Genomic DNA, 144179 nt, shown 5'->3' with positions numbered 1-144179 from the left:
AATTATTAGAACAGCAGTAAAGGCTGCACTTACTCTTCATTTCAATTTCTCGACATTCCTACCAAATTTCTGGTCAATTGCATCAATTGTACTAGAGGAGTTCGAAATATTTTTTCTCAGGATAGCGGTCTTGTTGAACATCAGACCGACTTGAACAAATTTAAAGTTGGAAGAAGTTTACAATTTTAGTAGATAACGGAATCTATGATTACCCAATCATATTAAAAAATTTGTCGCCATGGATGCCATATTGAATTTTTGACGAGACCCAAAATAACTTTGTCGGCTTTCCTTCCCAATCATTCCTAACAATTTCCAGCTTAATGGCACCAATTAAACTTAAGAATAAGTTGAAAATGTGCTTTTGAACATGGCGGCCATATTAGATTGCATAACGATCCGAAAAATATTTGGTCAGGTCTATATTATTTCAGACAAGTTTTAACTCCATAAAACTGTGAAACTTGAAAAGTTTATAATGTAAAAAGAAAAAACACACAGCGGACGACGCAGAATGATTGACCTTTTGGACAGATGACCCAAACATCGATGAAGTATGAGTGCAATTCGTTCAGAGATGGTTGAAATGCCTTTTTAAATCCACCCCATACAGGCTGAGGTGGATGGAGGTCAAGGTCACGCGCAAGTCGGTGAAAACAACGCTCTGCTATTTTGTCAGTTTTCGGGCATTTCTAGATAGCCTATCTTTACAAATGTTGCCATGGATTTGTGAAAGGGCTGTGATTGCCATCTTTTTGACGTGTAGTTTTATACGGAAAATGTTGTTTTTGCATCATATTTCATTCACAATGGATAATTTTATCACCAGAGAATACATGGACAGCATTGTAACAAAGCTAAAGAAGGAGCTCCAGTCTGAGACACACCGGGAAAATGAATAGTTTGTAAATTCACTTAAATGGAGAAATAGCTCATTGGAGACAGCGAATGAGACTATAAGGAAACACTGGGAGTCCTGGAACAGCGGCTATCTGATTCCGAGTTACTCATTGAAGAAATGCAGATTCGTTATAATGATAGAGAGCAGCGAGAACGTAAGAACTCCATACGCATTCACAGACTGTCTGAAAGTTGTAGACTCTTCCAATAACCGTCACAAAGTGCAACTAACAGGAGAGGATATTGACATAACCCGTAGACCAGGGAAGTTTGACAACATCAGGAAAAGAAGCGTGAAATACACACATCGCTTTAAAAAGCAGGAGGTAATCAAGGCAAGACGGAATCTCAAGAACTCAGGATTTACTGTGTCTGAAGACCTCACAAGAGACTGAAGGAAGTTTTTCTGTAGTGCTGTGTTCAAAACTCCTACAGTATGGACTGTAAACATTTTGTTATATTGAATGACGGAAAAGAGAGAAGGTCATTATTCCACGACACAAAACTTACAATGCAATACTTAGAAAACGACTCAAAGTTATTGGAGGAATTGATTTTTTCTAGTACATTGTACATGTGTTTGTTATTATTGCCGGTTCCGAAATTGAGATGAATACCCATCTTACTCACTTGAACGCTTTTTATTCTTCAAATTTGTTTTAGAGGTTGTTTGACGTAGAATTTACCAGTAATATTACTATTGTAACTTCCAGTCAGAAAGGTAGGATTAGCCTGAAATGTTATTATTTTTTGGTGAGTGGTGTTCGTTTGTGTTTGACCTTTTGGATAAGCTTTTATACCTAAACTATTTTTCTTTTCGATCTTTCTGCGCTCTAACTGGTGAATTCAGATTGTAAATTTTGTTTTTCTATCGATGATTTAACATAAGAAGCATAACGATATATTCAGCAAACTGTCAGGTTCCCGGGGATAGAATCAAAAGGAAATATGTTTTCTGTTATATACCAGATAAAGGCTATTATGTAATATTGTTCACATGATACCTACTTAACACCACAATAGGAAAACGTTATTAGAAATCAATGGAGTTTTCAAAATACTTTACCGAAACCTTCAGGGGGATATATTAGTAAATAAAATTTTCGTATTTTTTTTATTTTCTTCGGAATGAAGGACTACATAAAATAAAAAGGGGTGTTGTTATTCAACACTATTTGGGTGTTTAAAAAATGATTTATGTTCAAGCTTTCATGAATCTCTTAAGTTTGGAAGGGTCAGCAAGGTTATATAAGTCAGACGGAAAATGGACTGTGCTCCTAAACACTATGATAGACAACATCACGTTGCAATCCTGTGGTAATGTTTTATTCATTTATGTGACTCAAATTGTTCAAATAGATTATGAGATACAAGCTGATAATAAATTCATTTTACCAACATATTTACACTGAATGACTGGGTTAAAGATTCTGTAAATCTTACTTTTTACACACTTACAAGGATTTCTTGATCTTTACAGAGTGAACATAAACTTTCTTCAATATTATGGCTTAGTATCGGCAGTCAGAACGTTATGGAGAAATGTGAATTATTGATGGTGAAACCATCCCAATCTTTTGTACCGCTACGTTTGGAAATATTTCCTAGAAATGAAAATAGTGCATGTGTATGTGTGAAAGCCTATGAGGCGTGTATATGTAAATGATTGTGATGGATGATGATGATGATGATGATGATGATGATGATGATGATGATGATGATGATGGTGATTCGTCATGTGTGAGTGTGAATTTTATGTATAATGCAAACTGTTAAAAAATACAAAAAAAATAAATACAAAAGACAGACTTGATGTTATGGCATGAGTGAAATACGGCAAGTATTCAATCATATTTCGCATCGTCAATCATGTTTGTCGTTGTACTTTATACCATATAATTCCACCATAATGAGCACCCTTCCGTCAACAACTCATCATTACGACACATTAGCGCAGAGAATTGCTCCACTCATCATTAACACTTATTTCAAAAATGTAAAACAGTGACTGTTAAATGTGACTCGGGGGATCTTGGTGAAAATGGGCATTTCCGTTGATGTCATCTGTTTTAAACAAAGATCGCCTTCAGCTATTGCAATACTGCAGATTCCTTCTTTCGATTTTCTTTCTTGGTACATTTTAATGTCTCTCCTGACACATAGTCGACACGAAGTCGATATTTATATTGAACTATTCCGGTTCATCGTTGCAAAATCAGCAGTTAATTGATATACATTTTCCAATCTAACTTATGTCTAAGATATAACATAAACATGACTCGCTATCTATGTGGTGGCGTCAGAGCGGCTGGAGTTACTGACATGTAAAATTCAACGGGGCGAATAATGATTTCTCACTAAATGTCACGATATTTTATTTTAGTCTAGATATATTTAAGTTTTTCCTGAATGGATGAAACGGGCTATTGTTTGTATTTAAACTACACAAACCTTTGCCTTCGGTACGTTGTGTCTCCTCTGACTTCAAGTAGATCTGGTTTATAATTAGGGTAATTGTTAAGTAATCAGAAAGTGGTGATTTGATGTTTCAAAGAGTTGCATTGTAATCATAAAAATGCATATCATAGATGATAGTATAAATGACATAATACCAAATGCTTCGTACGAGAATTATCATTGTGAAGTTTGGACAGTCATAAATAATATAGGCCCCTTTGAATCAAAATTTTTGAAAACCATAAAAATAGGCTTCTCTACGTTTTTCGACACTTTTAAGCAATTAAAGTTAGATAGAAACAGGCCACTTTTATTTAAACGCGAAATGATTAGGTACTACACATATAACAATTTTTATCCATATATGTGATTCAATTAGCAAGTCATGATAGAATCGTGACAAAAAGAACAAAATATCTAAGCCAGCCACTTCACTGAATGGATTGAGTTGTAAAGTCCTAAATCTCTGTCATATATTGCTTACAATAACAGCTATTTCTCTAACGCTTAACAAATGTCCACCATGATCTACTGTTGTCTAGAACGAATCGAGCACGAACATGGAAATGCTACCTAAATAATATTGATTTGATTATACAGTAACTGTTTTGATGTAAATGCTTGTAGAGGGTTCGACCGAATCTTTATCTGTAATTACTGAAGTATTAAAAGCCAAATACACTGTCTTGTCCTGATGTGTGTTCTGATTCTATTCTGATCGATGGAAAGTGTATAATTGGCTTGCCATACCCTAAAAGAGCAATAATCAGTTAATGTTCACTCCATTGGCTTCTTTTAGAATGTTAGTAAACAATATAAAGTTAGAAATTAAATCTTAAACCATTGAAACAAATCCAAAAGCAGATGATCTGTTGTGTTTTTAACGTGAGGCATTTACAGAAAAGAAGATTGTAGGATAGGCGCCATAGAGAATGATTGGACAGGCCATTATGCGGTATCGTTCCAGTGGATTAATATCGCTATATAAGGACTGACCTCATGGTGGACTGACCTCGCGGTAAAAGCACGCATTTATGTCTCCCGGAATTAATATCGTGTCGATTTCCTCGTATTAAATGATTCTAAGGCAATGGCTTTCCAAAGGTTAACAGATTGACTTTGTCAGTGCTAATGTGCTTTCCAAAAGAGGAAATTGTCACGAATACTAGAAAAAGAGCAGGCGAATCATTGTTATTTTTATTTTTAGTTTCCCTTTTATCGAATTACAGCACTGCGCCATGTGAAGCATTACCATAGTAATTTTTACTCTATTTTAATTTTGAAGCTTGAGTCATCCGAATATTTCGGCATAAGCCTGTTTCATACTAATCTAACCTCACAAAAATTATACGTTTTTAAGTTTTTCACCTGGAAATTGCTCAAATCTCTTTAGGATAATATTTATTTGTTATCGTAAACAGCGATTGAAAGTTATGCAGTTTTCCATCGCTTTTTGTACTACAGATAAACATCTTAGATATTTCTATACCTACATTGTGAACCTCATTTCGAGCAGTAGTGCAAATGTCGTTTATATCACAAAGCAGTTTTTGAAACAACATAGCCAAACAAAATGGCTACAAAATACTCTAACTCAACCAGACAGAGTTGGAAGAACAATGTGTTTGTAAACAAAACAGATCGGACAGGACTAGTTTCATCTACCACTATGCCAAAGTGTAATTACAGACAGACATTGTCTATGCAGCCTAGTGATCGAATAACTTGAAATCACACAGTAGTTTACTTTCATAGACTGTCATCTTTGAGATATATTTTGAGTCATTTACATTCCAATTAGGAAAAACAAATAGCTAGACTCCAGATGCTATTTTTGCTGTCAGCTAAAGAAGTGGTTTTAAAAGTCATAGCGACATTATCAACGTTGCAATCATCAATGTACATTAGGCCAAACATGCTGACTCTTTTCATGTAAGACAAACATCTATAGGTTTATGTTGCAAAAATTTTATTTGTAATTTGTCTGATATATCTAGTGTTATTGAAGTTGATTAGAAAGACTTGTACTATAGAGTCTAATGGCGTCAGAGTTTCAGTGATTTACTGGCCGTGAAACCAACCATACAAGTGTTTATATCACTGATCGACGATGTTTTTCAAGGTGTCCGTAAATATTGATTTTGTATTCTATGACGAATGGAGCGTCGAGGTACCCAACGCTCAAGCTGTTGTTGCCCGAGTCCAAAATAGTACATACGAAACACAAATAATAAAACAGCTTTCAATACAATAATTAGAGACAGTAAAGTCAAATAAGAAATTATACTGCGTCATACGTTGATGAATAACACCTTTTAATACAAAGGGGAGGAGATGCTAGTCTAATGATTCAATACACTTTGTGATTCATATATATATATATGATAATTTTAAAACCAAGTCAAAAACATATGTTCTGAACGGTGCCACTATTTCAATGATAAATTTCTTTATGTCATACAGCTGAACCATCACTCAGCTTATATTCATCATAAGCTATTTCTACGTAACCATTAAAAGCTTTAGATAATATAAAACTGTTTGATCACGTCGCACTTTCGCAAACCTCAAAGAAGGGAGAGTTGAAGATAAGTATTTGAAATTGGAACAGAAGTAGACAATTCACTGACTTTTATCTTGTCAAACCAGCAGTTATACAAAAAACATAATAAGTATACCTTTCACAAGTTTTATCTCTTGGATTTTAGGTGAACACACGAATGACTGACATGATTGGTATGATCATTATAACTCAGCAAAGCATGCTAATATTTTACTGACGAGAGTGAAATGGATAGCCAACGTAGGCAAGACCTAGGGAAGGGAAATGACATAGGAAAAATAAACGTATGACATGGAAACGGTAGCCCCTTCTTCCTGCAAACAATTGGTTCCAACTCACCATATACATCCTTCATGAATATAGGAATGCTGTATTGCAGTTCAAAAGCTTATCTTTGTCAGGAACATTTCTCATGAAGTCTTTAATGTTGCACACGAAAGAAAAATCTTTGAATAAAGGAACGGTCATTAAACTAAGGTCAGATATATTAAAAAAACCACTGTTTGGACATTTCACTTATTATCAATTCGGTATACGTCTGTTTTACGATTTTGATGTTTATTTACGTATAATGTTTTACAAAGTTTTTTAAGGTAGATTTTTATGTTTAACGATGTTTTATTCATATTTGTATTTCCAGTGTGTATGATGTACATGTTTATATGTATTAAAATGTTTACTCCTGTCAACTGTTGCTCTCTACCTGACACCAATCTTTTTATCAAATGGCACTGTTTATATAAACCAATTTTATCTTTTATGTTTTTGTACGATTGTTTCTTCTCAACATTTTTGTTATTCATTTGTAATATCAAAGAATTACAAAGTCAAACAAGTGAGTAGCACTTTTTGGCACAAAGTGACCATTAGGTACAGTATAGTCTAAAAATAGTAATCACGTGATACGAACGCTTCATTTATCGCTGACTTTCTTCCCAACGGTCACGGAACTTGCTTATCATCAACTGGTATCATGAAATGGCTTTGACGTCCTCAGACTTGAAGTGAAAGGGAGACAGGAAGATGATATCCTTTTAAATTGATATATAACTTCTTTGACTAACAGCGGAATATTTAACATTCAAACATCAATCAGTTATATGAATATTATTGAATAATATCATAAAACCATTGCTCTCCCGAAACGTCATCGTTTAATGTACCACTTGTGAAACTAGTTATAACTAGGCTTAGTGGTTAACGTTATCGATTCCCTGATTGGTCATAGAAATATATGGGGCCAATTGCCTCCGCAAAAGGGTTTTCCCTTATTTACTCCTGGAGTAACACCCTCACGCGCTTGATTAATAGATGCCTACATCATCGGGGGGTTTGGTCCTCGACGTAACCATATTCATATGAAGAATATTGTTTGGGAGAGCACTAAAATAAGGAAAAGACACAGGAAGATAGAATACGTGTGACGGAAAGGAAAAGATCAGATCACGTGTTGCAATGGTGATGGTATATCATTTTGGTCCCATACAATATTCAGATATAATAGGTACTGTTTCTTAATTCTTTTCGGGTAGTAAACGAATATAACCGGAGGCTTATCATACATCTCGGCCAAAACGTTTTTGAAAAATAATTTTCCATAGTATGGAATATTAAATATGTAATATATAGATAGACAGACTTGATATTACCACAGTTGAGAAACACGTTTTAATCTCTTTATTAAATGAGGGGTCCTACTGTTGAAGGAGACCGGTGTGGCAAATACCCAATAAATATATGGTTTAGTTTTATCAAAATATCTAAACGCGGATATATTTCCACGCAACAATGGTATTCATAAGAGAATTAGACGTAAATAAACACTTTTCTACTTATTTATATGTCAAATAAACATGGCATCCAAATTACAAAACGCCGTATACTTTAAGCAGGTCTAAGATTCAATTTAGTTGTCAAATAATAACAGAATTATTCTATTCCAAAGAGAAACGACATATTGTTTTTATCGTGATAGCACAATCACATAGAGTATAATAGCTCGTCTGAACAAACCAATCACAATCTGGAATTTGATCGACAGATTTTGATAAGATTTTGGTTGGAGAACGAATGTACATTCTCTAGAGACAAACTTTATATAGAGTCGTGCTTTCTCATACAAATTGATGATTGACGTTTCAAGCGTCTCTGGCATCGAGATGAACACAAGCGTGTCAACGAATTAATCACGGAGAGTGCGATTTTGACAGTTCTCAAAACCCTGCATAATTGAGGGGGTCGGAAGTTTAACCATTCGAATATAACTCGATAAACCAGAATTTGAAAAGTTTTGGAAGGATTTTCTCTTTAAGTAAGTTCGGCATAAAGGAAGTCGATATAATGCGTCATACATTTTTTTTTGTCACGAAAGCAAATTTAACACTTGCTTAACAGGAGTTTGTATAGGCATCATTTAAAAATTTAACATAATTGTTATTAGAGATATTTCATTTTACTGATTTTTAAATGTACATGATAAATAGACTTAGTTTTTTTGGGTTTTTTTTTGTCAAATTTTAAGTGAAGGACAGTACTAAAATTTTTCATAATGTTTTGCTATGGTCATATTTAAGTTTACGGATGTTCATTGCAATATTACTTTATTGGTTATACATACTCACAGAAAAAAGTTTTCATTTTTTAATATTTTCGCTGTGTATTTTATAATCGATCTGGGACGTTCCGATCCAACATCGAAATCAATGTCGCGTCATGCAAACACGTATTACTGATTTCATAAGATATTTAAATTTCTGTTGTACCAAATACTTACTCGCTCCTGTGTCAAATTTAATTAAATTTTAGTCATTGCTTCAAGTTGTTCACAGACTTCTTTTATCACAAGTCTCCTGCGTCAAGGTATCATTTTGTTAACACACGTGATCAAGCAGAACCATGAAGAGTTATTTGATTTGAAAATGAAAACGTATTAAAAAGGATTTTGTAAGTATTCCAAATGTTCCGCCATCATACGTGATTTAACTTCCATCACGCCAATGTTTATTGACTTCCACTTTCTCCGTGTATATTCATATATTCAGATGTTATCAATTTAGAAGTCTCTAATATGTTTCTCTGAAGTCACGCGAATTTAGGACAGCAAGTGTGTTTCTGTGATGTACGGAACAGGGCAGAGGTCCCCAACTTGATATCATGCTATCCAGAAACTGCAGTTCATCGTTTGATGAATTGGACTAATATATATTCTAATGAGGCAGGTCTGGACAGATAAGAAATTACAATCTGATCCAGAAGAGGTACAAGGCGTCAGAATATGCTCTGTAGGAGATTATGGCGGGAGATGGTTTTGTCATGGACCAGTCAAATGTCCTTAATTTCATTTCATTTTTACTATATACAAATTACCAGTCGAAGCGTACTCTTTTTGCGATTTTGTCATAATCCAAATTCTTTTGGTTTCGTGAGACGACATACGAATCTCATCAAGATTAATATATACAAACTGTTCGCATTCAAGTTTATGACTATTCTACAATACCTGCATGATAATTATATTACAAACTACTTCTTATTATTTGTTTATATTTCCATGCGTTTACAATAGCCAGCCTGAAAGACACAGCGTCCACGTGTCATTTTAAAGTGTCATCGTGTAATGTATACATATTTTAGCTTAGCGCTACCCGTCGTTATCTGTCTGTCTCGGACGGTGTTTAGTGTTATTTAGTTTAATATTTGAAAGAAAATAAACGGCCAGATTCAATTCAAGCTAAAGTGTTGAGTCTTTACTTAAGTCTTACGAGCTTGCCATGATGGATGCCCTGTATATATATATCCTATATATATCATATGTTACACTTATAGGTAGTGTTTTCTTTGTTCCTATATTTCTAAGTCCGTTACGGTCTGCTGAATTTCGATACACTCTTGAGGTTTTTGTGTAGTTTGTAAAGCTTTGTTTTAGTCTGTGGTATTTATCAATTTATTTTGGTTCTTTTCTGTGAATGATGTTTATCTATATGCATTGTTCCAACAGGCTTTTTTAATCCGTTTATTGAATTTTTAATTAGTTAAATGGTTTAGGAATTAGCAATTTACGAAACATTTTGGCAATTAGAAACGTGTCCGCTAGATGCTTTTCAGTGGAAAAGACAACCAGTTGGTGGCAGATTTATCAGTGATGAGAATCAACTCCAGATGCATTAGTCTGGACGATATGAGCAAGGAGACCTTCTTGTTTATATAAACGACCATTGATGCTTAGGGATTACCATGACTGAATCTCTCAATCAACTGAGATGTTTACCACTAGCCCCTGATCTGGCTCAAACAAAATAATGTTTGGAGTATTTACATATGGTGATAATTTAATCTAAAAGTACGGATAAGGGGAACGAAAGGAAACACCAAATAAAAATGAATTATTATGCAGTTCTGATGATCTATACTTTTTGGTAAATCGTGAATCGACAAATATCAGAGAAGGTGTGATAACCAATTATTGTTTCATTTCATTATTGAATATGGAAATTGGTTCCTGAACAATGATTTAAGAATTTAACGCAAACTTAAAAACTGCTAGACGAGAGCAGTACAGTGATAAACCCACTCGCTATTTATCAGCTTAGTTTGAAATTTTGGTATTTATTTTCACTTTTGGAAACCAATTTCGTTTCATTCTGTTTTGTTTCGATTAATAAAAATATCATTATATATATTCGTCAAATCATTTGTACAGTCAATACTGATATGAGTTTATTATTGTTTAATTGTTTACTGATCTTACGTCATATTGACGTTTGACTGACATTAATGATAAATAGCATGGGAAAAGCGTAGCCTTACACAAACCATTATTGTCAAATCCATTTACACGGTTGTTTAACTTTATTGTTGAAACATACAATAAACAGGGTTGCCAATGGTTTCCCGCCAAATAACATCCTACACAATTGCTATTGTTGATGTTCGCTTCCTTAAGATTAATTACAAAATATAAAAGAAAATAATCACAAACAGTTTCGACTGCGCATTAAGTTTAGGCACTTGTACTTTTTGGTCTTCCCTGAGATGACAAAACTACGTACAGTATATATATGTTTGTTTGACTGATTTAAGTAAGTTGATCATATGCTTCAGTGAGCTTAACATCATCTCTGGCAATCCGTTCGGTACTAAGGTGCTGAGGTAGACTTGTAATGGAATCGATAGAAATCAGTCGTGGTAATGTCAATAGACTATTTTGTGTGGTTGGAAATATTTCCTATTCACATAACGTCGTGCGTCAGATGAATTAACGACACCTACGTCTGTGTGAGCCAATTTGCGACAACAACCCAATTTGTTACCACTATTTTTGGAACTAAGTTTGACGTTTTCGACAGTATATTACATATCAATTTCGTACACATATTTTTTTTAGAAAGTGGGAAGTATTTGACGGGATATAGCGTGCCCATTGGTAACAACAACCCAATTTGTTACAAAATATTTGACCGTTTATTGTGTTTTTTGTTTTATGACTTCCGTCTTACGTCAGTCTCATTCGTTTCCGCATAAACGTACACTTTCCAATATATGATCAGAACACAATAAAATTAACTTAACTAGTTAACATTATGGAGAGGAATACTAAATCGATGCTGCAGAAGATTGGTCCATATCATTTTAATGTACCGTTTCTGATTGTCCGATACCTGTTTTACTATGAACACTGCACCAATTTAATCCAACTTTATAGGCGTATCTATCCGCCCACTTGCTACATATCTATGTTTTGTTTTTGTTTTTCTCTCGTTCGTGCTGTTCAGTCGGTTCAAATAATTGAGGAAATGGAAGAAATGGTGGGTGTCGTCGATGAAGCAGGAGACACTTACTCTCTGGATTACATGGTCTGATTCTCGTACTTTTTCAGAAGTCTCCGTTCAAAGGTTTCTTATGTTCATGTTTTGCCTAAGCTTTATTTGATTCGAATGAGGATAATGATTATGTTTACTTGTATCTTCTTCTTGTTTTTTGAGAGAGCTATGTCACGAATTCATTGAGCGTTACAACAATCTTCACGGAAGTAGGTTTAACGAGATGTGTTTATATACATGTCCAATCATTCTAAAAAGGCAATTTACGACTATACACTACACAGAAAGAAAAGTATTTAACCCGTAAATTCTTTTCACCAAACACAAGTTTGTCCGTGTGAGGTGAAATGGCACGCCATTTACTTCTAGACTCAATTCATTTGACATTGTTGGGTGAATTACATCCGATAATATGGAAGGATATTCAACAACCAACCATTAGCTTTGCATCCGTCGATGTTTGGCATACATTCATGGCAATGGTTGACATACATAATATTGAATTTGTGAAATCAAAATCTAATAATTCCCTGCATCTGTTCTACAACATAATTTAGTGAACGATTTTCTTTATAATTTGTTGTTTTTAAGCATATGACATATCCAACTCCACTTTCTGTGGTTTGTTTTCAATAAAACCAAGCAACGTCGGCTTTCTTTCTGCACATTCGATTTGAAAGAAAACAGAGGTCGTGAGCATTTTGTGTCCTTAGTATCAGTGTCAAACCCAATGAAGTGATCAAATGTATTTCAGTACTTTGATGCGATTGTGGTTTGCTAATAGCTTGACGAGTTCTGCTGAAATGACACATTTTGCTTAGATGTCATATGTCCTGTCATTGTTGGCGTTTACTATTTCTGTAATAAAAACTGACCTCATTTTGATTGGTGTTTGAATAACGAAAGCATCGTGTTCATACCTTGTGTGTCTGTTTCGCGTTCTTACTTTCATCAAACAAAACAATTTTCCTTCAGTTTGCGAAAATCAATGTACGCCATTTCCACATTAATTGCAATGTTATTGTACTATTTAAATGTTTGATCTACTTCCGGTAAAAAATCACACTTTGTTATAACATCACACAATTCTGTGTCGTTTAGTATCGTTCAAAAGCCTTAAAAACTTAAATGTTCACCAAGTTTTCGAAGGTTTGCTGTAATTCAACTCACAATTTCTCCCTCCTAATGTTTCCGCGGACGAAATTTGAATCGTTCTACAATAAACAAGCGGTAAGGTTTCAGGTGATAGCGTGTAGCATTTTTAGGTCATCGTATATTTGATTTTTTCATCGTAGTTTGAATGTTCTGAATGAGTTCATCTATCTTCCTGCCACATACCATCGGAAATATGGAATTTTTTATCTAAATTGTCCACGCTGTTAGCCACAAAATATTCAATGTACTCATCCCAATTTTGACAGTATATGAACATTCTTCGAAATTCCTGCGTTGGTTTCGTGTGAAGTTCTGAGAGAAGGTTATGTCGATCTCCGTCACTCCCGCTGTATTTATAGGGATTCTCGGCAATAATCTGTAGCAGAACAACACACCATTGTAATGGCGGGTTCATATTTAGATACAGTATGCACTTTCTAGAGGTGTGGTAGATGTCTTCGCTTTGATTCTCACCTTACTTTGAAGTTATAAACTGACATAGTATGAATTGTCTAGTCCAACTCATTTAACTCTATATACATAGTGCAATAAAGTTGATTACCTGAATCGATGCTCTGTATATTGAACATACATAAATGTCTTCTTAAATGTTGATTGTTACCGTATAAAATGATATATAAATAAGTATATTGTGTGTATTGCACGGCATGAGCGTAATATGAATCCATCCAAAATAAGGCCACAAGTGACATTCTAAAACAAGCGCCATGACAATAACTTCGTTTAACCTTCGTCTACATCAATCGGAACGCCTCGGGTGTGACGAATATGCTGGGAATTCAAACGTCTTATCCGACGGAAAACCAAGTATCTCCAAATCGGCAAAGAGGGGAAAGCTCAGTTTTCATAGTTTAAGAAACGTATTTCTTTTTTTAGATATTACATATGGCGAACACGATATCTCGTCATTATTACCATCGGCTATTGAAAATGTGACCAGTTGAAAAATTGGAAACATTTTCAAATGAACCTGCTATAACGTGTAACCAAAGTTAAATGTGATAATGGGTTACTTGTTAATGACGGAAGGAACATCCACCCAGATGTATTAGAATCGTGATCAGTAATTTATATAAGCATGGAATAATATATACAGTATTAAGATTTCTGTGTTGTCACTGGAGAAAACAAGCTAACAAAAGTGCATATGATAACTCTGTAGGAATTTAATTACTCCGAAATATTACTGACACAGGGTCCTATATAGGTTTAGCGCGCTTGTTCCTAACAACATTCTGCAAAACTACTGCAAACACGGTTTCCACATTTTTTACAGAGTTAAGGGCCTTTGAAATATTTCGTATTGATAATTTTTACGGGGTTAAGTTCCTTTGAAATATTTCATATCTTTCTCCTTTTTAATCAAGAAGTTTAATGGAAATATTTGTTTTTCTTTCTTAAAAAGTGTTAAAAACGAATTCAAGTCCCTTCCCAACATTCTCATCTATGGAGGAGTTAAAGAATTCCAGATTTTATACGCTCACCATCAAGATATTTGCCTGCAAGCCACATCAGGTGAGTATATTGATAATAAGCTAAACTTTTTGTATACTGTAATACATGTACAAATCGAGTTTGAGATCTGGCCCCTTATTCCTTCTTTTGACAAATAACAGATCATTTGAAGTTAAATTAATTAGTTTTGTCATATACCAAAACTTGTTCACTATCGATGTTCTTTTCATCGTAGACTGAACACTAAATGAATGCTTTCCGCGGGCTACGTCCTCCTGGATAATCAACACTACTACAAGTGAACATCTAGCTTAAATATTTAATCTTTTATTTAGAATTGTCAGAAACCAGTTTGGGGATAAGTGACTGTATTGTGTACAAGCAACTTGATTTGGAGCATCTTGAAAATGAAAATGTAGGTATAAAAGGAAAATCTTTCCACAGACATTTCACTGCTCTCCAATGATAATGATACCGCTATGTTCACAAAGATTATAGAAAATCAGACTTGCTAAACAGATATTGTGTTCTATTTATCTATTTATTTATTTATTTATTTATTTATTTATTTATTCATTTATTCATTTATTTATTTATTTATTCATTCATTCATTCATTCATTCATTCATTCATTCATTCATTCATTCATTATTCATTCATTCATTTATTCATTCATTCATTCATTCATTCATTTATTTATTCATTCATTCATTTATTTATTCAGTCATTCATTCATTCATTCATTCATTCATTCATTTATTTATTCATTCATTCATTTATTTATTTATTCATTCATTCATTTATTTATTCATTCATTCATTCATTCATTCATTTATTTATTTATTCATTCATTCATTTATTCATTCATTCATTCATTCATTCATTTATTCATTTATATATTTATTTACTCAGTATATGATAACAACAAAAACAGTTGTAAGAACGCAATATTCCATCAAGTACATTTAAGATTAATATTGATGTACAATAAATGTACTTGTGAAAACACCTTGATTTGTTTAAAAACAAACATGTGTAACAAACTGGGTTGTTGGAACAAATTTTCACGCTATATCCTTTCAATTTGTAATAAATGTTATTGTGAAAAAACCTGACACATGAGATTCCGTCAAGCACACCAAAATTTGTTAAAAAAAATAATTGTTACAATCTGACACGCAAAATACCGTCAAATACGTTCAGATTTGTTACGAAAATAGCTGTTACAAATTTCGTTGTTGTAACAAATTAGCACGCCTACAAACGTCTCGTTTTATTTTCAAACATTATTTGTTAAACACGTGGCCTTAGATTTTAAAAAAGGCATGAAAACAAAGGTAATGTATTGTGACATGCGAGATGTAATTGACTGGTCGCATCCGTCACTTTGGCTAAGAGTTATGAAAATAATTATTTTTCATTTCTAACAAACCTAGAATGTTTGAAAGAAATCAGTAGGTTGTATCACCATAGATAAATTAACATGACAACAATGATTTTATAATGTAAGTGAGCGTTTAGCGTCAGTCTGAATTGTTTCTTTTATGCCGCATCTTGTACGATATTTTTCACCATTAGTTCTCCCTCATGATCGTTTACGTTTCTGAATATCATTAAAAGGCATCAGGGAGTTTGAAGATAGTCTTGTTGACACACCAGTTGGTTTTTTAATCTTACCATAAGATGGTAGACTATGTGACTGAACAAGTATATCTCGTATGAGTTAGGAGCTGCCTTCAGTGCAAGGTCGGTAGAGATGTCTGTATACAATTGTATACCGACCGTTTCCTATTGATCCAGGAAAGACGTGATAATTTGTAGAGCTGCGTGGGATCTGAAATTGGTGATGTTAATTACCATGTAGGTTAATGTCATAGCTGGCTAAATTACTGAAATTTTAGACAACCGCATGCAAGACAAAGGTTACTTTCTATCTGTAATCATGAGAGATCCAAATCTGGGATTCAATCATTTGTTAAATGGCTGGTAAAACTATAAGGACGAAGTTAAAATCTGTCGGCCATTTTATGGGTGAAGTGACTCGGATATCTAATGGAGCTGCAATATTCTAAGTAATGGCGAACCTATGTTTTTACAAGATCTTTTTTTTAAGTGGATGATTTTGTGTTTCCCATCGTTAACACGATATGTATCATTTAAAAATACAACACCTATTGATTAAATTATTCTGATATGAATGAAACTCAAATAATGTTAAACGAAATAAAATATAAAGTATTCTGAGGGATCAGCATTCAGACAAGGACAGAAGAAAACCAAGTATTCCGGAACGACTGTTCAAATGACAGAAAATGCTCTGAAGATTACTGATCGAAGACAGCGAAGTCTACGGTAGAAAGACACGACACTGTCGTTTATAGCGCATTACTTAAAGCCCAGATGGAAAAAAGATTTTATAAAGACAAATGGTCGGACACTCGTATAACCCGCTACTTTGCTGAAAATGACTGTTCTAGAGGGCGATTGAATCCATACTTAAGCCCTATTTAGATATATGTGTGCACCGAACCGTGTTATTACTGGCTAACATCGGAAATAGAAACATCAGGATACTAGTTTGTAACATCATAATCTCGGGCCCCAACTCGGTTGAGATGTTGTTAAACATTGTTAGCTCTTCGTCAGATATAACCAAGCCCTACAGTTATAAATGATACAGTATCAATTTTTCATTTTGCTTCAATTTAAAATTGCTCTGTCCGATCCTCATATCAATAAAACGTGTATTTCGATGACCTAGGGTTAACAGTATTGTATGCTCTCACTTAATATGTGTATGTCATTGAAATAACGTTAAAATCACACGATCAAATAGAATATTCTGATGCAGGTTGGCAACCTTTCATCACCATTAAGTCTTGTATAAGACACAGAATTCATATAGTCAATCCTTTTGCTTTCATTGATTCTTGGATCTTTGGTAAACATAAAAAATACACATATGAACAATATCTCCCAATTCAAATCTAGAATTAGATACGGTATAATCAAAGATTAAAAAAATAAGCTGCTTCTTACAGCTGAGACAAATGCATAAACATACAACCACAAATCGTGTTAATTTAACAGACCAGTATTGGGGTTACACAACATTAATATCCCGCTTAGTGGACTGCATGAACCATCTTCAATCCATTAAAACACTCAACATGGACAATTTATCGTCCTGATCACCGCGGCAAACGTCTTCAATCTCCACAGTCAACAAGCGCGGTATAATGTTGTTTACCAAAGCATACCGGTAATTATTGTTCTCCATATGTCAAACAACTTGATTATTATCAAGAAGTAAGGAAGGAGAATAATAATTGACGTATTTGTAAGATCGCGGAAGGGTGAAATAGATTTCCTTGTTAATTTCCCGTCCCATATTGTTATGTGTGTTATTGATTTTTCCAACTCATTATGACCACAGTTAAGGGTAATAGGACAAGGGCAACCAAAAACGAAAACACCTACATGTCAACATCACTTTAAATCAAAGTAAAATTGGATGAAACTAAAGCAAGTGAGATATAATGGAATTAATTTAACAGTATAGGAGAGGATAGAGCTCCTCTGCATTGGACTAAAAACGAAACAATTGTATATAATTATATTAAATTTCGTTGTTGCTTAAATTTGCTCTATAATAACAATACAGATCTTCATTTTGTCAAATTTTATCTATATCGGTCCTAAAGATATCTATATTTGTAGAGGATACAACGTCTTTCAAAACGTTGTCCAATGAAAGGAAAAATAGTCTCTCCTCAAGAGTGTTGATGACGGATATCGATTTTTTTTGTTGGGGTGGGGATAGGGGTAGTTGGGGCCCCATTGGATTGTTTCTCAGATACAATCTCCTATGTGTGAATGTGTTTATATGTTACATTTCTTCAAATTATCGATATTTTCTAGGTCCTTCACCCTTTTATTAAAACGGCGTTATGCACATTCCAGTTTGTCCACATTTTTTAGTTTAAACGTGATCCACATCGTTCCCGAGTATTCTACTTGTGTTCTAACAAGGCATTTGAAGAGTGGTACGAATGTTGCGGTATCTAAAAACTACATCCTAACTAGAAACAAAGAGGAACCATGCCATGTGTTACTGACAGGTAACCGTCTGATGCCTTATCGAAGACAAATGTAAAAAGTCAATACAAGTAATATCATGTTATCCAACATCGAACACTTTCAATCAAACAAATTAAAAAAAAAAATAATAATGTACTGGTGTTCTGGCCGGGTAGTTCAGATTGTATTTGCGTTCATTTTGGTGTCCAAGAAAGGGTTTCTTTTCCATCGAACCAGTTATGTTTACCAATGTCGAGTATTAAACCAAGGAGCCTTGTAAAATAATCTACAAAATACTGAATTCCTGTGATGGAAAAAAGAAATTAAGAAATGGAGATTTTTATCTTGGATGGAAAACCTTCGTGTACTGTTAAGAATTGGGTTTTATTAGTGTTCCATCGGAGGTTAGTTAAACATGGAAAAATTCCTACAGAAAATATTCATGTAGGTTTAAACAAGAGAATACACCACGTACCATAGAGAAATAATCAATATGTGCCTTATTTGAACCAAACCTTGTGTTAACTTTTGATATACAAAATTTCTCTCGGGAGAAATGTATGATTAATTTTCAATTGTGACATTGGAATTAATGATATTTAAGATGCTGACGAAGATTTAAACTTCGGCGTTAACGAGAAAAATACACAGTACCGAACAACCTTAGGAATGTCACAGAAAGTAAGATAACAATGTGCATTAAAATACCTATTACTAAAGTACTTTTAAAGTTCCGTTACTGGTTCATCTATCACGCATTTATGAGCTTAAAGGCATTACAGACATTAATATAAATTTCGCTTCTTACAGGCGTGAAAATGGTAACGGATCAAGTAAATTGTGGTTGGCTGAAAGGTACGTCCCAGATAAGTACGAAAAGAAATTTTTCTTGGTCGTTCTGATTCTCCGAATTATCAATTATGTGTAGTTATTTGATGGGTCCTCATAAATCTAGAAACAGCATCCATTAACTGGACAGCTCTATATTAAGTACACTTGGTCTAATTTCCTATTTCCATTTCAGAGAAAATGGAGGTGCTTCGACGTTGGAGAGTTCCAATGTATCAACAAGACATCGAGTTAACCACCCATTAATTCTGACTACGGAAATTAATTTCTAGACTTGCGCACAGCATAAGTCGTTTTATCCAGTGAACTGTCACCTTATCTCGCGCACACTTATTGACAGCAATTCATGGACATACGTGGCGTTTGAAGTTCTGTTTTACCCAAAAACATGTCCATGATAATGAGACGTTTTGGGAATATAAGGATGTATTAAATATTGCTTGATTCATACACAGATCAATTTTTAGCCGTAGTCATACAGCAGGAAAATGGAAAATACATCTGCTCAAGGGTTGCTTGGCAATGGGAGTCTTCATATCAACGAAAGAAACGAACAGTTAGCTCAAGCAGAAATAGGAGTGTCTTCAGCAATTTTCATTTTGGCGGTTTTTGGGAATTCCACTGTTTTCGTTGTATTTCTTCTGCGTGGCCGGAGACTTACACGTATGCATCTGTTAATGCTACATTTAAGTGCCGCAGACCTCTCTGTGGCGTTCTTTAATGTGTTACCGCAGCTCATCTGGGATGTGACGTATGTTTTCTATGGAAATGACGTCATATGTCGCTTTGTGAAATACTTCCAGCTCGTCGTTGTGTATGCCTCTGCGTATGTGCTTGTGATGACCGCCATTGACCGGTACTTCGCCATATGTCGTCCTCTGGTTAGTCACCAATGGTCGTCACGGACTGTCCACTATATGGTTGCTGTAGCCTGGATGATATCATTCATTCTTAGTCTTCCACAAATTTACATATTTTCTTATATGGAACGACAACCGAATGTGTTCGACTGTTGGGCTACATTTAACCCATCTTGGACTTTGGAACTTTATATAACGTTTAATTCAGTGACTGTATATATCATTCCGACTATGATTTTGACCTTTTGTTACGGACGAATGTGCTACTCTGTCTGGAAACGAGGCAGGGTTGGAGAACAAGTGGTTTCCTCAACAAAAGTTCAATGGAATCAATCGAATATGTCGGAGAGAGATGTTTCTAATAACAGCCATTATCAAGCCGGGAAGGCAGACAAACATCAGGGAAATTTTCAATTCGGAAATAGTGGTACATCCGACATCCGAAGTCGCCATGGGCAGCACAGAGGGGCCATACCACGTGCAAAGGTGCGCACGGTCCAACTTACACTCACAGTGGTGTTTTGTTTCTTTGTGTGTAGTTCTCCGTTTCACTTCGCTCAGCTGTGGGCAGCGTTTGACCCGAACGCACCTTTCACTAGTAAGTACAAAACACCGAATATTTCTTCCGAAGGTTTTGAGTGGTCTAGACGAGGACCTGTATTAGTTGTTTTTTTTTCACTTTAATCGCTTGTCAACTTCTCGACTCGACATTCGATTTACTAACACTACATGTTGAAAAAAGGTAATCAATCAGTCCCATATGTACCGTAACACAGTATTATTAAGTTCATTTTCGTATAAATACAGCCTTGACCTACTCTCAAGACAAGTGTTGTTACAAAATGCGTTTGAAAACACGCAAACGATCATATAAATTAATCATATTGAGGTCAAACGTCACCTGAGTTTGCTGGTTGCACTCTGAACATTTGATACTAGAAAGTCGACATTACATATACATTGTATACTTTCATAAGCTATATATTCTAATTGTTTTCGAATTCCTTGGAATCTATCAATTACAAGCATTTCCATAGATATAAGTCTAGTAAAACCCATCGTTCACCTGGTCTGAATGACCTTATTGATGTTATGACACATAGTTTATAGGCTGTTTTTTTAACGAAACAGTGGTGTTAAATACGTCTTATCCCAGCATCTAAGATCCTTTGCATTTTTCAAAAATATTTCGTTTGTTATCCATCAAAGTGATACAAATAAAACACGGTTAGATTTGATTTGGTTTGTAGGCATAACTTGCGATTAAAGTCCTTTGGTTTAAAACTTTGAAACCTAAGAAAATGTATTAATATCATTGTGAATAAAATACTTTGAAGTGGAAGCTGGGATCTCCAGATGAATGATACAGGTCCCATGGGCCTCTTGGACACTACAAACGGTGGAATGTTAATTGTGTACTTTTTTTGTCACAGGTTCCGCCTATACCATTATCCTGCTACTGTACAGTCTCAACAGTTGTACGAACCCTTGGATCTACCTCATTTTCAGTTCCCGGATGTGGGAATCTGTCAAGTCGTGCTCAAGACTGAACATGCGGAAACGCAAACAAAAAAGCATTCCGTCATGGCCAACAGATTCCACGCTGTCTTAATCCATTAACCTGTACAAATCATTCGCAGAAGTACCACATGACATTAAGGGTGTACAAATATGATGTTCAGGTAAAATTGTATAATAAGAAAATGGTATTTCTAGATCAAAGGATATTTCAGGCACAAATCTTACCGACAAAGAAGATATATGTTGGGAGAGCTATAGACCTTCAGAACCTCTATATCTATACGGTCACATCTCGTTTGTATCTCTCCAAAATCTACTAAACATAATTGTTAAAGAAATACCGACACATTCAATGTCTAGCTTAATTTTGATAATGTTGTAAATTCAACATTTCAATAAATTTTGAAGGATATGTCAATGTTTATGGTGTATTTAACTTACAGTGTCTAATGTGGTCTGCCACACGGAACAATTCCCATCTATGCTTTAAAGTGTTCAAATATACTAATGAAAAACAAACACATTGTGAAAGTTACCAAACGAAAGGAATCACCGCCATTTCAAGTGACACCAATTGAATAGTTCATAATAAAATAATTTTGATAAAAGTTGTTCTATCTTATTGGTAAAGTAAACTCGACGTCTATAGATATACTTAATAAAAAATAAAGTGTAATCCTACTGAATGGCACAATTGATAGATTATTCCCTTTAAAAATCTGATCAATCACGTAGGACCTAAGTGATTTATCAATTTGGATTTAAAACGCGGGCATGGGTAATTTCGGGACAGTGAATGATTCGAGGAGAGTTGTTTCTCTCACCGTTTGTGAGGCTTGGGTCAGCTCCTGCAAACATGAAGGCTGGCTTTGGCATCCTTTCACGTGTTGCCAAAAAACATCCTAAACATGTTCAACTGGGGACAAATCATGGCGTCTTTACGATTAGCTTATTATTTCGTCTCGATATCGAATATCGGCTAACTTGTCGATCACAACAAGTCTGGTACAATTCCCTTCACAAACACCATCCAAAAACATTATATTTTTATAGGCGATAGCGGACTGTTTTGGCAAACACATGCCACTCAAACAATGCACAGGTCGTTTCTATTGCGGTTACGAATCGATTTCACAACTGTCATCCCTTGTGGTCATCTTGTGGAATCAGTCGCTACTGGGACGATATTTTTATTTAGATAATTAAACAATTGGTATCTTCTCAACATTGAAGCCAAAATGCTGATCCGTTCGACGCCAAGACTCTCCAGTTTTGATCATGCTTACACAACATGTTTCCTTTGTAGTTGTTACAGGGCAAAATGTCCAAGTTGATCAATAGCATGATTTGGTGAATGTCCAGCCAGTGTGTAAGGAGCAAGTATCAGTTTTATTTGTTTTCTGAAATTCAAGCGAAGATGCAAGCGAGTCACACATAAACCTCGTTGAGCTCTTCCATTAATACAGACTTTCAAACTTGAATTAATCGCCCTCTTTGGATTTTGTGGTGAAAACTACTGCCATTTGTAAAAATATCCTTTTGTGTTCACCCATGTACGGGTATTCGCCAAGGAGGCCTGCAGCATATCCGTTTTATTGAGTATAAATGTATGACGTTATGATCATCTAAAATGAACATTTATATTTATTGTTGTCATCCACTTATTGGAACAGGCACAAGTGGAACGTTTCGCTGCACGAAAGAAGGCTTATTCAACTTGGAATTATTATTTACTATTGTGGAGACACAAGAACTCGCAAATTCGCAAGGAAATGGTTTATACAATTATGGACAATAGTGCTCGACTGTTTGTTAGAGTTAAGGAATGCAAATTTTGAATGCCGATTGGTTAGAATAGATTATTATAGAAAGGATATGACTAATTCGAAACATCTACAATGAGCTTGTAAACTTTCTTTTAGCAATAGTATTAATTTTACCCGGTATATTTTCAATAGCCGGTGTGACAGGGTATATGTGTACCGTCTGTCCTCAGTCCGTCGTATCATTTGACTTGTTCTCACAGGTTTTTGATTTGGTGGACTTTATGACAAGGAAAACGTGGGGTTTATTTCTTGAAGGATATTTTTCGACTGCGCTCAGAAGGATTATAACTCAACATTTTTCAATAATCTTGAATATCACAAGATCTAAATTCTTCCATAATTTTTTAATTTGTCCCGAGATCTAAGTTCTCCAATTAATCAATATTGAAATCCTTTATGACTATATCATTGAATAGCGTTTTCCTGGAAAAACCGTCTTTATAACAGCTTTTAAAATTGTTATTACCCTTTGTTTTTGTTTTCCTTTTCAACACTGACTTTTTTTTTTTTTTTTTTTAGTTTAAACATATTTCATCGTCGTAGAACTGACACGGAGATCAGGCACAAATAATTGCAACATCTAAAACGCCTACTCGTTAAAATTGCTTTCCATGTATTGGTTTTGTTTCATTCCAAGATCAGTATACATTTCAATACACTTATGTATACCTCTTTGGTATGGGTCTAGTGTATATTGTTCCGCTCCGTGGCACATTTTCCACTGTTGTTATTCCTAAATACTGTTATAGACAGTAATATAATGTAAATAGAAACAGTTTTTTTAAAAAGAAATTTGTTTTATTAACTCGTTTTCCAAACATTTTTTTTTCTTAGAACATTGATCACTGACAGTATGTGCGATCAAATACCTTCTGGCGTTTACTTGCAAGTGCATAGCTTTTTTGAGAAATCCTGATGTGGGTGGATAACAGATACACATAAGTATTGTTGACCATTATAAGGTACTATGTAATTATTATAGGTGACTTTGTAATTATTATAGATGACTATGTAATTATTATAGGTGACTATGTAATTATTATAGGTACTATGTAATTATCATAGGTACTATGTAATTATCATAGATGACTATGTAATTATTATAGGTGACTATGTAATTATTATAGGTACTATGTTATTATTATAGGTGCTATGTAATTATTATAGGTGACTATGTAATTATTTTGGGTACTATGTAATTATTATGGGTACAATGTATTATATTATATTTACTATGTAATTATTATAGGTGACTATGTAATTATTATAGGTACTATGTAATTATTATGGGTGCTATGTAATTATTATAGGTACTATGTAATTATTATAGGTACTATGTAATTATTATATTATTATATTTACTATGTAATTATTATAGGTGACTATGTAATTATTTTGGGTACTATGTAATTACTATAGGTGACTATGTAATTATTTTGGGTACTATGTAATTATTATGGGTACTATGTAATTATTATAGGTGACTATGTAATTATTATAGGTGACTATGTAATTATCATAGGTGACTATGTAATTATTATAGGTGACTATGTAATTATTATAGGTGACTATGTAATTATTATGGGTACTATGTAATTATTTTGGGTACTATGTAATTATTATGGGTACAATGTAATTATTATATTTACTATGTAATTATTATAGGTGACTATGTAATTATTTTGGGTACTATGTAATTATTATAGGTACTATGTAATTATCATAGGTGACTATGTAATTACTACTATGTAATTATTATAGGTGACTATGGAATTATTATATTTACTATGTAATTACTATAGGTGACTATGTAATTATTATAGCTGATTATGTAATTACTATAGCTGATTATGTAATTACTATAGGTGACTATGGAATTATTATAGGTGAATATGGAATTATAATAAACTTTATACGATGATTTTAAAGTCTAAATCACAGCGTTCTAAAGTTATGATGTTTGATGTTCGTACAATTGAAAACTAGAGATGATTTCATGTTTATTCCATTGTCTTCTCTCTGTTTTATAGCAATTTTGAAGTTTTGAAGTTAGTTAATAAATGTTATATATGCGCTTATCTTTTATTTGTTTTTAATCTACTCCACAATACGGGTTGTAATTGTCGTTTTTATTACATGATGTTGCGGAGTCTACCATTTATACTTAACATCGATTGTCAAAAACTATCAGACCTTGTTACAAAACATGCTATGGAAATGGTGCTCCCTACATCTCAAATTATGAGTTTTCATACGCCTGACAAATATTTTGACGTGTTGTTGGATGTTAATGTACGTTCATCATGTTCAAGGTTTAATTTGACTTGTCCAAAGATGTCTCACAGTTTGCTTCTTCAAATATGCCAAGGCTACATATACCATTATGTGGTTTTATGCTTACAGGCATAACGTGGTGGTATCAGGAAATTAATTTTAGAGTTGTCGCAGATGACTGACAGGTAATGACTGAGTCAATTGAAGCACGCGACCTCGAGGTAGGTTCGATAGCAAAGCTTAACAAAATGAAATTGGTTCAATATGCAGATAAAAAGTAAATTCCAAGGTTATTCATTTCAGTTCAACTAACAGACGTTTAAACGCGAATCAATCATGAAAGGAACTGTTGCAGCTGAACAGGGATTTTGTCCCTCAGAGGGTAATCATAAAATATGAATGATTTGTCAAAATGATTAATTTCTCATAACTGAACACCATCTTAAATAGTTTTTGCATTAGGCCTACGGGTGTCGCCTCAATCAATAGCGTATTCCAAATGTTAGACTGACCCATAAATATCCGCAAATAACTTCAACGAGAATGTTGACAATTTTAACACTTCTTAGAGTTTTTTTTCATTTAAAAAAATAAAGAATCTATATAAAATATAAACATGTGTACCATTTCAATGTAAAAAAAATTGAGAACAATTCAGAATAGAAAGACTACTCCATCTGCTAATTTGTTCTATGCCTTAAAAAACATCTTTACTAAGATTACAAACAAATGCTCCAAAATTTTGCCTAGCTAACTCCGTGAGCGAATTTTCAATGGAAACATACATTTATCCCCGTTTTTTGTTTTGAATATCAAAGTACTGAAAAATGTTTACAGGATTTAACTCACACTAGATTTTTTTTAAATGTCTATTATGTTTTCTTAAGAACATCTTTGTTAATGTTTTCGCGAATTATGAAATATTTTTTCCAGGCATTATTAAAATAAGATATTATGTGTATACATATCCCCTTAACGTTAAAACCTGCATATTGTAAACCTCGCTTATCTTTATTAACACCACTAACAACATACCAATCATTAAGGCCTATGATAAACGTCATTGTGTCAGAAGTTTGATTTTTTAATATATCATTCAGGTGGAAACACTTTCCTAATCAACAGAATTGCTTTTCTTAGACTCATGTGCATTTGTGTAAGAGATTATCGTGTACTCATGCGGGAACATGGCACTTCTTACTGGATTCACCAAGGCCAAATTGTCTTTGTTATTCCAGTTTTAGTCAATGTTACGTTACATTATTTAAAGTCTTGTTTCTAAGATATGGAAATATTTAGATATTTCGTCGGTGTATTGACTATAAAGTACATAAACAGACAGAGAGGCAGATTTGAAATAACAGCTCTTAAGAACAGAAAAGATGCAGAAGTTCATCACAACGCATTTTATGATCTTCAGTGTAAGAGGAGAGAAAGTATATATTGTGGTAAATATGTGTTTAACAAACTCATCAAAATTTGGAATCTTATTAGTAGACCATTGAAAATGAATGAAATTATTACAAATGTTTTATAGTTTATGTTGTCTAAAGTACAATAAAAGATTTTCCGTAACAGGAGTACAGGAGTTGGTACATAGAACATTTCAGATTGATTCCTGACACTGGTTCTGTAGTACATATTTAAATTATTAACCACTTGTGTAATAGGAATATTCTTCATATAAGAGGAATGGTGGATTGTGTGCTATTTGCTATTTATCATTGTCTTTGATTACTATGTTTAGTTTTGTGTTTCACCCTCGCAACAGCCAAAGTCTTCTAACGAATGCGTCCATGGGTAGTTTTGTCACTCAATAACGTTTTATAGTGCCACCACACTGAAATTACCTGGACTCAGGAAGTATATTTTCCTGTATTCTTTTATCGTAAAAGATCTTCATATAGGCATCAATTGTGACAGTCGAGATGTGTCCATGACATTGTTTTCTCTTAAGTTCCTATTGTAGGATCCGTCTGAAGGGAAGACACAAACTGTCACACAACGTTACCGAAGCACCAGACATATACTGAAGTCGCCAGTGTGGTCTGAGAAGAAACCTACAACGACAGGAAAAAACCGGTTTACAAACCTCACATACACTTATATATTGCTGTATTTGAGTATTTCACATGATAAGCAGTCAATGTGTACTTAAAACGAATATCTTCTTCAGGGTTCACTGACCTGTCCTGACTTCGAAATTCGAAAAAAAAAAGAGAAAACGTTATCGTTTATTAACTTTACCTGCTATAAGGGATCTGATGATAACAGCTACTCCCGTAAAAAACTCAGTTAGTCGAACCCTGTTGTCAATATCGAGATTGCTATAAGCTCTATCAGAACGATCAACTGTAATGGAATGAAAATTCTTGCCAAAAAAAAAAAGTTATCATGTAAAATGTATGTGTATTTCAAACATTAAACAAATAAATTTTGAAACTTTGTTAAAATATAATTACATTATTCATAAATGAGCAATATGAAATAAAAGCAAACGAAGAGGTCGAACAAACGTATTGAAAAGAATCAACGAAAAACTCTGGACAATTGTTGTAAAATAAATAATGTTTATATTTTAATGTGAAATAACTGGTGCAATGGACAAACCTCTTTGGTTCATGTCCCTTTCACTTTTGCCTGAGCTTTAGTATGTAAACATTTTTAAACGTCTTGACTTGCGGTTAAAATTCCTTTTTCGATTACATGTTTTCTTTTTAAATATTTTTTCAAAAAGATTTTACCTTTACAGCTATACAGCTACATCAGTTCATAGAGAATACATACAGTTATAAATCCTGTCTTGCTTGATATTTGTTGACTTCCCTCATTAGTCAAAGTAAAGTGACACTTTTAACATTGGATCAATATCCATTTTACAGTCATAACAGAAGATATATCAATTAGTACTTACGTTATTGGCTTTGTCATAGAGTTCCTCGTCCTGTATCCAGTTGTGATTTTGTATATCACATGTGTTTTAAGGTAATATACACCCGGTAAGAAAATGGGATACAACGAAGTTCAGGTTCAAACAGTGAGGAGAAACTTCAAACACCTAAAGCATTACGGAGCACATGTCCCCGTTGCTTTTATGTTTATTTAAATGCCAATTAAGGTAATTAGGAAATTCTGGTCTGGGCTACGTTTTAGTCGCTTAAAGATTATATAACATCAGGGCATCCTTTTTTTGGGCTTCACAAAGCAGTGTTACAAAAAAAATGACTGTATCCCCTTTGTTAAAATGTGTAACAGGTATTTTAAAACTAATTTGAAAACAAAAAATATTTCAATTTTTCGGATGGCTTCCCGACCTTTCATCATGTTAAAATACCAATTATTTACAACGCAATTGAATTTGTGTCGATTTGTGTTGTGAACATCGTGTATGCCTTATTAGAATCGGGCAATATAAACACGTTTATGAAATTTTAGATCTAAAACACGTATTATCATATAACAGTATTTACAACTCAACCGGCACATAAACTTGTTTTACTGAGTTTCTTAAAACTCTTTTTTTATTTATTAATATTTACTAAGTTTTACCTTCAAGACAGTGCAAATTCTGTATTTCTGTTTTTGCAATTAGCTTTCTGTAACTCTGTCTTTGCTATCACTCTCTGTACTAACGTTCTCAATAGAACCGACTGCGTCACCACTTTCTGTAACTCGGTCTTTGCTATCACTCTCTGTACTAACGCTCTCAATAGAACCGAATACGTCACCACTTTCTGTAACTCCGCCTTTGCTATCACTCTCTGTGCTAACGCCCCTCGTCGACATCGACTGCATCACCACTTTCTATGACTCTCTCTTTGCTATCACTCTCTGTACCAACGCTCTCAATAGAACCGACTGCATCACCACTCTCTGTAACTCGGTCTTTGCTATCACTCTCTATTCTAACGCTCTCAACAGAACCGACTGCATCACCACTTTCTGTAACTCGGTCTTTGCTATCACTCTCTATTCTAACGCTCTCAACAGAACCGACTGCATCACCACTTTCTGTATCTCCGTCTTTGCTATCACTCTCTGTTCTAACGCTCTCAACAGAACCGACTGCATCACCACTTTCTGTAACTCGGTCTTTGCTATCACTCTCTGTGCTAACGCTCGCAAGAGAACCGACTGCATCACCACTTTCTGTAACTCGGTCTTTGCTATCACTCTCTGTACTAACGCTCTCAATAGAACCGAATACGTCACCACTTTCTGTAACTCCGCTTTGCTATCACTCTCTGTGCTATCGCTATCACTCTCTGTGCTATCACCTTCTGTGCTAACGCCCCTCGTCGACATCGACTGCATCACCATTTCTATGACTCTCTCTTTGCTATCACTCTCTGTACTAACTCTCTCAAAAGAACCGACTGCATCACCACTTTCTGTAACTCGGTCTTTGCTATCACTCTCTGTACTAACGCTCTCAATAGAACCTCTCAACACTTTCTGTAACTCCGCCTGCTATCACTCTCTGTGCTACTTTCTGCATCACCACTTTCTGTAACTCGGTCTTTGCTATCACTCTCTATTCTAACGCTCTCAACAGAACCGACTGCATCACCACTTTCTGTATCTCCGTCTTTGCTATCACTCTCTGAGCTAACGCTCTCAATAGGACCGACTGCATCACCACTTTCTGTATCTCCGTTTTGCTATCACTCTCTGAGCTAACGCTCTCAACAGAACCGACTGCATCACCACTTTCTGTGACTCGGTCTTTGCTATCACTCTCTGTGCTAACGCTCTCAATAGGACCGACTGCATCACCACTTACTGTAACTCCGTCTTTGCTATCACTCCCTGTGCTAACGCTCTCATTGGCACCGACTGCTTCAACCAACCCTTTTACTTAATGGCAATAAAATATGTTCAAACACAATCATTTTGTCATCATATCACATGCCATTGACATAAAAAGAACAGTTCTAATGCAAGCTTACACTGGAATTAATATCCTGTTGCAATCAATTATGATAAAATAAAGTAAAAGTTCTTTTTGTCTGCTTCTAAATATAGTTTTGCTCTTATGACATAGTCGTCCTTCTGTTATGTGCTTACAGAAAATAAGTACATAAGTCGTCTACAGATCGCCAGTCTCCACTGTCGCCGTCTGGTGGATTGGGTCCTGCTTCCTTCATTGGGGGCGTGGTCGTTCACTTCTGTGAAAGAACACAAAATCAGTAACTTTTGTACAAACTGTCAAAGGAAATGTAAGTACAATACCGTTTTGGTCTTGTTAGGATTTGCTCTTGTCCCTCTGAAATATATAATAAATTGAATTCAGAAAAAATGAGAAACATTTTTACTGATACTTGAAGTTGTCTATATGTTTTCATCACGCCCAAATCATGGACACATGTATACTTTGTATGCTGACGAACGTAAACTTCAAAAAAAGTTAAGAATCCTGTCCATATAACGTTCAAAAACATATTTGCGTTACTTCCCTTGCAACTTTCAACTGAAGTTCAGCCATAATTGCCGGACCTCATGATCTTTACGAACAAGAAAATGGTTCAAGATATCATTTCTTGCTCAACATATCAAATACGTAACATATCCAGTCATAAAAATATATTTTAAACGTAATGTAGTCCGAGAGGGAAAAGAAACGCAATTAGGAACTTCTAGGTCAACTACGGGAAATAGAAAAGGGTTTTAGAACGTAATTATGGTGTAACTGGAAGATAGTTGACCACTCTGTCATCTACGAGAATTTCGTTCGTGTACGTTAAGTAAACCTTTCAAATTTGACGTTGATTCAAGAGTACCTCACTCAAAATGAAGTGCGTTCTGGACCCATCAATATCGTGTATGCCCCCCAACGACCTGCAGTAATTGCACGAACTCTTTTGTGCATTGAATTGATCGGGGTATTAACCCTCCTCATTGGTATACGATTCCATTCCTCATCCACCGCCAACGCCAACTGAGCGACGTTAATTGGAGGATTCGGCCTACGTCTTATCCTTCTGTCCAACTCGTCCCATAAATGTTCTATTGTGGAGGGGTCAGGGCTTTATCAGGGCCAGTCTAGGGTGGGGACATTGTTTGCTGCGAGATAACCACGGCAAACCCTCGCTACATGCGGTCGGGTGTTGTACTGCTGAAACGTCAGTTGACGCTGCTGTAATAGAGGAACAACATGCGGCTCTAGGACTTTATCTCTGTAGCAGACGGCCGTGAGATTTCCCTGAATAACGACCAGAGGAGTCTTGATACCATGCGCAATCCCTCCCCATGACCGATCCTCCTCCAAAGCGGTCATTCTCTATCACGCAAGCATCTGCATAGCGCTCGTGGGTATGTCTATAGACACGACGTCGGCGGTCTGTCCGGTAAAGCGAAAACCTGAACTCATCTGAGAACAGGACCCTTCTCCAACGTTGCATTGGGAAGCGTCTTACGGAATGTGCGTTCAGCCATTGCATTCGTCTGGCACGTCGCCGCGCATTAGGCTGCGGTCTTAGACCGAAGGCACGCAGTCGAGTACGCACTGTCTTTGGATCAATTGGAACATGATGATGCCCAATTGTGTTCCTTGCTGTTTCCTTGGCCGTCAGAAAGCGATTGAGTAGGTGCGAAAGTCGCATTGTCCTATCCTGCCGACGCGTCGTCACACGAGGGCGACTGCTTCGGGGACGGTCTGCAACCCTTCCGGTGGCATGTAGCCTTTAGATGAGACGGCAAATGTTCGATGGATGGACTCCAAGTTGATTAACGACCTGATTTTGCGGGATACCTTGTAGAAGAAGTGCAATGGCACGACCCCTGTCAACTTCGGACAGTCGTGGCATTTTTTTACGGATATTTCTGAAGATTCGCACACACAGATTTTGAACCAATCCTTTATACTAGGTTCGAGATATCGTGCTTTTGTCTCTTATTCTTTTGTACAAGCGGCGTGCGCAGTTTAGTTATGCATCAGTGATTTTAATACGGTACCATAGGGACCTAACTCAAATGCACACATTTTTCAAGTTTCAATTGTGTACGTCAAAGATTTAATTTACAATATTAACATTCTGCTAATTGCTTTTCTTTTTCCTCTCAGTGTATTTGGTCCAAACTACACATGATACAGACGAAAAAAGTAGGATATAGTTTATTTTACGTTTCATCATTACATAATCAATCTAAATAACAACTGCAGTAATATGGCAGCCGTTCACATCTTCTCACTGTGACCACGGGTGATAAATTTTCATTAGATTATCCCATTCTAAAGGTTTTAATTATTTTTTATTAAATTAATCAATTCTTGCATAAATTGGTCTTGTCATGTAAATGGACAATGTTGGGTTTCCTATTTTTCAAAATATTAGTTTTGCATTGTGTTGGGAATTACTATTTGGGCAATTTCAAAACTGTGTTTACACGCCAAAAACTAGCTTTACAAGAAGCGAAATGTCCTAAGTGTTTACACGTGGTCTTGTTGTAAAGGCGCTCCGAGTTGGAATTCACAGAAATGTAAAAAAAAAATGTTACCATGACAATATTATTTATTTTAAAACAGGTGTTCAGAAATGAATTCCTTCTATAAAGTTGACGTTTTGGTTGGAAGTAATAGTAGTTTTACATTTTCAGCATTATTTTAATTCGTAACAATGGCAATTCCATGCAAGAAATCAGGGGAAATGTTTTATTTACACAATTTTCATTTCTCTACTATTAATGTAATTATTATGTACAGGGTTTGGTATTATGGAAATATTCGATTTTTTCCGATGAACACAAATACAAAACCAGAATGTTCTCAGTATTAGGAGAACACATACTGTCGAAATTCAATAAACGGATTAAAAAAGCCTGTTGGAACCACGCATATAGATTAACATCATGCACAGAAAAGAACGGAAATAAATTGATAAATACCACAGACTACAGACAAGCTTTACAAGCCTACACAAAAACCTCAAGAGTGTATCGAAATACAGCAGACCGTAACGGACTTACCACGTTCGACTTTTTAACGGCGATTAGGAATATAGGGACAAAGAGAACACTACCTTTGGGAGCTTTGTTCATGTGACAACCCAGGCTTTTTTTTGTTTCATAAAATTTTATTCAGTATTTACTGGTAAAAACGTCATAGGACAGGCCCTAATGACGCCAGCAACGGATGGGCAACCGGTAGCCCCGGTAAGGTGCTATTATCCCTGACAACTACGATGGACAATATTTGTACAGATTTAATCAATCTTAACTAATACACGATTATAAACCAGCAACAATAGACACAAAATAGAAAGGAATACGATAATCATACAATTTAAACCTGGTATCGGTGATCAGTTATTAAAGGGATAGATTAATACAAAGAATGAGGTAAAGCATTAAAGTTACCACTTTCGACTTTTTAACGGCGATTAGGAATATAGTGACAATGAGAACACTACCTTTGGGAGCCTTGTTCATGTGACAACCTAGGCTTGCCAGGAAAATCACACTTGGCTTCGTTTTCAAGACGTGTTGAAATTTTGATTTTGTATTCTATATATACAACAGGAAAAAAATTTAGACGCGGTGTTTTTAAACCATTCATTTCAAAATACGCCACTTTAAGAATACTAACGGAACCAGACAGCAAAGTAATGTCGGATATTACATTTTGTAAATTGTGACAATCAAATTCGGTTTCCACACTCGTTCAACTAATTGTTTTTAACTATGTTTAGATGATATCACTGTGTATCATGAGAAAGGTAACGTATATTGAACGTATGTAAAACAGATTTACTACACCAGAACCCATTAGCTTCAAAATCTCCCCATATCACAGCTTTATTTTTCCATTATTTTTTTCCGAAAATATTGCTTCGTGGCTGGTTATTTTAAATGTGAATACCTTTCGATAGGCTGCTTTTATAGGTTGCATTGAATTTTAAGTGAATCAGCACCGTGTATGCTAATGACGCTACACCCACATAGACGATTTCATGAGACCAATATGAGAAAAATACCTAAGGTAGGACGGTGGGCGAGAGTCTGTCACAAAAGAGGACATTTAAAACGTCACTATGTCCAAATTGTACAATACATTTAAATGAATTATTTGAATATGCAAATTAGATTTTACTCTTTATTTCCGGTCTTCGCTTGATCAAAGACCACATATTATAAAAAAAGTAATACACAGGGACTAGAAAGGTTATTTTTTAATCTGCGAGTGAAAAGAACAGTAGATGTATGTATTACCTTTTCTTTTTCTATTAACTTTTTTTAAAAATTATTATTGAATCGAAGTAAAATGTTAAAAAGAACTTTTTTATATTTTATTTAATTACACGAGACCTGCTACTAACGGATAATTAAATCCAGGATGAGCTTTTGTGGTGGTGGTAGTGTGTTTGGGGGTACGGGGTTGGGTGGTGGTGGTAGTGTATGTAGGGGAGTATGGGGGTGGGGTGGTGGTGGTGTGTTAGGGGTGTATGGGATGGTGTGGTGGTGATGGTGGTGGTGGTGGTGTTGGTGGGTGATGGTGGTGGTGGTATGTTGGGGTGGTATGGAGGTGGGGTGGTGGTGGTAGTGGTGTTGGTGTTGGTGTTGGTGGTGGTGATGGTGTGTTGGGGGTATTGGGTGTGGTGGTGGTGGTGGTGGTGGTGGTAGCGTGTGTGTCGTGGTGGTGTGTTGGGGAGTATGGGGGTGTGTGGTAGTGGTGGTGGTAGTGTGTTGGGGGTATGGGGTGGTGGTGGTGTGTGTGTGGTGGAAGGGGTGTTCGTGTTCGTATGTGTGTGTGTAGGGTGTATGGGAGTGGGGTGGTGGTGGTTGTGTGTTGGGGGTATTAGGGTGGGGGGTGGTGGTGATGTAGGTGTGTGTGTGGTGGAGGGGTGTCCGTGTGCGTGGGGTTGTGTGTGTGTGGGGGGGGGAGGGGTATGGGTGGTGGTGGTGGTGGTGGTGGTGGTGGTGGTGGTGTGTGTGTGTGTGTGTGTGTGTGTGTGTGTGTGTGTGTGTGTGTGTGTGTGTGTGTGTGTGTGCGTGTGTGTGTGTGTGTACGTGTGTGTATGTGTGTGTGCGTGTGTGTGTGTGTGTGTGTGTGTGTGTGCGTGCGTGCGTGCGTGCGTGTTAGACAACATGTTTGGCCAATTTACATATGCTAATTGTGTTCAGTGACGTCATATACTGACCTGCAGTAATATATTTGGTGATAAAGAAAACTCCACTAAACTCAACTAGAGTTTGGTGGAGACTTTAATTCCATCACGAAAGGCTTGTCATCAAATCGTTTAATTGAATTACAAACTGGACGATACGCTGCCCCATTACCTCAGCACCAAGAGAGACGGACTACAGGCATTTCGTAACAATTACAGACTTCGAATGACAGATGTCGAAGGCACGTACTACACTACGCCCACCAAAGTACTGATGACGTCGTCGAACTCAGAAAGGATCTGTACGGTGACTTCGGGATCAGAGACGAAAATGAAGAGTGATGATGACAGCCTTAAACCCTAACAACGGCTCTTTTTAGAGTCAAACACTTTGTTAAAACAAAGGGCTTGTAATCAAAGTGTCCATTTTACTCGAATATAAGCAAAAAATGTGTTTTGTTGCTTTTTAAATAAATATGCACTGTTATACATTATGTACATGTATACCTTATATAGCAGAAACTAATAAAATCTACTGTACATGTTTATATGAATTTTAATTGATTCCGTTCTACTCTTAAATTTACGTATTCTTGAGCGTGCGAGAGTGCACAATCTTCACACGGGCCACCGTTTAAAGTCCCATCTGTCGTACTATAGTTAGTTTTTAGTGATTAAGTCGGTGATGTTGAAATTATAATTAACTCTTGTTTTTTCTTGTTCCGCCTTTAGAACGTTTCCTGTCATACTGATTAAGCTATGTGATCGCTTTACAAATGTCTGATGCTTTTCAGTGTGATTCTGCTCCATTCCCTCTGCATACATCTGTTCACTATACCGACTTTTTATAATTACTGTGTAATGTGTGCGAATTTGCTGATTTAGAAGGGTTATGAAAGGTTTAGGCATGATAAGTTACGTTGAATTCGAAAGTGGCATGATTGGCAGAGATTATTTAAGATAGATTTAAGGTTTTGGAAACAGAGAGATTCTTTATGCATGCATTAATAAAACGGTTGAATTATGTTTTAGGGTATACGTTTAATACGACTGATTTGTTAATTCTGTCTAGTTACATTTGAGTATAGATAGAGAGGAATTAAGTTGTCTGATTTAAACTATATACCATTATATACAACCAGCGGTTTGTGTAGAAGTACTATTTATATAGGGTGTGAGATGGGATGGGGGTACGGTGGAATAGGGGTATTGTATAGTGTTTAATTGGTTTGTATGTTTGTGCGTTGTGTTGTATTGTATGTATGCTTGTGCGTTGAGTTTAATTGTGTGAGATTTTAGATTCCTAGTTATGTATAATGATAATCGAGAACTGTTTATCCCCATTGCCCTCTCTAACAGGATTCCATATGCTACAAGCTTGGGTACAAGACCCGAATCTGACTGCAAACCAGTCCATGACCGTTGTACCCGAAAGTTCCTTTATGTTTAATCTATACTGGGCGTAGGGTCTTAAACGTGAAGTTTGTTTGTGCGTTTTTCTTCCTTTTCAGTCATAGTTTTAATAAATACTTGTAGGGGCGTGTTTACTTGTGTGTGTTGTTTTATTTAAGTGTAAAAGTATTAATTTCGTCACAGTAAACAGGTACTTCTGACAGAGTGATCGTATAGTGGAATAATTTCTAGTTCGTCTTCTCTGTGGTTCTGTCTTATTATTCCTTGGCTACAGACCAATAACTCAAGACAGGAATAAAAGTTAACGAGTTTATTAGTTACAACAGACAAATAAACATGGAGATATTTACAATGATGAACAAGATACACCGGCTCCGACGACGGCTATGACTTGGTTACGCTACCAGTAAATTCTTACTATCATAAAACAACTGCCACCCAGTTGCCCAACCCTGGGATATGTAACACTACCGTAAACCCTAACAGAACATAATAATAACTTTAAGCAACTGCCTGCTAAGGGAAAATACCATCCAACCCGAGGTATAAAATACTGTCATAAATCCTACATAGTGTTATAAACCACTAAAAACTGCCTGCTAGGGGAAAATACCACCCAACCCAGAGTAATTTAGAGGTCTAAGGCCGAAAGAGTCCTACATACCTTTCTAGGGAGAAAGAGAGCTGACCAGCTACATGAAAGCTACTGCCAGACTGACTAATACCACCCGAACACTCTGCTATATAGCTAAATTTAATAATATGCCACGAATTACACGTGAGACCTGTCACCTGAGTAGGTGAATGTGAATGCTTGGGAGTGGGGCCAGATGAGGACACCACATACCTCATGGGGTGTAAATATGCACAATGGATGAGAGGGGCCGTAGTAATCTTCTCTAGTACGGTCTCCCTGGGTAATGGTGATCATACATGTCGTGTTTAGTGGTGTGTTTAGGGTTTCTGATGTTTGGGAGTTGTCTCCCTTCGACCTTTCTGTTTACCGTTTATATTTTGTAGTACATTTTTCTTAGCAATTCAACGAGGAGTCAATGCACTAGTCTTTCATTTAAATATGGCATTAAAACCTGGTTGATGGATGTTTATTGGATTTTTAATTCTTTTGAATTCGGCAATGAGATCTGTTCTTTCCTGATCGAATAAATTGCAATACAGAAAAAAATGTGATATATTGTCTCTTCTGTTTTGCAATGCGTACAGTCTGGTGCGGTATTTTAACCATTATACTGATGGTACTCTTTTAATTTCGTGGTTCCTAATCTTGGTCTTGTGGTGATAATATCTACTAACTTATTTCGTCCTAAATCTATTGATTTAGCATTAGGTTTATCTATAATTTGCCTTGGGTTAATTTTTTTTATCTTTCCATTTTTTCCATGTTTCTGACCATTTATTATTGAGAATTAAAAATTCATAAATCGCCAGAGGCTTGCCACTTTTTTTTTCTTCACCCTCGCCAAAATACAGCTTACATTTTATACTGACAGAAATTCTCTGGTATCATACATTGAGTATGTATCTTAGTCACTATAATACATACACTTGGACCGGGGGTCGGGAATTCGTGCCAAATGATCTGTGGTCCAAAGTATTTTCAGCCCAAGAATTAGATATCATGTGTGTTTTAGAACTAATTCAACTGACACGTCATATTTGGTGTATCAACAATTCACACGTGGCATTCTATTTATAGACATTGCATTATTCTGGTTGTTACAATTTTTCAACGAAGATCTGGCGAGTTTCATATTTGCCACAAGACGAGGAACGCATCTACTGAGTTTACTGCTATTTCAGATCAAAGCAAAAAAGAGTTATATGGGACGTGTGATTGACTTCCATTGTGAAATTTACCATATTCTTTTGAGCCCTTTCCGCATCTTTCCTCAGTTGGCAACATATATTAGCTGAAAACCAAGATGGCGAAGGTAGGTGGTTTTTATCGTCTGATACATTAGAGATTTACGTTGATAATCAACATCTAAATCTTTTGGTGATGCTTTTGACACATGTTGTCCTCGGTAAAGAGATCTGATGTCAGGTATATACATACTTTAGACAAAAGCTGTGGAACGACTGTGACATTGCGCTGTCAATAGTTGTGTCGCTTGCGCTTCGTTCAGAAAACGATTTTCGCAGTTTGCATCTACATAAAACGAAATAAATTATACTACAGTAAATACGAAGATCGTAGCTAAATTGCACGATGAATTCAAATATTCTGTTATCTTATTCACCGAATATTTTTCATGTTTCCACGAGTCTTTCTTACATGAGAAATCCTTTTTGGAATCGACCGGTATAGGTTTTGGATAGTTTTAACCTCAAATCTTGTCCAAACGGAAACTAGGATAGTTTTTGATATAAAGTTGCCCGGTTGAATCTATTCTGTCAACTGAATGTTTAATTGCCCTTTTAATTAACAACCTCAAGTTTTCTATGATGCTTAAGTCGGAACTCTGTGTGCCAGCTCATTGTGTTTATTTTGGTTTGTTTCCATAAATACCTTCCTGAAACAAGTGAACAGGAGCATTATTGTCCTGAAACACTAAATTATAATACGGAAAATGTCTAGCAATCACCGGCCACAAGTATTGGTCTATAATTTCAACACGTTTTTTCCTAATTGATGTGACCATTGACACGCATGAGTTTCCCAACACATTGTGTGGATCGCTGTGTGTTTTAGCGGTTGATGGTTCTAATGACCTTTTATGTGTTGATAGGCAGTTAAGATTGTAATGGGGAATGAGGACCTTGATTTGTGATGCATCCCATAAGGCATAGATTTTTGTCTGCAACTCTTTGAGAAATACTCTTCGGATGACATGCATGGTCAGATTTCCTCCAAATACATACTCTATTTTCTATTCCAATCACAATCTGACTTTTATCTGAAAATGTCACTTTTCTCCAGTCCGCCGTGTAGAACCGTTTTTCATTGCACCAGGTCACCCATTTTGCTCTGTTGACACGAGAAATTCTAATTCGTTTCTTACAAACATATCTGCTGTATCCATTTGATTTTAATAAACCTTTCCATAGTTTTATATGAAATATATCTTTTTCATAAGTTTTGAAATTATTACAAATGTTAGCCAATGGCATCTGTCAAGTCAGCTTTTTTATTTCTCTCAAAATTTTCCGTCTTTTGCATGCAGTTAAATTTTTGGGTTGGCCCAGTTTTCCACCATTTCCATGCTCCCACATTCACAGAAATTCCTGTAAATTCTATGTACAGCAGTGAGGCATATTCGGTAAATCATTTTGGAAGAATAAGCCTTTCTGAACCATACAGTTACACTTTGTCTCTGGCCCTCACTTACATATCTGGACTTTGGGTTCATTTTACTACTTCTGTTTGTAAACAAACCCATGTGAGCAGGCGAAAAAAATAGAATGCCAATCAGGGAAAAAGACTGTGATGTTTCCAGTGATGTTACATTGTCTGACTGATTTCTGCATTGTGTTTGTAGTTCCGACTTAAACAATACAGAAACCAACATACCATTATTGCAGGTTATCATTTTGCTACTTTTGTCCTTAGACTGTAATTGTACTGTACTCTATTTATTATTAAAGTTGTGTATATCTTCCCAAATTGGAAGTGTGACTGGTGCTTCTGAGTCTGACTACAGGAGCGCCAGTAAATCTGACTATACAAGCAGATTTGGCTTTTTATAGTCAAATATGACTATATGGATATATGGCAAATATCCAAGTGAGGTCCAGTCACATTTCCTTCATGTAGATAAAAATGAGATAAAGGATGAATCATGTAAGTCAGTGAAATCAATATTGTTTGCATATTTGCTCAATTTCAGGCAATTTTTTTTAATTTCTTCATTTCAATATTCACTTACATTCAATCTCTAGAAATAAACTCTAAAGCGAGTCCTTTTCATATGGCATCATTCACTCATCATGTTGTCTTCAGATAAGCATCACTTTGATGTAGATTAAGGCCACAGGTGCACTTTATGCAGGGCTGGACTTTTTACTCAAATACGCATAATGTTCTCTCAAATACACTCAAACACACATAAAGTTCACTGAGATATACTCAAATACATATAAAGTTCACTCAAATTTACGCAGATACACAAAGTTCACTCAGATATCTTCATTTTGTTCCTAAATCAACCATTAGGCTTCATTGTTACAGAATTAGAATACCTATTTGTGAAAATGATTTTTTTTAATCAAAGGACCTTAGGAGAATAACTGTCTTTTGTGCCTTATTGATAAGACTACAAGGAGCACCCCACATATCATCAGTTGAACAAATATATGTAGTAGTTGACACTTTAAAAGCAAGAATTTTGTGTACTTTTATGTGGCATCCGTCTCTCTTAGTTGTTATAATGAAACTGCAAAATAAACAAAAATTCATGTCTTTTTAGGTCATCTGAGACAAAGTCTCATGGTGACCTGTTCTAATACCCTTCATCAGGCATTATGCTCCATGCATTGGGTATTCGTAAACAAATTAACACTTTCAACTCCTTCTCAAAAACCCCTGATCCAATTTCAGTGAAATTTTGTGGAAACCTTCTCTGGCCTAAGATGAACCAATATTTTTAATTATACAGTCCCCACCTCTCAGGGGCCTGAGGGGCAGAACCAAAAGGGATTTTCAAAAATCTTCTCAATACCAAGATATGGTAGAATCATATACTTTTAATGAATGGAAGCATCTTAAGGTGCTTTACCAAAATTGTGAATTTCATGGCCCCAGGGTCTCATATATCTCTGTGGGGAGGGGGTAAAGTTTACTTTAGTTTATATAGGAAAACTAGATTTTTTAGCATAATTTGTTTAATTTCCATTGGAAATATTTCAAACTTGGTTAAAATTATGAGTGAAGTATGACAGCTTGAGGGTATGTCCATTTTGATCCTGAATGACCCCCAGGGTCTGATGGGCAGGGCCAAAAGGGGTCAAATTGACATAAATTTCAGAAATCTTCTTCTCAAGACCCTGATATGGTAGAATCAAATACTCTTCATGAAAGGAAACATCTTAAGGTACTTTAATTACCAAAATGAGTCACAAATTTTCTCCTGGGGAGGAATATTTTTTCTAACACTTTACTGTAATTTTCATAGAAAAAATGTATTTTTGAACATAACGTTGGTTATTTCCCACTGGAATTATCAGTATAGGATGACAGTTTTGTTGGAATGCATGTATTGACACTCCATATTCAGAATCACAATTTCTGTTTCTAGACACTTGAAAACTATCCTTTATATTCAATATTGCTTATCTCAGGTGACTGTCAAGGCCACTAGGCACTTGTTTATCTCTAAAAGTCGTCCAGTCTTCAGAACAGATTTTTGATTATCAGCATGCAAGCACCATTTATATTTTGATGTCATGTTTAAATATTAATGCTTTGTAAAATATAAGATGCTAATTTTTAATAGTCCTCAAAATCCTCAGAGTAAATTCAAATTAAGATTACTCTTCCTAATTATAAAAGAACCTTTTTTCTGATATTTTACCTTATTTACTTGCTTCAACATGACTTCAAGCTACTAATTCTGAAATGAATTGACCATATAATTAACATCATGTAGGATTTTATGATTAAATCTTAATTAATCTTAATAAAAAAAATAAATGATATGAGGAAATATTCTGTTATTTCAGATCAGCTTAAAGCATACATTATTTTTCCATCAAACTATGAAAAAGCGTGCATGAGTATTTTATGCTGAATGTATACAGGGTACATCGTAATCACCGATAGTGATGATATTCTTCAGTACGATAACACTGTAATACGTGAGTGTACACATTATTATACATTAAGATTACAATCTTGTTTCAGTTGCTCCAGGCAAAGAAGTATAATAGACCCCAGAAATATTTTTGATCAGGACATTGAGATTTTTTTCAAAAATCATTTTTAGGGAAGAATTTTTTCTTCATAGAAACAAAAAGTATCACAGGAATTTGCAGTGATAGTAACATGGCCACTTCTCAGTTTTCATTTTTTGGTAATAAGGAAACAATAGTCTATTAAGTTGTGCTTTCACATACATATAATCACTTTTAATTCAAACTTTCAAATGTTAGCAAGAAATCCCAGAGTGGTATTGGTACCCATCATTGAATGATCTTCATTCGTTCTATGTAAAACTACTTTCCCCTTTCCCTCTTAATCATTTGGTTATAAAGGAATCCTGTTAATGAAATCTAAGATCTAACAAGAACTTTCTGAGAAATAGTGATATCCAAACTCAGTTGTCAGAATCCAAGATGGCAGTCTGTCAGCCATTTTGTTTGACTAATAAATCTGAAATGGGCACAACTAGGGACCGTGAGGAATGTGTACACATCAAATTTATGAAATTTCTCTTGTACTTCTGAAGCAACATCAAACTTTATATGTAGAAATATAAAATGGCCACCTGTGATCCACTTTGTTGTACTGATCACATTCAAAACTAATTGGACACAACTAGGGACAAATGGAAACCTACATATGAAGTTTGAGAAATATCTCTTAAGTACTTCTCAAGAAATAGTGGTAACAACAATTATCTATGAATGGATGATGGACCATGGATAAAGGGCAATTAGAATAGACCAGGGAGTAAAAATCTCTCATATTGAGAAATTAACTTTTTTTATCTCTTACATAAATAAAAAATAAGTTGTAAGATGTTATGATATTTCTTTAGTTCACCAATCAATAAATTGAAAAATGAATAATGAATGTGTTTCCCATCATCATACACTTTTTCGTATGCAGTTGAAACTCATCTTGAAATTGCTTGAGTCAAAATAATTTCCAAGTCCCGATTTTTTCCTTCTATATCTTTGTAATCTTAGTTTGGATGACTCAAATTTCTTTGAGTTGAAGTGATTTTTCGGTTCCATCAATTGTAAAGCAAGGGAAAATCATTGGTTGTCTCCAGATTAATTTTTGTCAAAACATCAGCACGTCTTCTTAAGAAATGGGTCAATACATACACAGAGTAGACTTAGAGACAGGACCCAGAATAATTCCTCTCAGAATAATTTGTTTGTCATATTTGTAATTTTTTATTAAGTGGCTTAATAGCTATCTTAGCCAGGTGAGCAATGCTGGCCCCTTAGGATTCTTGTTCCTAACTTTTGTTTCTCTAAAATTCTGGTTGCCATGCATGGCAACAGTTGGTAACTGTGAACAGGTTTTATTATTAAGTGGTCATTACTCCTCGGTCATTCAACAGATTTTATGATTTGGCTGGTCAGTTGGTGCATTTGATTTAAACCTATAGCAGGATACATTAGATGTTTCAGAAACAGCCACTATGGCAACACAATTCTGTCCTCTGATTATATATCAACTTTTTTCATGGAGTTTTGACTACAAATTTGGTATATAGAGGTATGTACTTGTCTTTACTGTAGTTACCAACATTGTCAATTACCAATGAAAAATAACAGTAAAAGTCTTCATTTTTTTTCACAAATACAAATTAACTAGTCTATCAGGAAAAACACAGATTTTGTTTACTAATACAAATCTCTAGTTTCAACCCTGAATTGGATGAACCAATATTGGTTAGAGACTGATTCTGAAATATAAATTTAGTATTTATTTCAAATCAGATACTGGATGATTAAAAAAATAATAATTCCTATTTGAAACTGATATTGATGGAGTACAAGTATAGTTGTAGAAGACATACACTGAAGAAATCTTGGACCCTCGTCAAAGTGTCTTTGTTTCTGATTTGTTTGTTGATAACAAGTGCTGAAGTATTTTATAACACAGTACAGTTGTTTTTATTCCAATAAACCCAACACAATCAGATTAATAGTGAATGACTACATGTGCAGCCTCAGGTCTCGGTATGTGGAGCAGTCTCGTGTCAGCTAGGGCGTAAGGCACTGTTTTCAGACTCCTGGTTCAGCTGGGAGACTGGATTGAGCTTTAGCTGATCAATACTCAGCTTTCATAGATTATTGCGTCCTGGTCTGCTGCTTGTTGTGTGGGAAATGGAAGGCAATCTGTGATTTGGATTTTTCGTATTTTAAAGGTGACGTATATTCAGTATTGAATGGACTGGGGAATACTAGATGATGTATAACCAGAGTTTTAAATGATTATGTTGAATGAAGGCATATCTAGATCGTGTTGTTCACAAACACCTTATATATCTCATGCAGGATTATGGTCTTGCAGTAAAAAATCAATTTGTAATGTCATATTACAAGAAATTCCTTATGTTTACATATATTATATACAGAATGAATTTTTATGCCTATGCATACTGGCACAGTTGGAGGACCTCTAAATATAAGACTCATAATTGAAAACTAATTTCTAGTTCCTTAGTCTTTTCACATTTTACACAGAAGCAGAAGAAGTGAAATCTTTCTGTGCACTGACTGCTAATTGCTTCCATGATGAGATAAGGTATCAATAGCTTTAGGTTACAAATAGTCACAGTCTAGTAGCATTTAGGTTAGTTTCCCCTGTTGAAGTACATGGGTTACAACAAAATATATATTAATATATATATCAAGAAGGGTTTACGTAGAAGAGCCAACGCCGTTTGTGTTAGGTAGGTTGGGTGTTAGGTTCCTTTACTCTTCAGCTGGATACCCTAGAGTATGCAGGGTGATTGAGCAACAGAGAATATCAGGTACAGTATATCAAGCTGTTGTGATTGATACTCTGTACCAGAATATATATATCAGATGTGATGCACTGATGCTTGTGTCCATTTCTGTGAAAGGATTGAGGTTACTTATAGGACAACCCTTGCTGGTAGTTCTTCGGTTAGGAAACATTGGAAAGTCAAAAAAAAGGTCTGCTGTGCATGCATTCCACTGCGTAGTTAGTGGGAGGCGACCAAAGTTGGGGGCCCCCTGCAGAATCTTGGGTTTGCATCAGTGTCCCAATGGCAATGTTTGTGATCTTGATATTTTCATTTTTTTCCTGCCAGCTCTTTTTTTCTGTGCTTTATTTTATACTCTTGGTATCCCTGAGCTTTACACCTGTCCTTAGGCTTAAAGGACACTGAATGTTGCAAGGATAGTATAACTTGATCAAAACTAATCAATACAAAACGTTCCGATATTTCTAATAAAATCAGACCTTGACTTGAAGGCCATGTAAAATCAATGATTGTATATGTGTAACTTGTAGTTTTTGTGTAAGGGAATGCTTTAATAACTTTGTTTAATTAGATTCACATAATGTAAATTGAATTAAAATTTGATGGCAACAAAGAAAAAGTTTTCACAGACACATGATGTAATCAAATTGGCACTCCATGGGGATGACCTTCTTTAAACCAATCAGACCTATATATATAATGTAACCCTAAGAATGTTACAAATGAATTTCAGCAGGCTTAAATAGTTAAATTCTTATAGACAAAAGAATATCAAAGTGAGTGCAGTTTTGTGACTTACAAAATGTATACATGTTGTGCTGATAAGAGTCAACCAACATGTACCACTTAATTAGCTAATAATTACTTATGATTACTTCTAAAGTAAATTTTTTCAGATGTTTTATATCCAAAATTATAAGTCTGATATATTGAATGCAACTTCCTTAGATTTCTATTTGTTTTCAGGCTTTATCAACTTCTTCATTCTCAGAATTTCACAAGTTAAGATCACTAATGATCTCTGATTTTGTAACCCTTGGACTTTCGAGACTGCCTCTTTTTGATGCAGTAATTGATGCTTTGATGGCTGTATTTTATGATATCAAATGGAATATTGAAGAGAAAAAATCATAAAAAAGAAAACGTACTGACAGGTATTTACTAGACTGTCTGATATTTTACTTCTGTGGCAGAACCAAATTATAAAGAAGATAGATATATCAATCACAAAAGCCTCCGATTGTATGATTTTCGATTTCATTTGGTGCTTGTCCAACCGTATTGCCTTCTCTAGCTTCTTCAGGACCAGTTGTCCCTCTTGGGTCCTATCTATCTGATTTGTTCTATTGCTCAATCACCTTGCATACCCTTAGGGTATCCAGCTTAGGAGTGAAGGAAACAACAACCCACCCCAATGGAAGAACGACGTTGGCCTGATATCAGAACTCTCAAATTATAAAGGACATACTCTGGACTTTCATTTGTCTCTCTGTGTGTCAATGTTTAAAGTTTATAAGCATAAAAGTATATATTGATAAGGCCAGAAATAATGTCATGGTGTTGACTCTTTGCATGAATAGTCTTGTGGTGTCTTAATTAACAGATTTTTAAAAAAAAGAAATTTTCAACTTTTGTCATATTTAAGACTTAAAATATGTGGTCATGAGGCAAGTTTCTGTAACTTCAGAACTTTAAGAACAAATTCAGTAAAATTTATAGGGTAATTAGTTTTTGCTTGACTCAATCACCCGTACTTGTAGAGTTTAATTGTAATGCGACAATGCATTGTGAAACCACTTTCTGTTAGTTTTAACATGTTTGTGATCAAAATTTTATCAAAATTTTCGTATTTATTTTGGTTTTTAATGCCAGAATTATTCCATTTATTTTTTAAATAACCCTTACAGACATATATTTAGAGGACACTAAAGATGTGAAAAAAAAGCCTAACATCTCAATAATTGAAAAAGTATAATGAATATCCTATTTCAAGTGAAAAGTAAACAAAATTTTACAGCTTTAAGTAACAGTAATACAGTGCTGTTTGATATTGATCCATTTGTGGTGCTCTAGATATATTGTTAAAGTTGTGTATATGTGCAAGGCTATATTTATTGCAGTCTCAAACATCAGTATTTTGCATACCATAGGAAAGAATTGTATTAACTAGAATTCTGTACAGCCAAAATTATTGAACTTCTTAGGTTGGAGACCTTGTTGACTACAGCTGATGGTCCTGTAGCTACATGTATACATATGACATGACTTTTCAAAGAGCATTACAAATTTTAAAGACAACTGAATATTTTTGTATTAAACACTGAAAAAAATTATAATTACAGTGGCCAGTATATCTGTTTTCATCAATTACATGTACACTGTAAGACTGTAGAATTAAAACTCATCTCTACGTATAAAAGTGAAGATTGAGGTTGAAGTCAGCTTGAAGATATGTAGTTATAGAAGAACTAGATTTTATGTGATGTCCCATGTGTGATATTTTATTACCCCGGAGTTGATATATTGGGAAAAAAGTGATATTTTAATGCAGAACCCTCTCTTGAAGACTAATGTATCAGTGGGTATGGTATTACTAGAATCAGACAGAAGTCCTTTCCTATAATACATATTTCATATTTTTGTTATTCTGTAAATTACTTCTTCCAAACAGCATAGTTAAACATTGATTAGTGTTGCATGTGTGTGTCAAGTGATTGTCTTATTCTTCAGGGCTAAATGGTTTCATTGCTACATTAACAGTCCTCTGGCAAAATATTGCCAAGTGATCGACAGATTCCAACACTGAGGGCTTCATATATTTTACATGTGTTGTGATACAATCATATATGTTTAAAGAACAACGTACATAATACAAAATGTGGATGATTGGACGGAATTAATCTGGCTAAAGGACACGCTGATATATGCATCATCTTGAGAGGCCAAGGTGTTTACACTTTTATAGTGCTGTAGACCTGAATTAGTCGTTGTGACTTACCACTACAGATATTAACAGTAAATATGACCAGACAAGGTTTAGGAGGATTTATTGGTTTATATGTTTCTAGATACATCATCATCTTCACAACAGTGTCTGGTCATACCTACCGTTAACATCAGGTTTATGTTTCTAGACAGGTCATCATCATCTTCACAACAGTGTCTGGTCATATCTACCGTTAACATCAGGTTTATGTTTCTAGACAGGTCATTATCATCAGAACAGTGTCTGGTCATACCTACCGTTAACATCAGGTTTATGTTTCTAGACAGGTCATCATCATCAGAAACATCAACACTTTTAGAAGATTTTCTGTCAGATTTTGGATCTCTTGTTCTTTATACAGTCCATATGTAACCCTGGTAAAATACTACCCGCAAAATACTGCTTGGCTAGAGAGAACTTCTCTTTAGCTCGATTGGTTGAGCATAAATACAGGGGTTCGGCAGAGCCATGGAAATAAATAATGACCTCTGTTACATTGGCTTCTCTTTTATTTCTACCACTGTGACCCTTGGTTTATTTCCTGAGTATACAGGCTAGAGAGGACTTCAATTGGTTGAGTGTCAGACAAGTAATCCAGGGTGCTGGGTTCGATTTCTGGCTGAGGCATCGAAATAAATTATGATCTCTGTTACACATATATTGTAAATGATTAAGTATCTGTGTGATACATGCATAAGTCCTGTAAAAGTGTCTGTTTGTCCTGTAATATCACCAGACCAGTCCTCTATTTCTCTGTCTACATAAATAACATGATTCTTTTTGACAATAAAAAGGAAGCCAGAATTTCTTTTATATATATCCTAGGTAAAACCTACTTTAAAAAAAGATTTCCCCATGGATATTTCCTTAGGTAAGAGCCTTACCCTATTTTCTGTTGACAACACATGGTTGATCTCCCTTATGTTGTTCAGTAAGGTAGCTACCAGCTACTATAAGGAGACCCCACCTCAAAATGACTGGCTGATAACAGGGCAAATAACCTTGAGCAAACAAACAAACAGTCGAAAGATCTACCTTATTTTCTGACATTTTAACAAACAGAAAGTTATGTGTTTATTATTTTTGAAGGATTTCACTTTCATGCATTATTCAGTATTGATACAGAATATTATGATTGAATATGACCATTGTACAAAATGTGTACATGATTTTCATCTTTTCAGAGCTCTGTTAACATGTTGCTATGGTTGTCTGTTATAGCTGCTGTCAAATTTTCATTTTCTCCATTGAATCTTAAAAGCTTGGTAATTTCTTGTGAAGTGACAGGCGTATTTACCTCATCAGTAAACTGCACTCAGGGGGTTCAAGGAGATTCCTTTAGCAGCAACTAAATGTGTCAGTCTTGATAACGTGATGAAAATTAAAATGTGTTAACCTTGTTTGCCTCAATGCAGCTCTCATTGTAAATATTGATTGTTTACCACATCAAAATTAATACTTTAGGTTTGTGTACGCAATATTATGTAACTTGGCAACATTTGCTGGAGAGTAGCAATAACTGCAGTGTTTTATAATGAAGTATTTAAGTGACTGTAAAAGGTTGCAGATTACAAAAGAATTATGTGATCTTGGTTAATAATGGGTGAAAATTAAAGGTGTTCGCTAGCCTAGAATGACATGACTGCATATTGCTACAATTAAGGTAGAGAGATAAAGACTTTTCGGTTTTCTATAGCTAGCCCCTATACTCAAGAAATAGACACGAGTCTTGTCTTCATGGTAGTTATCAAAAGAAAATATGTGACATTAATTAGTGATATAGATTAAGCATTGTATTATAAACCTGAGAAATTCAGTCTTTAAGATCACTATTTCTAAAATTTAGTTTCCAAGTAACCATAGTCCTAGTAATTAAATACGATGGATGACTGTCATGATATACCGGTAAGTGAACAACTAAACTAGATTGAATAAATATGTACAAAAATGTATACTGCGGTATTTTATATTGATAACCATGTATCATAACACCGTTTCTGTCTTTGCTTGCAGGCCACCATGAAGGCTGTAAAGTGTCCAACAGATGAATTGTCCTTGACCAATAGAGTCATCGTCAGTGACAAGGACTTTGATGAGAAAACTGTCAGGTACTGAAATCAGCTGACATACATGTATATTAAAAATTACTCTGATAAAATCATTTAAGACAGAAAACTTCAGTATGCATATAATGATCATGATAACTTTATTTTGACCCTTTAAATTTTCTGTGTATTTTCAATTTAGATTCTAGAATCATCTTTGATCTTTATATTTTAGGCTTTTCCTAATTCTTGTGTAATACATCATTTTTAGCTCACTTGGCCCGAAGTGCCAATTGAGCTTATGCCGTGGGGCAGTGTCCATCCGTCATCTGTTGTTGGCATCAACTTTTTTCTTTAAACAACTTATTCTCAATAACCACTGGACCAAATGTATTAATATTTCGCTGGTTTGTTCCAAGGATAAAGCCCAACAAAGTTTGCAAACAGAAATGACCTTCACATATATTCAAGGTCACAGAGGTCAAATTTGCTGTTATATATACCAGGTGAATGCTGCAGGCCCATTGGGCCTCATTGTAAAACAATGTGAAGTTTATAATCACTTGTGAATGTGATAATCTTACAAATTGTGTTTATTATCCGATAAACTCACCCGATTGACTAAAGGTTGTAAATGCCATGATATTTGGCTGAAAGCTTTCTTCAATGAATCCTGACAAATTCTGTGGAAAGAAATTATGAGAACTTGACCCATTTTGATGAAGTCATCAGCATGAAAAGTTAGTTTTCATGTAATATTTAGGGTCACAGGAATCAAATTTTACAAAACTTCCAATTGACTTAAGCTCAAGATTAGAATAAGGATATTTTGATGGTAGGTTCCTTGGAGGTAGCCCAATATCCAATGAGCTTGTGAAACAAATAACCATGACTTCTATTCCAGGTCGCATTTAGGGTCAACTTTGGCCTAAAGCCATCATGCTTCATCTGTTGTCGTCCACTGTCGGCCATGTGCCGTGCATAAACTTTTGACATTTTAAACTTCTCAAGTTCCACCAGTGGGATTGAGCTCAAATGCATGAAATGATCCTGAGATGGTCCTGACCAAGTGTTGTCATTTTCAGATATGTCTGAAATCCAAGATGGCCACCATGGCTGCCATTTTGAAAAACATATTTTAAACTTCTCCAGTTCCACTTGGTGGGAATGTTAAGGAAAGGTAGCCAAAAGTGTTGTTATCTTTCGACCTTGTCAAAACTTCATTTTGTAACATGATTGCGCAATCATTGTTTTCCTGTTCCATCACCTATTTCATACTTCTTCTTAAGTTCCATCAGTGGGATTGAGCTCAAACTTTTCTGTCAAAAAATAGGTAACACTAGTTATAGTTACCTACTCCTCACCAAAACTACCATCTGCATCATGGAAAACAGCTTCTTGGTAAGATTTCATTCAAAGTAGAAAAAAATAACCCTTCTCCCTGTTTAAAGTTTTTGTAGTCAGATGACCATTAAGGCTCATTGGCCTCATGTTAAAAGTTTCAATACCTCTTATTGATGAAAAGGTCTAGTACAAGTATCATGATATTTCTGCTGATACATGTAAGTTCCTTCATGCAGCCTGTCAAGTCATGGGTAACAAAGAAAACAACTTCTTTTAATTTACCAAAAGATAAATGTTTTTGATACTTGACTGAAGGCTTCATATAACTTTTCAATATCCAAGCCTTAATGTCTATGATGTGAAATGTTAAATGTATCTTGCAGCATTGAATACCAAATAAGCAATGCCGGATCATTGGGCCTCTTGTTGAGTCCAAGCTATACTTTAAGTGCTAATATGTTAGCTGTGAAATTTTCAGGTGATGATGATAACTGCCAGAGGACAATTTACTAAATTAATATGAAATAATAGCTAACTGATTTTATGTGTCAGCAAATTATATTAAAAAATACAGTGAATATGTGTAATTATTGTAATTTCTTTTACAGCCATGTTGAAATTCACTCCTCACCTGGCAAGTCCTTTGTATTCACTATCAAGACCTTCCCTCGTATGTCCCAAGGCACGATGGGCTTCAATTTACCACAGGTATGTATGATATCTATACTAAATTAGATCCTTTATCATGGGTTTCAATTTACCATATGGTAAATATATATTGTATAAAACCCATATGGTAAATATATATTGTATCAAACCCATATGGTAAATATATATTGTATAAAACCCATATGGTACATATATATTGTATAAAACCCATATGGTAAATATATGTTGTATAAAACTCATATGGTACAAATATATTGTATAAAACCCATTTGTATATATATTTTATAAAACCCATATGTATATATATATATATATATTGTATAAAACCCATTTATATATATATATATATATATATATATATATATATATATATAAATAAAACCCATGTGGTACATATATATTGTATAAAACTCATATGGTACATATATTGTATAAAACCCATTTGTATATATATTGTATAAAACCCATATGTATATATATATATATATTGTATAAAACCCATGTGGTACATATATATTGTATAAAACTCATATGGTACATATATCGTATAAAACCCATTTGTATATATATTGTATAAAACCCATATGTATATATATATATATTGTATAAAACCCATATGGTACTTAGAATTGGTCCTTTCACTTCTACTTTTCCATATGGTTAAAGAAATTGCCCGGCATCTGAATTGAATGCTGAATTGTCCAATGTCTGTAGTGTCCGTATTACACTCCCAATGTCCCATTTGTCGATAACTGTAGACTTTGGCGAGGCCATCTATAATAAAAAATGTTTGATATATGTACAAAAAACTGCTTACAACTTACTATTTGACTCAATACCAAACATTCTATATCGTCTAATTTCGACATTGCAATTTATTGATTTTTTTTTTATCATGGCTGTTTTCCAACATACTTTGTACTTCAAAGCAACATCATAGACATTTATCATGACAGCATGGCTGATTTTCACAGCTTTTTTCTGCTCACACAGAGACTGGCCTTATCATGGAGAAATTTATTTTTAATGTCAGGACAAATAATAAGCCAAAATAGAGCAGACTTTGGAAATAATAAGCCAAAATAGAGCAGACTTTGGAACTATCAAGATACGATTGGCTTCACAAATCTGACAATGTGCCAGTATTCTGGGGATTAAACACAGAAGTGGCACAAGCCAATTCATATCAACGGACCTGCTTTACATGGAACCCAAAACTTAGAATAGAATGTGTCAAGTTTCTTATTGCAACCAGCATACCCGTTGCATGTGCAAGACCCCCATTTCTTGTTTCATAAAGTAAAGACACTGTCTGATACTGACCAGTCATCAAAATCAAACATTTTACAGTACATCTCTGCCTCAACATTGAGTTCTCTAGGTATCCGTTCAACCTCATTCTTAATGCTTAATTTTATGCACAACTTGTAAATATCAAATGATAGTTTTTGCAACACTTTGGACATATTGCCTTAACTTACTATCCTGACCACAATTTGACTGTCTGTATAAACTTGAACATGTTTCCCTGACAAAATACTGCCCAACAAAAGCAGGACAATCTCTACAGTTCTTAACTCTTTTGGAGTAGAACTTTGTGACTTCTCCTCATTCCACATGAAATGTATCAAGTTGTCTGACCTTAAACCTGCCCCAGCTAAAGCAGTCGCATCTGTAAACACTATACACTCCGGCGTAATATGTTCTTTATTAACAGGGTTACTTGGAAAACTCTCAGACCTAAATATTAATTCATTTATTGCCTCGGATGATATTAAAGTTACTTGATCCCAAGAATCCCTTAGACATACAAGCATAGACAAATGCCTGTTCATTAGCTGATATATACTGCCTAATGCTGGCTTGAAGGATACTAGCTCTCTTACTACCGAAGCCATGTCTCTTGCCATTAAACAAAATTTGTTATTTTTGAACTTTCAATCATTTTAAAATTGAAATTATCTTTTTATTGGCAATTTCTAGATTCCCATTTTCCAAATTCCTCAAGAAACCCAACCAAAGGACTGAACTGTGATTTCTCAAAGTTTTTCTGCATTATGTTTTGGTTTTTGTGGCCTTCTTTTCTAGACGCTGGTTTTTAGACTTTCAGTTGTTAAAAAGAGACATTGTTCCTTGCTATCAAGGCCTATGTTGCTTACAAAATTTAATTAATGGCAGGTGATGAGTGTTGCATGCAACACTAACTGTAAGCTTGTTTTATATTATAGTATTTGTATTCATATGTCTGTATATTGTACAACACTTAATTTACAGTAAAGTAGAAAGGTTGCTTTTGTAGTAAAATACCTAACTTGCCCTGATTTTGTGTCCCTTCAGAGGAAATGGGCTTCTATCTCACTCAGCCAGGAGCTGTCGGTCAAACCAGTCAAATTTAATCCACGCACTGACAGTATTGGAACAATAACCCTGGAGATAGATTTCCTGCAGCAGAAGATGTTAGTATACAGTAGTGTAGACTGTAGAATGAGTCATCAATGCAGACTGGAATACTGGACAAATTACCAAAGAATTATTTTACAATATATGGCTAACTGGAAAAATTACCTGTAGATAATTAGAAACTATGAACTATTTCTAGTAACGCTTTTTAGAATGCACTTAACGTTTGTTTTTGTAAACAGTATATACTGATGTATGGTGATGCAATATGTCTTAATTTTAATCTCCAAAAGTACATATTAATGATGTTTTTGTTTGCTGAATGTTGTCACTGTTGAGCTGAAACTTGTATCCTTGTATTTCCAGGGCTAATTCTGACCCATATGATTCAGACAAGATGGCACAGGAGTTTCTTATGCAGTTTGCCAACCAAGCTTTCACTGTAGATCAGTTCCTGGCGTTTAGCTATGCTGAAAAAAAGATGCTTGGGGTCTATATAAAGGAAATTGAAGGTACAATGTCAGCAATATAGTGAAGTGTTGTGATTTTACAGACAAACGTTTTGGTTATCTTCTAGAAGCGTACATATATAAGCAGTAATCTTATTTGTAGCCCTTTTCACAATAAAAGTATTTAAAAACTTCAACATGATTGCACTTAAAACAGTTTCAGTATGTTTCTGTATAGGATATGTTTTGGATGTGTACATTTTTCATAAATTTGGACTAATTTGTCAAAAAATAATCATGCACTTTACACATATTTGTGCCGAACTAAATATATCAATTGTATTTCAGTTAATTTTTTTTTTTAAAGAAAACTCTTTTCATTGATTAGAAATAAGAAGTTTGATGTTTTCAGAATAGCACATTATGTTTGTATAATAGTATCAGGATTAAAAAAGGTAGAACAAGATAGGTTGTATTTTATATTCGGAGTTATTTTCTAATACACTTGGATCAACTTGAAGACATTCTTTGTTAATTTGTTTTACAGCCAATGATTTTACCCAAATGAAAGATGGGGCTCCTACATCGAAAAAGGTATAGAAAATTACTAGTGAATCATCAGTACATTCCAGTATCAATTACCTAAAGTCACAAGGGTCTTGACTCAGATTCAAATACAAGGCAACCTGTTAGTGAATAGAAGATATTTATCTGTGAATGTTATTTACATTATAGGTCATTATTTTCATAGATTAAAATGTTTGTTGAGTTTATCGTCCCCAGGATGGTTTTAAGGCAGGGTCTCCTTGTAATATCTTATGACTACCTCACTAAATAATTTACAGGAAGCCATCTAGAGATGCCGAGATCAAAGTCTTTTGGCAAGATGACACTCTACTCTCTAATTCCTCAGGATAATATGTGACAGGCCTACATCATGTTCTTCAGGTAGTTAACAACTACTATGAGGAAACTTTGTCTTAAAATGGCCTTGACAGTTGATATATGAATAAACAAATATAGTTCTTATTAATGACAGATAATGAAAATGATTGTAACAATTGTTTTGTTTACAGACTAACCTTGGAGTGTTGACGCCCAATACTGTTGTCCTGTTCGAAAAGGCTGAAAACTCTACACTTCATCTTACTGGAAAAGCCAAAACGTAATTTTAATGAAAGCTTATTTATTAATGATAAATTACATAAAAGACTAATGTACTTTTAAACACTAATATTGATACTTCATGTACAAATGTCAAACATATTTTGGAACTAAACTGATCACACTAAAGACAGAAAAAGCCGAAAGATTAACACATGGTATTCATAGGCAATAATGGTGATAAGTCATGTCTGTTTGAATTTTGCTTTACTTAGACAAACTTATTTGATTTATCTAACTTGACTTTCAGTCCTTGACAGTCTTTTGCTGTCTAAAACAGTTAAATTAAACCAGACGTTTACTGAAATAATAGTGTTTGTTTGAGTTGTTTTGTTCTCCCTTCCTTTATCTTTTTCTCCACTCATTTGTCTGTCTGTTTGAGGTGTCTGTTTCTCCTCTCGTTTGTCTGTCTGTTTGAGGTGTCTGTTTCTCCATTCATTAGTCTGTCTGTTTGATGTGTCTGTTTCTCCACCCATTTGTCTGTCTTTCTCCACTCATTTGTCTGTCACATCTCACTTCTGTCTTTACAGAAAACAAGCTCACACATCCATAATCAATCCTGACTGGAACTTCCAGAAGATGGGCATTGGTGGTCTGGACAATGAATTCTCCGCTATCTTCAGACGAGCATTTGCATCCAGAGTGTTCCCCCCAGAAGTCATAGAACAACTAGGTAATTTTGAAGATACTCGCTGGTCTACAGTTCATAATTGTGGTGATTGATGTATACAGGGAAGAACTCACCAAATCTTATATCTGCCTACACGTAGAACTATCGACTTCCACCAAGAATTGAATTTGCCTTTACAAACAATAAAATAATATGTTTCAGTTTAAAAATTAAATTTGAGCCCACTTTTTTGCATTATTGGAACAGGAGCTAAAAATGTGTTAAATGGTATCAAAATTTTCCTAATATAGAATACAAACATATAATTAGCCGATAACTAAGCTTTAGATACAGGTTGACACTGTCTCTGCCTCTCTGTCTGTCCTTCCATGTGTCTGGATAGCAAAACAATATCCTATAACCCGGATGTAAAAATTCACGACCCTGATGCTTGGAGCAACCAAATTTTCAGATTGGGCAAGTGGAAATTACAGGCCCACTAAACTTGGGCAAGTGACTTTCTGTAGACTTTTTTTCCCCAACAAATACTAAAGAATCTATAGTGATTTCTAATTATAACATCCAAAGCATATAACAGAAAAATTGTTTTCTTTAATCAGAAACTAGAACAATTTCATCAATAGACCGTTCTCAAGTTTATACAGATTTATTTATGTGCAATTTTCTTAGGTCTCTATTGAATTGTAAAAAAATGTGCATATTTGAATTAAAAGTTTATGTTAATTTTATTTAAAATAAAGGTTTGATAATGTGTGAAGTTTTATAATGTTCCAGGTATGAAACATGTCAAAGGAATACTCCTGTTTGGGCCTCCGGGAAATGGAAAGACACTAATGGCCAGGTGTGTTATCTGACATGCATTGATGATAATATGATTTGTGTTAGGGTACTATAAGCCATTTCAATATAAAATGACATGAGAGAGAAACATGGTTGTTGCTGACTATAGTAGACCAAATAAACCCATGACAAAACCAGGCACCAATCCAGCTTTCATATGATAGGAGTTATCTCCCCTCCTTTAGATCAGTCTTTTCACATTTTGCTTGGTTTAGGTAGTACTTTTTCTTTGAGTCAGTGTACATGTACACCAATACTGTGAGAGATGGAAAAGTGGGGTTTGGTTGATTACAGTCAATTAAAATTTGTTTTGTTTGATGCTGATACAGACAAATAGGAAACATGTTGAATGCCCGGGAACCCAAAATTGTAAATGGCCCTCAGATTTTGGACAAATACGTTGGAGAGTCTGAAGCCAAGATTCGGAACTTGTTTAAGGATGCAGAGGAAGAAGAGAAGAGAGTAAGTTACTTCTCTTGTAGTAAAATTCCAGATGAAGTGCTCTTCTTTGTAATCTGAAACTGTGCCAAAAGAAATCGTTTGAAGTAAAACAATAGATTGAAAAGGTTTGGTAGTTATATCGTGTATTAAGCTGGTTTTGAATTTTTCTAGATCAATTTTTTTCCCCTTATAGTTGCTTCTGATTGTATTCCCAATAGTAAAATTCTTTATTTTGACACATTTCTTGTTTTGTGTTTGAATAGTGTGGACTACACAGCGGATTACATATTATCATCTTTGATGAGATCGATTCCATCTGTAAATCCCGAGGATCTGTGGTATGTATAGACTTCTTTCTATTTTTTATTATGTTTTCTTGAGGTAATTCATGCTGATATTTAAATCTTTACCTCACTCAAACTTCATTTCATTTTCCAAAATCTTTTGAAGAATCATTTGTTTCCATGTGGTTCCTTTTTTGGGCTATGAAATAAAAATCAATATTTTGTGGATATGCACATAGCTCAATAAATCCACTTAAATTTACTAATCTTATAAGGTCTTTAACATATGAATTCATTGGTTGAGAATTGAATCAACAGAAATAAATCCCCCATGACTATTATATGATATGATTTTATGGTATAAAAATGTGCTTTGTAAAAGGGAGTTACTTGATTCAACTCTTGTTAAGAACATGTTCTTAATAAAAAAATAATGTTATTTGCATTGCTGATTTTGATAATCAGAAAAAAAATTTGTACCATTAAATGTATTAACCTTTCTCCACTTCCACACAGGCTGGTAACACAGGTGTCCATGATACTGTAGTAAACCAACTCCTGGCTAAGATAGATGGTGTAGAACAACTCAACAACATTCTGGTCATTGGTAAGTCTAACACAGCACCTTGGTCATTGTTAAGTCTAACACAACCTCCTGGTCATTGTTAAGCCTAACACAACCTATTGGACATTGATAAATCTAACACAACCTCCTGGACATTGGTAAGCCTGACACAACCTCCTGGACATTGATAAGTCTGACACAACCTCCTGGTCATTGATAAGCCTAACACAACATCCTGGCCAGTGTTTCTGTATATATATATCTTTATATTATGTATAAATCTTCTAAAGAATTGTGAAAACAAAGATTCTTGACCTATTATAAAGTTAAATAGGTCTGTATGCACTGTTAAAGATTTCAGCAAAATTTTAATGGTTCTGTTCATTCTAGAAACTAATTTGAATGTCTTTTATCTTGATCTAAGAACTGATCGTGCAGTTCTTCATATAAATTGTAGGAATTTTCTTTAAATTTTTTTTAATGGCTAACCAACTGTACAACCTTGTTTGTTGTTAGGGATGACCAATCGTAAGGATATGATTGACGAGGCTCTATTACGACCAGGCAGACTGGAGGTACAGATGGAAATAGGTAAATTCTGAATGATGAAGCAAGTAGATGATTTACTGCATATTGCAGCAAGGTGGATTTTGACCAAATTTGTCAGAAGCATCCTTGGGGGAAAAAATTTAAAGTACAAATTTTGTTTAGATATGAAAATTCTAAGTCATATACAGGATTTCCACAAAGTTTATTTCTCAAAGCATTCTTTATACCTTTAGACAGGGGAAGAAAATATCTGCAAATATATTATGCAACACAGTATTAGCAAGTTGTCTCATTTTGTGTCATTTTTTCTTCATCATTGTGAACTTTTTATTGATGTTGTTTTATGACCTACAAATAATGGAGTTTTGGTGATTGAAGTCAAAGCTGATGTATTCCTAGTCTTCGTGATGAGAAGGATTGTAGCCAGACTTTAAATTTAGCTGGTGCTGTATTTCAGGTCTTCCTGATGAGAAGGGCCGTAATCAGATATTACAGATACACACAACTACAATGAGGGAGAACAACAAACTAGCTCCAGATGTCAACATTCCAGAACTGGCTGTTCTCACGAAAAATTTCAGTGGGGCAGAGATAGAGGGACTGGTCAGGTCGGCGCAGTCTACAGCCATGAACAGATTAATCAAGGTATAAACTTTGAGATAGGATAAAGGTTTGTAACCTCGAGTTATGGTCAGGTCCACCCAGTCTTCAGCTAGAACAGATTCATCAAGGTATAATTTTTGAGATCAGATAAGGGTTTCTTATGCTCCCTGAAGAAAGAGCATATAGTTACCGCTTTGTCTATGCATCCATCCGTTCATCCGTCCTGTTGTCTGTCAGTTTGTCTGTCCATCATAATTTTGTCCAGAGCATAACACAAAAACTATAAGAGGTATCAACATAAAACTTCATAGGTAGATAGATCTCAACAACAAGAAGTGCTGTGCACCAGAACCATCACTCTCTTTTTGCATAGTTTGCCCTTTGTTATTTTTCTTACGTAAAGAGGTATAGAAATGTAACTTCATATGTAGATAAGTATATCTCAACAAGGAGAAATAAAGTGTACAAAAATCATAACTCTCTTATTGCCCTATGTTATTTGTTATACTTAAATTTTGTCCTATTTGGGGAGCACAACTTGTCTCTGATGGGTCTTGTAACCTATAGAGTGACTGGTCAGGTCTACCCAGTCTAAAGCCATTTGCAGACTTATCAAGGTATAAAATTTGAGTTAGAAAAAGTGTTTGTAACCTTAAGAAAAACTGATTAGATGAGTCAGGATAACTTATCAAGAGTTTGTATAAAAATGAAGAAAATATTTTGATTGCATTGTCAAGATATCCAAGTAACCTACTTGTCTGTAAAGTTTGAGCTGTTACACAGCTTTAAAGAAGTGACCAGGTATAGAAATGTCATGTTTACTTACACAGACTGTGTAGCTGTATCTAAAATCAGGCATGTATTGAAACATCATGGTCCTAAAAAGGTTAAATGGAAGTTGTTTTGCTTTGGTAACTGTTGAGTAAAATGTGATCAAATATTAAGATAAAAGACAAATGTTTTCATTTCACAAGTAGATGTACACTGATGTCATGATGCACAAGTGATACCTGGTTATTCTTATATATCATGATAATATTCAAATTGTTTGTGAAAAAATGAAGTATCAGTCTTCAAATCATTGTACTTTGACTGTTGTTGTGTTTGTTGTAAATGAATTGAGAATTGCTGTGATTTGTTTTACAGGCTACTTCAAAAGTTGAAGTAGACCCAGAAGCCATGGACAAATTGTGTGTGACAAAGATTGACTTTATCCATGCCTTGGAGAATGATATTAAACCGGTAAGTACTAGAATATGATCACACAGCCACTGAACCACAAGCACATACTTCTCACTGAAGATCATTTAGGAAGTCACCATGTGAGGTTTTACAGTGGAGAGTACTAGAATATGATCACACAGCCACTGAACCACAAGCACATACTTCTCACTGAAGATCATTTAGGAAGTCACCATGTGAGGTTTTACAGTGGAGAGTACTAGAATATGATCACACAGCCACTGAACCACAAGCACATACTTCTCACTGAAGATCATTTAGGAAGTCACCATGTGGGGTTTTACTGTGGAGAGTGTGATGAATGTCGCTTGTAAATTCTTCATCATTAGATTGATTACCTTCACACTATAGTAAAGAAATCAAGTTTAACATGTATTTGAGTTAACCACACTTCCTCCCCTACATGTAAATACATAGGATATTAATTTGAACTCCCACTTGATATATGATTTATGAAATGAATCTTTGGGATTTTTAAGTTGAGATAAAATGAAAAAAAATTGTGAGTCTCATAAATCACATAAAAGTTAACAAGTATAAGATTCTTTTCATCTCAACATAGACACCAAAACAGGTCATTTCAGCTCTATAGAAATGAAACCTGATTTCATTATTAAAATCTGACAAAACAATATTATGGTGCAAAAACATGTAAGATACAAGAATGTTACAAGGATATATATTCACTGAATATCAAGGCAAAGTTGTTTTTAGTGTCTTGTAGATTCATTTAAAATTAGATTGCTGTGCTAAACAATGATATGCAATAGCACTGGATGTTTTCTTAATCAGAATTATTTATACAATGGCATGCAACAATTAAACAAACAAACAAACTGATAGTCCTTTCAAGAAGTCTTCTGAATAGCTGTTTTATGACTTGGTTCTTATGAGAGCTTGCCTTGCCAGGATATACACATATATTCATCAAATATTGCCAAAAGTTAACTCTTTCGTTAAACCTGTTATTATATGCACACACAGGAAGTGTAATATGCTTTAATGGATGAGTTCTTGTATACAGGATTTTCTGTACACTTGTTTTGTTTTGTAGTCAGTAAGGTAAAATGGTGTTGGTTTCAGGCCTTTGGTAGCAGTAAGGAAGAGTTTGAGAAGTATGTATCTAATGGTATAATTAACTGGGGAGAGCCAGTGAATCGGGTCTTAGAGGATGGAAATCTGTTGATTGCCCAGACCAAAGCCAGCCAGACCACGCCATTAGTCACTGTTTTATTGGAGGGTAAGTCATACAGGTTAACCAGCTGTGAGTCCTGGCTTTTAGGGGCTTGAGGGATGGGGTCTTATAGGGGAAATAAAGGAAATTTTTGAAAATCATGCTGGTACTGTAGGAATCATTGGATTTTGCCCAAATTGGCGGGAAGCTTTCTTGGGTAAAGGAGAATCAATTTTGAATAAACGGTTGGTCTTAGCCTCCTTGATACAAAGGGGTGAGGCCCAATAAAGAAATAAAGCAAATTTTAAAAATCCTACTTCTCCTGGAGGAATGATTTGTTTACCATCAAATTTGGTCTGACACATCCTTATGTGAAGGGAAATCAATTTTTGTACAAATGATGGATCCTTGCCCCTCTTTTAAATTATGTTTAAAAATAATGAGTTGAGGAAGATTTAGTATAACTTACATGTTGAATTTTTTGCAGGTCCCCCTGGAAGTGGGAAGACCTCTCTAGCTGCCACCATTGCTAAAACCTCAGACTTTCCCTTCATCAAGATTTGTTCCCCAGAAAATATGATAGGTTTTACTGAAACAGCAAAATGTCAAGCCATTAAAAAGGTATGATGTCACAAACAAAAGTAAAGACAGATATGATGTAAAGGTATAACAGCCAGTGTTATACTGAGGGTACCTTTCAAGGTTTACTTTTTTGTCTTCATCAAACGTATTTTTAAATGTTTCCATTTCACTTTCACAATTTTTTATGAATCTTTGGAATCCTAAGACTCAGTTAACAGTTTGATGTGTCATTACTCGTTAACTTAATCTGGGTGTCTATATGCCAAAGTAAGAATATTTGTGTTGAATGCTTGTGTTGTCTTGTGGAAAACAGAACCAATATGAATCAATTTTTTAAGTATGTCTGTCTACAAATTGATACAAAACAGTATTTGATTTTGTTTTTGATTCAAGTTTAATCCTTTTCCACATTCAGATATTTGATGATGCCTACAAATCTCCACTAAGTTGTATCATTGTGGACGACATAGAAAGACTGCTAGGTAAGGCTTCATGTATAGACTTAAAAGCTGGAAGATAAATGTATGTACCGGTACTTTGTATTATGTGATTGATAACACAGTCTTTGTGATCATATAAATTTTCATTGCTGTTTTTCTGTTTTAAGTTCAAACAGATTTTTTATCATTGAGAATTCATATTTCATTCATTAATTGTTGAGGTTGAGATGGTACAGTATATCACTAATTACACAATTAAATGAAGTATCAAATTGTTTCAGTTGTCAATGTACCCTATATGAAATAAATCAAAGTTGATTTTTGTGCTTAGTATGTATCATATGAGATGCTGCTAATTCTTGAGTATTAACTGACTGATTGACCAAACTGTTGTTCATTTATGTCCTATTGTAGTTTAAAGTTGATATCCTGTCTATGATAAGCTATATGTATGACAGATTACTTTACATTACAGATTATGTACCAATTGGTCCAAGGTTTTCTAACCTAGTACTACAGGCACTTCTGGTGTTACTGAAGAAACCTCCACCTCACGTAAGTTATCTGGGAAACCTTACAGTCATTGTAACAGAGACAATTATTCATTTAAATGCTTCAGGTACAATTCAAACCCACAGCTTCTGGCTTACTAGTCAGACACTCTGCTGAACAAGCTAAGCAAAGTTCTGACTAGTTGAGCAGTATATTGCGGCTAGTATATACCAGAGTTACGTTAGTGTTATAAAAGAAACTCCACCTTGCATATATGGGACTTTAGAGTCATGGTATTAATGTTATAGAAGAAATCCTGACCTCGCGGAAGATATCCAAGAACCTTAGGGCCAATGATACATAAGAAAGGCATGCCTCATGTAAGATATCCGAAAACCTCAGGGCCAATGTTACGTAAGAAAGACATGCCTCATGTAAGATATTCGAAAACCTCAGGGCCAATGTTACATGAGAAAGGCATGCCTCATGTGAGATATCCGAAAACCTCAGGGCCAATGTTACATAAGAAAGGCATGCCTCATGTGAGATATCCGAAAACCTCAGGGCCAATGATACATAAGAAAGGCATGCCTCATGTAAGATATCCGAAAACCTCAGGGCCAATGATACATAAGATAGGCATGCCTCATGTAAGATATCCGAAAACCTCAGGGCCAATGATACATAAGATAGGCATGCCTCATGTAAGATATTCGAGAACCTTAGGGCCAATGTTACATAAGAGAGGCATGCCTCATGTAAGATATCCGAAAACCTCAGGGCCAATGATACATAAGATAGGCATGCCTCATGTAAGATATCCGAAAACCTCAGGGCCAATGTTACGTAAGAAAGACATGCCTCATGTAAGATATTCGAAAACCTCAGGGCCAATGTTACATGAGAAAGGCATGCCTCATGTGAGATATCCGAAAACCTCAGGGCCAATGTTACATAAGAAAGGCATGCCTCATGTGAGATATCCGAAAACCTCAGGGCCAATGATACATAAGAAAGGCATGCCTCATGTAAGATATCCGAAAACCTCAGGGCCAATGATACATAAGATAGGCATGCCTCATGTAAGATATCCGAAAACCTCAGGGCCAATGATACATAAGATAGGCATGCCTCATGTAAGATATTCGAGAACCTTAGGGCCAATGTTACATAAGAGAGGCATGCCTCATGTAAGATATCCGAAAACCTCAGGGCCAATGATACATAAGATAGGCATGCCTCATGTAAGATATCTGAAACCTCAGGGCCAATGATACATAAGATAGGCATGCCTCATGTAAGATATTCGAGAACCTTAGGGCCAATGTTACATAAGAGAGGCATGCCTCATGTAAGATATCCGAAAACCTCAGGGCCAATGATACATAAGATAGGCATGCCTCATGTAAGATATTCGAGAACCTTAGGGCCAATGATACATAAGATAGGCATGCCTCATGTAAGATATTCAAGAACCTTAGGGCCAATGATACATAAGAAAGGCATGCCTCATGTAAGATATCCGAAAACCTCAGGGCCAATGTTACATAAGAAAGGCAATGCCTCATGTATGATATCCGAGAACCTTAGGGCCAATGTTACATAAGAAAGACATGCCTCATGTGAGATATCTGAGAACCTTAGGGTGATTGTATTAATAATGTTGGAGGAGAAACCTTACCTCATGTAAGATATCTTGGAATCTTAGGGTCATTGTATTATTACATATCAGAATTACCTCTACTCACTTTGTTTTATATTTGTGATGTTTAGGGCCGGAAGCTGCTGGTGATCGGAACAACAAGTCGTAAAGATGTACTGAAGGAGATGGAGATGGCTAGCACTTTCTCCACCATTGTCCATGTGTCCAACATCTCAAATGCTGACCATCTACTGAGTGTATTGGACAATACTGAACTCTTCAACAAAGATGAGATGCATACTGTTCAATGCAAAATTGCAGGAAAGAGGTCAGTACTCAACAGGTGGTCACTGAGAGTTTACACCTTTAAAAAAACCAAATCTGTAAAGTGAGAATATCTTATATGCTAAGTAATTAAATTATTCTATAGATTTTGTTTTGGTAATCAAACTTTACTACCAATGAGGTTTTCTCTTCCACCTGTACCTCAATTTTGTGATGGATGTTTTTTGTATGTTCTAAGAAACTCACAAAAACATGTTGATTTTGTATATAAGATATATCTTACAATTAAACATGTTGATTTTGTATATAATGTTTTATATATCAAAACAGGTAAACTATGATGTAATTGTGTATCATGTTTTATCACTTGTAGTACTTATGGAAATGGCAAAACAGGTAAACTATGACGTAATTGTGTATCATGTTTTATCACTTTTAGTACTTATGGAAATGGCAAAACAGGTAAACTATGACGTAATTGTGTATCATGTTTTATCACTTTTAGTACTTATGGAAATGGCAAAACAGGTAAACTATGACGTAATTGTGTGTCATGTTTTATCACTTTTAGTACTTATGGAAATGGCAAAACAGGTAAACTATGACGTAATTGTGTGTCATGTTTTATCACTTTTAGTACTTATGGAAATGGCAAAACAGGTAAACTATGACGTAATTGTGTGTCATGTTTTATCACAACAATTATACTGACACTATCTTACCATCATCATTGTCACAATTTCTTTTTCATGACACTTTATTTGCCCTATGACCTTTTATATTCCTTATTTCAAGTGATGGTCAAGGTCGCTAATGTTCTTGAATGTGATTCTACTGTATTTCCGGAATTACATATCTGCTTGTTATGCAAAGCATTAGCATATTTTTAAATAAATGTGACATTATTTTTGCCTTTAATTGCTGTTAGTTTTCAGATAGATTGTAAGTGTCAGAAATTAGAAATCTAAAGTCAGTAGGAGAATTCACTACAGAACAAATTGTCTCAAAAAAACAGATAGTCTGCAGTTAACTAAAAGGAAGACTTAAACAATATATAGATAATGGTGTATTGTTTAAGGAGGTTTTACAAAAGTAGCAAAAAGAAAAAACAAAGAATTTCCTGAATTCATTATAGCTGTATTTGTTTATAGATTGAAGACTCTCATCGGATGATAAAGTTCCTATGTATACTAGAGGAGGAAGCGGAGTTAGAAATGTAAACACAACACTGATGTAGAAAGCAATGTACAGATGTGGGGAACATCACACAGATGTGGGAATATCACACAGATGTGGGGAATATCACACAGATGTGGGAACATCACACAGATGTGGGAATATCACACAGATGTGGGAATATCACACAGATGTGGGAACATCACACAGATGTGGGAATATCACACAGATGTGGGAATATCACACAGATGTGGGGAACAATGCACAGATGTCTCGAAAACTGCACAGATGTGGGGAACACCACACAGCTGTGGGAAACATCACACATATGTGGGGAACAATGCACAGATGTAGGGTACAACATACAGATGTGTGTGGAACACTGCTCAAATGTGGGGAACATTACTCTGATTTTGAGATCACCACACAGATGTGGGAAACAGCACACAGATGTGGGAAACAGCATGCAGATGTGAAGGAAAATACTGCACAGATGTGAGAAACATTGCTGTTTTCAGTGTTAGAAATTAAGACATTAATCAATTTAATTTATTCATGTAAAATTGATACATGACAATTATATAATGATTTTCCAGAAATTGTATGACTGGTACACAGATGTGTAAATGTTTCATGTTTGTATTTGCAAACCATTAATTCCTTACTCTATCAAAGCAAATATTTAGATCTTTGGATAAAATGATGTTATGATAATTAATGTGATATATAGATGCACATCTAGTTTATACAGTTATGGAGAATCCCCAAACCTAGTAAGTCGTAAACATGTTGTGATTCACTAGATAGAGATGTATTTACCATTAAATTTGCCTTTGAGGTTAACAGAATCATGTTTTTGTTTCTTCGACAATATATAAATATTTTATATGAACTGTTGGCTGTCCAGCTTGAAATTTAATCAGAAGCCAAGCTGTTTTATTCAGAAAGACCAAGTCTATAATAGTATTAGTTTTATTAGCTTATCCGGCCCAAAGGGCCAACTAATCTATAGGGATACAGCTGTAGACAGCGTCCATCCATCTTCTATCACCTGTTATCTGTCAGCTTTTTCTACAAAACCGCTATTAGTCACAAACAACTGAGGGGATTTTGATCAGAAGGGTCATTTGGAGAAGAGGAACAATCTTTGTACAAGCAGTGTGTCCCAGCCCTGTTTCTCGACCCCTAGGGTGGGAGCGACAATGGAGAAATAGAGCATTCCCAGTTCCGTCTGAATTATGTTTGGGTGAAGATGAATCCATTTTGTTAAAACAGTGGGTCTTGCAACCCTGGGGCTACTCTTTCTGTAGGAATGGATGGATTTTGTCCAAATTTGGTCAGAAGCATCTTTTGGTGAAAGAGAATCAGTTTTGTTTAAACAATTGGTCTTCCATTTATAAGCTTAATTGTTATCAAAACTTTTTAAATTTAAACGGGTTCTTGAATCACATTTTTCAAACTCAACATGGCGAACAAAAAAAAATATCTTTTTTATATTCAGATTGTGAAATTCCAATTTTTTCGAATTAAATTTTTAATGAAAATATTAAGAACTTTTGCCTGTAAAAATAACTAGCTCTGTGTTCGGCTTACTGCTAGGTAAATAACATAACAACAGGGTAAGCCAAACACATAGTGTACACATCCCACTGGTACAATTGACAAAACAAGGTTCGTTCACATCGATCTTTATCTACAAAACAATGACAAATATATTCTGAGTGTTAAAAAAATATAATGGCTGCGTTTCTGTAAATTTCATGTCAAATCACAGCTGTTTTACCGCAGTAAAACAAGAATAACTCTGTGTATGTGTGTAACAACTTAACAGAACTGGGTTGATTGTTGGTGAATTAAAATTCTCTAGTCATGGACTCGTAAAAAATGTTACCAGACATTCCTCCCTAAATTCAGGTTTGTTCTTCCTTTTTTATGACTGTTGAGGGGAAATGTTATTTTTTTACTCTGCTAATGCTTGATTATGTTTCATTCATTTCTACATATATGTAATTTAAGATTGCGTCAGTTCTGTCATTCTTTGTGACAAACAGCTGTTGATAAATTGTATGTATCCTGTCAGTGTTGTTAGCTTTTGCAGTTTAAAGTGCAATCTTTGGATTGTTTTCTATTGTTATTGTGCGTCATCCTTTGTTGTTGGCTGTGTGCTGTCTGTCTCTAAACATTTTCTGTTAAATACTCCTGCTAACACTTCTGCAGATTTCAGTCAAATTTGGTCTGAAAGATCATTGGGGATGGGAAATCATTTCTTAATTCAGAAAATTGATTTGACCCCTAAGGACTTGGGACAGGGCCCCAAAAGGGAAAGTTAGACAATATTTTGCTTCCTTATGCTTCTTATGGCATAAAACATTGTCAGGGAGTGGCAATGATATCAAATGTTCATGAAGTGATCCTGAGATTATCCTTACCAGATAATTTTTTCTTGCTTTGGTCCAAAATTCACCATAATTCATCTAGAACAAACAGTCTGAACTATTTCTCAATTTTCGTTCACACCAATGGAAAAAAAATATGAGGAGTTGGGTTTGTTAAGGGAAAAAGAAATGAGAGAATACCAGATTTTTGTTGGACAATGTTGTGATAAACTTTTAGTTATTAGCTCACCTAGTGAGCATATGCAATGGCATGGTGTCCATCGTTGGGCATTTATCGTCCAGCATCTATCAACTTTTTACTAAAAATTGATACTTGTCATGAACTACTGAACAGGTTTTGACCATATTTAAACTGAATCATCCTTATGGAAAGAGAAAACAAGTTTCCCAGTGGTAGGAGGGGCAGAGCCCAAAAGGGGAAATTTTACAAGATTTTTAAAAATCTTACTCTCCATAGGAATGAATGGATGTTGCCCAAATTTGGTCTTAAGAATTCTTGGGTTGAGGAAATTCAATCCAGTGTAAACATAAGTTCTGTAGAAACAATGCATCCTCGCTTCCAAGGGAATGATGGGCCCAATTGTGGAAATAGAAGTTCTTAAAAATTCTTTCTTCCATACAAGTATATTGTCGAAGTTTGATCCGAAGCAATTTTTATGAATAATGAATCTGACTTCTGTTCGACCATAAGGCTAGGACCCATCAGGGAGATTATATCAGGAAATGTTTGTCATATTTAAAATTCTTTATTACATGGCTGAGTAGCTAAATTTGCAGTGCAGGCCATTAGGCCTCTTGTTACTAATAAAATTAGTGCAGTATTTTGTATAATACACTTAGCTGAAGTTTTAGGATGTATTTATAATAACTAACAATATAACCTAATGATGTCTCCCAAAAAATAGGCTTAGAAGTCAAGGTTGCTTAAACTTTCTCAGCATGCTGACAGAGCAAGGTTGTATATTGTCCTTCAAAGTAGCATGTTGAGAGGTCATGCCACCTTTGAGAAGCAGTGATATGTAATGTACAGTCTGTGTATGTTGTACCTCAGATAACTGACTTGTGATGTTTGATAATGATTTTTGTGACTATATTTGATGGTTTAGATATTTTATACTGAAATATAGAAGTGCTATGCATAGAGTTTTGTAGTGTGTTTATCTTTTATGTATTTGAATGTTCTGTAGGTAAATTAAAGTTCGTTAACTACTTTCAGGACTTTTGTAGTCATATATATTAGCATTATATATGCCAAGGATATCATGAATGTTGCAAAATCCTATTGTCCTTCTTTAAAAACCATTATCATATTCCTCGGACATCATGATTGATCGACATATTAATTCTGGTTCTATTATGTACCATGTGATGAGGGAAGTAAAATCGTAGAAATCACACCACTGATTACAAGCAGAGCATTCCAAAGTAAGGGATTCGTTAATCATTGGTCAAAATCATCTCCAAATGTAGTGTTATATTTCAGGGTTGGGATAAGTCAGGTGGAAGGGCATTGGCCAACGTGATCTCAATTGAAGGTCTGTGGTGTAGGTTTTGACAGTCCTTACAATTCATAGTTTGTGTTTCTCAGAAAGCTGATAAATGGACCAGTTTGTGCTATTATGGTTATGTCTTCAGGCAAGACACTCCATCTCAATCGCTGTATATTGCACACGGCAGGCCTCCCAAATCTTCAGCCAAAAATGACACTGTCTGTTAACAGGGCAAAAACAAACCCAGCAAATAAACCAAGTGTTATATTCAAAATCTATCGATTAATTGAATTTTTTTTCTGATAACAATTTAAATTTGGCACTTTCCATTAATGCATAAATATTAAAATTGTTTTTTTAATGATATCATAGGAACTCGGTATTATTCTAATTATTTCCAGTGATCTTGGATATGGAAACAAATTTGATAAATTACAGAAAAGGAAAACATTGACAGCATTGGCTATAATAGTTTGACAGTATCAGTTGATAACCGTTTTAGGCTAAGTAAGAGTTGTGTGCCCTTGTTTATTCTTATTTCTCTGTGACTATGCCTCATATAGAATGATCAAAATAAAAATTTCAAACAGACCAAAAGTATCTTTTGTTGTTTGTTTTTGTGTATTTTGGTGTCAAACTAATGAAAGCAAGAGCTCCCAGAGGAATCTTGGCACCCACCATTGTTTGATCTGTATTTGTTCTTTCAAATTTTGATGATTTCCTTTCTATACATTTTCCCCACTCTGTTCTTGCTTATAGTTATATGAAATTAAAAATTCCTCTAAATGATGATAATCTTTAAATACCAAATCCGAAATGGTTAACAATAGGTCGTTTTGTCATGACCAGTTCCAAAATCAGAAGGGCACAACTAGGGACCAAAGGGGCACCATACATAAACCTAATGATAAGTAAGTCCTGTAGTAACAAACTTTAATAGCGAAAAATCAAGATGGTCGTCAGTCAGCCATTTTGCTTTTCTAATCGTCCCTCAATCTAAGGGGTATTACTGGAGACCAAGGGGATTCTACAATGCAATTTAAGAATGATCCATCCAGAATTTGAAAATCTTAATTCCTTCAAAGTTTTAAATCGTTCTTAAGTTATGTTCAAAACTGGATCTTTCCTGTTTGTCTTCAAATTTTCGTAACATATTCGAGCTAAACCTGTAGATAAAAACCAGCTATTATCACCAGTAACTTGATTATTCATTAAGAAAGAGAGTGCCAACCCCCTCCCCCTATATCCCAGTCTCAGGTCAGTCTGTTTAAGAATTTCATATTCAGAGTAACAGTGTGTATAAATGTTGCTGTAAGATATAACACAATAGTAACTTCCCTGCTCAATGGCTCAAAGGTCACAGAATCGAATCCTTATGGTAGGGATGTCTTGTTTCTCTTAAGGATGTGCTCTTTTGTGAAGGAGAAAAATCCAGTTTTAAACTTTTTTCTGATTGATGATTTTTTTAAAGTTTTGATTTTAGAAAGTAAATTAACACAAACAATCAATATATTGCTTCACTAATTTTTCTGGCACATACGTCAGAATATGTGTAACAGGAAATAAGTCATTTCCAGATATTATTCCTATTTTTTCCCCCCTGAATAACAGGCATTCTCTGTTATTTTCGCGGCAACATTTTTTAAAAATAAATGTTCACCTGTCATTACAAAGCAAGGGTATGATACTATATTAAGAAAAAATACTGTAAAATTGCTGAGTTTTCCTTAAACTGGATAGCAACTAAAAAATGAAAATGTTCCAAATGGCAATAATCCTTTATTTTACCATCTTCTATCATATACTTTTTTAAACTTTATGTTTTGATAGAAAAAATACGAAGATACTTTTCTTTATTAAGAAATAGGGCGTTTCTTTTTTTATTTTATTTTTTTTTTAATTTTCACCTCAAGCAGCTAGTTTTTCCTAGATAAAAAAATCAACTGAATTTTTTGTTTTCGGGTCCCAAAATCTGAGTCAGAAATCACGAATTTGAAATCTATGATTTGTGATGGTAGTTAATGCAAAATCAAGTTGAAATCTGCCCAAGGCTTACGGAGTTTTATTCAACAGAAGTACGTTAGTAACAGAAAAGTGAAAAGTTTGACGCTCTTAACCGAATCATGCTGCCAACTACGCCTTCAAAAATGTAGTCCAAGGCGAAATTTCTTCAAAACGTCTGTTTTTATCTATATAAGTACACCTTTAGATGACAACGGATATAAAAAGACAAGTTCAAGATATTATGTTATGTTGGAATTCATTTTATACTTGACAAAAGTTAAGAGATAAATGAATCAGAGACAAGTTCTAGAAATTTATCAACTCTTCACCATAAATGAAATTCCATATAATTAATATACTCTTGTTTCTGATATTTGATCATCAGTAGCACATAAATGAAATTACATATAATTAATATACTGCACATGACATATATTTAGACTATACATATTAAGATAAGTAATTCGAAGACGTACAATCGTAAGTTTAAATCATTTTGTCAAAAGGAGGAAAATGTGAAATGATAGGATAGAAAGAAAAGAAGAGAAAAAGAGATTTTATATCAATTCTATATCAATTCATTGTCAACTACAAACAGTTCAGAATAAGGTAGTGTTAAAATGCTTTGTTTGTTTTATAAACTTTTCAACAGGTTTAACAATATTGCAATTAGTTTCATGTGAGTAAACATCACTGTCGTTCCATAAGATAGTTTCTATATCAAAATCTACGTCTAAATCATACAATTAAATATATCAATCATTTCAATTAGTGAAATTATGTTTGGTTGAGTAGATCAATACTAAAACGGTGCCCCTTCCGTCCCCATGTCACACGGTATACTTAAATTTTAGCGGGAATAAATACAGTATACTTTTCGATGTTCCCTGCATTCATTATAATATCCGAAATGCTCCGAAAAATTCAATTACTGCGCGTGCGTAGTAACACGTGTGTCAACATCCGCCAGCTGTCGCACATGGAAGGATTGCCAACTTGACATGCCTTTAAAATCGGGTGATGTGAGTATGTATGCTCTTCTTTAACCTTTAATTTAAGATAAAAACATTCTTAAACTAAGCCACAATAATGATATTTCATTTAGGTGATTGCTAATGCTCAAAGTTATCCACTTTTTTCAGAAAATGATAAACCGGCTTCGTGTCATAATGACATAATGTACAAGCAGACAGACTTGGCCATTAATTGTCTCGTATACACCGTTATCAACACTGGTTTAAAATTGGAAAAAAATAACGAAATTCTGACGAGACATGGAAACTACACGTCAGTTTAAAAAGATTCAATGTCTTGTTATTTCTTTTACTAGAGATAAGTTTTCAAAAAAAAAAAAAACAAACAAACAAACAAAAAAAAAGTTAGGGTCTTTATTTTTCATCATGGTTACACATATATATCGTCGAGATATACACGCTTTACTGTAACATGTTACGCTTCCAGAAAGAATGAAAATTTGACGTTAAAACCTTTCACCATCAAAAATGTTTTGAGTACCTATATATGTTTTTGGCAAATTTGTGTATTTTTTATTAAAGCACATTTTTGCTTGTCAAACATCCTCCCAGATATTATGAAAGATCCCATTAATACACCCCCAGATGCCAATGTTTTATTGCCGTCTGTCAAGTGAATATATATTGACCTTGAATAATAGGCCACATGCCTTCCTGCAAGTTTTTTTAGCTTTGGAAGTGCAAACAATCACATCTTATATTGGAAAAATGATGATTTCTGAAACATCATTTTTGCTGATTCATTTCTGATTTTTCATGTACTAGTAAGTTGTAGGCCGAGAGAGGAATAATTACCTTTATTTAGATGGTTTGTGTTATATAAAAAGTTTTCCAAGAAAATGGCTAATTTGAAAAAAGGGACCAAGCAGTAATAGCTTGAATCCAACCCTTCAGAAAAGATATCCACCATTTTTGCATCATATTTTTTAAAATTCATTTTTTCCATTAAAATGTCATTCCATTCAAATGATGATTTTATGTTTTATACATGTACTTCTAGATCACTGTAAGCTAACTCAAGCATCTTTGTGATTTAGTGATGTCATCAGAAAAGGAAGTGAAAATCACATGTCTGAAACACATGTCGGTCAATTCAGTTTCAAATTTCGGATTGTGTCTGTGGAATATAAAGAAAAAATTACTTTGTTTAAATAGTTTGTGATATAAAACAGAAGTTTACCAAGAAAAATGGCTAAAGCTTCACAGGTCAGTTTTTCTTAATAAATCTTATAGTATGAACACATCTCAGTTTATTTCATATATTTGTTTGGTGGTAATTCATTGACATAGCATTAAATGATTCTTATGTCATCTGAAACTAGGTTTCCAGTAATGCTAATTTTTCATGGAGGTCAGCCTTAGATTTTTCCCCCTTCTAGACCACTTACCGATACACTGCTTTGTACCTAGTGAGTAGATTCTCTAGACTTTACATTTAATGATGCACATGCCTAATTTACTTATTATGTAACTAAATTACTAATGTATGAATGCTGATTGTCATGAAACAGATGAAAAATAATTATTATTTTTAACGAAATAAGAAAGTTTGAACCATAAACTAAATACTGAAATACTAAACAGTAAGTATATTGCCAACATTATTGATTTTTTAGGCATTTTGTTGGAAATTTTTTGTAAACAAACGACATCAGACCATTCAAAATGATTTAGCATATAGATAACTTTATATAACTTTATCTTACCCTAACCTTGCCCGAAGGTTGAAATGTCACCATTTGTGCAAAGTGTTGATTATTGGCTTTGACGTGTATTACTCTAATAACATGTCGAACGATAGTGGACATAGGGGACCACACTGTTACACTCCAAACCTTCATGTACACACATGCCTTTCCTCATATATAATAACCCCTAGCACGCATACAGGTAATGCCAACATGTCCTTGAATTACTATTTCTGTCAATTATAATTATGATGTTAAATACAATATATTATATTACTGAATTACTATACATATCTCCCAACAGTATATTATGTATCCAATATACCCCAGTATTATCAATTGTTCTTTTGACATTTCTTTCTACGCTTTCTACTAAGACGGAGACTTTAAACACAGTACCCTTCTCACATTTAGAAAAAGATGTATATGGAGGTGTGAATTTTAAAGTTGTCTTTAGGGGAGACATTACTTTTTCTACTAAGATGGAGACTTTAAACACAGTACCGTTTTCACATTTAGAGATAGATATATACAGGGTGTGGGTTTTAAAGTTGTCTTTAGGGGAGACATTAAAATCAAGAAATCTGCTAGAAATATAAGACTTCCCCAGCACAATTGGTTGTTTTATGTTTTAAAAGCAGACAGCTATAACTTTATTGATGATCAAGAGATTGGCATGTGTGGTAAGTGTTTTAAGAATTATCAGAAAAGAAAGTCACAACCTGAAGGTCAAAACGTTGTGTTGATGATGATGCGTAGCTAACAAAACATTCCACTATAGTCCAGAAAGGATCTTTTTTATGGTCAGTTTTCTCAGGCAAAATACACACTGTGTATAAAGAGTTTCTATCAAAACTCAACCATATTGCCCAAGCGCACAAAACACTAACTCATCTTTCATCACAAGCTTTTGTGTCCTTGGTCTTCAGGTATTTGTTCACATCATCTCAAAGGGAAAGATCTTATCCCTAACATTGAAATCTGCATAGATGAAAGAGATGTTTACTTCCTAGCTACCTTCCACATCAAAGGAAATCATCAATGATCTGTTGGAGATATCACATATGCTATCAAAGCAGGAGTCTTCTTTACTCTGCATGTTTCCTCTCTGGATGATGCAGATTGTAAAGCCTGGACTGTTTGCACAGTTTCTACAAATTGTTTCTTACTGTTCATCCTTTATTGATACTTTACACTCCAAGCTACAAGCATGCACTACTGTTGTTCTGGGTAAAAATAAACATATAAACAGTGTTTCAACTCTTTTTAACATTTTTCCAGTATATCGAAAACATTTCATTCCGTAGTAAAAACATTAGAAATAACCATTTTACCTTTGTTCCTTGCATGTGAACATCTTAAAAGAGAAAATATTCTTAAGGCCAACACTGCTTCTCAGATGCAATTCTTGGCCAGTGGGGAAATATATCTTTATTCATAAAAATTCTTATCACAAGCTCCAGAGAATCTCCTGCTGTGGCCAGAAGAAGTCGAACTATTTTGAAGTTCAGTAGGACCTTTTCCTGGAAGTGTTTATGATGGGAGGATTACAAAAGTCACTGTCAGTAGTCTTCTGGCTGGAGAAAAATTATGTCGTATATGATCAAGGGTTTAGGGATGTTTTGCCAGATTTGGAATCATGTGGTTAACAGGAAATATGTGGTGTTATCTAAAGCCTAGGCTGATTCAACATGACAACCTACAAGCTAATTTTGATAGATCAATAACTAAATCAAGATGGTTAGTGGAGTCATACCACGGACAATTCAAGCAATGACTGTTTTTCAAAACACAACTTGCCTCCAGTTATTTTATTGATGTCATTAAGGTTGGTAGAATAGTAAAAGCCTGACTCAATCGAATCCGAAGACCCATACATGTCAGAACACAAGAGTGACACGCAAAGGATAGGGCGCAGACTGCCAAAGTGAAAGCGCGCCTTAGTGTTCACAACAACTTAGCTCAGCATTTGAAAAACGGTCCAGATTTTACCAAGTCACTATTTGTCAAAATAGAGGCTACTGTGGATAATTGTGAGGACAATATCCCATTGAACATTGGCAGCTGGCTACATCAGTGAGCACCTCAGTGATGATGGTGACTACATGATCTGGATCTATCAGTGCTAACAAGACATTGTAGGATATCACTCAAGGCATAAGAGCAATGTAAAGTACGATGTTGGTATCCAGCATGACAGCTGTGTCCTACTAGACAGAGAACTATGGGGTTATGTGCCAACATAGTACGATGTTGGTATCCAGCATGACAGCTGTGTCCTACTAGACAGAGAACTTTGAGGTTATGTGCCAACATAGTACGATGTTGGTATCCAGCATGACAGCTGTGTCCTACTAGACAGAGAACTTTGGGGTCATGTGCCAACATAGTATGATGTTGGTATCCAGCATGACAGCTGTGTCCTACTAGACAGAGAACTTTGGGGTCATGTGCCAACATAGTACGATGTTGGTATCCAGCATGACAGCTGTGTCCTACTAGACAGAGAACTTTGGGGTCATGTACCAACATAGTATGATGTTGGTATCCAGCATGACAGCTGTGTCCTACTAGACAGAGAACTTTGGGGTCATGTGCCAACATAGCCAGTATCCTGTACTATTGATATTTCCACCAAATCTATAAAAATTTTTTTCATTTTTGGCACAAAAAGAGTGCTATATTTTTGCATATGTACATGTTTGGACTGAAATGCCTATTTGTAAAAGTACAACTGCACAAGCTGTTGTTGGTTGCTTTTAGGCCATTTTGAACCAACCAACCCCACTTTCGTAGTATTGAAGATTTAATTGTTTTGAAGTACTGCCATTTGCTACATATTTTACATGTAACATAGGACACTTGAAAGAAATGAATATCGACTGAGGTGGGCACTTTATTTGTGTATTGTGAATGAAAATGAAAGAAATTCTGAAAAATAAATGTACTAGGAACAAATCAATACCTGGTATCCTTTCAGATATCAAACAAATACCAGGGAAGTTAATAAGTTTTTTTTCAAAGATAAGAAATTAACCATTTTGACCGACGTGTCTGATATGAAGTGATTTACCTCTGTTTTATGGATCTGAGCCCAGGAACAGGTGGAGAAAATCTGAGTACTGATATCGATAAGGGACACTGACAATGTTACAGGGTATTACAACATGAAAATGTAATTAAACAAGTGAACCAACACTCAGATCAATTGCGACACTTCATGAGCTACATTGAACCATGATTTTGGACCATAGGCGTGATACAAACTGTTATCCTGATGACAGCCACTGAGATGGTAGAAACAAGTCTACAACTCCTGAAACAAATAAAAAGAAAATAACTAATAAAAAATGAAAAATGTGTACTTAAACATAATGTGTACCATCTTTTGTTGTATTTTAACTGTTATTTTTTTTTTGTTTACTATTTTAGGTAAAAATAACTTTCATGTGATGCAAAGGTGACAAAAGGCAGAAAGGGGAAAGAATTATACAACAAAAATGAAGATAATTTCTGTGGACAGTCCTGTCTTGAAGAGTGCACAACTCCTCAGGTCACTAATTGTGCTGTGTTTTATATGGAGTGTATTAGTGGTGGTGAGTGCTGAGGATTTCTACGATCTCCTGGGGATTCCTAAAAGTGCCACTACCAAGGAAATCAGAAAAGCATTTAAGAAATTAGCCATTACCAAACATCCAGATAAAAATCCAGTAAGTGCTTATATATTAGTTATTGAACTTTGGTGTAGTGATCCATTGCTCCATCATCATCTTTGTTCTGGGAGCATTTTCTCTGCTTTAGCATGTTGCTGAACTAGGAGAGCACAACACTACATTTGTAAATGTAAATTTGTAGTTACGGCACCAAAGGTTGATGAATTTACTCATCTTCACTTCAACTTTCATGTCCTGCCAATGGAAAATACATTTAGCTAAAAGAAACAGACAAACATAGAAAGAATTTTATTTTCAAGCATTTTTGAAAAAGAAAAAACTTTCTCTGTCATAAGACACTTGAATCTTAAGCTAGATGAAGTCTGTGGAATTCCTTACTGATTTCTTTGACCATGGAACATATATTTTAATTTTTTTTTAATGTATGAAAAGCTGTCATCTTTTGTTTTACAGGATGATCCTAATGCTCATGATCTATTCTTGAAACTGACACGTGCATATGAAGTCCTGAAAGATGAAGATTTGAGGAAGAAGTACGACACTCATGGCGAGGAAGGTTTGAAGGAAGATTTCCATGGAGGAAGGCAGTATGAAAGCTGGAAATTCTACCAGGAAGAATTCGGTAGCTTATTTAAAGTTTCAAGATATCTATCTCCTTTAACTATGAAACCATTTTTCATTGAAGTACGTCTGTCCTCCTTTTTATTAGCCTGAAGGGCCTAGTGAGCTTATGTTGTGATGCAGCATCCGTCATGTCTCTGCCAGTCAGTGTCAACTTTTCCATTTGGACAACTTCTTCTCAAAAACCAGAACACCAAATCTCACAGTTTTTGGCTGGTTGGTTGCTGGGATGAAGCCCAACAAAGTTTGCGAAAAGAAATTACTTTGACCAAGGTCACAGGGGTCATATTTGTTAAAACCTTTTCATCTTCATCTGACTAACAAATAAATGCAGAAGCATGGTGTTTGGTTGATAGGTTCTATGGATAAAACCTAGGATGAAGCTTGGTAAATTGTGTTAAAAGAAAAGACTCTAATTCAAGGTAGCAGGTATCAAATTTGTTAAAACATTAAAACAACTTCTTTTGACTGACCAAAAGGCACAGAAACATATTACTTGGCTGGTGGGTTGCTGGGATGAAGCCCAACAAAGGTTGCAAAAAGAAATGACCATGACCTTTTGCCTATTCGGCAGATAGGTTCCTAGCATGAAGTCCGACAAAGTTTGTGATAAGAAATGACCTTGAGCCTTATCCACGTTCACAGAGGTCAAATTTTTTCAAGCATTTAAATGACTTCTTATTAAGCACATGATGCAGAAGCATGGTGTTTGGCTAATAGGTTCCTAAGGTGATGTCTGACAGTGTCTGAGAATAGAAATGACCTTGACCCATTTGGAAGGTCACGGGGACAAGATTTGTTGAAACCTGTAAAATCGTTCTCATAAACTAAAAGTCTGAGAAGCAGGATGATTGGTGGAATGGTGTTTCGAGGTCAAAGCCCAACAACTTTAGAGAAAAAAGGAAATGGCATTTACCTATAATCTATCAAAAATTTTAGAAAAATATTTAGAGTTGAGTATTAGGAGCTGTATGTTGTGGAATTTGTTAAAAATTGATTAGATGTGGCCACATTGAATGCCAATAGTTTACATGTCAATGCATTTGTTATATCACAGACTTATATACACATATATATGTGTATATAAGTCCGTGGTTATATTGACACTGACTCTATTTTTGATAAACAGTAGATACCAGGTTATCGATTCAGGCCCATTAGGCCTCTTATTTTAATTCTTTAACTCCAATGAAGGAATCATGATGATAACTTTATTTTTTGGTATTGCAGATAAATTTCTCATACTATATCTCAAGATATAAAATAGATAGTTTGTTTGTAATACTTCATTTTGATACTAATGACCACTACATACAAAGAAGTACATATGTATTATCAAGTACCAGTCTTTATAATTACTAAAATTTAGTGGTCGGGGTCAGAGGTCACACTTTAACACTTATGAAAATAAAAAGGAAGGGTATGTATAAGCTATCTGTTGAACACCTCAACATATCACAATGTACTTCATATTAACAGCTTTTTAATGTAATATAAGATTCTGAAATGATGAGATGTTAATGGTCATCAGTAAGGATGAAAGGATCCAAGGGCACACTTGAACAGTTGTGAAAACTCTATACCTATGGTAATGCATTTGAGCCCCTATCACTTCATTTTTATCTTGTAAATAATCTGTAGGATATCATGTTTGTTCTAAAAGTTATGAACGACCTAGCAGATTTTAACCAAGTTTGGTTGGAAGCATCCTCAGTGGTCTGACCCCCATGGGGCCTTAGTGGCGAGCCCAAAAGGGGAAATTGAGCAAATACTTAAAAGTTCTACTCTTCCAGAAGGGACGACTGTAATTTGTCCAAGTATGGTCAAGAGAATTCTTTGTTGAAGTGAAATCATTTCCATATTAAAAGTGGGTATTGCCCCATGAGGCCAGAGGGGTTGGCCCTATAGGGGAAATAGAAGAAATTCTTTGTAGGAATGGCAGGATTCTGTTCCAATTCGATTTGAAGCATGGATTGTTTAGCTGACCCCATGACAAATGGGGTGGGGCCCTAAATAAGGAGATAGATATAATGTGTGTTGCACGCTTAATGATTTCTTCTTCTTCAAGACCAGAAGTTTAAGCATGACATGATTCAACATCAGGGGTGGGCTTATTACAAGACAGGAAGTCTAAACACCTCATGATTCAAAGTCAGGGGTGGGCTTATTACAAGACAGGAAGCCTAATGTGTTATGATTCAAAGTTAGTAGTGGGCTTATTACAAGGCAGGAAGTGTAGACATGTCATGATACAAAGTCAGGGGTGGGCTTATTACAAGACAAGAAGCCTCAATTTGCCATGATTTAATGCCAGGGTTGGGCTTGTTACTAGACAATGATGACTTCACTGAACAGAAATAAAAAGAGGGTGTTCATAACCAAGCATTTGTAGATTAATCGAGCATACCTGTTACATTACACTGAAGGTAAATAACAGAGCTAAAACTAACAAACTGTTTGACACAGAGATTGACTAGGGGGAAATCTGTTACATAGGATTATCACTTGGCATGTGTGGATGTTATTATGTTGTACAAATAACCACAGCTTGGACTTACTGAATTACCACTATAATGTTAATTTTCTACTGTGTATAGAGGCTTACAGTTGGGGTGGAGAGAACTATTCTAGCTCTCACAGGATTAATATATATATATGTAGGTCACCAATGTACTTCTCTAGGTTTTAGTTGTGGTCTGTTGGTAATATTACATGTGTTATAAGACTACCATGATGTCATAGATAGTTGATGTGACACGATCGTCTCAGCCATGAAAAATTTTCCTGTTCAGTTCAGACTTTCTTGAAAGGAACTGAAATTTGCACCTTTTTTATAAACACAATTTAAATGATAAATTTTAATTTTAAAACTTGTGATTTGTGTGTCAGATTAACTTTGTTAAAGTGTCTCAATGCTGGTGTTATATCAAATTACTTAAAACTGTTAAAACTGCATCAGCTCAGTTAGAATATTATTGCAAGTTACGAAATGCTCATGTATATCATGAAATATATGTTCTAGGATGTCGATATTTGCTATCAAGGTAGTTTGGGATGTATGATTGGTCTTCTAGTGTATCATTAGATAGATATTCTAGCAAGCTGATATTTGGTATTAGGGTTGTTTTGGGATTCATTTAACAGGGCAATGAGGATAAAAAAACGGAATGTGGACATGTTTTGAGACTTCAATTTGTGTATCTGTTAATGATTTGCTACAAGAATTAAAAAAAAACATTTTCCTTTTACGGCTGAAAACATTGGCAGTTAGGATTACATGATAAGCAAGATATGCTGTTCTCAAACAGCTCTGGTTTTTAAGTGTTTATATTGAGGTAGCAACAACTTGGTGCCACCTATAATTTATAGCATGCACTGTTGTACACTTTAGTATTTTACAAAACCATCAGTCTTTATGATTTTGTCCAGTTTATGTTAAAACAAACACTTTTTACATGTTTCAAATACCTGCTCATTGTGTCGGACCTCACATACTTATTCAGAAGATTTGTTTGACTTGATTTGCTTTAAGTCAGTCTCCATTGCTCGACAATACAAGAACATTGACTTAAATCTGAAAATAGAAGGATATATATGTGTGTGTCATCAGGATATTTAACATTTCTGACCTGATTCACCACATGAGATCACAATGATAACTCAGTTGATGTACCATTAACTTTGAAACCTCAGGTAAAATTCTAATTTTTGTGGTTTGACAATTCCAAAGCTGAGGTCACTTACCAAGCTGTGATGTTGTGATTGTGTTCTTTAAAAAGACACTTCACCCTAGTTGCTTCAGGTAGTGTGTGATAGTCCTATCGTATTTTGTACAGTAAGGTAGCTTCTAACTATAGAAAGATATCCTACATCGAAATGGCTTCAGATAGCAAGTGGTGGTCCTATCATATATCTGGTCTATCATATGTTGGGCCTATCATATGTTGGGCCAATCATATGTCGGGTCTATCATATGTCGGACCAGTCATATGTCGGGTCTATCATATGTCGGACCAATCATATGTCAGACCAATCATATGTTGGGCCAATCATATGTCGGGTCTATCGTATGTTGGGCCTATCGTATGTCAGGCCTATCGTATGTCAGGCCTAGGGGCCTATCATATGTCGTTCAGTGCGGCAACCTCTAACTACAATGATTCCCCGCCTCAAAATTACCATGACGATTGACAGGGTGATTAACTATGCTGAATTATGTGGTCTATTGTCATGCAGCCAGTCAATGTTTTGTTGGATGAATTTACGTGATAGAGGATGTTCCATTTATCAAGTTATTTAGCATCAATCCTCTCAATATTCCTGAACCTTATACTGTGTATTAAGATATTTTGACACCTGTATATTGCACCCTTGTACCATTATACACAAATTCATCTCATTTTACAGTCTGAGGATTTGATAAAAAAGTTTTATTAGTGTAACAAAATTATGCCTTCATCTGTAATTTGCCCTGTCTATTCCTGCACAAAAAGGGCAAAAAATTCCCAGTATACAGTGCCTCCGTGTGACAAGATGTTGGTATTTGCATATGTGAGTGAATGACATTTTTCACTAAATTTCAGTGATCATACATATCTGTTCTATTTCAGGAATCTATGACGATGACAAGGAAATTATAACTCTGAGCCGGTCAGACTTTGGTAAGTTAAAATGAGAAATAATCATATTATGATAGAATATTACTATACCCTATTGTAGGTTTAGGGTGGTCGGGTGGTGCAGTGGTAGCGCACTCGCCTTTCACCTAGCTGTCCGGGGTTTGACTCCTGGAACAGATATGAAAAGGTAAGGGCCACCTGCCCGACCACGTGGGTTTTCTCAGGGCACTCCAGTTTCCTCCCACAATAAGACCCCTCGCATGCTTACATCCGGGCCAACATGAATGATTAGTATAAGTTGAAATAACTTGTTTCGCAATTGTTGTAAAATATATAAAGTTAAGTATTGTAGGTTTAGATTTCTTTGTTGTCTCAGAATGCTCACATATTGATCATACAAGCATATATCTGATCATTCCTTTTCCCAAGATATGAGTAACATTAAATGAATTTAACTGAATAATTCACTCCTACATGATTTAGTGTGTTTTGACGTTTACAGAACAGTCTGTAGAGGGAAAAAAGGATGTGTGATTTGTGTTATAATGTGTGTTTTGACTTTTACAGAACAGTCTGTAGAGGGAACAGAAGATGTGTGGTTTGTGTTATAATGTGTGTTTTGACTTTTACAGAACAGTCTGTAGAGGGAACAGAGGATGTGTGGTTTGTGTTATAATGTGTGTTTTGACTTTTACAGAACAGTCTGTAGAGGGAACAGAAGATGTGTGGTTTGTGTTATAATGTGTGTTTTGACTTTTACAGAACAGTCTGTAGAGGGAACATAGGATGTGTGGTTTGTGTTATAATGTGTGTTTTGACTTTTACAGAACAGTCTGTAGAGGGAAAAGAGGATGTATGGTTTGTGTTATAATGTGTGTTTTGACTTTTACAGAACAGTCTGTAGAGGGAACAGAGGATGTGTGGTTTGTGTTATAATGTGTGTTTTGACTTTTACAGAACAGTCTGTAGAGGGAACAGAGGACATCTGGTTCATCAACTATTATTCCCCTCACTGCGGCCATTGTCATGATTTGGCACCACATGTGTGTATCCATCTTTTTCTTTCTGTTGTTTTTAGTAAAATGAAAAACATTGAAATCATTCCAAATATGTCTGCTTTGATATAAGCATACTCTGTAGAGTTCAGGGTTCAGACATCAGAAAAAGTTGCTTTGGGAATAAATACCATCCAACATACCAGAAAACATGTGAAATCTCTGAACATTGTAGTCAATAACAATTGAGTAATGAAAAATATATTAATTTTTTTTTAATTACTTGATTGAATTAAATATTTTGATGTGGCTGGGATGACGATGAAGGACAAGAGGAAATAAGGTGGGGGGGGGGGGGGGGGGGGGGGGGGGTGTTACTTTCCCTTTTATTGGATTTTTCATGATCATGATTACATCATAACAGTTGTGGTAAATTTTTCAAGCGCTAAATGATATCATATAATGTTTTCTTTAATCAAATCACCTTCATCCAGGGTTGGTGGTCTGTCCATCTGCAAAACAATTTTGTTATATTTCTTTCTTGAAAACTTACTGTATGGATCTTATTCAGATTTCATATGTAGGTCTGTTGGTCCTTAGTTGATTTTGGGACTGGTCAGAAAATCAAAATGGCCAACAGGAACTCATTTTTGAATTTTAGAATAATCATCATATATGGATTCTCCTTGGTCTATAGTTGTACATGTTTAATTATGTAACTGATCGTGAAATTAAAATGCAGATAGGAGGCCGACTTGTATTCTGCCAAACGAAGCCTTATTGCTATTTCTTTAAAGGAGTGTTCAAATTTCATATAATTTATAGCAAAAACAGAGGGAAGAAGGAAAAAGAAAGGAAAAGATCCAACTTTTTACGAACAAATAAAGATGCTGTGGTATATCTTGTTGTTAGTACATGCTGCTTAGGTGATCTGATTGATGTAGAGATGGAGGATATTTTTATTCTTATTCACAGTGGAGGGAGCTTGCCAGAGAGTTGGAGGGTGTGATCAGAATAGGGGCAGTGAACTGTGAAGATGATTGGCAACTGTGTAGGATGCAGGGCATCCGTTCCTACCCATCTCTCATCATGTATCCAGCGGTAAGTTCATATTTGTCTCCCCTATATAGTGTGATGTTAAAGTTGTCTCCCCTGTGTAATGTAATAAAAACAGAATTAATTGTTTCAAAGTTGTTTTCCCTGTATAATGTGATAAGAGAAAAATTACATGTCTCTCATTAAGTATCCAGAGGTAATATCAGAGTTGTCCCCCTTGTGTGACGTTATAAGGGAATTTGTTTATTTGCATCTGATCTAATATCAAAAGGTGATATAACAGATGTTTCTCCTGTACAATGTAATAATGGACATATTACATGTCTCCTAACATGTATCCAGTAATATAGGGAAATGTTAACCGTCTTTCAGAAAGTTTCCAGCAGTAATATCAGTGTGGTAACCCCTGTATAATTCCATATGGGAAATATTACATGTCTCCCATGATTTATTTAGCAGTAATATTAGAGTGGGCTCCCTTGTGGTAGTAATTCATACATGTTTAAAAAATGTGAACTGACTCTAATTCGTAAAAGACTGTAAATATTCTTTGTTTGGCAGTCCTTAGATTTCCATGCTAATAAATGTTCACATTAACACATCTCACCGATAACATTAGTGATAGGTGAGAATTTAACTGCACCTAATAGAATCATGATTTTCAGTAATAGTTCTCCTACAAAATAAGATAAAGGCTTTTCCATTAAAGCTTCTATTCATCTCAGGACTTGGTTTTGTTTAGGAGTTCCATCCAAAGAATTAAATTGCTAATTTACTGCAAAAGTGATAGGCAGAAAAACAAACCCAGAATAAATTTCTGAGATCAAGTAAATGTTTTATTGGTATAGAAATACCCTTACGGTGAAAATGAAAATGATGTTAAAGTTTATCTCGTCATTTTTATGAAAGTATGATTAACTTACTGAAAAAATGTCGCAACATATACAAATTTATGAAATATGGCTTGGCTTTTAGAATATTAAAAAATCTGCATGGAGGATTGTTCTCTTATTTGTTCTAAAACAGATGAAGGATTATTTCATTTTGTCTTGTAAAATTCTTTACAGAGAGAGAAATATCATGGAGAGAGAATGACGGGGGCGATGGTGAAGTATGCATTGAAACAGGTCAAGGCCTCAGTAATAGATCTGTGGAACGGAAACTTTGACAGTTTCACTAATAACCCTGAGAATGACCGACCCTGGCTCATCACATTCTGTGGTGATGGGGGAGGTAAGGATATTCAGAGCTTTACCCATTGTGTTGATAGCGAGTATAGAAGTGAGGGGTTTTGATGTTTTATTAGAACTAGTACAATGTGTATTGTTCTGCCACTTCATATTTTCACAGTAAAGGGGAAATTAATGACAAAATTAACAATAGCAGATATTACACCAGACAAAATTTTTCTGGCGTTGCTGTTAGACTATTATCGCAAAGAAATATAGAGGACAATTACATACACTTTAATATCACTGCTGCACTTTTTACAGACTGTTTGACAAAGAGCACATGTATCAAGCTGGCAGCCATGTTGGTAAGTGTTACTATTCTATGAACCAATCTCTCCATCTTCTCCTGACAGCCTTGTTATACACTGATCAGTGAGCTTAGTAAACTACAAAATGTTGTTAAAAATGTATTATAGTGTAACTGTACAGTTAAGGATTCCTGAGCTCAAAATGGCAAATAAGGCCTGATTGTTATAAAAAGCTAACTTTGAAATAGATGCCACTAGACATTATTAAAGTTGAGCTGAAACGTTTGTCTTAAGATTACATGGGAAAAATGAGAATTGGCGGTATTGAATTTTCATAGTTTATTTTGAAACTTTGTCATCAGTATGTTAAACTTTCATTAACTTTGTGTAATCTACTGAGACTTTTCCGTGTGACATGAGAAAGAAATGTTCAGATGGTACAGATTATTTGTAACAAGCTGTTAACTCAAAACTCAAAACCTGCCTTCTTTTATCAACTGAATGCTTTTATATTTGCTGTGTACATACAGGAGGAACTTGTAAATGTGGCCAGACTAGACTGTCATAACAGTGAGGATATATGTACACGTCTAGGTGTCGAGTATGGAACCATATTCTACGACAGCCAGGAGGTCGTCAAGGGAGCAGGTCTGGTAGGTATATACAACTTCAGAAAGGACACTAGTGGGCAAGGGCTGGCTGGTTGTCACACAAGGAAGTGGCTGGTGGTCACACAGGGAAGGGGCTGGTGGTCACACAAGGAAGGGGCTGGAAGTTGTATTGTTGGAGGCACTAGTAGTCACACAGGGAAGGGGCTGGTGGTCACACAGGGAAGGAGCTGGTGGTCACACAGGGAAGGTGCTGGTGGTCACACAAGGAAGGGGCTGGAAGTTGTATTGTTGGAGGCACTAGTAGTCACACAGGAAAGGGACTGGTGGTCTCACAGGGAAGGGGCTGGTGGTCACGCAGGAAAGGGGCTGGTGGTCACACAGGAAAGGGGCTTGTAGTCACACAGGGAAGGGGCGAGAAGTTGTATTGTGTGAGGCACTGTTAGTCACACAGGGAAGGGGACACAAGTTGTGTTGTGTGAGGCACTGTTAGTCACACAGGGAAGGGGCTGGTGGTCACACAGGGAAGGAGCCAGAAGTTGTATTGTGTGAGGCACTGTTAGTCACACAGGGAAGGGGCTGGTGGTCACAGAGGGAAGAGGCCAGAAGTTGTATTGTGTGAGGCACTGTTAGTCACACAGGAAAGGGGCCACAAGTTGTATTGTGTGAGGCACTGTTAGTCACACAGGGAAGGGGCTGGTGGTCACACAGGGAAGAGGCTGGAGGTCACTCAGGGAAGGGGCCAGAAGTTGTATTGTGTGAGGCACTGTTAGTCACACAGGGAAGGGGCCACAAGTTGTATTGTGTGAGGCACTGTTAGTCACACAGGGAAGGGGCTGGTGGTCACACAGGGAAGAGGCTGGTGGTCACTCAGGGAAGGGGTGAGAAGTTGTATTGTGTGAGGCACTGTTAGTCACACAGGGAAGGGGCTGGTGGTCACACAGGGAAGAGGCTGTTGGTCACTCAGAGAAGGGGCCAGAAGTTTTATTGTGTGAGGCACTGTTAGTCACACAGGGAAGGGGTGAGAAGTTGTATTGTGTGAGGCACTGTTAGTCACACAGGGAAGGGGCTGGTGGTCACACAGGGAAGAGGCTGGTGGTCACTCAGGGAAGGGGCCAGAAGTAATGACAGACTTAGTTTATTTTTACCAAATTTTGACAGAAGCCTTTTGTGCCTCTTGTATACTATTTCAGACATTTAGTAACATGGTGAATATTGAACTAGCAGTTTTTCATTCCTGTTCTTCAATAGTAAAAATATTACCTGGATGAAATTAGATATTTCATAGTTAATGCCAAATAACAAAAAGAACCCATTATATAGTAAATATTACAAAATTAACATATTTTAATATTTCTTAAAGTTAGTGGTTAAAATATTTTCATTTGTATGGCAGAAAATGCATTAACTGGTTAACAGTAAATGGACAGAAAATATCTAAAATGTATTTCTTCAATTTCAGAAAATCACAAGTTTGTTTGCCCAGGAAATTGCACATCAAGTCATGTCCCAGCTACCAGATGTGTCTGTCCTGAACAAAGCTACATTCAATGTAAGGATTATGTAATAACTTTAAGGTGAAACATTGTCACTCCTTCCTCATCATTGTTGTGATAAAGCAGGAGACACTTACCCTACAGGAATACAAAGTCCTCTTTTTCACAAATCATGATCTACATCTTTTCATTTGTATTTATGTCATCTCACCCATTGTCATTCGCTATGCGTTATCTACCATGCATAAACTTTCCATTCAAATGACTTCTTCTCAATAACCAAAGGGTCATGAGTGCTTATATTTGGCCTATAGCATGCTTGGATGAAGGGCTACCACGTTTGTGCATATTTTTGACCTTGACCCACTTTCAAGGTCATGGGTATCAATATGTCAAAATCTTTTAAACAACTTCTTCTCAATAAATGAAAGGCACATGAGCCTGATATTGAGCCAGTAAGATCCTGGGATGAAGTGCTATACAATTTGTTCATATCATTGATCGTTACTTACTTTCGATGTCACTGATGTCAAATACATCAAATGACTTTAAATTACTTCTGAACAACCCAAAGGCTTAGGGTAATAATATTAGGCCTATGGCATGCTGGAATGAAGGGTTACAAGTTTTGTTCAATTGACTTCTTTTTAATAATAAAATTATCAAAGCTGTTAATCTTAGTTAAACCTTGGTTGATAAAGGGCTATGAAGTTTATTCAAATGATTGACCTTGACATACATTCAAGGTCTCTTGGGTCAAATTGAGTAGAAATTTTTAAGATGTCTTCTTCAGCAAGCAATAGGTCCGTAATAATAACATTTGTGTTTATTAAAAATATGATTTCAAGTTTGCAGAAAATATTTTTTATGAACCAACAATGTCTTTTTTTTAAGCTGTGGAGTCATTGAGCAAGTTTTTAAGGCCTATTTGGCCTCTTGCATATATAGGACTATATAGTCATATGACCATTAAGGCCTGTTGGCCTCGTTATTTCCATTGTTCATATGCTGTGGGTTTTAATTTTGATTTTGTTTGTATTTTTATGTCTTTGATACCAGGAGATCAAACAGAGGCTGAAAAAGGGACAGAAGAGTGTGTGGCTGATCCATTTTGTAGAAGGAGATGCTGATCAAGACATTGAGTTTAGGAAGTTACCAGGCATGCTTAGTGACTTTAAGGTACAATAGATATTTTAGCTCACCTGGTGCGAAGGAAAGGTGAGCTTATGTCATGGTGCATTGTCCATCATCTTTTTACTAAAAGTTGCTTCTAGTCATGGACGACTAAACAGCTGTTGACCAAATTTGATCAGAAACATCCTTTGGGGAATGGGAACCAAATTTATATAAATATTGGCTCTTGGCCCTCAGAAGCTAGAGGATAGGGCCTGGAATGGGAATTTGACAAGTTCTTTAAAATCCTACTCCTCCTGTAGGAATGAATGGATATTGCTGAAATTTGATCTGAGGTATTCATGGATGAAAGGTAATTAATCTTGTTTAGAAATTAGGTTTGGGCCCCTTGGGGCAGGTAGGGCGGGCCCAATAGGGAAAACAGAGTAAAGTCTTTAACATTCTTCACCTCCAGTAGAAATGACTGGATTATGCCAAAGAGGTCTGAAGTATTCTTTGGTGAAGTGTGTTTAAACAGTGGATTCCAGCCGTTTTTGGTTTGGAGGGGCAGGGCCCAACTGAAAAAAAAACAAATCCCTTAACATCCTACTTCTCCATTTGATATGGTCAGAAGCATCCTTGGGTGAAGGAGAATCAAGTCTGTATAGATATTGTTTCTTGGCCCCAAGGTGCTTGAGGATGGGGCTCAAAAACGGAAATTTTGCAAGTTCTTTAAAGTCCTGCTCCTGTAGAAATGAAAGGATTTTGTCCAGATTTGGTGTGAAATATTCTTGGGAGAATGGGAACCAGTTCTGTATAAATGATGCATCCAAGCCCCCTGGGGTGGGAGTAGCTCAATTGGGGACATGTAAGGTCATGAAAATCATTCTTCCATACATGGATATTGTCCTAGTTTGGCCTGAGGCTATTTGTATGAAAAGTGAATGTTGACTTCTGTTTGACCACAAGGCCAGGACCTTATACAGAAATTTCATCAGAAAATTTTTGTCATATTTGAAATTCTTTTTTTTTGTTTTTTTTTTTTTTTTTTTTTTTTTTTTTTTTTTTTTGAAATTCTTTATTAAAAGGCTGAATAGCTAAATTAGCCAGGTTAGCAATGCAGGAGACCCCTGGGCCTCTTGTTAAAGCCCAACAAGTTACTATCTTTTCCATGTTTATTTTGGTTATGTGTTTACTTTGTGTATTTCGTTTGCTGACCTGTTCTAGTAATCATGATCACGCCTCTGTTGTAGATTGGCCGTGTTGACTGTGAGCTGATGAGGACAGAGTGTAACAGTGTACATGTCATCAAGTTTCCTAGTTTCCTCGTATTTAAACAGACGGGTGGCTATGAAATATACTATGGTAAACTCACTGTTTTTTCACATTATTTGTGTCAATAAAAATGTTTAGGTCACCTTCTTCTCAATAATCAAAGGTCCCAAGGTGCTGATATTGAGGCTGTTGCACGCTGGCATGAAGGGCTACAAAAATTATTAAAATGAATGACCTCTAGACACTTTCAAGGTCACAGGGGTAAAATATGTTGAAATCTTTGAATGATATCCTCTCAATAATCAAAAGGCCCAGGATGCTAATAATGGGCTTGTGTCATGCTGACATGAAATACTACCCAGTTTGTTCATATTATTGACCTTGACGTACTTTCAAGGTCACAGGTGCCAAATATGTCAAAATATTCAAATGAATTCTCTTCAATAACCAAAAGACAAAGAGTGCTGATATTTGGCATGTAGTATGCTGGCATGAAGGGCTACCAAGTTGGGTCATATTTTTGACCTCGACCCGCTTTCAAGGTCACATGTATCAAATGTCAATGTCAATAACCAAAAACCCCCAGGGTGCTGATATTGAGCCAGTAGCATACTGGGATGAAGGGGTATCTTGTGTGTTCAAATGAATGACCTTCATTCAAGGTCACAGGGTTGAAATATGCTAAACTACAACAACAGAGAATGTTTTCAGTTCCATTTGAAAATTTGGCCTTCAAACAATAAAAACCTTGTATGTATGCATATATCAGTTCTGTTCTATCTGTCCCAATGCTTGGACTGATGGACCAGTTCTAAAACTGTCCAAAAACCTGAAGACCTCAGGTGACTGTTAAGTCCCATGAGGCCCGTCTTTTTTTCTTTTGTAGGGCAAATGTAAAAATTTGAATAAACTTTTTTTGTTAAGTTGTTTGATATGGAGATACTGGTCAAGTGCTTGTTTGGTTTAGGGCAACATTTTTTTATTATATACTAGTAATAACACTGTTGCACTGATATGATGTAAAAAAACAGCAGTGAAAAGATATGTTCAAAGCATGGTGTATAAGATCTGTTTTGAGTATTTGATAGGAGAATCCTTCATGAAGGTCCCTGCTTATAGACATCTGTTCAGATTATTGAATCACATTTAGCCACAAGTCATTCTGCAGCTGGCTCTACTTATCACCTACAATAGTGTTTGACATGTTTGTTTATTTGACCTTGACCTTATTAACAGGTCGGATGACGGCCCACGATGTGGCTGCTTTTGCACGTGACAGTGCTGTAGTTAAAGTGGAATCATTAGGTAAAGAGGATTTCCACCACCACAGAGTCGGACCAGACAGTTCTGACACCTGGTTCGTCGATTTCTTCGCTCCGGTGAGTTTCTGTTTAAATCCCTTTTAATCATTGTCTATTTTGAGGTTTTGTGTAAGGTGTTATGAAGACAAATTTCATGTAAAAAAATTTGGCGTTGACATTGTTATTCTAGTGAACCTTATATTTTGGACCATGCTTTATAGTAATGGTTTATCATGGTTGAACAAGGGTTATGCTACCAACAACAAAATAAGTCATAGAGGTTTGTCCAGAATAATGCTTTATACATTGTCTGGAAGTTTGAATGAAGCTTGGCACAAATAGTCCTATGTGTTTCATGCTTTCTTATCATATGTAAAAACATAGATACTTGTGAAAATGTGCTACTGCAAACATGGAAGAAAAAATAGAAAGTCAGTATATGTTTTTAGATAGCTTTACTATGGATATATATCAAGCATGAATTTTTCATATGATAGCCCTTCCTTATGAATTATTGGAAAATTTTATAGAAGGCTACAAAATGTAGGGTTGATCAGATCAGCGGAGATTTTTTTCAGGTCAAATCAGTGCTTAAAATGCAATTTGTTTTCACAGAATAGTTATTGGGAGTTACATCCCTTTGATGACATCTTTGTTGTGCATTATGCACTTTGACCACTCATCTGTTATTTGCAGAAAAAGGTTTTACAAATGATTGTTTTATTGTAATTATTAATTTTCAGAGAAAAATATTCAATATCATCAAAAGAGCTTTTTGATTCTTTAACAGTGGTGTCCACCGTGTATGAGGCTGTTACCAGAGTTCAGGAAGGCAGCAAAAAGCTATGGGGAAGTGGTTAATTTTGGCACCGTTGATTGTACAATACACTCAGACATCTGTCGTATGGTAAGCTCAGTTTTCATTTTGGTACTTTCTCCAAATTCTTGTCCTTCATTTTGGTGATAAGGACCCTACTTCAAAGATGTAGGTGCCCGACAGGTTGTCTGTCTGCCTGTCTGTCTGTCTGTCTGTTCATCCAGCTTTACTTTTCAATACAATACCGATAGTTCTGTTCAGTCTATTGTACTTTTCATTTATAATTTACTGAATGATTTATCAAAGGAAGTGTTTGTGTATCAGTATTTGTGGGTCCTTAAGACAAAGGCCTAGGTCAGTGTTACTACAAATAGAAAATGATTCCTACCAAATATCTTCAGTTTTGTTGGGATGATTACAGTCAGAATTTTTCTCCATTTCTTCTGCACAGTACTGTGTCTAATTAATTTCTTGTTATTAGGTCAAAGTTCAAGGTTACCATAACTATAAATAGAAATGATACTACACAGCAAAACATTTTTCCTACCTAAATGTTAATATTTACTTTTGACATACTTAAACAAAATTCACTGAAATCAGATGAAAAGTGACCCAACCACAGTTCAAGGTCATCACTTCAAAGGTTGAATTTGAAACAATTATATTTCACAGGCAAATTGTTGCAGTTGAAAAACAAAACAAAAAAATGTAATACATGTATCAATGTAACACACAAGTGTAGAGTCTGACACAATGTGGGGTCCTTAACATGTCAATACAATTTGTTTCTCCAAGTTCTTATCTGCCTCCATTGTGTTCTGTCCAAATTTGATTTGAGTATTATAATAAGGGACTATTTCATATTTATTTTACTGAAATGTGATGCTGAAAACTAGCAATTAGTAAATTATGATACAAGAATGACAATCTTTGTTTTGTTTTCCAGTACAACATCAATTCCTACCCGACCACCATACTTTACAACGCTACAGTTCCTATACAATACCACGGCCATCATCGAGCTGATGACTTAGGAGAGTTCATAGAAGACACGCTGAATCCTCCAGTGATAATCCTCGATTTTAACAACTTTGATAGGCTGGTGAGGCAGAAGGATGAGGGAGTTATATGGGTGATTGACTTCTATGCCTCCTGGTGTGGACCCTGTCAGCAGCTTGCCCCGGAGTGGCGAAGGCTTGCCAAGGTACATTATTATTAAAATATTTATCATGCTTTACTGGTCCTACTGTTCTGCCATTAACAGGTTTGTTTTGCCATTCATTAATTTGGTCATTTGGTCATTCAGCATAAATACCATATTATGTAATTTTGGTCATATTCATGTCAACTTTCTGCTATTGAGGAGCGTATGTTAAATATAAAATGCTCCTCCTCTACAATGAAAATTTGTTCAGTATTTGTCATGCAGTCTTATAGAAAACAGCAAACATATCTGTAACACAATATAAATATAAAACTCCTCAAGATAGATCATGTAGGTCATTTCAGCATCTTGACAACAAGTAGAAAATTCTCAACAAGGCCATATTCGCTATGGGTGTTATGAAATGGAACGACAATTGTAAAATTGTTGTAAAAGACAGCTCTTGAAACAATGCCATATTTGCTATTGGTACAACCAAATGGAACAACAATTGTAAAATTTTTGTAAAAGACAGCTCTCAAAACAATGTCATATTTGCTTTAGGTAGGGCTGGGTATTACTTGTAAAAATTATATTATTATATATTGCGATACATTATGTCATATTGCGATATATTGCCAGACTATAACTATATCAACTATTAAGGGGAAAAATTTTCGAATTGTGTTGCAAAACACAATAAACTGCTAACACAAAATTATTTCAAATGTGTTTATTCAGTAACACTTGTAAACAAAACAAAATAACAAAAGAGAAAAAAATGTAACAAAAATAATCTCAAATTGAAGCTACAATTAATATCTGAGTAGAATTAATTGACTTAACAAGTTATAAACACTGACTACTACATGTATGATGATTTTTTTCTACTGAACACAAACTAATATGACAATTGACAATTTTTACTTTCTTAATAGTACATGTTTATTGAGAAAATGTTAAACAAACAACCAGTGATAGACTAAATTTTGTTTTCTTTAACTGCAGATGCTGAAGAATACCAAGAATATTTTTGTCGCACAAGTTGAGTGTCAGAAAGAGGCAGCGCTGTGTCGACAGGAAAACGTAAACTCGTATCCCAGCATGAGGCTGTATCCTGCTGATTCTCAGAAAGGAAGTGGTTCATTTTTGTAAGTGTTTGATGGTGCATTACTTTGTCATTAATTGCTTCAATGTTTATAAGCACAAAAGTGATGTTGCTTTTTGAAGGTTTTGACAGAACTTTGAAGAATTTGTACATGTATTAACTTGAATTCTTGTCATGATATAAACATATACTGAGGTTTGTATTATCACTTTCCACAGCAATACTCCATGGGAACAAAAACAATCTGTCGCTCAAAATATGTTTTGAGAATTTAAAACAAGACAATTTAGTAAAATTTGCTACTCACTCAAACCTGTCTGATTAACCATTTTTATACAAAGACCACCTGTGTATAAACACCAATTTTTCTGCTACCTTGAGTGGCCTCTCAAGACATGTTTGCATTTGGATTGGTGGTAAGAGGCATGGACTTATAACAACATGAATAAAAAAAGATTATGGCAGTTACCAAATTTGCTTAAAATCTTAATCATGATTGGTAAAAGCATATATTTTGTCGTATTGCAGTACGTACAACGGCTGGCATAGAGATGCCCAGTCACTACGAGCTTGGGCGTTCGAATTCTTACCAAGTAAAGTAGAGACACTGCGTTACTACAACTTCCACCAGAATGTCTTGTCCAGCTCAACTCCATTCATCGTAGACTTTTATGCTCCCTGGTGTGGACATTGCCAAGTTTTTAAACCGGAATTTGAAAAAATTGCAGAGGTAAAGATTTATATAGCCAACACAATGCGGAACCTGTTTGTATTGAAAGCATGAAAATAAAATACCTAAAAGAAATTTCATTCTAAAAACCTTTTAGCTTCAAGATTACCTGGAAAAAGCAATGGTTTTTCATTGGTGATAAAAAACAATGTTCACTTTCAACTAAAAACGATGCCCTCTCCTCACTTTAGGTTATAGGAGTGCTCCCTCCCCAATCCTTTCTTCTCTTCAGGTTCTAGGTGAGTTCCCTTCCCGAACCCTTCACTCACTTTAAGTTCAAGATAAGCTCCTTTCCCCAACCCTTTCTTCACTTCAGGTTCTAGGTGAGTTCACATCACCAGCCCATTCTTCACTTCAAGCTCTTGTTGAGCTCCCTTCCCAAACTCTGTACACACTTTAAGTTCAAGATGAGCTCCTTTCCCCAACCCTTTCTTCACTTCAGGGTCTAGGTGAGTTTACGTCCCCAGCCTTCCCTCACTTCAGGTTCTAAGTGAATTTCCTTCCTAACCTCCCCTCACTTCAGGTTCGAGGTGAGGTCCCCTCCCCAGCCCTTTCTTCACTTCAAGGTCTTATTGAGCTCCCTTCCTAAACCCTCTTTTCTCTATTTAAGTTCAAGATGAGTTCATTTCCCCAACCCTTTCTTCACTTCAGGTTCTAGGTGAGTTCATTTCCCCAGCCCTTTCTTCACTTCAAGCTCTTGTTGAGCTCCCTTCCCAGACCCTTCACTCACTTTTATATAATCCTCCAAGGGCAAAAGAGGCTAATTCATGTAAAACGGTTCAATGGAATTACGAGTGCAGAATTGTGAAGTCATTCATTTGACAAGTTCATAGGGAATATATCGGCCTCCATGCCTGTATAATGCCTGTTATATTTAGGAAGATACCTATGCTGTGGTATCATACATAGTAGTGCTATTGTGTAGTGAATTTAAAAAGAAAAACAGCAGTTGCTATTTGACCTTTGGTTTTTTACTTAAAGTATGAAATATATCATGATTACTCTTGCCATCAACAAACTCTATTAACAGTAATTGAATAGATTTTTTAAGTCATCTGACCTGAAGGGTCATGATGACCAACAGCCAACATGCTTCATCCGTCGCAGGCCTCTTGTATCTGCTTTTCGTCATGATGTTTTTAATTAATTGTTGAGATGTCTCACAAATGTTGTACTTTTTCCTTAACGTTGGCTCCAGGTAGCACCAAGGCTCTGATACTTGGCAGTGACAAGATTGCTACATGTATCAGACTTCTTTATATGAATCATATTGATTTACTTTCAATGTCACAGCGTTCCATCAGAAAGGCATTAGTTCATATAAACTGAATGTTTTTAAGATCCTGTGCATTATAAGCTTTATGGCCTATTATTTAGGAATCTGTTTCCAAAATTACTGTCAATATTGTTTGGTACATTGTCAGATTAAAATGTTGATATAAAATCCATGTTTCACAATACCTTTCCCATTACAGGCACTTGAAGGTCGTGTGAAAGCAGGCAAGGTCAACTGTGATGAAGATCGTAATCTGTGTCAACAGGCAGGTGTGTCTGCCTACCCGACAGTCAGGTTCTATAAAGGGGCACGTAAAGGGATGGCTCAGGTACGGTATTCTGTGACCTAGAAATAACCGCCTTTATTTTGCCATGCTAAGATGGAAAGAGAAGCTAATTGTATGATGTAGTTGAAGTAATTATCTGGTGTAAACTGTATCTTATATCAAATTTGTATTAAAATATCTCAGTACAATTCTGAGATATTCAAAATATTTCAGTACACAGCTCAGGTACTGTGATCGTGGATGGAGTTACCTCCCTTCTATTTATCATAAAATGGAAAAATTATTTCTTTAATGACCAAATATATTGTAATACATGTACAGAATGTATATTATTATGTAACCCTGGTAAATACTAGCCACAATATACTGCTCAGCTAGAGAGAACTTCTCTTTAGCTTGAACATTTGAGCATCATACAGGTAAGCCAGGGGTCCTGGGTTCGAATCCCAGCGGAGGCATTAAAATAAATAATGACTTCTGTTACATTTCCATCAATGTAGGGATATTGGAATAATACTTAGCATGTCCCACAGGCATTTCTGTAAACACTGGAAAACTTGAGGACGAGTTATTTCCTGGAAGGGGAGTATGTAACCCTGGTACATACTATACCTTTTGGCTAGAGAGAACTTCTCTTGAGTTCAATTGGTTGAGTGTCAGACAAGTAAGCTAGGACTCCCTGGTTCAAACTAAATAATTTCATGTAAATTGTGTACATTGTAATACATGCACATTGTGAATATTGTAGATACAAATAGTACTTAATACTGCAGATAGTTTGCTACTGCTGAATCACCCTGCATACTTCCAGCTATCCAGTTGAAGAATATTCATCTGAACTAGAGAGAACGGCATTAGTTAGAATTGTGCACATTTATTTAAGATTCCTCTGCAAAATAAAATTCTTTGAAATATGGTCCTTTTGCCAATCTTTTTTGAACTTTCGAAGTTTTCATTAATGGAGTCTCAGTAGAAAATATGTCAGAATTTGTATTTAACAAATGATGATTAAAAATGATACCACCTTTTAACGAGGAAAGACTGAAAATAAAAGGATTCTTTTTTGTTCAAATTATTTGTAATGCAGAGGAAGAAAGTTAATCCTTGTATATCTCACATTTATCAACCTGTTTACCTGATATTTTCAGCACATGTATGGACAAGATATTGACTTCCTAGATGCAAATCAAATTATCAGATTCATCAATAGAAAGATTCCAGCTCAAAAGGTAGGAAAGCTTTTTGTTGAAGAAAAAAATAATTCAAAGGAAATTGATAATTTATGTTTCATCAAAAGAATATTAAATAAACGTAATACTTATCTGATTTTTCTTATTGAGTGACACTTGATGCCAGTTTAAAAGTTTTTAAAAATTGAAATGTTTTTTGCAATCCATGTTTAACAGAAGCTATTGCAGAATAAGCGATGCAATGGTTTTAAAACAAAAAAAGGTTTGTCAGTTTTGAAATATTTCTCAATATTTCTGTATTTTGTTTTGCTTCCAGACATCCCACGATGAGTTGTGAAGACCATTTGTGATCTTTCGACATCGCCAGTGATATTTTTCTTAAACTTTAGTGCTATATATATATGATGTTTTCAATTTCAGTTTCTTCCAATATTAGTTTGGCAAACAAAAATGTTGATTTTGTTTGACGTAGCACAAACTGAATTTCATGTGTAAGGATACACATCTATTCTTGTGTATGTCCTTGACATTCATATTTTACAAAAAAAAAATTTCAATTTTAAATCAAATCTATTCATACATATATTAATTTTTATATTTCCCTTCCATTCAAAGTCATTATCACAATACTTATATATCACTATGATTTGAAGAAAAAGGTCTTTAAAATAAGCAGTTTTATATTTTGTTTTATATTCAATATTCATGCACTATTTTTGTCTCGGTGATATCATAAGATATTTCATCCTATTTCTTACTACAGTGCACGGTATTCTGGCAGGTAGATGCAGTTTTTTAAGAGTTAACTCCCTTTGTTGTGATTATCATTGCTTACATGTTTTTGAAAGTTATTATATCCATAGCCACTGTTTATTTATCAAATTCTTGCTATTTCCAAAGATATGTTGTTTTATGAGGTAACTATTCATGATAACATATTAAAAAAAAACTCAATTTTAACTTATTTTGGCATGAAGTGTCATTTATAGTGAACTGACAGTATGGTGCAGCATCAGTCGTTCATCCATCAGCTTGCTTTTTCAATTAAACTGTTAGTACCTCAGTTCTACTTTCGTGATGATGATGTGCAGGGATAGAGTGTATTTAAGTGCCTTTATGATGGCTTCGACCTATTTTCAGGGTCACAGGAGTCAACTTTCAAACATTTCTTTGAGGTTTCAAGTGATAAAGCTGTGTATATGATATAGATCTATGGTGTAAGCTTTATATATGTTAAGTCAATAAAAATCTTCTGTTTATGTTCAGGAAGACCAAAAGTTACGTTATTTGCCTGGCAGGTACTTAGGACAGAGTGTTATAAAATATCCTCATAAACATGTAGTATTGAGTCTGACTTTCATTCAAGGTCAAATGTATTGTAAACTTCATAGTTACCTGTATATTTGGAAGATCTAGAGTGATGGCTTTATCATGTGTTTTTTTTTTTAAAACATTGATTCAAGAATCTTCTTCTTAAGATCAGGAGGATCCAGGGTCATAGATTTGACCAGAAAGTACCTTTGATAACCATAATCTAGTTTCAAGGATTGAAACATGTTGAAACTTCAAAAAACCAAAATATTCTTGAAAATCATAACAGCGGAAGTAAATGTTCTTTGTTTTACTTCATGTAGGGGCCATGTGTATAGATTTCAAAACATATGATGATGTTACAATCTACTTGTTTTGTAAGATTTCTTTACCACTGTTAATGCTATCATGTGAGTGATACAGGCTCAGTGGGCCTTTTGTATATGAAGTTGTATGTGTTTGAAGTATACTCATGACAAGGTTACCCCTGAATAGAGTGTGTTCTGCTGCTGTTGATGAAAATCAAGAGAGGGGAATGTGACATTTGTAAGACAAATTGAAGAGGCATATGACCTATAGTACATGTGTTACTCTTTGATTCCCAGCTACCCATATGTTCTAGTAACAATACATGTTTGGAAGGCGGGTGGCTCTTGATTGTAGCTGCTGTTTTACGATACTGTAAGTCGTGTTCTACGATGGTTCTGACTTTTGGTAATTGTAACAAAAGCTTGCAGGAAAACAGAGTTATTTTTGTTGGAATTCATCAAAAAGGACAATGGCTTCTTCTGTCAATTTTATTTTTTTAAATCAATTAAATTATAGCTGAAAATCATATTATTTCATTCTGGGAGGTGTGTGTCTAAGGATGGGTTGATGGGATAGGGGATGGTTAAGGTATTTCCAGCACATAGCAAGGCCCTTGCTGACCTGTCAGTGTTCTAGTTTAATTTAATTCTCAAACTAAACCTGAAGGTGTTATGTATTGGTATGTTGTCATCTGTTAAATGGAAATCAGTATGTTTTAAGAGTGTCTTTGAACTCTTTTAAAGGACATTATTTAGTGTATAGTTTTTAGTGATGGAGGCTTATGGTTTGCAGTCATCCTAATTGGCTGGTTCAAAGGAATCCCCTTTCATGCATGTTGTTCCATGTATAAAAATGTACAGAGGCATCTGTCATAGATTTCTTTTTGATTGTTACATATTTGTTATTCAGTATTATTGGGTATTCAATTTTTTTGTTATATTTAAATGACTGTGAATATAGAGAAATAATACATATTGTATACCACATTTTGTAGCAAGATGATATTTTCACTGTTTTGCCGAAGTGATTGTGAAAATGTAGTCTGTGAAATAATGAGAGATGTTTGTATAAGATGTCCTTTTACGTTCGGAGCATGAAATAGAAATTTTTAAAAATATAATTTGATCGTTTTAAGAAAAAAAATCATGTAATTTTTGTCCCCTGAAAACTACCAGTTATATGGTACCCTTTGAATATTACCAACTGCATGTGTAGTTATTATTTAGAATGTCAATGAAATTTTTATGAACTTTATGTCGTAAGCTTATAATTAACTGATTTTGTCAGGCAATACAGTTTAATTATTATTTCTTGTCAGGGTTTTATTTTGTTGAATTCATGGTTTCTTTCAGAAATTTATTTCCACAAATTTACATGGCCTAGAAATGATAAACAGATAAAGATTAACATGGATTACAGTACTGTTTGAGTTACTAGAAATATTTATCCTTGTAAAACCATGAAATTTGAGCCCTGCGAAAATGTATGATTTCACAGTAGTCTGTCTTATTTATAATGAAGTAATATTAATTAATATGTATAACATTTGAAAAAGAGGTCAGTATAATTTTCATTATACATGAAAAACCAAAATAAAAAACTTCAAATATGATCTAGTCCCAGATGTAGGCCTAAGAGATAGTTTTTCACAATCAATGATTTAGACAGTTGTCTGTGCCATATATTTAACAATTTGAGATGTAACGATGTATCCTGTTTGTATATATATATATTTTTAAAACAAAATTGAGATGTATAGATTTAATTTTGACTGGAAGTGTGAATGTTATTTATAGGTAAATTTTCTAGTTATTAATTCTGTGTATAGGAAGTTAAAAACATAATGAATTTTGCTGGAGACGATTAACATTTTGCTTAAATTGCAATGACCAACAGGGGCCCAAAAGGGAAGCATGTTAATTGTCATACAGTGATATAACGCATTACGTCTCACTTCTACTGAGATTACAGTAGATGTCATTGAGCTTATGACCGAACAGGGGCTTATTGGATCACTTGACAAAGTCTCAGGGTGACGTATTGTGATTCCCTTTTGTCTGGCGTCGTGTATCATAAACTTTTAACATTTTGGCCTTTTTCTGGAAGAGTTCTACACCGATTTCAATGAAATTTTACTAAAATCGTCCATGGCTAAAGGCACACTAAAATTGTAAATCATTTGGTTCCAAACCCCGAGGGGGCCTGTGGAGAATGGCCAAATAGGGTCAAAATTGATTGAACCTTCCGAAATCTTTTCAAATCCCAGGTATGGTAGAACCAAGAACTCTTCTTGGGTGGAAAGGCCTTCAGATGCTTTACCAAAACTGTGCATTTCATGGTCCCAGGGTCTCACATTTCCCCATGGGGAGGGGGTAAAGTTTACTATAGTTTATATAGGAAAATTATATTTTTGAGCATAATTTGTTTAATTTCCATTAGAAATATTTCAAACTTGGTTGGAATTATGAGTATGATGACTAGGCCTCATGTTGATGAGATACACATATTGGCCTTGATTGACCCCCAGAGGCTGATAGGTCAGGCCAAACATGGGTAAAATTGACTGCAATTTCAAAGAGATTCTACTCTTTCTGAATGGAAGATTTTATAAAGAAAAATTCAAATCTTGAGTGTAATTTCTTTTAATTCAAACTTGGTAAAAAGCCTTAGCATGGGACAGTGTTAAAGTATATACAATTTACATTTGCATTATTTGTACTTTATACTTAAATTTATTTTTTTCAACAAAATCATTTTTATGACATGTTACAAGAAGCATTGTGACTCGGGCGACCATTAAAGTCCTTGGGGCTCTTGTTATCAGATAAGTTTGCTATCACGTGATCTCTACCACTTAAAGTACCAAAAATTAAAAACAAAAATGAAATTCAAAGAGTTTAATTTACTTTCATTATAGATTTGATTAGTTTGGTGTATTTTTAGCCCACCATCATCAGAATTCAGAATTCAGATCGCTCTATGTCTGTGGTCTGTCCGTCCGTCCATAAAAAAAAATTTGTTATCACTATTTCTTTAGAAGTACAGAATGGATCTTTCACAGATTTCATATGTAGGTTCCCCTTGGTCCCTAGTTGTGCCACTTTGATTTTGGGACTGATCAGAAAAACAATGGTCAACAGACAAACATCTTAGAATTTGACTTTGAAAGTTTGCTATCACCATTTCTTGAGAAGTACTGAATGGTTCTTTCTTAAATTTCATATGTGGGTTCCCCTTGTTCCCTAGTTGTGCCACATTGATTTTGGGACTGATCAGACAAACAATGGTCGACAGACAAACATCTTAGAATTTGATTTTGAAAGTTTGCTATCACCATTTCTTGAGAAGTACTGAATGGTTCTTTCTTAAATTTCATATGTGGGTTCCCCTTGTTCCCTAGTTGTGCCACTTTGATTTTGGGACTGATCAGACAAACAATGGTCAACAGACAAACATCTTAGAATTTGATTTTGAAAGTTTGCTATCACCATTTCTTGATAACTACTGTTTAAATACTTCTCAAATTTCATGTATAGGGTTCGTTATGTCCCTAGTTGTGCCTATTTGAGTTTGGGACTGATCAGAAGAAACAAAATGGATTCCAGGTGGCCATTTTGGATTTTGCTGGTAAAGGTTATCATTTATTTCTGCAAAGGAATATTCAATTGTCTTATCATTAAGAATGAAAACAGAGGAAAGAAGGGAAAAGATCCAACTTTCAAAGAGCATATAAAGATCAAACTGTGGTGGGCACCAAGATTCCTCTGGGATCTCTTTGTTTGTAAATACTATGTAGAAGTTAACTTGCATGCCCTATACAACATTCTATGCCCCACTTTGATTGCCAAGCTTATTGCTTTACAAAGCGATAGAAAATAACAAGGGAAGTAACTCTGAGAACTTAGTGCATGATCTACCAATGTGTAAATTAGTGAAAGTCATCTACAGGATGATATTTTCTCATATTGAATCATTCATTGACAGTAGATGAGACGAGATCGTGGTTTTATTGTCAATGAGGATGTGTAATTTAATGCCTTTGTTACATCAATATTCCATGACACTTTTTTGCTATTCATAATATATAGAATTTTCATTCACTGACATGGTGTTTATAAAGATCTTTCGTACAAAGAAAACAAATCACATTAATCATTAGCTCACCTGGTCCTTGGACCAATGAGTTTATGCCATACTGCTGTAATCAGTGTGTGATCATCCGTCAACTTTTTCTGCAAATTGCCACTAGTCACGAATGACTGAGCAGACTTTGACAAAATTTGGTCAGAAGCATCCTTGAGGGAAGCAAAACAAATTTTGTACAAATGGTGGTTGGAATTTGCCCATATAATGTATGAAGCATTTTTACTTAAGGAGAATCATTTTTGTATAGATAGTGGGCGTCGGCCCAATAGGGGAAATAGAGCAAATTCTTTCAAATCCTTCTCCTTCTTTAGGAATGATTGGATTTGGCCAAAATTTGGTCTGAAGTATTCTTTGGTGAAGGGGAATCAATTTTATATCCATGATAGATGTCTGCCCCTTGAGTTAGAGAGACAGGGCCCAATATGGGAAATATAGCTGATTCTTTAAAATCCTTCTCCTCCTGTAGGAATGATTGAATTCTGTCTCAATTTGGACTGAAGTATGAATGGTTTGGGTGACCCCTAGGAACAGAAGGTTAAGGCCAGTAAGAAAATAGATATGTTGTGTGCTTGGATATATAGAAGCTATCTTCCTTTAGTTTTGATGAAGCAATTTCACCCAAGCAAAGTCATGTGAGCGATGCAAGCCCTATTGGCCTCTTGTTTATATAGGTAATCTTACACGTAAATAGACATCAATGTTGTTTGTTATTTGTCAAAAAATATGATGAGATCTTGTGTTTAAGGTACTTTAGGTTCAGACTGATGAGAGAAAGGTACAATTTTTTCAAATAAGATAAAGGTATATCAGATTTAAATAGACATGTGGTTAAATTATTATGGAAAGTCAAGAAAGAATGGCCAATGGCTTGATGTGAAAGGATAAAAGGTAGGGGTGAAAGGTCAGAGACTAGGGTTGAAAGGGTGAAAATTCAATAGGTAGGGGTGAAAGGTCAAATTGTAGATGTCAGTTGAGCACCCGTGTGTATATATATATATAGTGAAATTGTAAGAAGAGAAAGGTTAAAATGTGTGTGTGTAAACCTTGGAAATATCAATGATGGATAAAATAATAAAGGTCATATGTTGATCAGAAATGTGGATGACATTTATAGTGAGTTTATATAAGAGGGAATTCTAAAAAAATATGACTGATTTGGAATAAATATGATATTGATTGATATACAGGTATATGCTAGTCAATATACATGTATATAGGTCTCCAACAAATTTTTAGATCATGATGTTGATCAAACCAGAATGTGTTGGAGATTTTTAAAATCTTATTCAACCAAAGAAGATAGATCTATCTACATATGTAGGTATATATATACTGTAACTAAGAGACAGGCGGAGCATTTTACAATTCACTGTTCACTACATTTATTGCCTTTTTCTAGTTGTTTTATCATGGTAATGTTTCCTGTTATTTATATATGTGAAAAATTTAACCCAAATCTGCTGTTTCAAAAGACCGTGAATTTACCTGGAAGAGTTGTGAAAACAAGTTCTACTGAATGGAACTAATAGGAAAGTTTTGAAAATTTCAGATTTAATTAAATATTGTATGTTCATTCTTGTTCTGAAGTGATTTCATATCTATACACACATGGTACATGTCAAATTAATGATGCTTAAAGGTTTTTCTTAATGTTGTGAATTTCTATGTGGTATTGATTTCATTCAATTGTCCTCAAAATATTATAGGTACAACATATTCTTGCATGATGTTAAACAAAATCTGTGATATTGAAATGTGTTCCCAATTACAAAACTATTTAGTTGAGAATGACAAGGGCACTAACTCTTATTTTTATAGTCAACTCTCCATCTTATATTTAATTGAATTATTTTTATTAAAATTTGTAGCATTAATTATAGTTCATTAATGTTATCCGTAAGAATAAAACCAAAAATAATTTTACATCTATTTCTGAATTTAAATTCATACTTAATAAATACTGTATTCATTGTAGATATATATTATCTCCTGGTGAATATTTTAAAGATATAAATATCTGAACATGTCAGGGTCTTGCCTTTAATTTGTACAGTATACATTTAAGCTGGCTTTATTTCAAGTTTTCTACTACCAAAAAGTAAATGCTTTTATTCCTCCTGTTTTTGTAACGGACCAGGGATGCTTGATAATTTAATGCTTTGCATTAAAACAAGTATTGTTTATTTGATAAAATTTTACAGAAAATATGCTGGACTTTAATCAGTATATGTTGAGAGGAAAAATATTTATATTAATTAAATGAAATTAATTCCTTAAATAAACTTTTAAAATCAACAAAATAATAACAAAAAAAAAGGAAATTTTGAATGAATGAATGGTCTGTGCTCTTCCTAACTATTTCTAGTTCAACATAATAAAGATCTTCACCGCAATGCTTTATCTCTTTTGGGATTTATCAGACAATTTAGATAAATCCAGTCTTGTTGGTCTTATTCAAGCTCTTCCATTAAGTAATTCATTAACGTTACATACTGCTGTCATAGAAATGTTCAAAACTAGCGATTTCTTTATATTTGCCACACACTAAATATTCCTGTCCTGTGTTGTGCTTCAAACAGATTTATGTGCCCCATGTATTATATCCATTTGACATCTACATGCATATCTGTACTGTGAAGTATGTATGAGACATAACATTAAATATCTAATTCCTGAGCTGTATTTTTGTGTTCTTTTTTTCGGTCACATGACAAGTGTCGATTCCCCCCATTGTCCATTTTGAAAAACATTTCAGCTCCTTATTTCATCTTTAGAAACAGAGTGGATGGCTAGGGGACACAAAATGGAGAAAATTCAGTCAATTTATATGAAGTTGACAAAATCTGAATGAAATCCCTGAAGATATGATGCCACAAAAAGGCTGGCAAGGATTTTCTAAAAATAGTAATTACCTTGACCCTACAACTCAGAAACTTTAACACATCCAGTTTACATATATATCATCCTTCATAACAAGTCTGATCAAAATTCCTCCAGGAATGAAGCCACTAGATTGCCGACAATGATTTTCTGAAAATAGAAGCAGTGACCTTGACCTCAACATTCTTTCTTACAAGGATTTTCTAAAAATGGGGCATGAAGTGGATACCTTTCAATCATTTTATATGAAGTTAAGTAAGTTTGTAGAAATCCCTCAAGGAATGTTGCTACTAAGAGAGCTGGAAAGATTTTCTAAAAATAGTAATGATGACCTTGATCCAATAGTAATGCATTTTTTAACATGTTTAGGATATTTAATCATTTTCAACAAACTCCCCTAAAAATCGAAATCAAAACAATTAAGACCAAGATCCAAGAAAAGAAATGGTTATCGACAGCCATGAAACTCCTACATCAGCAAATTTGGTTACGTAAATATGACAATTACACGACATCTTCTCCTTTCAGGCCCTCAACGGTGAGGGGATAATAACCACAAAGGATACAAAGCTATAATTAATCAGTGGGGTGTACAGACGAGGGTTTTGAACAAGTCTTAACCCTCTTATTTATTGCTACTGGAGTCAAGGATGCTAAAAGAGCAATTCACCATTTTTGCTTTATATATAGATAGAGCATTAGATGCAGGTTACTTGCTTCAATAAAGCCCAGTGTTAAAAAGGCAGCTGATATTAACAACTTCAACCGTTTTTCTGGGCCACAGGGATTATATGAGCAAATATTCAGCTTTAGAAAATAGCATGCTTGAATATTATTGTGTATATTTTTAGCTGGAGCTAAGAATAACGATGATCTAATACACTCTTGTACATATAAGAATTAGAACAATGCTTTATGGAATATGTATGCCCTTGCTCCCACAAAATATGAGCTCTGCCAAACTTGCTAAAACCAATCCTTTAATCTGCATAGAAATATTAAGTGAAAAGATATTTCCTGCAAATCAGGATTACCATCCAATCACTTTTAACAAATATCTTTGACCTACAAATACAAGATGCAAAGCATGTCCAAATTTCAGAAAAAAAATCTGTTTTGACTGCACAGCATTGGTAATTGATCTCTGCAAAACTTCTTCATTGTGACAGATGGGTGGAATAAGTGACAACACTTAATGCCTCTGTCCATCAAAAGACAAGTATAAGCAACTAAAAGAGTTAGTTGTCAAAATATTTAATTGACAAAAATATTTCAATGGCCTGTCTCCATAGGACACAGATTTACAACTGTAGAATCGCTGAGTATGGATATTTGGTCAAATATTTCAACAAGTCAACAGAATCTGAAATACACTGGGACATCAGTATCACAAGGTTCTTCACAAACAAAGGAAATAAAATGAAAGTCTTTGAAAATCTAACTTAAAAAAATGGTTTTCATTTCAACTTTTTGGGAGAAAACAATATTTTTATCAGTAAACAACAGAAAATTAACATATTCATTAACTTTTTAAAAATTTTGCAGATTTTCTTATTAAAAATGTCTCTGAATATTTATTTTAAAAAAAAGGAAAAAAGCTGATACAGTGCTATAATGATTCATTGATAAGCCTTTGAAATGAAAGAAATAATAATTTAGTGAACAATTTTATATCGTATTCAAAATAGTGATGAAATGAATTAAATATGCCATAAAAAACATTTTCCATGAAAAAATGGAAATTTGATGACGGTACAGAAAATACATTGATGTATGAAATTGCTATCAGGTGGCACTCATGGACACATGAATGCCTTCAGGATAAGAGCAAATTCAATGAAGTTTGTTGGCACTTCCTTCTGAATTAGCATTTATCCCACTGGTATTCACATTGCCCAGAAATGCCAACTTACAGTAGGTTCAATGCTTACAATTTTCAAACTGTTACAAGGGGAGTTATCACTTGCAATATTGACAAGTATGCTGTTGGCTATTTCCGAGCTGGCAATACACAGCTAATTTTGGTAAACTTACACTGTAGTAATGTCATACCATGGTAAGTATTATAATATGTTTACTGTCATTTTGAAACAAAACATTGTAATACCTTACCAGTTATTTAATATGCCCTAATGGCCGACACATGAAGTTTTGAGTACTGTGGGTGGGCTTATTGCAGAACAACAAAGTTATATGGTTTAAAACTTAGCTGAACAGTCTTAAAATATTGGTGGGCTTATTACCAGACATGGGCTTATTGTCGGGTAAACACACACTTTGTCTTTCCAAGTTAACATCAAGAGCAATAAATATAATATATAAACTTATATATACACAAACTTATATTCTCATTTATTCTCATAAAGCTGTATTGATGTAACTTTGCACCAATACAAACAACAGGCAACATGTATATGCTGTCCCCTATGTTTTCATATCATTATCTTACAGAATTCATGATACAAAATACCCCCCTATAAATATCTCTCCCCATATTACAGTATAAGGTACACTGGTTGCTAAGAAACAATTGCACATATCATAACTGGAAAAGCACCATGATAAAGTAAAAATTAATATCAAAACATTATTTCAAAATTTCAGTTGCACATGCGAGACAGCACATGGGCACCAGAGAATCCTAAATTCCTTACCAACAAAAAAGTATGGATGTCACATCAATAGGGAGTACTTGATGACATCAGTACATTTCAAGATTACAGAGTAATACTTTCAAAGTAAAAAAATGATAGATACTTTCCAATTACGTCCAGGTAATATCGAATGAACAGCATTTAAACAAATTGTTATCGAACATTTCCAAATGGCTGTGACTGCCTTAACTAAAACACACAAACATTAATGATCTAAAAAATCAATTTGACACTTTTGCCATCTTTATGACAACCTGACCCTAGACTTCAAAATTTTCTTTGTTAGGAAAATATTTTAGATCACTAAGCATGGTATCTAATTTTGCCTCCTTTTTGTTTCGGTTAGAAAATTAAAAATGCGTTTTCTTTAATACTTAATCTACAATAAAAAAAACCACCATCTGTTTAACCATAGGCATGTTCTCTCATGACAAGTCTGTGTAACTTCATCATGATTAACTTTCCATATAGAGTCTTCAGATACAACTCTTCACAATGTAAATTGAAATACAAATAATGAAACGTGACGTGTAAAAAAATTTTTTTTTAAACATGTGTAAAACGATTCAGTTACACACGTTATGGAATGATTCTGATTCTTATGGTAACTGCAGACATTTCTATTTGAGAATAGATCCCATCATCCTACCTGTATTTTGAAATTGTGACATTTCCATTTCTGTATACATGGGTAATATTTGAATCTGTCTACTTTAAACCTGAACCTTGCAGATCTGTGAATTTCTATGCTGTGATACTGAACCTTTATAGATGTAACCTCTTTGTGACTGTAATGTTGAACCTTTGCAGATACTTCACTATTTATTCTGTGATGTTGACAGGCAAGAAGTCCTCTATATTCTGTATTGATGGGATAATGACCAGATATAATCAATTCCCGAATTGTTTAACCTCATTTGATGCAATGAATGATCTTAATATTTCCAAATCAATCATTGGTACCAGGTTTTCACGCAATTTCTCAAATACAAAATTCATATGCATAATAAGAACTTTGATTGCCAATAATATGCACTTTAATGCAGGATGAGGTATTTTACATTAAAGTTACTACAAAACAAGAGATCCCAGAGGGATTTTGACGCCCACCATTGTTTGATTTCTCTATGCTCTTTCGTCTTTTCTCTGCTCTGTTTTTCTGTTAATGATAGGACGCTTGAACATTCCTCCACAGAAATAAGGAGGATAATATTTATTGGCCAAATCCAAACTGGCCAACTGAAAGTCATTTAGTTTCTTCTGATCAATCCCAAATTCAAATGAGCACAAGGAGAGACCAGAAGGAACATACTTATGAAATCTGAGAGATATCCATTCCGTATTTCTCAAGAATTAGCAATAACAATTTTTACTAGGCAAAATCCAAGATGCCATTTTTTTTCGATCAGGCCCAAAATCAAACGGGCACAATTAGTGACCAAGGGTAATCTGCATATGCAATTTGCGAAAGACCCATCCTATACTTCTCAAATAATAGCAACAACAAGAACTGTTTACAGACGAACAGAATGACAGACAAACGGACGGACCACGGATGCAGAACAATTTGAATAAAAGTCGCACAGATTTTAACCAATAATTGATTATTCATTTTAAGCGGTTTCCCTTCGTTAATATTCTGGTAACTTAAGTAAAAGATTCAAATTTGTAATAATAATAATAAATAATAATAAACATTATTTATTATACAACAACTGTGAATTTGTTACAAGCTACCCTTGTATCTTAGACCTTCATCAGCTCTGATAAATATACAAAATAATTTATGTCATGGTCTAACTATTTAATATATATATCTATCAAAAGCACAAGACCGTCACACACACATCTACAGAGACAAAGTCATCATTGCACATCAATATCATCATCTGTGACCTCAAACGAAGCTTCTGCCCCATCTTCTGTTACATCATCACAATCGATCATCACCATGGTCCCTCCTTCCATCATCTCTCCCTCCTCCTCTTCCACACTGCCACTGTGGTCTGAAAGACATACAAGATGGTTTTTAAAAAGGAAATTTCAAAACCATTCAAAATGTTGTCCACGGTTAAACAGCTGCTGCATATTTTTCAATTTGATAGAAATGAATTTAAAATCACACAACTTTATCAGCAGTTTTCAAAGAATCTGCAATAAACACTCATTTTCTATCCTTGTCGTTTAAAAGTCATTTATCATGGCATTAGTTTATTACTTTGATTTTAGACTCCCGACAACACTTCTACATATTGCTCTATCCCAATGCCCTAATGTATATAGCAACATCAATTTCAAAAACCCAAACTCACTTTTATTGACTAATATTAAGTATCTGTATTCAGAATTGACTTTTGAATAAAAAAAAATATGAGGCGGCTAGTAATGTTATGATCAGGGTAGTAAAACTTTGTTGACCCCAGGCCCTTTTGGCCCTTTTGGGGTAGGGACTGTATAATTCACAATTTTGGGTTTCTGCAAAATTTCAATAAAATCTGATCAGGGACTTCTCAAAAGAAGACAAAATGTTTCATTGCTGATGGACCAACGACGCGTGATGCTGGATAAAGGTGATTGCAATAGGTCACCACGTGACCTAAAAATGTGTTGTAATATTTACCTACATTTGCACTGCTTTCTTGTTAAAATATGTTGTAATATATACCTAGACCAGCATTCTTGTTAAAGTGTGTTGCACAATTACCTAGATTTGGACCAGTTTTCTTACTCAAGTATGTCGGACACTGACCTAGATTTACACCAGCTTTCTTGTTAAAGTTTGTCTTACACTTACCTATATTTGGACCAGCTTTCTTGTTAAAGTGTGTCTTACACTTACCTATATTTGGACCAGCTTTCTTGTTAAAGTGTGTCTTTCGATGTTTTGACAGGTGATCACTCCTCATAAATTTTTTCTTGCATTCTTTACACTCAAACCTTTTCTCTCCTGATAAAGAAAAGATGACAATAATCAAATACATTGTCTGGAATTCATGATTTCTCTAAAGCAGTTAATTGTTTTCTGTTATGATCTCCTGACCCCAGGTCTAGTGGTTTTATAAGTCACAGTCAGTAAAAGTATTTCCCCCCATATTTCAAAAACAAACATTCTGTAATAATAATCAAACTTTGGGTATAGTGCCTAAAAATCTGATGATCAAAGACAATTTTAATTGGAAATGGGGTCTCATCATCATTTTCAAATAGTGCCCATAAAAAGCAAGGTGAAAATGCCAGGGATTAATTTCTAAACAAATGTGTGAAGACAATATTTTTCTTAATAGATCATCACAAGTTCTCAAATGGTCAACTTTCTACTAATGTCTGCCTGGCCATTTTATTTTTCTGATCAGTCTCAAACTCACACAGGCACAACAAAGGACCTAAAGGAACCAACACATGAAATAATGATAACAAACTTGCAAAGTCTAAATCCAAGATATCCGCCTTTCAGCCATTTTGCTTTTCTCATCAGACCTAACATTGAATGGGCACAACTAGGGACAAAGGGGAATCTACATATGATATCTAAGAAAGATCCATTCAGAAATAGCGATAACAATCATTCAAAGTCAAAATACAAGATGGCCGTCTGTCAGCCATTTTGTTCTATGGTCAACTAGGCACAACTAAGGACCAAGGGGAACCTTCATATGAAATTTAAGAAAGATCCATCCAGTACTTCTCAAGAAATAGTGATAACAAAAATTGTTTATTGATGGACAGATGACGGATGCAGAGCAATGTGAATAGCCCACCATCATGATGATGGGCTACCAAAACATATCTCCAATAAGAATTGGGAAACATGTTAAAACATCGAATAGCAAGTAGTCAAAAAAGACCCATGGTGGATCCCACGGCGAAGGTCTACTTAAACTTAAACCTGTTTGCCCTTAATAAAATATACGTCATCAAAGACTAAACAACAATTGGTTTGCAAATCCAAGAAATAATCTAGAATTGGTGTAAAATCGAATATCATGCCTCTAGGCCTTTTAGTTCAAGAGAAGAAGTTGTTTAAAAGTTTTAAGATATCTGACCTCTGTGAAAATAGGTCAAGGTCATTTCTTTTCGCAAACATTGTCAGGCATCATCCTAGGAACATAACAGCCAAATATCACACCACAGCATTATCTCATTTGGCCTTTGTTCATAGTAATTGAACATTTATGTGAAAGCTACCTGCCAGTAAAGACATTTTTGCTGCTCCTTAGTAACCTTTAGACAGGTTTGCCTGCACACTACTTGACTATTGTTCCGTTGCATAACTTTCTTACTGATATTGGTTAAGTTTTACCATTTGACAACACAGTAACGTTTAAAAAAAATACCTGTATGTGTTCGCTTATGCCGCTGTAGTTCATCAGAGCGTGTAAATCGTTTCCCACAAAACATCCAGTTACAAACAAAAGGCCTCTCTCCAGTATGCCACCTGTATAATATATACATAAAACATATTTCACCACTATTTCTGATAATAGTCACTCATAAGATATTCTTTTTACATAACTCATTTCCAGATATGAACTGTCCGATTCTTTATAACGTACATGTGGAGTTTATTACTTGACAAACTTCGTTCAGTGAGAATAAAAAATAAATTGAATATAATGATTTGTTTAGAAACAAATTTCAGAAATGAAACATGATCCTAGAAACAAATTTCAGAAATAAAACATGATCCTTTTAAATAACAATTTCCACCAGAAAACCTGGTCTGTGTGGCAGTTCTTACCGTAAATGAGCTCGCAGATGAGATGTTTTACCATACACTTTTTTACAACCTGGAATATGACATATGTGCTGCTTCTTCTTGTTTTCTCCAGTTCTGAAACAAAATACCACAAAGATGAAACATTGGTATTAATTTAAATGAGAATTTCTTAGCAATACCTCCCCCTTGCCCCCATTTTTGATCTCTTTTTTTTTGCTTTGAATTAGGATTATCAGAATTGCACTTTCATTGCACACAAATAATACAAGTAATTTCTGTGCATATGAAAGAACCTTTACAAAGGAGTACATAAAATCAAGTTCAAATTCAAGAGAATATAATTTCAAAATTAAATCCAGTGAAAATATCCAAGAAAATATATTCACTTTGGTCAATCTTCATTAATACTTTGTCGTTATAGGTTTGACTCATCAAAACAAATCCTACAGATGCACCACAACAATGTGATACAAAAATAAAAAATCCCACCTTCCTCACAACAAATAATGCCCTGCTAAAGTCTTATAGATGCATGTGCCAATGTAAGATACAAATTCTGTTTCTTCAGCTTCTTTAAGTTTAACAATAACTTTCATGAAGACAAGGATTCTTTCCTTCTACTTATTGGGAAAATAACTGTTTAAATTTATTTCGGTAAATATCATTTACCTCCCCTCATTGTCTGTACAGTTGGGACAGGTACAAGCCACTCGACGTAGACGACGATTAGAGGTTACGCTCTGTTCCCCGAGTACAGATACACCCTGTTGGGACACCTGAGATGGACTCAGAGTCACTGCGGCTCCCTGTGAGGTCTGCACTACCTGCCACTTTGTTGGATCATTGGGATCCTGTTGTATTTGCTGACCAGCAGCTGTCAAAATGGATTCACAAGGTATATGTACAAGTAATGATGACAAATATAGGGATATATAACCACTTCACACTTCAGAATTCAAAGACAAATATGGTTAACTAAGGGTTATATATGCAGGGTTTTCCATAAGAGCCGGTTGCTGGCCAATTTGACCTGCTACACCAATCCAGTTCCGTAATAATGTTCCGTACACAACTACACGTACACGGCAGGCCAGCCTCCTACTTTCACTACACAGCCTACTACCAACAAAATTATGGAAAACCCTGTATATGATGACTAAATAATTTGGGGTCCAGCAGAACATTCCACATTTTGAAAACCTATCCAATACAAAAATCTTACTCGTAAGATTCTTAAAGACCCTTGGAGGTTAAATTAAAATGTAGATAATTTTCATCTTGGTAACATGAAACTTGCACTCTTAACCAAAGTATATTCATTGAATAAAGCTAATTTCATATCATACCTGCCGGTCAGAATAATAATAGGTAGAAATATTTACCAATCATCTGCGAAGTTCCAGTTACAGCTTGTCCTGTTGGTCCAGATGTTAGCTGAGCGACATTCTGTATCGTTGCAGTGAACTGCTGCGGACTTTGTTGCTGTTGTTGTTGTGCGTTTCCTACTGCGTTAGCAACCGTTAAAGCCCCCGACGGTGTCAACGTCACAGCTCCCATGTTTTGAACATTCCCAGTAGCTATTAATTGTCCTTGAGGCGTTAATTGAAAACCCTGCAATCCCTGAACATTTTGCACTGCCTGTATTCCTTGGATATTTTGTATAGACTGTAAATTCGGAACCTGTATTGTCTGCATGCTAGGAGCACGTATATTAGCCACATTTAAAGCAGACAACCACGGATTCTGAGCAAGCACTTGATTCTGTCCTGCAAACTGAAGATTTGTAAAGTTTTGTGATGGCAACGCCTGAACGGTGATCTGTTGAGGGATTGCTTGCACTAATGAAGGTTGTTGTTGCTGTGTGGATGCCACTGTTGTAGTTGCAGAAGTTGTGGTTGTAGAACTTGTCGCACTCTGTTGCGGCATTGATGCCACAATAACATTTTGTCCATTTGTTCCTACACTCTGCGACATCGGTATAACTTGACCGGTTGCAGTATTTAAAAAGTTAGTACCTATTGGTACCAAGGTTGGCATTTGTGATAACATGTTCGGTGTGGTTGGTGTTGCAATAGGGGTACCAAATGTACCTGCAGTCATAATTGTCCCAGTGTTATTTTGCTGCGTGGAATGAAGCACTGGGGTAGTTGTCACTTGTGATGTGACAGTTTGGGACTGAGGAGTTGAAGGTTTGCCATTATCAGGCTGGGATTTCCCTGCGGTTACTGATGTGGTAGCAGCAGCAATTTCAATAAGTTGGGGTTGAGCTACCTGTGTAACCTGCTGGTTCTGGTTCACTGGTGTTGTAATTTGACCATTAGGGCCCTGTCCTACCGCAGTGGTTGTATTCACAGACAGTGCCTGTATTTGAGGGGTAGCTTGTTGCTGACCCTGGGGAAAGGCCATTGGAAACCCCTGCATGGTCGGGAGCTGAATAGTCTGGTATGTAGACTGGCCGTTTGTGGTTGACACGGGGATTTGTATGAGGTTCGACATCTGTTGAACCTGTTGCGGCATCTGGACCGCCTGTACAACACCATGTGGGCGGGTCTGCAGCCCTTGTACGCCCGCTAAACTTACGACATTTCCACCAATGTTTACCATATTTCCCGCCAAATTATATCCCATATTTGGAATCATATTCCCCGTGGGTAGCCCCTGTCGAATAATTTGGCCTGTGGGGGTGGAAAACACCTGCTGTTGATTCCCAGCCAGGATTGCTTGACCTCCGCCCACCCCAGATGACGGAATAAAAATAGCCTCTTGACCATCCACGTTGACGGTCTGGAATTGCGGTATAACCGAAGTAATGAGCTGAGGTTGTGCCCCAGTCGCTTGAATGGGAATCCCAATAGTCTGTTGTTTACCACTAGCGTCAACAATAGTTCCGTTTGCCAGTTGTATCCATGTCGGGGCTACGGCACCTTCTCCGCTCCCCTGACCAATTACCCTGACTTGTGTCCCTCCTGTTGGGTTGTTCCCTTCTTCCGTGGGCGTGGGAGGGGGTGCCCCGATCTTACTACACGTAGCGGCTAGTAGAGCTAAGGGGGACGGTTGTACCTCCTGCAACAAGGCGGGGTTAGTTTAGGGGTGTGAATAACAATGGCGTTCGAAATCATCAACACGAAAAACACCACACGAAAATCGAAGAAAAACATAATTTTGTCACGTACCTGGGATGAACTGGATGGTACAACATATTCCTGATTGTTCCGTCTCGAGGTTACCGATGTCATATATCCTACCGATTTTGGTTAAAACATAAAAATTATGAATATTCGAGGCGGAATTAGACTGAAATGGGCAGTGAACAAAGACTGAATGCGAATGCGTGCCCCGGCCGTGGCTTCCGTCCAAATTCGACGTCTGGACGTATTTCTACGCCGCACACAATCAAAATTTCTCTACCATACGTTTACGTTTATCTTCCATAGATAATCGAATAATTGACATTAACAAGTTTCATGATTCATATATATTCATTATGTAACACTCTACAAAGTTATAGGAAAACGTTTATTAAAACCCTTTTGTGATCTCTCCAGGACTCATTTCCTACGCGTGATATTGATTTCTGAGTGGGTGTGGTGACGCGGCTCGTGGCGTGTTTAATGTCGTTTTGATTGACAGGTGGGCTATCAAGGGAAGGCCAACTTCAAAGGAACTTCTTTTCCGGGCATGTTAATTAGGTGACCTCGTGTGAATGTCAACAACTGATAGCTATTATCACACGGATAACGTTATATATACCGATATACAGGACCACTGTCTGCATCGACGGTTAAATGCAAATGTTCATAGAATGTGGATCTTGTAATGAAAATGTCAGAATCAACGACATGCATTACGAGACACTATCGGCAGAAATATCGATTCCGGCCTACATGGGGTGTGGCCAAGATTGTTTCCGGTACATGAGGCCTATTTAGGGAGTATCGCATTTGTCTTATTTATTTCATACGGAATAGAATATTTTATATAGATACATTTTTCACCATTTTAGTTAAACGAAACCGATCGGTGTATGGCCAGGTGTATTTGAAGATATGACAACGAGAAAGACTTTGAAAATAACAATTATTTTTAAATTGGCACACCTTTCGTGGGCCCTAGCAAGGCGTCGACCGTAAGCAGATAAGTGTTGTATAATCCGACTTCAAGGGGGTGTGACCTCTCGCATTTTACTTTTCATAAGCTGCGCTTGACAAGACTTTTGGATTAACCCAATACATGTCTGAATCAACGACGAAAGCTATATAGGAGGCCTAGTATCGTTTCCCAAAAAACGTGTCCCAGAATCATTATCTTTATGCACAAAGGACTTGTATGAAATTTTGTTGTCACAGGAATGTACACATTAGTCTCAAAACATTAACAATTTAAGACCGTGTTATGGCATTAATTTATGATAAAGTATCTCCAAGGTCATTGATTATTAAGAAAATTTTATTTAATCAATATCAAATGACATTTTTAAAGTTATAGAATAAAAATATGCTTAGAAAATGACTGGTGTTGTCCCAATCACTTTCGTATTTTCTTTCTGTCAATATTTTTTAGTTTTATGTGTATCGACCACACCTCTCGCAGAACCCACCCACCAATAAAGGCCTTGTATAGTTCAAACCAGACAACAAATGGAAAACATTTCCAATACAGAAACCTTATCTAAGACATCACCGGAGCTAGAATATCTTATTTTCATTATTTCGTGACGTATAAAGTATTTCCACATACCATCCACTAAGACATATTTTTATTGTGAAATTAAAGATTGTTTTTGCTTATACTCCTCTTTATCATTTTATTTTTATCAAACAATTTTAGTTTTAAACATAATTTATTACCGAAATAAGCTTTAAAAACAGGGCACAAGTTTCAATAATTATACCAAAGCCCTTTCCTATTGACATATATACATACATACCTACATATATAGCAGAAGAAGGCATAATTAGATTTTATTTTATTGATAGTAAGCCAGTGTCAATACATGCATACCATCAAAACTGTCATTTATACCAATAATTCTTACAAAATTATTTCCAATAAAAACTGCAATTTTTATTTAAAAAAAAAAACAACATATTCACGTTAATCTCCCCCATGGAGTAATGTAAGATCCATTTTGGTAAAGCACCTGAAGATGTTTCCATCCATGAAGAGCATTTGATACTACAATATCTGGGCGTTGAGAGGAAGATTTCAGAAATCTGGGTTATTCTGACCCCGCCCATCAGTCCCTTGGGGTCGTTCAAGATCAATATGGGTATGTCATTAAGCCGTCATACTTTGCTCAGTATTTTTACCAAGTTTGAAATATTTCCGATGGAATTTAAACAAATTACGCACAAAAAAAAATTGTTTTTCATTTATGAATTATAGTAAACTTGACCCCTTACCAACGGGAAAATGTGAGACCCCGGGGCCATGAAATTCACAATTTTGGTAAAGCACCTAAGATGCTTCCATCCATGAAGAGCATTTGACACTACCATATTGGGCGTTGAAAAAATTTTTGAAAGGTATGGTTTCAAAATGTCCTAAGAATTAAATACAACAGCTTGTACGTGCTATGGGTAGCTTCTGTAGACATACATTTATAAATAGACATTTAAGTCCAAACATGTACCTACGCAAGATTATATGCTTTTGTGCCAAAATGAAAACAAAATGTCTGTGTTTTTATGGAAAATGCTGCATTATAATTTCTTCATTTTTTTGCGAAAGCTAAATATGAACAGATATCATATGCAAAGGAAGAAGTCACACTTTTGAATATATTGGGAACAGGAGATAAAAATGTGATGGATTTTGAGGACTGAGAACATTATATTTTTAGATTAAGCGACATTTTCTGAAGGTCAAATATCAGAGTCCATTCGCAAGTATATGTTCATCTTCAAAGAGTGTCAGATAAATTGCCCAAAATAGTAATTGGGAGTTTTGTTCAAAGTAATTAAACTGATTGACAATATTGCTATGTATTATCAAGGTAAAACGACCAAAGGGGAAATCTGTTTCGGATCGCAGTATTGTATAGTGAACTGAAATAAAATGTTTACATTTAGTTTTATTAGTACAAAGTGACTGTCACCTCATCTTCGCGAGCCAAGGCCACTTAGTTTCACGGTCGTGAAACTAAGTGGCCTTGGCTAGCGAAGATGCTGTCACCTACACTTGTAACCCACTAAAGTGAAATTTCCACTTTCAAAATGGCCGTCATGTTCTCTGATAACCACAAACATTAGATATTTTGCAACTGCTGAATAAAACCATCTTACCTGGAATCCAATAAGGTTTCTTCATTCTAGAATCTGATTGGCCATATCAGAGTTGGTATACATCGTACAGTAATGTTGTTCTTGTTGTCCCAGTCGAGTGAAGAGACGACAAGTTGCGGAATCTACATTGCATGTATAACTTCGGAAAGTCACAATTATCCGCAGTAGCATCTAGTTTGAAAAATAGTGACTTGGCCCTCCTAGTAAGATCTGGCTTGGGGTGTAAAGAACAATGCAATAGAGGATGAACAATAATAAAGAAACTGTGCTCTTGTCCAACCAGACCATGTGATATCTCCAAAAGATCATTAGTGATTTCCTTTGATGTGAAAGGTAGCTGGGAAGTCAACATTTCTCTTTCATCATTGCGGGTTTGAACGTTAGGGTTAAGATCTATCACTACGAGGTGTTGAGAACAAGCACGTGAAGACCATGGACACCACAACCTGTGATGACAGATGAATTGGGGTTTTATCAACTAGGGCAACATGGTCGAGGTTTGATTGAAACTCTTCATACATAATGCGCATTTTGCGTGGGATGACTGGCCGTAAAATTGATCCTCTATGGATAATACTGGGATGTTACGCTACATGTTATCATCAACACCAACGTTTTGACCTTCAGGTTGTGACTTTCTATTCTGATAATTCTTAAAACGCTTAGCATACATACCAATCTCTTGATCATCAATAAAGTTATTGCCGTCTGCTTTTAAAACATCCAACAACCAATTGTGCTGGGAAATCCGACATTTCTGACAGGTTTCTTGGTTTTAATGTCTCTCCTAAAGGCAACTTTACAACCCGCACCTACAGATCTACCATTCTTTGTGACAACGGTACTGTATTAGGCGTTGAAAGTCTACTAGAAAATAATGTCATATGAACAATTGACGATATTGGGGTATATAATATAATGTTGGAGGATTTGTATAAAAATTATCGGTCATATAATGTATTTAACGTCCTAATTGTAACTGACAGATATAGTCATTTTAGGACACGTCGGCATTACTTGTATGCGTGCTAGGGGTTATTATATATGAGGAAAGACACACGTTTGGAGTGTAACAGTGTGGTCCCCTATGTCCACTATCGTTCAACAAGTCCTTTTGGCGCCACACACCAAAAACAAAAATGACACTTTGCACGAATGGTGAAGTTTCCATCTTTGGGCAATATTACAGTAGGAGATAAATATATGTTAAATAATTTTGAATTGACTGAGTATAAAGGACATCAAATGTAATTTGCTCACAAAATTGACGTTTTCCTCACACAATGCTTAAAATATCAATGATATTGGATGTATACTCATTGTTTTAGTATTTTGGTATTTAGTTTATGGTTTGAACTTTCCTCTATTGTTAAAACGATTATTTTTTATTCGTTTTGCGACAATCGGTGTTCATAGTTTAGTAATTTAGTTATATAATTAGTTAATTAGACAAATGCGTCATTGGTTAATTTCAATTAAAAGGACAGCTAAGGGAACCAACTTTGATGGTACAATGCAATGTATGGGTGAGTGGTCTCAAAGAGTGAAAAAATCTTTAGTCTGACCACTATGGGAAATAAGCATTGCTGAAAACCCTCATTATGATTAAATTTGAATTTTGGCCCAATCCGTGGAATCGGGACCGTATGATTCACTATTTTGGTTCATCTTGGGCAGGGGAAGGTTTCTGGAAAATTTCATTGAAATTGGTTCATAGGTTTTTGAGAAGAAGTTGAAAATGTATAAAGGTTAAGGACGCATGGTGCCAGACAAAGGTTATCCAATCGGTCACCATGATACTTTGTGACAAATGACCTAAAAAGTGAGAAAGATTGAACAAAAATACACCATAAGACAGCAGAGATGTTGTCAGTATGAGGATATGAGCATTTTTGTTTGTGGCAATATTTGTTAATTTTTTTCATTTCATTTAAGATTTATATATTTGGGAGGGAGGACTGGGGGCAGTTTTGTTGAAAGTCATGCAAGGTCCTTCATCTATAATGTCACAATAGTGTTGTTAAAGGCACATAATGCAACAATATGATATAATTACAGGTAAGTTTAGGATATATAATCACAGGTAACACAATGCTGTGAGCAACAGCTCTCTGATGCAGTCTAATCCATTCCAGGTACTACTAGTGAATGCTAAAATTGTATTGAAAGGTGCCATTCTCTTGTGCAGCAGTCCTTCAAGAATTTCCAACACTGGCCTCACATTGATTGCCTCACCATATTTACAGGAGTTATTGCTAACGATTAAAGGTAATTATTTGATAGCAATGCGTCATTCTGATAGACAGGTATCAAAATATATTGAAATACAAGGGGATATTTGAAAACCATATTGGAAAAGTCAGTTTAAAGGAAAATGTCTATTTAGCTTCATAAACTATTGAACAAAGAAAAAAACAATCTGACTGTATTTTATTACAGTGAATGGAAGAAACTAGAAACAAGAAAGAAAACCCATTTTCTTGAATTGATTTCAATTTATTTCAATTTACTACATACATAATGGCATCACATAATTTCAGGTTTGTAATAATCCATTATGTTCATAATTCATGCTTTCAATCTGTACATTTAACTACCTGGTAATGTGTATTGAGAAATTACAAATGGCCACCACGAGACACATCTGTAAGTAAATATTGATAACTTCAGGATTTACTTTATGCCATTTAAATATCCAACAGATTCCACAAGTTGTACCCCATTCATTTAGCAATACTTCAAACAAACAAACAAACAAACAAAAATAGTAATAATAAATAAACTTGTATGGTATTTCCAATAACACCAATCCTTCACTTCTTTCTCAAGTAGCAAAGTATGAATGAAATGGTTTCATATTTTGCACTCACACTTGAGACAGTGGAATTTGGAATAATTTGTAATTTTGAGCTGTGGAATATTGTCCAGTGTTCTTGTAAAGAAACAGACATGACACGATAAACTATAAACAGATGTAATACTAACCAAAAGTAACCAATACACTTTATCAGTTAAAAACAACCATCTTCTCCACATTCTCTGCAGTTTCAAAAGAACTGAAATTTGACAGAATCTAACTTGGGTCTGCAAGAATATTTATGTGTTGACAAAATTTGCCTAAAGCGTGTTCAATTTACTTTCTTATGGGTTTCAAGTAATTTCTACTGGCAAATAGTAGCCAACCCATAGCACATGAAAATAATATTTTACTGAAACCGGTGACGATATCACGTCGGTTACATATATTAAGAGTGAAATCCTTGGATGTGTTAAATGCTGCAGGACAATACATAAACTTTATCATCAAAGCAATGATATACAATAGTATAGTACAAAGATTTTTACAGCTGTTAAAAGCAAATTTTATTTCTTATTTTCACCTTCCATTCTGATACTAACTCCAGAACACTTTTGACTGTAGAAGTTTTTCTCAGCAAACTTTTTTTAAGCATTAACTCATTTTTTTCTGTTTTTCTTTCACAACTAAAACATGAAAACTGAGTGCACTTTAGCATCCCAAGGAAAATAATTAACTCATGATATTGAAAAAAGCAGATTTGGAACTGAAACACTGCATGTAACACAAAGATGGGAAAACTGTTGAAAGATCCTTCAAACAGGAAAATATCCTTAAAATATATAGTATCCATAATTCATAATAAAAGAATTGCAATGATTCCAGGATTTGATATCGAAATTGTTGAGAATTTTTGGCTGTTAATCACGATCTGGTCCCCTCACAATGACAGGGTATATGGTGTAAGACTTCCACATCCTTCTCAACTGCCTTGTCACACATACATGACACTTGTATGCTGTGGTCCTGAAATTCAACTGCAGGCAGTGTTGTCATAGTAACTAAGGCAATGAAGAAAGGAATCCTTAAGCAGCTGGAATATTTGATAATATCTTTCACTTCTTTTTTTTGTCAGATAATCCTGCTCCTGCGTTGAATTTAAATAGTATGATGTCGCCGTCTTCCACCATATAGTCACGACCTTTCTGACGATACTTTCCATTGGCCTAAAATCAAAGGGCAGAAGTTGTATGGGAACATAGTCATCTACTCCTATATCTAATAGGGTCTACCAAACAGAAGAATGGAAAGATAAAATTTAGTAATCTCACATCAAATGACCAAACAAATACAATTGTAGATGTCATTAGATGCAAAGGGAAAACTTTCCAAAAATGTACTATCTGTCCCAATTTTGTTTTTAGATATTTTCAATATCATTGACCATGTTTACATTTAACGAACTGTTTTGCAGCCACAATGTCATGTTTTCTCGTCAACAAATGAGTTATAAAGTCAACAGTAAATTTTAATCAATCACCAATTAGACTACATTTACCTCAAATCAATTTTCGTTGACAAAGCTGTTTACTATTAATCTAAGATAGCCTGTCATGCAAGAATGTTTACAATGATAATATTTCAATTGGTGCACTGTACCGTAACATGAAATGATTCCCTTAATATGATTTACCATCAACATTTACCTCACAATATCAGGAATATATAGAAATATCTTAACAATTGGCCTGATAAAATCAACCAGGGAGACAAATGAAGATTTCAATTTTTGCTGGTGTTATACTTTCTTTGTAGGTTGAAGCATTGACATCTCAACTTTCTATCAAAGGTAGTCATTGACTGTCCTATTTATCATGTATTATTTATCAAATTGATTATTTTAGGCGTTGCTAACAAAACCAGTTAAGAATTGTTTTCATCATTATCATGGGGATTTCTCACCTTGCATTCACTTTCAGATCCAAATTCTTTGAAATCTGCATAGTTCATCACTTCAGCCATGATAAAGCCTTTCTCAAAGTCAGTATGGATTCGTCCAGCTGCTTGTGGGGCCTTAGTGTGTTTCTAAAAACAGAAAAAAATAGTTTGCGCTCATCTTAACCATTCAACTGGTTTTTGTACTTTTAAATTACAAATAAATTAAGCTATAAATCTGATAAAATTCATTATCGGATCATTTCAACCGACAAAAGGGAGTTTTTTTATAAATAGTTTATACAAAATTAATTTCCTTTCACCTAACAATGCTTAAGACAAAATATGGACAAATTTCAATCATTCCTACAGGAAGAGTAGGATTTTTAAATGTTTACTCCCTTTCCCCTTCGGACCAGGTGGGCTAAAAAAAATATATATATTAACATTTATATCAGTTTCCATAGGCTGTGTTCACATTAAAGTAGAGAAAACTCTAAATTACAAATCAATGTTGTAGCAATAGCAGCAATAATGAAATGATTATATTATACATACTATAGAAATTATGCTCGAATTTCATAACTACATTCAGAAATGATGACAGGAGTCCTATTACAAGTGATAACATACATGTATTGTCCATGCTTTGACTTCATCCTTCCCACTTGTGAAAAAGTACACCAAATTGAGTGCCTTGTAACCATTGACGATGATTTTGTCTAGTGCACTGAAAATAAAAACACTTCATCTCAAGACACATTTCTCCAATGATTGCTCATTAATCAGAAAAAGCCTGACTGGCAATGAACTTAACGTATCAGTTCAGACAATGTTTGGACAGATTAGAATTTATTTTAGACAGTCATGAGACTAGCCATATTATTTTCTTGTCTTGCATCAGTGTAGTTAGCCTTTCATCCCAACAAGCTACTGGCTAAATATGATGACCCTGGGTCATTTGGTAATTAAAGGTATTGTTAATAGACTTTAACATATTTGACCCCTGTGACCTTGAAAATAGGTTGAGATCATTCATTTAAAGAAACTTGGTAGCACGTCATCCCAACATACTACTTTCCCAATACTGTGACTCTGGGGCTTTTAGTTATTGAGAAGATGTGGAAAATATAAATTGTTTATAACACATAATTGATGATGCACGACACCAGACAAAACATAATTGCAATTAAATACCATGTTTTTGTATGTAGCGCATCATTGTACATGAAAATACACTATTCAGAATAAAACTTCTTCTTGAAATCTCAAAAATTGCAAAATGTCTTTTAAGAAAAGTTCATTGGTTATGTGTTATCATTCCTTGAATGAGCACTTTTCCAATGTGTTATCATTCCTTGAACACCTTACAAAACCTTTCAAATGTTTGGTTGTTATGTGTATAGCGATGAAACCAGTCAACTATTTATCAACCAACACTAAGTGATTAATCATTTACAGGTTTTTCCTGTAATAGACCCTTAATTCATCACAGTGTGTGACTTCATCAATTCTTTATGAATGCATTTATCTTGAAATATACTAGAACTCTTAACCCAAAATACGGGGTAAGTTATTACAGGACAGTGCTATAGAAAATTTGCCTAAAATTTCTACTGAAACTGCATTGTAGTATGAGTGGGCCTATAACCAGGCAGTGAGCGTATAATTGGATTGATATAAAATTCTACCTGACGATTTGGTGCTCCTTGAGGTAAGCTTCCTGTTCATCCTCAGCCATGTCAATCAGTTTAGACTCCAGTATCCCACTGAACAGGATCACAATGGAACCCTTGTCATTAGCATCAATCCATTCCTTTATTTTCACTAACCTGACATAAACATAATCAATAAAAATAGTTATTACAAGAATTTGAACAAAAATATATGCATTTCACATAGATATTTTAATAATTTAGAGCATTTATTTCTCCATTTTTGAAAGTAAGTCATGGAACTTTATTTGAACAAACTTCAAAGGCCTTCATTCTAACAAGTGTCTCGCCAATTATCTGGACTCTAAGCCTGCTGGTTACTGACAATAGGTTGATTTTATGCATACTCTTAAATCCATGAACTTGGATGCCAATAAAATGACAAACAGTAAAAAATTCATATGTATTTCTAACTCTAGTGATTTTAGTCAGAATTAATATTCATAAGATCTCAAAAGCGACTGCAGGGATAAAAAAAAAAAACCCAAAAAATTTTAAAGTCCTATGAAAATAAATAATCTTTCGGTTTATTATTTTATTTTATTATTTAATTTGCAGGGTTTCCACACACAAGATCATAGGGACAGGACACTGATATTTGTCAGTGAGACAACGCATAGAAATTGGACAAATCGCGAAGACTTTAACCAATCAAACGACCACATACAAGATCAAATCCACACTCCCTCAGTAAGATCACCATAAGTAAAAGTAACAACATGATAATGCTTTAATTGTACTTACCATTTATTCTTTTTTCTTGTGTAATCTTTTTCTGATAAATTCACTAGATATATGACAGGTTTGGAGGTCAGGAATAGGTGTCCATTTAAGATCTCAATCTGAATATCAGGAAAATAAACAGATAATCCATTAACAAATATTATTTCTGTGATGGAAACCATCATCCAGTTACATACACTAATAGGAACAAGGAAACACAACTTTAACTTAACAGTTTAATAAATTAATATTTATACGCAATCTGCCTCAATTTGAAATGCAATACGTATTCAACCTCCAATATTGGACCATCCCTATAACAAATAAGGAATTCATCAATATACATAAAGTTGAAATAACGGCAGTAGTCAGACCGATCCCTAACAACATCTGTGTCCTCCCAAAACACTATAGCATTTCCAATTCTGTGCGACATGAAATTCATAAGGAGATTGACTTTTGTAGAGGATGATTATTCTATTCCGGTGGAGGTTATTTGGGTTGTTTGCTCAACTTGAAATCTTCTATCTAATTCATCCCACAATTGTTTCGTTGGGGAGATATCAGGGCTATATGGAGGCCAAACAATTGGGACAATATCCTGGGTTGTAGTCCCTACAAACTTTTGCAACTTGTGGTCTAATGCTATCAGACAGAAAGGTCAAAATGGTGCCTTAATACGAAAGGCAGTCTATTTCTCACAATTTCTGGTTTTGAGTTGATACATTGATTAACATTACCAATGGTGATTCAAGCCGTCTCGACTGCTACTAATCTCCTGTCATGTAAGCGGGCAAGCCTAATGAACCGAAATTGATGCCACGAAATTTCACCTGGATGTCTGGATCTTGGTCTGAATTCCGAAATGATTAGCGACCTGTAGTTGATTGCTACCTCGCATGAGCATTGAGGTGTATTTGTACAGTCATAGTATCTATCTCCTAACTGCTATTTCTGTCAGCAATATGGGGGATTACGGACAGACATATTGGGGGATCACAGACGGACATATTGGGGGATCACAGACAGACATATTGGGGGATCACAGACGGACATATTGGGGGATCACAGACGGACATATTGGGGGATCACAGACGGACATATTGGGGGATCACAGACAGACATATTGGGGGATGACAAACGGACATATTGGGGGATGACAAATGAGTATTGTTTTGGGGGATAACAGACAGACATTGTAGGTAGATGACAGACAGATGACATTATGGGTAGAAGACAGACAAACTGCATGTCTGTGTTACAGACAGGTGTTCTCACCTCTTTGTTATCCCATGAAGATTGTCGCACCCACTTGTCAGCATTGAGTACATCTCTGACCTTCACCAGACAGTCCTAGAACACAAAATATGAATACATTGAAATATTAAAGAGTAAAACTGGTCATATGCCAGACGACACAGATATTAATCTTGCATTCAAATGCAAATGCATTACAAACACAAGAAGAAGTAAACACCTTGGCAGAATTCAGTAGTTCCTGGAATCAACCTACATGTCATATGTAATGTCAATCATCAACCTACACATTAATAGAAAAGCAGACTAGTCCATATCATGTGACAGCCTACAACCTACACTGAGGACAATAAATCAACCTATATCATGTGACAGCCTACAACCTACACTGAGGACAATAAATCAACCTATATCTTGTGACAGCCTACAACCTACACTGAGGACAATAAATCAACCTATATCATGTGACAGCCTACAACCTACACTGAGGACAATAAATCAACCTATATCTTGTGACAGCCTACAACCTACACATCACTGAGGACAATAAATCAACCTATATCTTGTGACAGCCTACAACCTACACTGAGGACAATAAATCAACCTATATCTTGTGACAGCCTACAACCTACACATCACTGAGGACAATAAATCAACCTATATCTTGTGACAGCCTACAACCTACACTGAGGACAATAAATCAACCTATATCATGTGACAGCCTACAACCTACACATCACTGAGGACAATAAATCAACCTATATCATGTGACAGCCTACAACCTACACTGAGGACAATAAATCAACCTTTATCATGTGACAGCATACAACAACCTACACATCACTGAGGACAATAAATCAACCTATATCTTGTGACAGCCTACAACCTACACTGAGGACAATAAATCAACCTATATCATGTGACAGCCTACAACCTACACTGAGGACAATAAATCAACTTATATCTTGTGACAGCCTACAACCTACACATCACTGAGGACAATAAATCAACCTATATCATGTGACAGCCTACAACCTACACACCTATATCATGTGACAGCCTACAACCTACACATGAGGACAATAAATCAACCTATATCTTGTGAAAGCCTACAACCTACACATCACTGAGGACAATAAATCAACCTATATCTTGTGACAGCCTACAACCTACACTGAGGACAATAAATCAACCTATATCTTGTGACAGCCTACAACCTACACTGAGGACAATAAATCAACCTATATCTTGTGACAGCCTACAACCTACACTGAGGACAACAAATCAACCTATATCATGTGACAGCCTACAACCTACACTGAGGACAATAAATCAACCTATATCATGTGACAGCCTACAACCTATCATGTGACAGCCTACAACCTACACTGAGGACAATAAATCAACCTATATCTTGTGATAGCCTACAACCTACACTGAGGACAATAAATCAACCTATATCATGTGACAGCCTACAACCTACACTGAGGACAATAAATCAACCTATATCTTGTGATAGCCTACAACCTACACTGAGGACAATAAATCAACCTATATCATGTGACAGCCTACAACCTACACTGAGGACAATAAATCAACCTATATCTTGTGACAGCCTACAACCTACACTGAGGACAATAAATCAACCTATATCTTGTGACAGCCTACAACCTACACAGTAGCACAGTAGAAACACCTATATCATGTGACAGCCTACAACCTACACATGACAATAAATCAACCTATATCTTGTGACAGCCTACAACCTACACAATAAATCAACCTATATCATGTGACACTGAGGACAATAAATCAACCTATATCTTGTGACAGCCTACAACCTATATCACAGCCTACAACCTACACTGAGGACAATATCAACCTATATCTTGTGAATATATCAACCTATATAAATCAACCTATATCTTGTGACAGCCTACAACCTACACATCACTGAGGACAATAAATCAACCTATATCTTGACAGCCTACAACCTACACTGACAATAAATCAACTTATATCTTGTGACAGCCTACAACCTACACATCACTGAGGACAATAAATCAACCTATATCATGTGACAGCCTACAACCTACACATCACTGAGGACAATAAACCAACCTATATCTTGTGACAGCCTACAACCTACACTGAGGACAATAAATCAACCTATATCATGCGACAGCCTACAACCTACACTGAGGACAATAAATCAACCTATATCTTGTGACAGCCTACAACCTAGACTGAGGACAATAAATCAACCTATATCTTTTGATAGCCTACAACCTACACTGAGGACAATAAATCAACTTATATCTTGTGACAGCCTACAACCTACACATCACTGAGGACAATAAATCAACCTATATCTTGTGACAGCCTACAACCTACACTGAGGACAATAAATCAACCTATATCATGTGACAGCCTACAACCTACACTGAGGACAATAAATCAACCTATATCATGTGACAGCCTACAACCTACACATCACTGAGGACAATAAATCAACCTATATCTTGTGACAGCCTACAACCTACACTGAGGACAATAAATCAACCTATATCTTGTGACAGCCTACAACCTAGACTGAGGACAATAAATCAACCTATATCATGTGACAGCCTACAACCTACACATCACTGAGGACAATAAATCAACCTATATCATGTGACAGCCTACAACCTACACATCACTGAGGACAATAAATCAACTTATATCTTGTGACAGCCTACAACCTACACTGAGGACAATAAATCAACCTATATCATGTGACAGCCTACAACCTACACATCACTGAGGACAATAAATCAACCTATATCTTGTGACAGCCTACAACCTACACATCACTGACGACAATAAATCAACCTATATCTTGTGATAGCCTACAATCTACACTGAGGACAATAAATCAACCTATATCTTGTGACAGCCTGCAACCTACACTGAGGACAATAAATCAACCTATATCATGCGACATCCTACAACCTACACTGAGGACAATAAATAAACCTATATCTTGTGACAGGCTACAACCTACACTGAGGACAATAAATCAACCTATATCTTGTGACAGCCTACAACCTACACCGAGGACAATAATTCAACCTATATCATGTGACATCCTACAACCTACACATCACTGAGGACAATAATCAACCTATATCATGTGACAGCCTACAACCTACACTGAGGACAATAAATCAACCTATATTGTTCAATAACCTACAACCTACATATTCAGCTTTGCCCTGCTTGTTGCCACCCCTGACGACAGAACGCTCCAGTCCTTCTAGATGCTTGGTTAGGTACTCAAGGTCTTTTAGTCGGAGCTCGTTATGGATAATCTGTAAATCTCGAGCTGGGTTTACATCCCCCTCCACATGGACGATTTCTTCATCATCAAATGCACCTGTCATATTACATTTAATAAATTGTCAAAACCATTGAAAAAAAAAATGCTTGACAGGGGCTTTAATTGAAGATTTCCAAATTTGATATCAAAGCTGAGAAATATTGGTGTTATTTTGGAGTACTTTTTGGCTCTGACTTTCTTTAATCCTTGTTTCAAAACAAGGATTAATTGGTTTTCTTGTTCAAGTTTGTTTTTACATACAATGTCTGCATAGAAAGCCAATTACTATGTAAAAATTTAAAGGTAACTATGTATGCTACTGAAAATGGTCAATGTGTATGACGAGGTGATAGTGCATTGGACAATAGAATTTTTTTTATTTAGTGTAGGGCTACTTTAACTTATTTGATATCATTAAAGCATCCTATCAAATGCAGCATCTTCTTTGATAAAGATCTATTCAAAATATTATTTGGAACTAGCAGGAAACTTCAATTCTAAAAATTCATCAGCCATTTTGTTGTTTTATTGGTCATAAATTGGAACATGTACATCTAGGTCTAATGTATAAAATGCTGTCAAAACTGGAAAGCCATTAATCTGACACTTGAGTGGTTATTTTTGTTGTACCATTTGACCATGCAGGGTTCTCATACCCCATTTTGGGACTGGGGCCCGGGGCCCTTAGAATTGGGAAAAATAATGGTGTTTTCCTTAGAATTGGGAAAACTTGGGGTCTAAATTGGGAAAAAAAGATACTATTTTGCATTGGGAATGGGACTAAATATTGGCCCCAAATCTAGCAGATCGAGAGCCCTGCCATGTACTCTCAGTGCTTTGATAATCGGTCAAAACTTACTGGGTAGACGAAAAGAAGTTCCAAAATTCTTGGCATATCCAGCAATTCAAAAACATGAAATTCATATAATGAAACAATAGTTATCTAAAATAATTCAAAGCATGAAAATTTGAGGGTTCTCTAACTAAACTGTTTTGCTATTTTGTGCAAATTTATTGAAAAAAAAGGCAAGGATAACCTGCACTACCTGATGGGCTAAAAACAAATAATGACAATTTCCAAAAGTGCTTCACAATACATAAGCAAAGATCTTACGTGTCAAATGGAAGATCGCATCACAAGCGTTGATATTTGACAAGAAAGCATTTCCAAGCCCTTGACCTTCGTGGGCACCCTTCACCAGTCCTGCGATGTCCACTACATTTAAATAAGCTGGTACTTTGCTACAATGAAAAAGTCATGGTCATTTCTGAAGGCTTTTTTATCATTCTTTCAAATCAATTTAAATGAAGTAGGTTTTCAACCAAGATAACAAAAGAATATCTGTGAAAAATTTTGTATACAAGCTTAAGCAAAAAAGTTTCTGGCATTTTTGTTTTGTGCTAATTTTTTTCCCTTTTACAAACAATTATTTGAAATATGTATAATTAATACAATCTGTATTTAAAATGATTACTTGTATGATATATCTATGCTCATATGAAACCTTAACATGGTACAGTTTGTATAATCGGCCGTAAGACTTAACATAGTTTCATTTTCCATACAGTGATCATTAGTATGAAATGACTCTCTCTGATATATGTAAAGCACAGCATCTTTAAACAGCAATAAATGTTTGCTACAAGAAGTCAGACTTTGATAATGTGTTATCAACTTGATATATTTTACCTTGTTTTTAAAAAAAAATTCTTTCCTTCTTCATAGATCATATTTCGTTTCAGATTAACAATTTCCTTACTTACTTACACATGCTTCTGTACCTAAAATCAATTTTCACAGAGAACATATACTCAGCCTATATATCGTGTTACGTATTGAAAGTGTTTACCTTGCTGGAACATAGTGCTGACAAAGATGGTCAAATCTAGCATCTGGTACAGCAACACGACCTGCAAAATAGATAATCCTAGCGTCCATGATTTTAAAACATATCAGAGTACTTTACTTGGCAAAAAGCCAACCCTGGTAATGGCAATGGTATTTACACTCCAAACCATAAGGATATACTGCTGTTGTTCTGGGTCAAAATGAAGACGGATATATCATGGAAACAGTGTTCAACTCTTTTTAACATGTCAATTTCCACTAAACTAAAAACATTTCATTCCATAGTAAAAGCATTAGAAATAACCTTTGTTCCTTGGGTGTTAACATTCTGCAAAAGAAAATATTCTGAAGCACACCACTGTGCACTAAGTAGCATTTCTTGGCCAGTGGTACATATATCTTTATTCCTAAGAGCTCTGATCACAAGCTTCATAGAATCCTACTGGAGAAGCGAAACTATTTGAAGTTCGTGAGCATATCTCTGCCTGATAGTTACACTCTGGATACAGGACCTTTTCCTGGAAGTGATAATGATGCGAAGCTTAAAAAGAGCACAACAGAGGCTACCAATAGCACATACAAGCTGTTGTATTTGCTTCGTAGGTCAAATTGAAGCCCCATCTTTGATATTTCATTCAGACAAATATTTCATTGTTACATCGAGTAATTTTCCCCCAAACCTGCATTATATCTATAACATTTAAGAAATTTATCTCCAGAAAACAAGATTCAAAGAAAGGGAAATAACCCTACTGTAATCAAAATGACTCCTATACATTGACATCATCACCATACCACATGTACACGTAATAAACTATTACCCTCTGTAACAAATCTATACTTACTTTCACTGGGATCAATCGTACAAAATGGAAAGTTCTCAGCAGGGATGGAACTTTTGGTCAATACATTAAAAAATGTTGATTTCCTGAAATAAATAATAAATAAATTACTGAATAACTCAATAAATTTGAGTTTTATTTTTAACTAGGAATTATTATTCCTGTTTAATAAAAGAATAAACAGGAAAAACTGAAAGAATCTGCTATTGATACAAGCCTCACCAATAAACACAACTCAGTACTAACTTAATACACTTACCAGGTCCATTAAGTAGTTGAGAAATTGTGAAACATGATGTACAAAACAGACTAAATGTCAAAATCTTACATTAAAGATCATAACTTGGCAAATGACTTTTTGTTTCCCAATCAGTCTTAAAATGAAATATACACGATAAGGGACTGTGGGGAACGTAAAGAAAAAATCTAAAAACAAAATTCCTCATGTAAGTTTTAATATATACAGTGATCAATCTACACACAATTCCCCAGTCCTGTACTCGTAGAATTTTTCTGTGACTCATACCAGGTCGAATTTCTGGAAACACTTCAATTTTCTATTGTGGGACCTAATTTTTCCAATTTCTGGAAACACAAGGTTTTCCATAATTTATCTAGTAGTGGGCTGTGTAGTGTAAGTAGGAGGCTGGCTTGTCGTGTACTTGTAGTCGTGTATGGAACATTATTACGGAACTGGATTGGTGTAGGCAGCCAAATGATCAAAGTAGCCGGTCAAATTGGCTGGCAACCGGCTCTTATGGAAAACCCTGGAAACACTTCAATTTTCTATTGTGGGACACGATTTTCTCAATAATAAAGTTGAAATGAACTCATGAAAATAAGTTGTAGATTAATCACTGTATACATGGAGTAGCAATACTGTATAAATTTCAAATCTTAACAATTAAACAAATTAACAAAAACCTACCCTACATTTGGCAGACCAACAATGCCAATCTTGAGATTGGTTCCAAGACGACCTATTAGAGGTGGTATGGCTGAAGCCCCATCATCCTTTTTCTTCGGAGGCATAGTTCAATCCCAGTCTGCACAGGACTATCTCCAACTGCCAAAAATGATACAGATTTTAATCTTAGATGTATATCCTGAGAAAATGTAGGACTGTTTGGAAAGTTTAAAAAAAAAAAAAGCAATATTCCAAAATTTCTAATCTTAACTTCCGGTTGAGGCTTTGCAGGTTTCTTTTGACATAAGAAATTTGTGTTACGAACTGCTGCAGATGTAGAACAAAAATAATTTTATGTTATGAATCTTGTGACTGCTTGGTACTCAGGCTTGTTCATGAAAATGTAGTGTGACAGAACGATTTACCCCCATACACCCCAAAACTACCTAAAAAATACATCAAAACACACAAAACTACCTTAACAAATACCCAAGAACACCCAAAACTACCCCAACAAATTTGATGACTACCCAGCCTCCCAAATACTTCTCCTAAGCACTTAAAAGGTACCCAAAAACCACATATATCGCGGTTGCCACGTCCTGATGATGATGATGATGATGATGATGATGGAAGGGAGGTAACCTTTACAGGCTGTCACTGTTGATTCACAATATTTGTTTATATCATGTATTTTACAATAAATCCTTTCCATTTCAAATGAAATCTGTGAACCATACAATTTTTTTGGTTTTCATTTTATATACTATATAATGTCATCAATGAAGTAATAACGACAGTACGGACTAGTGAATTGTCAAATTTTTGAGGCAAGATAAAGGTATAGGTATAGATTTAGGTGTAAATAAAGATGATGTAAGGGTAGAACATATTATACCTTGACAATATACTTAATTCAGGGTAAAGATAGGAATAATTACTCATTTACAATACACCAGTTAACAGTCTGATAATGTTTCTCTGTCTTATTTATATCATATTAGCTTTCAGGCTTCTAATGGTGGAATAAACAGTTTGACATCTGTAGCAAACTCTACCTCCTTGCAAACAGACTTAAAGATATTTCATCAACAGCAAATAATTCCACCAAAATTAGCATTGACCAAGTCTCTAATGTCCTGATACAAAAACACACCTTTATACCCATATACAAACCGTGCAGAAATATGTGTAAATATATATATATAATCACAGTTGGTACAAACTGATATACAGGCCTTACTCCCAGCAAAGTATATTTGTTTCAAAATTGTGAGGTTTTCATATTACCTGGTATTCATGCTCAGTAGGCTAGTTTTAGTAAAAATTTCTGGGTTTTTCCGATCTCTGTCCTTTATGCTGGCTAGGTTTTTTTTAACCACAACTTAGTTTAGGTTTGTGAAACTCAAAATCATGATTTGTTGCATGCATTGTTTTTGTTTTGTTTGGAGTTTTCTTTAATTTCTAGAATTGTTTAAAAAAATAATTTTTCTCAAGATCAGATATTGTTACCCCAGTCATACACACATGCCTAAACCTATTGACTAGCCTGTCATGCCTTCTACCGTGCAAAGCTCTTCTCAAGTCTAACATGTAATTTGTAAGTTTTTCTACTAGGACTGGTAGTTTATGTTGCTTGAAATCTGCTGCTTGTTTGATGCAGTCATTCATAAATTCCGAGTTATTATTTGTCCATAAATCAATGTATTGCTGGATCTGTCCTTTTGTACTTGTCTTTTTTGTATGATTGTATGTGCATGGTTGACAACTTTATTATTTCAACTTATAAAAAGCACACTTGTTGTAAGCATGTAACCTTACATTTTCCTAGAAGGGTCTAACTGTGATGACAGGAAACTTGTTCATCCCTTCATTTGGGAATCGCCAAATTCCCTTTGAATAGCTGGATTTGCATGTTTTTGAAAGACAAGTGTGTTAAACTGGCTATCAAACCACTGCCTGGTCATGATGATGAATTGTTTTCTAGAAGAAGAATAATAAGATGATGATACATTGTGTATGTGCCGATGTTTTGTTAAAATCTTGCGGAATACAAAACAAACTTTTAAAACAAGTGTGTTAAACTTATCAAACCACTGCAGGTCATGATGATGAATTGTTTTCTAGAAGAAGAATAATAAGATGATGATACATTGGCACATGTGTATGTGCCGATGTTTTGTTAAAATCTTGCGGAATACAAAACAAACTTTTAAAACAAGCTTCAATGCAGTTCAAAATGTGCATCTTGTTGACCAACTTGCGCTCGCTTCTAGGCAGTGCCTATTTCATATCATATGATTATCAGCAAAAATCCTGGAAATATCAAATGTCATGTTTTTTCGCTTATTTCGTTCCTCAATGATGTCAAATTGCTCACCTCTTGTTTGATGGAAAGTATCTGTCGTCCGTATGAACTTAAATCGGGTTCAATAGACAAAGAGCTTCTTATTTCACTCTCATTGCACCATCTGGTGCCAGACTTGTGTGTTTGTCAAGATAGTGCACTGGTACTACCCTGCCAACCGGCAAAACGTGGTTTACCCAATATGGCGAAATCGCAACAGGAAATCTATATCGCCATCTACTTCCGGTTTTATTAATTACAGCCCAGGACTGCCCGGCACCGCCCGGCGTTGTTGGGGTAGCAGGAAACGGTTAATTTGCATTTTTTTTTCTGAAATTATTGGTCATTATTGAAATATACAGGTATAGCGGTTTGGTTATGAAAAGTACATCCCTACATGTATATATATTTATAAACTACATAACAATTACATTAATGGTAGAAGATAAAATTTGTGTAAATAAAAAAAAAATCCTCTGATTTCTTACATGTGATTGTCATGGTTACCAACTAAAAAATGCTAAAAATGCAAAAAATACTGCTAATTCCAACCTAACACTACAACTTTATAGAAGAAATTTATTTCTGAACACCTGTCTTAAAACCAACAACAATGTCACGATAACACACTACTTACATTTCAACAAATTCCAACTTGGAAATCTTTCATAACATGACCACATCTAAACACTATGAAAATTTCACTCCCTGTAAAGCTAGTTTTTGGTGCGTAGACACAGACTCAAGACTGCCCAAACAGTAATTTCTAACACAAAGCTAAAACGTTACTCCCAAAAAAATGTAACCCCACATTGGCCATTTCAACATGACAAGATAAATTTAAACAAGGATTTATTTTTAATTGAAACCTTTATAGTGGGGTAATCTAAAGAACGCATGCCAAGTTAAAATTGTTCTATATGCAAAAAATATTAGCAACATCAATATTATAGTCAAGATATTGTGTACATTTAAAAAAAATATATCATTATCAATAATTTTCCCATGAAATTATTGTTTTATGATCTACTAGTTTTTTTTTAGATAAATCTAAATGTTATTTTCCCATTGAAGGGAAATATCAGTTCTACTTTGTAAAGATGAAAGTTTTTTTTCTTTTTACTATTATTAGAGACTATTTTTTTTTTTTTTCAGGTTCGATCGGGAAACAATTAGTGAGTAAATATGTTTTACTCATGGGTAATTTAATAATGTAAGGTAAAATCTTATTCAGTAAATATTCAATTTTCATAATAATATTTATTAAGTTATTCAGTTTATCTCTGAATGGATAAGATAATTAATGCATATAAGTTTGGCAATACAATAACTCAATGATTTCATAATGATCGAGATTTGAAATCTGGATTAAGGAATGTTGATTTTTTAATCAATTGTATGTTTTCTGCAATTACAGTGTTCTGTATATAGACATTTGAATGATTCAATCATAGTTTAAAAATTCAGAATAAATGCTTAATTGATCGTTTATTTCATGATATATAATGCATCAAAGATTTCAATTCTTTTTCTGGCAGTGCATAATTTCATAATTACAATATATCAATAGTATTGTATCGAGAGTGTAAAGGTGAACAATCATACTTACATTTGACAAAAAGTTACAAAGGAATAAGTGGAAATCTATATGTGGTGTATCAGAAAATGAGACTGACCTCTTGTCGCTGAGTGTCCCTATACAGTGCACAGACTTTATGTCTGCGTGTACATTAGGACAATGAAAACGTTATAGTTATAATTTGGTGAAGAAACAGTTGTATACATAGATATTTGATGACAACTTAGATTTTGTTTTTCAGGTATAAAGCTTTTTGCTCTGAACACAATGTCACTACTCGATTGTGTTTCACCTTTACATTATACTTTTGTAGATATACATGATAAAATTATCACATTTGATCATGTGTGTATTTGGTAGATGCAGGAAGTTGCACGTTTTCACCAGGTTTGAATAATGGTCATTGCTCTCTAATTTACAGTTAATATTGTTTTTCCCATGTATTTGATACGATAGTTTCTGAATAACATGAGTTTCACATGGTAACTGACAATGTCGATCTTCATATATCTTAAACAGACATTACCATATTCAGATAACGGGGAAACACATGTGAAGCAATACATTTACCTTTGTTTCATCTGAGTTACTTCCCCTACCCATCCTTATACTATTGTGATATCTAAGCATATTACGATTAACTAGTATATACAGTGCATATGACAAATTATTTCATATTGTTCACATGAGTTACTCCCCCTTACAATAGTTATACTATTAGGGTGTTATACCATATCGTGAATTACCTGCCCCATGCTCTGTCTTTGTAATGAACTGCTGTTTTTGATAAGCTATTCTTATCACAACATTACACCTGTTGATGATCTTGGATGACGTAGCTATCACTTAACTCATTTACATAAAAAAAAACTTTTTGTATTTTTGCTGTAAGTTAAAATAAGTAAGAACACCAAGTATGTCTAATTGAATATCAAAGCTGCCCTTCATAAGCGTATGAAACACTGGTTCAAGAAAATCAAATGACATGTCCTTTGGAGAACTGTTAATCACACACTCTTTGATAATGACAACCTACAAAGTCCTTATTTATCACACTATAAATGTGATCCTGCGATTTCGCTAGATTTACATGTATAGAAACCTGATATAACCATTGTTCATGTATGTAAATGCTGGTTGTAGATGGTAACATGTATGTCTATTACAAGAAATCATTTTATCATACAAGTGTAGATTTCGAATATAAACAAGAGTTCTGTGATA

At 35.1% G+C, this 144179-nt stretch overlaps 5 protein-coding genes across 5 annotated transcripts; 3 read left to right on the top strand and 2 right to left on the bottom strand.

The window, feature by feature from the left end:
* Nucleotides 1-19787: 19787 nt before the first annotated feature.
* LOC132544751 (cephalotocin receptor 1-like) lies at nucleotides 19788-21771 on the top strand. Its single transcript, XM_060208404.1, has 2 exons — nucleotides 19788-20757; nucleotides 21593-21771. The coding sequence occupies exons 1-2, from the start codon at nucleotides 19788-19790 to the stop codon at nucleotides 21769-21771; spliced, it is 1149 nt and encodes a 382-aa protein (XP_060064387.1).
* A 17465-nt stretch (nucleotides 21772-39236) lies between these two features.
* Nucleotides 39237-67175, top strand: LOC132544740 (vesicle-fusing ATPase-like). The gene is made up of 21 exons (XM_060208393.1): nucleotides 39237-39245; nucleotides 50935-51035; nucleotides 52925-53024; nucleotides 55323-55441; nucleotides 55752-55897; nucleotides 56382-56428; nucleotides 56911-56999; nucleotides 57529-57671; nucleotides 58404-58470; nucleotides 58799-58931; nucleotides 59174-59248; nucleotides 59711-59801; nucleotides 60276-60350; nucleotides 60766-60953; nucleotides 62058-62153; nucleotides 63237-63393; nucleotides 63815-63948; nucleotides 64325-64391; nucleotides 64825-64904; nucleotides 66615-66811; nucleotides 67142-67175. Exons 1-21 carry the CDS (start codon nucleotides 39237-39239, stop codon nucleotides 67173-67175), a joined length of 2148 nt encoding a protein of 715 aa, XP_060064376.1.
* Nucleotides 67176-80056: 12881 nt separating this feature from the next.
* Nucleotides 80057-101737, top strand: LOC132544793 (dnaJ homolog subfamily C member 10-like). Its single transcript, XM_060208442.1, has 19 exons — nucleotides 80057-80266; nucleotides 80684-80852; nucleotides 85462-85512; nucleotides 86428-86513; nucleotides 87441-87566; nucleotides 88589-88754; nucleotides 89015-89058; nucleotides 89532-89654; nucleotides 91072-91161; nucleotides 92165-92284; nucleotides 93472-93583; nucleotides 94730-94872; nucleotides 95585-95701; nucleotides 96558-96815; nucleotides 97764-97906; nucleotides 98392-98593; nucleotides 100069-100197; nucleotides 101304-101384; nucleotides 101662-101737. The coding sequence occupies exons 1-19, from the start codon at nucleotides 80057-80059 to the stop codon at nucleotides 101680-101682; spliced, it is 2391 nt and encodes a 796-aa protein (XP_060064425.1). The 3' UTR covers nucleotides 101683-101737.
* Nucleotides 101738-114372: 12635 nt separating this feature from the next.
* On the bottom strand, nucleotides 114373-120649 carry LOC132544563 (transcription factor Sp4-like). Its single transcript, XM_060208184.1, has 7 exons — nucleotides 120536-120649; nucleotides 118745-120425; nucleotides 118032-118236; nucleotides 117384-117476; nucleotides 116980-117080; nucleotides 115485-115592; nucleotides 114373-114651 (listed from the first exon to the last, which is right to left on the bottom strand). The coding sequence occupies exons 1-7, from the start codon at nucleotides 120596-120598 to the stop codon at nucleotides 114512-114514; spliced, it is 2391 nt and encodes a 796-aa protein (XP_060064167.1). The 5' UTR covers nucleotides 120599-120649; the 3' UTR covers nucleotides 114373-114511.
* Nucleotides 120650-126121: 5472 nt separating this feature from the next.
* Nucleotides 126122-141570, bottom strand: LOC132544547 (obg-like ATPase 1). Its single transcript, XM_060208160.1, has 12 exons — nucleotides 141410-141570; nucleotides 139051-139188; nucleotides 138126-138208; nucleotides 137282-137342; nucleotides 136546-136673; nucleotides 135313-135488; nucleotides 132095-132169; nucleotides 130838-130935; nucleotides 130070-130210; nucleotides 129012-129108; nucleotides 128406-128528; nucleotides 126122-127669 (listed from the first exon to the last, which is right to left on the bottom strand). The coding sequence occupies exons 2-12, from the start codon at nucleotides 139152-139154 to the stop codon at nucleotides 127559-127561; spliced, it is 1197 nt and encodes a 398-aa protein (XP_060064143.1). The 5' UTR covers nucleotides 139155-139188; nucleotides 141410-141570; the 3' UTR covers nucleotides 126122-127558.
* Nucleotides 141571-144179: the final 2609 nt, after the last annotated feature.

Source organism: Ylistrum balloti, unplaced genomic scaffold (assembly GCF_031769215.1).
Source record: "Ylistrum balloti isolate Yb309-2 unplaced genomic scaffold, AGI_CSIRO_Ybal_v1 Utg369590, whole genome shotgun sequence".
Taxonomy (NCBI): domain Eukaryota; kingdom Metazoa; phylum Mollusca; class Bivalvia; order Pectinida; family Pectinidae; genus Ylistrum; species Ylistrum balloti.
The sequence above is the reverse complement of the archived record's forward strand: the minus strand, read 5'-3'. Positions and strand labels throughout refer to the sequence as shown.

Coding starts and splice junctions, on each gene's coding strand:
- LOC132544751 (XM_060208404.1), top strand. CDS start 19,788: ATGGAAAATACATCTGCTCAAGGGTTGCTTGGCAATGGGAGTCTTCAT. Junction 20,758..21,592: donor CCCGAACGCACCTTTCACTA/GTAAGTACAAAA, acceptor TTTTTGTCACAG/GTTCCGCCTATACCATTATC.
- LOC132544740 (XM_060208393.1), top strand. Junction 55,442..55,751: donor GATTTCCTGCAGCAGAAGAT/GTTAGTATACAG, acceptor TTGTATTTCCAG/GGCTAATTCTGACCCATATG. Junction 55,898..56,381: donor CTATATAAAGGAAATTGAAG/GTACAATGTCAG, acceptor TTTGTTTTACAG/CCAATGATTTTACCCAAATG.
- LOC132544793 (XM_060208442.1), top strand. CDS start 80,057: ATGAAGATAATTTCTGTGGACAGTCCTGTCTTGAAGAGTGCACAACTC. Junction 96,816..97,763: donor AGTGGCGAAGGCTTGCCAAG/GTACATTATTAT, acceptor CTTTAACTGCAG/ATGCTGAAGAATACCAAGAA. Junction 98,594..100,068: donor AATTTGAAAAAATTGCAGAG/GTAAAGATTTAT, acceptor TTCCCATTACAG/GCACTTGAAGGTCGTGTGAA.
- LOC132544563 (XM_060208184.1), bottom strand. CDS start 120,598: ATGACATCGGTAACCTCGAGACGGAACAATCAGGAATATGTTGTACCA. Junction 117,477..118,031: donor TGTACAGACAATGAGGGGAG/GTAAATGATATT, acceptor ATTTTGTTTCAG/AACTGGAGAAAACAAGAAGA. Junction 114,652..115,484: donor GAAAGCTGGTCCAAATATAG/GTAAGTGTAAGA, acceptor TATGTCTTTCAG/ACCACAGTGGCAGTGTGGAA.
- LOC132544547 (XM_060208160.1), bottom strand. CDS start 139,154: ATGCCTCCGAAGAAAAAGGATGATGGGGCTTCAGCCATACCACCTCTA. Junction 132,170..135,312: donor AGCAGGGCAAAGCTGAATAT/GTAGGTTGTAGG, acceptor TTTGTGTTCTAG/GACTGTCTGGTGAAGGTCAG. Junction 130,936..132,094: donor CTTCATGGGATAACAAAGAG/GTGAGAACACCT, acceptor CCTGATATTCAG/ATTGAGATCTTAAATGGACA.